General features: G+C 42.2%; 3 protein-coding genes across 4 annotated transcripts; 1 reads left to right on the top strand and 2 right to left on the bottom strand.

Moving 5' to 3' along the window:
* The first annotated feature begins 26,651 nt into the window (after positions 1–26,651).
* Positions 26,652–91,875, top strand: TRIM24 (tripartite motif containing 24). Its single transcript, XM_075716018.1, has 19 exons — positions 26,652–27,024; positions 52,883–53,001; positions 61,442–61,589; positions 63,928–64,060; positions 65,381–65,497; positions 66,681–66,795; positions 67,486–67,632; positions 70,388–70,505; positions 73,921–74,186; positions 74,827–74,991; positions 76,554–76,733; positions 80,347–80,482; positions 81,635–81,707; positions 83,096–83,264; positions 83,835–84,148; positions 86,882–87,014; positions 88,454–88,528; positions 89,795–89,944; positions 91,088–91,875. Exons 1-19 carry the CDS (start codon positions 26,652–26,654, stop codon positions 91,295–91,297), a joined length of 3,141 nt encoding a protein of 1,046 aa, XP_075572133.1. The 3' UTR covers positions 91,298–91,875.
* Positions 91,876–96,190: 4,315 nt separating this feature from the next.
* On the bottom strand, positions 96,191–109,321 carry SVOPL (SVOP like). Its single transcript, XM_009489753.2, has 11 exons — positions 109,250–109,321; positions 109,021–109,145; positions 107,465–107,528; positions 105,856–105,981; positions 104,316–104,444; positions 102,591–102,664; positions 100,861–101,063; positions 99,581–99,692; positions 98,368–98,449; positions 96,722–96,811; positions 96,191–96,337 (listed from the first exon to the last, which is right to left on the bottom strand). The coding sequence occupies exons 1-11, from the start codon at positions 109,319–109,321 to the stop codon at positions 96,191–96,193; spliced, it is 1,224 nt and encodes a 407-aa protein (XP_009488028.2).
* A 9,221-nt stretch (positions 109,322–118,542) lies between these two features.
* Positions 118,543–143,193, bottom strand: ATP6V0A4 (ATPase H+ transporting V0 subunit a4). 2 transcript variants are annotated; one of them, XM_009485656.2, is made up of 20 exons: positions 143,062–143,193; positions 142,484–142,562; positions 141,552–141,646; positions 140,383–140,508; positions 139,893–139,987; positions 138,702–138,828; positions 138,027–138,109; positions 133,645–133,738; positions 132,042–132,254; positions 131,472–131,622; positions 130,751–130,890; positions 130,284–130,441; positions 129,711–129,804; positions 127,799–127,917; positions 126,617–126,833; positions 124,902–125,009; positions 122,912–123,046; positions 121,828–121,945; positions 119,737–119,908; positions 118,543–118,636 (listed from the first exon to the last, which is right to left on the bottom strand). In XM_009485656.2, the coding sequence occupies exons 1-20, from the start codon at positions 143,176–143,178 to the stop codon at positions 118,543–118,545; spliced, it is 2,535 nt and encodes an 844-aa protein (XP_009483931.1). In that variant the 5' UTR covers positions 143,179–143,193. The 2 variants fall into 2 exon arrangements, with proteins under 2 accessions (XP_009483931.1, XP_075583928.1); XM_075727813.1 differs by lacking the exon at positions 122,912–123,046 and having other exon boundaries at positions 143,062–143,178.
* Between the last annotated feature and the right edge of the window lie 986 nt (positions 143,194–144,179).

Genomic DNA, 144,179 nt, shown 5'->3' with positions numbered 1-144,179 from the left:
CATTAGCCATTATGGAAGATTGCACAGGTTGTTCTCTGGACTTTTTTTCTAAAAAATTTGTTTTCCTTTGATTTTGTGCTGTGGGGTTTTCTGGTTTGTTTTTATTTTTACCTCAGGAAGGTTAGGTACAGCTTTGATTAAAAATATTGAGGAATAACAGACTACATAACCCCTTGAGATCCCATCCAAATCTACATTTCCATGATTCATGTGCAATCTACAGTATTTTTTCTGAGTTGTTGAAGAGCTTTGCAAGCACAAGTTAATTATTAAACTAGTTTTTTTCCCAGGGCAGTAATGACCTAATCATTTATGATAGTGCTCAAATGAGGAATTAAAAAAACATATCCAAAATAAACACAGATCAAATCATCTTTGCCAATGGAAAAGGACAAAATCTTGTTTTCATGCCAGTGGGTCTGCAAAACAACAGCACAGATACAGACCTCAGTAAAACTAACAAGTCAGGATTTCTCAATCTGTAAGAAATTCTGAATTTTAGTAATTGTTTTTATTCAAAATTTTAGGATTTTTTCTAATTTGGAAAATAAGAAAAAATGGGAATAGGAAATGGGAATGAGAAAAAAAATCTAAGTGTTTTGGAAATGTTGGAAAGTTTTGAGGGCTTCAGTTACAACTGAACATTTCAGCATTCAAAAACCAAAATGTTGCAGTCATGGCATACCACATGTATGTCTTAGGTAGGGGAGCACAGTGAACACTATAGGAGCCACAGTCCTCCAGGGACCCTAGTATACACAAGAAAATGCCAACCAGAATTACAGTGCAAATCCAGTAGCATCCTGCAATATGATATTTTTCATGTTAGCTCAAAGTAAACACTTTAAAAATCATACTCCCAAAGGAAAACTAAGTTTTTCAGAAGATGTTCTCTTTGTTAGAAATGCAAACCCATGTAAAACTTCTGACAAACTCTAGTCACTACTTAATATAACAAAAAAATCTCAAAAATGTTTTCTAGAGAAATCCGTGCTCATCATAGTGCACCATGGTTTTGACCCAAATATGACTGTAAACACTGGAAGTGTTTGCAGTCACCATTGTTATTTTCGCCTAGTAAAAGATGGCCATAAGGCTTAAAGACAAGATCAGGGTCTGGACCAAATATGACTTTCCAGAAATTCAGAAATATTTAGGTTTGGTGTTTATTGATTAGGCCATACTTCAGTGAATGTCTGCTGGTCCTTTTTTTAATTTTAAAAATATACATGACTTTTAGACACCAGAATAATGATTTCATATTGCACAAGAACCTTCTCTGTGAATTTTGCTGTGCAAATGGATGAATACTGACATAATGAATCTGGCTAGCTTCAGGTCTACCATGAGACACCTTACCCTTGGTGAACAACAGTAAAAAGCTGCAGAAGTTCAAAGATCCTGGGACAAACCTGTCAGATGTCAAGGACAGCCTTAATCCCAAACTGCAGAAGGACAATTAGACCCAAGTGAACAAATCTCAGCTCATCGGAGCTTGCTCAAGGCAGCCCTGGTGAGGTGGTTTTGTTGCTGGGACCTGTAAACCTGAAGGTGGACTGTTTGGTTTGTAGGCCAGGATGCTGTGTACAGCCCCATGGCACACGCCAACAGCCTAAAGTGTCTTAAGCAGCTTAAATAGCTTTAAGCAGCTTTAAATACTTAGACACTTTAAGCTTATAAAGCAGTTTAAGCTGCTTAAAGTGTTCTAGGACTTTAACAAGGGCCCCATGATGCTGCTCCTCGCCAGGCAAGTGAAAAGAAGCTGGCTGTGTGCTGTGGCTTCCTTGCCATTGGCTGGAAGGAAGGAGCTACAGGGTTCCCACAGATCCAGCCAGGAGTCTCTGCAAATGCAAACAACTGATATTGACATATTTTGGCAATGATGTTGTATAAAATAATGAAAAGTATACCCTCTCCCCTTGATTAGTTCATGTTTCTTCCTCTTTTGCAGCTACTTCCTGTCCCCAGCTACCTCCTTCTCTTTTTCTATTTTCACTCATTTTGCTCAGGCTTTTTCAGTATCTATTTTGTCTCTAATTAATTCTTCCTAAAGAGATGCTCCTACCGCAGTGATATACTGTTACAAAGAAAACATGTCTCATTTCAGCCTATTCAGTCCACAGAACTGTGCTGGGGGCAACCATTCACTTGTATCACTACAGTTTAACCTAAATCTTGAACTTTTTTTTTCCTCAAGAGAAGGGCATGAAGTCACAGAATCAATGTGGAAAAACCCAACTGCGTAATCCCAGAAAGTACCAGTGGCAGCCATTAGAGTATCACCTACAAAAGCAGGTAACCAGATGGCTAGCATTGTTCAGAAGAAGGAATACAGTGCACCAAGTCTGCATTGCATTTCCTGGCATTTTGGAGGTTTGAGAAAGGATGTAGGAGGAGGAAGTTTGGGGACAGTTGTCCAGGAAAATGGGTAAATGTGTCTTCCTACAGTGGTAATCTCTTAGGGCTGAAAGGACTTTGTTTTCATTTTTCACTCCACCTCTCTGAATTTGGGGTGTGCTGCACAAACCACAAGTCTTTCTGTTCTTACCAAAGGATGTAACACCCCTTCCACTTACATACAAGTCAGCAGCATGCAACTGCGTAGCTGCTCAATTTAGTGACAATTGCCACCATTTAGTGACAAGTCACTTTGACCAGCCTTGTTAATAACTAGCACTGTGGTGACATTGTACTAGAGTGCCTGTGCTGGATGTGATGTCCTTGCTGCTGAGGATCCAGTCAGGCCTGCATCATCTTGCTTTTCTCATGTTGGAATTCCCTTTCCAGCTCCTTTAGTAGGAACATTCTGCTCTTCTCTTTCATAACTTTCACTTACTTCCTGGGTTCATACCCTAACTTCTCAGGTGTTGTCTCTCCAGGGTCCTCAGTTTAACTGGCCCCATATTTTTCGCAGGCTTATGAAGTCCCATCACATGTGACTTTGTATATATCACACACTCTAATCACAATTTGGCTGTGAAGTGTAACTGTAAAACTTATCATACTCAAACAATGTGTTCTAAAGACTTGAGAGTGTAAGCAGGAAGAGGGATCATGGTCAGCCTTACTCACTGCTCTATTTTTTGCCGATTATCTGTGTTATGCATTCCTAAACGACGTTGCATATCACTATAGTGTGTATTGTATGCACAACATGTCCAATGTTGCATATTTATGCAAGCATCACTTAACACTTTTGTTGAGGCTTGTTTTATACTGAATGCTATTTTTTTTCCAGCAGCCCGAAAGTATGGTTGTCTCCATTTTTATTGAAGAACATGATTTCTAGCATGACCTATTCTTTTCAAGTAATCAATGTTTTTTAATTCTTTTCCCCGTTTATCCAGCTATCAATTATTACTTCAAAATGTGTTCTAAAACTCTACACATGATGACAGTAGGATTCACTAGCTTGTAAGTAATTGAATTATTTCTTTTTCTTAAATACAGATTTGATATGCTCCCATCAGGCGACACCACTGGCAGTCAATAGATTCATTCTTGGAGTACTGGAACCATTGGAGCATGGTTTCCTTGGGTTCATGCCCTGTGTCTACAACATCCTCCTGGTAGCTCCAGCTCCTTCTCAAGCTCCAGCCAGTTTGGCAGGGGAAAGGGCAGGTTCTTGGGGCTGCCCATGGGCTTCCTGGCCAGTGGGACGGTGTTAGCTGCTCAGTGTCCAGGCAGGTCTCAGACTGGAGAAGGAGGTGGACTGTACCTGCCATTCCCTCAGCTCTGACAGTGATTTGGGTCTCACTCTCCTCTAGGCAGCTGCTCATTTGCATGAATGATTAATGATGGGAATTAATCAGGTTAATTAAGTTTAATGACGAGCATGGAAAAGTCATCTTTTTTGAATTCTGAAAAGCTATATATAGTCACCTATTCTTAACTCATGCATTTTCTTTTAAATATTTTTCTTTACATCTGAGAAGAAAAGGGTCCCGTTCATGTTACAAGAGAGTTTGGGTAGTTTTAGATCAGAAGGAATTTTTTAACATTAGTAAACCAGAAAACATATAACACCAGGCATCAGGTCATGTATACAGGCTGCAATTTGGCAGACATTTGCACGTATGCCTAATTTTCAGTTGGAACTTGATTTCCTTTGGTTTCCAGGAAACTTTAGTGTATGTTAAAATTAACTCTACTGATTTGAGGTGATAGTGGCACTGCGTGTTTGTATGCCTTGATAAACAACTGCGCATGTGCCAAAAAAATATTTGTTGACTGCGTTGAGCCTAGTGAGGCCACACATCTGTACTGATCCACCAATGGAAAAAGAAATTTTTCAGAGCTGCTGTTGGACTAAATCATCAAGTGCTGGCAAGCTGCCAGGGTCCTGTTGCTGGGCAGATCACCAGGTGTTGGCACATCATTGAGGGCTACTGCTCCAACTACCAGCTGCTCACACAGCAAAAATGTACGGGATAGCAGACTCACCCTTCCTTCCTTCCCCAAACTCAAGACAACTGTCTCCTTGATGAGTCTGTAGGATTACAGCTGACCTTGCTACAGGACAGCGTGGGGCTTCATAAGCCAAACTGCCACTTTTTCTCATCCCTCCATCTTCTTCAGCATCTTCTCCCAAATGTTGACATTCCCACCACTGTTTAATTTTTTTTAATAATCTTGTTTATCTGAAATAAACCTTTTATTTCAACTTAAAAAAAAATACCTTTTCTTTACATTTGTTCCTAGTTATTTTTATTTTTTTCTTTTTTTTTTTCAGCTTTGGTGGCTAGCTTCTTTGGCTAATGGATGATACAGCAAATTGCCTGAATTTATTACACATCCGTGAATACCATTTCCCTAGATTGCGACACCAGCCCAATTTTTTTGCTCTCCTGGAAGGTATCCTAAGAGGTGGGTAGAGTTTAAGATTTTAGGAGGAAAGCCAGCGTTTGCACTCTACCAATATTAATTTCACACATTCCCTCTTGCATTCTTGATTCTGTAATTGGGCTGCGCTTCCATCTCCACCCATATCCTGCCTTGACACACATCCGTGTGTAGATGGTGGGGGGAATGATGGGTAAGCCAGCCAGCCTGCAGGCTGAGTCACCCCAAGAAGGTAGACTGTCATCTGGCAATTAGGATGGAGAAGAAGGAAGTGTGCCAGCAGAACAGGTGATCTGAGCAATGCATTGCACCCCACATGCGAAAATGGATATTGCACAATGCTGTGCTATGACAAAGGAATGTGGAGAAGAGCACAAGCATGCATTTTCAAAATGGCCTTCTAAGTAGGAATTAAAGAAATACCAAAACTCAGCCTATTTCTTTTCATGGACCACTTTAATACCAAAGGTGAATATAACAATCAAGAAATGGATAGAGCAGTGGTACAGTATAACCCTCTCAGCACTTTGGGTCACTTGTATTTGGGTGTCTTTTCCTGTGCATGGGGGCTCAAAAGCAGGATCACAAACACAATTTATGAGTATGCACCAATTATGCTATTTGTTGGATTGTACACACAATAAATGGCTGGGACTAACATGCTATTAACCTAAGCACTAATATCCTTACCACCTCTGATGCAGGTACCCACTGCGTTTCTGCTGGTCAGGCAGATGGTAATCACATGGGGAAGTGCCAGTTTCCATTGCTCCTTGCAACAGGCTGATCTTCAGTTTTGCTGAGTTGCTATCTTCTATTTTGATTTTTTTTTTCTCAGGGTTTTAGAGCTTTTTCAGTTAATATTTTTTCCTTCAGTCCTTGACTGACTGCTACCGACTCAACAATTTCACTTCTGTCCTCATTTCTGCTTTTTTTAATGTATCTTGCTTGGCTTAAGTTTATGTGCTGTTACTCATAGCAGCAATCTGGTCATGAGCTGGGGGTCATACAGCTGACCTAGGCCTTGGGTTAAAACAGTTAGAGTATGTGAAAGATCTACCAAAATGGTGTGAGAGTGAGTGATTTGTGCTTGTTGTCTGACATATTTCTAAGCACCTTGCTGGCTTAAAAACATGGACCTTGCCAGCTGGCAAAAAGACTCTGAGAAATAGATACTGACACAAACACTACCTGCGGTCAGATGTCCTATATAACTGGTGGTATCAGTGATGGTCTTTGTAATGCCAAACAGAAAAGTCTGAGAAGGATGGACTTCAGAGGGAAAATTCCTAAGAAATCACTGATATGAAGCTGAAAACAAAACAGTGCTGCATGATATTCTGACTCTGACCATACACAGATTTATAAGGAAAAAAAAAATTCACTGTGAGGATAATTAATCACTAGCACAGATTGCCCAGAGAGGTTTGGCAGTCTCCATCCTTGGAGGTTTTCCAGACATGGCTGGACAAAACCCTGAGCAGCCCGGTCTGAGCTCAGCATTGATGCGGCTTTGAGTGGGGTGGATGGAATAGGGACCTCCTGAGTCCCCTTCCAGCTTGGATCATTTGGTGATTCTATGATTTAAGTTGCTGTTGGAGCCAAGGGTAGGTGAGGTGGAGAAATAGTGCTACAAAGGGAGAATGCTCAGTGTGTCATTTCCCAGTATGTGCTGGTCTTGGCTAGGATAGAATTAGTTTTCTTCACAGTAGCTTGTATGAGACTATGTTTTGGATTTGTGCTGAAAACAGTGTTGCTAACACAGGGATGTCTTAGTTACGGCTGAGCAGTGCTTACACAGAGTCAACGCCTTTTCTGCTTCTCACACCACCCCACCAGTGAGTAGGCAGGAGCTGCACAAGAAGTTAGGAGGGGACACAGCTGGGACAGCTGACCCCAACTAACCAAAAGTATATTCCATACCATACAATGTCATGCTCAGCATATGAAGCTGGGGGAAGAAGGAAAGGGGGGGATGTTTGGAATGATGGCATTTGTGTTCCCAAGTAACACGTGATGGAGCCCTGCTTTCCTGGAGGTGGCTGAACACCTGCCTGCTGATGGGAAGCAGTGAATGAATTCCCTGGTTTGCTTTGCTTGCGTGTGTCACTTTTGTTTTACCTATTAAACTGTCTTTATCCCAACCCAAAAGTTTTTTCTCTTTTACTTGTCCGGTTCTCTCCCCCATCCCACCAGGGAGGAGTGAGTGAGTGGCTGTGTGGTGCTTAGTTGCTGGCTGGGGTTAAACCATGACACAGTGTGACTAAGACTCTGTAAAACTTAGCTGCTGCCATCTGCGTTAAGGTGATCCTGTCTCTCTCCAGGTCCTGTCCTGGTGTTCCTGGTCTCTCTCTTGAGCTAGTGCTCGCGCTTGTCCAACATCTCTGTGAGCTCTTTCAGCTCACCGACCTGGCAGAAGCTGATTATTTTTTTTAAACTGGTTGGCTTTCTGCTGATTTAGTTAGCTCAACTATTTCACTAAGAGACAGATGAGCACCACAGCACGAGGAGGAGGCGGGAACATGTGGTTAAGATTGGAAGCAGTTAAGGTTGGGCAGGGCCCTCTCAGTGGGAGTGAGCCAGTAAATCTGCCTTGCTGCCTCATGAAACAATGTGATATATCTGCAGCAGCTTCAATATGGGAATAACAACAAATTGGGTAAGCCCCAAAAGGATGCATCATAAAGAAAATAAGAACTCAGAAATAAAAATTCTTCAATGCTAAGACTGATGAAAAGTGTGGAATTACGAAAAGGAACATGAAAGCAGACAAATCAGTAAAAAAAATAATGTTCAAGGAAAGATGAACAGAGATATGTTAAAAACCTAACACTTGCAGCTGAAGCTCCTGCCATGGTAGGAAACCACAGATCTTGTTTACCAAGTTACAAAAATCCTGTGTGGCTAGTTTAAACAGGAAATGGGCTGATCAGAAGCAAAGATAGGGAAATGCATACAACAGAGATAAAAAAGATGGGCAAAGCATTTTAAAGAAGTCAGTGGCAAAAACTCAGCCCTACCTTGACATGAGATTGTGTGACATGAGATGATGTGACTTCAAACAACAGGAGATTGCCACTGGCTCAGCAGTGATATCAGAAAAGCAAGTTGTAGTCCAGTAGGTAGCAGCAACAATGCAATGAAAGACGATTTGATCATAGCAGAAATGCTAAGAGCCCGTGATGTCACTGCAGAAGTAAAATTTAAAAAGTTGTTGAATAAAATCTAGGAAAAAATCAACTTTTGATGAGGGGGAACATGGAGTTGTTAAAATATTTAAAAATGAGACTGGGAAAGTGACTCTGCCTTATGCTATAGCGGAGGTCATTTGCAGTGGAATGCTGCACAAGATGACACAGATGATGGATGCAGAATTGGAGGAGAACAGGCTCTGGACTCAGGCCCAGAAAACTGGATATTCACACAAAAGAGCATCCTGAAAGAAAACATGGAATGACAGGCTTTGCTCATCACCAGTTTCATTGACTTTTTTAAGGTTACTTGTCAGGGGCCTCGGGAACGCCCTGTGGAACTACAGCACTCAGCTTGTCCTCCATCATCACGGCCTTGCAGGGAGGGATGGATGGCTGCATCTGGGAGCACATCTAAGTAATAGACTGGTTCACTTTGAACACTGGTGTAAAACAAGGGTACGCTTGCTTTCTGTTGCTGTTTTGCATTATCATACATAGCTACTGTGTAGGCAGAGCAAGTAGCAGCATTCCATGGGGTGGATTACACATATCTTGGAACTGTAAATTGTGCTAGTAGCATTGTGTTACCAAGCCATTGACCTGAAAAAGCTGTGAAGATACATAACCTAGCAAAAAAAGCAAGCCAAACAGGATTCAAAATCAGCTATCAAAGCAAACATCTCTGAAAGCTTAATACCAAGCATCAAAGTCATGTTAGAAAACACAAATTTGGGGAAAGTAGAACAGCTTGCCTGTCCTGTCCATATTCCACTGCTGAGTAATTAGGAAGGAACTGACAGCAAGGATAGGAGAGTCTTCCACCATTCACAGTCATTTCAACATAAGGAAATCCAAGATATTCAGTCCCAGAACAAAACCAAGATTTTAAAAATTATTATTTACATGTAATTACAATGCTAAAATAGACCCTGGAAAGTAGAGACATCAAAAGTGCTGGCAAACTAGATGCCTTGAAAGAAAAAGTGCCTATGAATAAGTCTGAACATTGGGCTCTATCCTCAGCATGGAGTTGAACAGCCCACCAGCTCATCTTTCACCAGTCAGCAGGGAGCACAGGATGTTTGGTGTGCGTTCTCTGAATGGCAGCCCTCAGAAATCCCCCCCAAAATGGAGACTCTCAAGTGGAGACCAGTGTGTCTGAAGAAGAGGATGCTCATTAGAGATCTTAAGAAGACCCACCTCACAGGAATGACAGTGATCAATCTCAACTGTGTCCACCGCAAACAGCAACAAATGACAGTGAGGAATGGAACTCACTAGCTTCCACTGCATGTCCCAGTCTTGCTATAGGAAGAAAACAGTAAGAATAACCTAAGGGCTACTAGAAAATCAAATACATTCCCTACAATTGTTTTGTTTTCTCTGTGAAGCAAAACTTGCTTTAGCTAGCTTGTTTTATTAGCTGCCACCGGAGGTAATAGTTGTGAACCTTACTGAAGGGGAGGAAAATAAAGCTCTTGCTCCAGAGATGCAGAGAGCAGCTGATGTCCAGACTAAAGCACTCTGCCAAATCCTTCAAGGAGCCGGGGGCCTGTTGCCAAGGCACTGCCGTGTCATTGCTGCAGTCACGATAGACTGGGGAGAAAGTCCATGCCAGGAGGAGTTGGCAGGGATGGGACTCAGGTAGTCATGCCACAGTGGAAATTACATGGTCCCTGATTAAAGGGTTTTTGCTTTTCATGTATCTTCAAAGGTATCTGGAGCCTACTGGTATCATAAGCAATGATGGTGTATTTTTTATTACCTAGACTGAATGAGAGATCTTTAATCAAACTGTGTTGCATTAGAGTCAGTTCTGCTGTTTAACCGTAAATATTTGGGTATGCAATCTGCTGTTGATCTGCAAGGTTACTAATATCTATAAAATAAGTAGTCCTTTTCTATTTGAGTGATCTACCAGGTTGTTTCACCTTCAGCTTGTTAAGTTTGAGCTTAGATCTGAGCGTGCTTTTTGAGGTGATGGCATTGATGTAAGAGGGCACGGAGACTCCTATTGCCCTGAATATAGAGACATTCAGCATATATTGTCTATGCTACAATTCCCGGCCATTTTCTAGCCAAGTTTTAACACAAAACCACTACTTCTATGCTTTTTTTTTTTAAAAAAAAAAAAAAAAAAAAAGCCAAACTCTGCAGTTTGTTCTTGGCTTTCTTCTACTTTTCTCATAAAATCAGACCCACACATAGCCCAGATTCCTCAATGGTATCTGGTGAATTTTTTCCACCTTCTTATGCTATATATATTCCTAGGTCCTGAGCAGCAGCATGTGTCTGTGTTTTGAGTACAGACTGCTGTTATTTTAGTCATCTGCCTCCATAAAGGAGCATCAGTGTTTCTTACATGTATTCATAATAAGAATGTATTCACTATTTTCACAGAGGTTTAACCTCATTTCCAAAATGAGGTTGTTCTTGTTCTCCAAGTCAAACAACTAAATATATATATTTTTTTTTAATTTGGGAGTCTGTCCACCAAAGCCTATATGTATTTACATGTATATAGCAGTTGAAGTAAAGAGCCTTATTCAGGAGAGGTTCTTAAATGTGTGCCTTCTTTTTAAGGACCTACTGAAGGTAAGTTTAGTGTGCGTTTACACACTTCTCTGAATGGGGGTGCATTGAAGAACAGGCTTGTTTTCTGGAATCAAAACCTTCACTGAAATGTCACTGCCTGGATCACTTGCTGCTTGCAAGGCTGACAGCAGCGAGGGGGGTATAAACCATTGCTCACACTTGCCTCACCAGTAACAGAAGTGCGCATTGTACACCTTACACCTAATCATACAACAGTTCCTTGGGTGAGATCATGCTGTAAAGTATCCTGCCTTTACGCAGGGGAAACATCAAGATGAAGGCTGTGGGTCCCAGAACACAGCTGTGACGAAGCAATATCTACGTTATGACACTCAATTTTGTTATATAATTAGAGCATTCAATTATAGACTGGAAGACATACTTACACAGTATTAGAATATTCTCTGCTGTAAATGAGGTTGGGTTAATTCCCTAACAGGCCGGGCAGCAATGAGAGGTAGAGATAAGCTCCCAGCACTGACTGGGGACAAAATTAAACAAGTGGCGTGCTTGCCTGCCCTGCCCTGCACTGCCCTGCCAGCTCCCACACCCCAGTCCTACGGCCACAACAGCCGGCTCTGCACCAAGAGCCCCTGCGGCAGAGAACAACGGGGTGGCTTGCGCTTTTTAGTCGTTATCTGCTAATAAAGGATTTCTCCTTCCGATTCCTGCTGCAGCTCTGCTCTTATGCAGGCTATCGGTTGGGTGGAGCAGCCGGAAGCCTTAGGCACAGCTAAGACTCTTCAACAATTCCAGTAATTTTCTTGGATTAAAACTGGATTAATTTCATCTCTGTGAAAATGATGACTTTTAATGCGAGACCTTGTCTCTCTAGGCTGATCTGGCAGGTTCAGCCATAGCTCAGATAAGCCAGAACATTAAGGCTTGTTTCAAAGGCAGAATGCGAGCCAAGACACAAACACTGGGCCCTATTTTCCTTTGAAAAATATGATTAGCTTTTCATTTTCCTCTTAGGCAGCGTTAGGCTACTCTCCTGAGTGAGCAAAGGGTGCTTTGTATTTTGTAGACATTTGGGGAAATTACCTTGGCATTATTGTTCCATAAGTCACTTTCAAAATGTTCTAGATACCACACAGAGATGGAAAGACAGTCTGTGACCAGAGCGTACAGCCTAGAAACAACTGAGATTAAATGCGAGGGAAGCAGGCACAATGTACAAAACAGATAAATCAGGATGACTGCATAGTTGCATTCTTGTTTTTTCACTGAGCACAAAATAAGCCTGTGTAGGAAAGACATATGAAAAAAGACATGCTGGAAGAAATATTTATGTTGTACTAGCATATTCTCTGCTGTAAACGAATTTGGGGTAATTACTTATCAGGCCACACAGGGATAAGAAGGGGACATAGGCTCCTAATATCACATTAGGAAAAAATAATTAAACAGAATAAACATAATTTATTTGATTCTCTTATTTCCTATTTCAATTGCTTGACTTTTAGCAATCTCGGTAATGTTCTTTAACAAATTTTTTTTCTTTATTTTCTTAAACAGAAAAAAGAGAAAAATGAAAACAAGCTGGAAAGAGATTAATTCCATCACAATACCTCATTTTCCTCAGCAGAACGAGAACTGCAGAATTGGCACAGATTTCTGCTACTTGAGCTAATGGAGTGCCACTACCAGTCACGGGTTGTCATCCTCTGAGTAAAGCACTCCCAGAAGAGGATCGCTGATGGGCACTGGTGAGAAACATGAATCGAGGATTTGCTTGTCAGCTGGGATGACAAGTAATCAGGTAGATGTATACTCCAGAGGTAAGCTAACCTCCTGTGTCACCTCTGGCCTCTTACCATCCTTGTCTTTTGCCTTCCCCGCTTCATCCCAGACCCGGTCTCCTCATACAGCAAGCTACAGTGGATCCCAGCTCCTGATCTCCCAGTCTGATTAGCTCTTTGCCCATGTCCAGTATGACATTTTTTTCTGCCAGTCTACTTGGGTGGACCACCCTAACTCCCCAATCCCTTCTCCTGGCCCCATTCCTCATCTAGCACAGCTCTGGGATCCAGTATATCTGTCTGAGATTTTTCTCCATGGTGCATTTGAACAACTCTGTCCTCCGTAGCCTTGCTTTGAACAATGGGGCTGCTGGGACCAGAGGAAGGCAGACGTCCTGCTTTCCATTTGGGTGCCTAGACCTCTTACAGCTCATGGTAGCACATGCCTATCCATAGCAAATGGGACCTTTAGGAAAGTTTGCTGTTAAAATCAAAGTCATCTTTATTAGACGTGCACCATGACTTTTCATTCACTTATTTTATGAGGATAAAAACAGCACATCCCTGACACAAATCTTTTATCAGATTTTAAGTCCTTGCACCAAACTTGCCAGATGTAGGCTTTGTCACAGAAGACACCAGAATTTTTAAGCGCAGCACATTTTCCCCTACAGCCTGTCAGACGCATCAGGCATGTCTGAATTGTTTTACACTAGTTCCCCTTGAGAATGTGCGTCAGGTAAAAAGTCTTGAATTATAAAATTTCATATTGTTTAGATAGGACAGCAGGGTTGATAAATTTAATCTCATAAAAAGCATTTTAATATCTTTAATGACCACCATGCAGACTTTCATTCCTTAGAGAAGATAAGAAATGTCCTTGCAAACAAGAAAAATTAGATCCTGCTGTGCCAAGGCCTACGCTCTAAATAGTTCAAGGTGACCAGTGTACAGCTCAGCCTATTACATGAAATAATTTGCAAAGGGCAGTAAAAATTAAAGACAAAATGACAGTCTTTTCAAGAAAAAAAGACCCAGTGATAAGCCGCAAGGACTATGCTGAAATCATGTCCAGTAAAGAAGAAAAGTGTGAGACTAGATTTAGTGGGACAAAATTGATATACTGTAGAGTAAGAGTAGCTGATGAGCAAAATCATGAGTGGATGGGCTGTTCTGCCTCTCTGGTGCCCCTAACCTGGTGAGTCAGCTGCAAGGATGCTTAATTTGAGCCAAACTGCAGGAAGATAGGTAGACAGCGGGAGCACAGCCCAGCATAGTTGCAGTCATTTGCCCCGTCCCCTGCAGCCAGTCCACCACAGCTCCTTTGCACTGCGCATTTATTATCAACATGAAAGATGTACAGACAAAACTGGGCCAGAAGGAGGAATCCAGGTGGCCTCACACCTCCACTTGCATCCTGAACAACACCTGGAATGAGACTGTCATAGCCTCCTGGTTTGCACTTTTCCTTCCCTCCCTTGTTCTTTCCTTTTTCACGTGTGTTTCCCTTTGTTTTCTATTTAAGAAGAGTCTGCTTGAGATGTTAAAGCTATGTCCTTTGGAGAGCTGCCGCGATGCTGTTAACAGACAGCTTCCAAAAAGCTGTGTTAGACGCAGCAGGGCACTGCTGCAACTTCCATGTTTCCCTGTGACCAACAGACAATATGCTGTGCTGGAGTTTTTCTAGCAATGAACTTGCTATTCAGAGCCAACACCAGAGTGAGAGGCTGAGTTCCATTCCCCTGCAGCTCATGTGCTGCCTTTGTCCCTTATTCGTATTGCCTGCCTCTCCAGGGAAGGACTGGGCTCTGGCAACAGCTCCTGTAGCAGTTCCAGCCCATCTGAGTGAACTGAATGACTCTCTTTTCTAAAATAAAAACAATAATAAATTGTCCTTCTTACCAGCTCTTTAAGCCTGTTAAAAAAATGGTGTTTTCCTCATACAGATTCCTAACAATGAATGGAAATTGGAGATTTTTAAAATGAAAGCCCTACTTTTCTGCATTCCAAATATTTTTATTCTTTTTCCCCCCTTATTTTTTCTATCTTTAATAAAGGGTTTAAAAGATTTGGTGTGGTTCATGTTGCCGTGGGAATAAACAAGCCAAGATTTATACATTTGAAACCTCAAACCCTATCCCAAAACATGTTTAGCAATATAGTTTTGTTACAGTGACACAGTACCTTTAATACATTTGACCCTCTGGGTCTATTTATTTTACTGAAATTTGACTCAGCAAAGTTAAATCCCCTTATATCATTCTGCAAGACAACTCATTTTATGTCTGGATACAAACCAATTCACCTCCTAAGCTGCATAATCAACTCCCACCCTAACGTGCAAGTTAGCACTAGCGCAGCTGAATGGAAAAAGGAATTGTGATGGCTTTATAGAAATGCACTTAATTTCTATAGGATGCTCAGTGAGCATCAGAACAATAGACAGTGTATTAACTACTATGTCTACCGACATTCTTTTTCCTTGGCTTAAGTAATATTATATAATATATTTGAAAAACTGTTCTGTACTGACAAGCTCTGGAACAAAATCTAAAAGACAGGGTATCTTCCATGTTTGAAAGGTTTCTCTATAGGATTGCAAAGAAAAATTATGGAAGCATCCTATTCTTCAGTTACTCCATATTCTCTAATCAACATGGTTTACTCTTTCCTCCTGCTATATACTCTTGTGTGCAGACTGTGATGTGTCTTTGTTTTATTTTTTATATTTATGTATATTTATTGACAAGCAAAAAAGAGAAATCAGCTGTTTAAAGATGTGCCAGAGAGAACTGCTATAGGAAAATTATATTTATTTCCATGTTCAGGCTATGGAACTCTAGCTGGGTGATACCTCTTTTCACCTAAACATTGTAAGACCATTGGAAAAGAATTAAAGGTTGGTCAAATAAGGCTTTTCTTTTCATTTTTTTTCCCTTCTTCCCCATTTTGTGTTAAACGTTAGAATCTGGGCAAGACAGCCCATTACCTTAAGCCATAAACCAGTTCTTTCCCTGTTTCAATGAAATCTGCTTGATATGTGTCCAGCCCTATTTATCTTCAGGCTCCTGGTCTGGCCAAACAGACTGAGATGTTTCTACTTGGGCTATTATTTTCTTTTCCTCTTCTCCCTATTGATCTAAACCACGGTCCCCATGCAACCTGAGAGGAAGGGCTTGTAACCCAACATACAGCAATGTCCTTGGCTGAGCAGGTTACAGAGGGCCCAAAAGCTCTCAGTATTCTCAGGTTCCAAAGCACCGGCTCTTATGGTACCCAAAGCATGGTCGCCCATCTGCCTCATTTCCCTCACACTGCCTGATTACAGCATTTCCAGGCTCCACCAAGCTGGTGATGGCCACAGGACTGCAGCCTGAAGAGGGAAAGACTGAAATACTGCTTTTATCAAGACTGACATATGAGAGGTAATTGTTGGTTACTTGTAAGTCTAAATCACTCAATTTTTAGTGGCTTGCAATATCACTAACAGAGTTTCTTTTTTCCTCTACCTTGTTGAAGTGGAAGAGGCCCTTCCCTTTTATTTGAAACATTGGTTTTCTTCAGCTCTCTATATTTCCCCTGAAAGTCCTTAGGCATTTTTCTTAATATAACCCTGCGCCTTGGCTACAGTGCATTATAGGTAATCGTATAGAAAGAGTGCAGTATATCTGGTATGACTACTGCATGACTCTGATCTCACACGATCTCATGGTAATGCTATTGGGACGTGATTGTTATATTGCAGTCAGCACGGAGCTGGCACAGCGCTGGTGGGAAGGCGTGAAGGCTGCAACAGAAATGCAGCAAAATTGGGAAGAAGGCAGTCAAGTGTGGCAAAATGTGAGCAAAGGAATGGAAAGACTGAAATGGAAGGGAATATTAACTGTAAATATGTTCAGGAAAAAATACTGGAGGGTGAAGACTCCTACTGTCTGCAGATACTGGAAATGCAGATATTCACAATGAGAAAAGAACAATTTTTTTTTTCTTTTGTCTTTTTTTGATTGAGAAGAATGTGTCTAGGAAAAATGAGGTAGGAAAATGAAAGAAAAACATTAACAAATGCATCCAAAACTGTGAAATGTGTTGGACTGTGGCATCACATTCCAGTGGCAAGAGTGGGAATCATTAACTTGAGCTATTTAACATTTGTATCTGGGCAAGTCTGTTGAAAATTACGGAATGGAAAAATTCTGCGAATAAACATAAATAGTTCAAAGCAACTTCTATATTGTCTTCTACAATTCAGTGGACAAGTGACTATGCTGTTGTGTAGTTTTATCATAGCTATCTCCTTTTAGCAGAAAATGGTGTTTCTTTTAAGCTAATGTACATTTTTTTAACCACTCCTATTTTGGTTGTTTAATTTTCTCCAGGGAAAAAGTTGTAATGTTCATTGCTTAATACTGATACTGTTCAGGGCCATTTTTACATTAAACCCTCTCAGTTTGTCACTCACCTGTGATTAAACAAGTAGAAGCTGAAAAATAAAATTACGTATTTCGTAAATGTGAACTAGAATTTCAGTTACCATGAAACTGTGAGTAGGGACACTAGGACAGATTGCCAGGAAGTCCAACTTGGTCTAATTCTAGCTACTTCAGTGGAGTTATGCTGAACCATATTTGCTGATAATCTGAATCTCGGGCATCCTTGTTACATCCTTTTTAATAGAGTATAATCTCAGTAAGAGTAATAACTTGGAATAACTTTGTTTCGCTCCATATCTGAAATGAAAATTATGTCATTAGCTGTGAGTTGAGTCCCAGGATGGAGCAAAATGCACCCAGTCATTACTTGAGACCAAGAAAAAATGTGCAGTACTCTTATTGTAATCTTTTAGGAGATGGCAATAATGGCAAATTAGAAATTAGTTCTGAGTTTCAACTTAATTTTAACATTTAGAATATCTGCCTGCTGCATATTTTATAAGACTTCCAATTACAACAGTATGTGAGACATCTCAGTCTTTGAGGTCCCTCACAACATGCCCGTGGGACAGGAAAATGCTATTTTTGTGCAAATGCAAACAGAACTATAGGTTCACTAATTTGCCCAGGGAAGTATGTGATATATATATATAAAAAGTCAATTCAGTTGTCTTTAATCCCAGAGTATGTCTCTAATGGATGAACCATCACCCTTGATCCTAGCTGAAAAGTCAAATGATACCTTAAAAAAATGCATTAAAATTCATGATACTGCAGATTACTAAAATATTGCTTTGGGGTATGGCTTGTTTGAAAAGAAGTAAAAGAAATAAATTAGGCATTTAGTTAGTTACATATTGCCCACAGTTCTACAGAGTTGTGAAGAAAACAAATCTGGAGTGCTGCATTGCACAACTTCATAATGCTGCAGTTAGATTTCCCCTTGTATTTACAGACTGGTTTATTTTAAAATCTATTCAAGCATTGGAAAAACATAAATATGCAGCTCCACAGATCTGGAGGTCAGATTTTTGTGACTGTAATACATAGCTTCTGCTTACGAAGCCCTCCACTTTAGGGTCAGACTCTGCTTGCTTTACTCACATTTCATTTAGGATGGAAATACACATGTGAGTGAAGGAGCAGGTTTTGTCACAGTATTATATGGCTGCACAGTGCTGATGCTGCTCCAAATATAAACAAAGCTATGTACTAAGGTACTAATCTAAGAGGGGCAGAATATGACAGTGTTTGGTAGAAACATATCTAAAAGGTGTAACAACACTTGCATGGTTTCATAGGAAATATAACTGAATCCTGATATATGGCTGTTTTTCTCTCCTTACCAGTACTTCTGAAGGCTCATACTAATGCAGTTGAAGCATCATTTTGACTTCTCTATTACAAATTTTAAATAAAGCAAGTCAACCGATACAAAAGCTGATATCAGTCTTAACCTCTTCAATTTTGCCTGTACGCCAGCACGCAGTATTCTGGATCATGTGAACCTCAAGTCCTACTGTTCGCTACACCAGTGTAAAGTAACAGAAAGTAAAAATTTTAGCATGTAAACTTTCCTCTCAAATCTGCCAGGGGGATATAGAGAATGGCTTGCCCCCAAGTCACGTTAACACCCTAAATCAATAGTCATCCATTGATCCATGTGAACCACAGGCCTCTGATCTTACGGCTAATCCTTCTTTAGCCTGTTGGTACGGAAGGTGTTGGCTGGGATACTGCAGGGTCCCTCCAGCAATGGCCACCCTGTTGGGGTATTTAATGAGACAGAGACTGGATGGAACCAACAACCACGGGTGTGCATCTCAGCTCCTAATAATTAGAGGAATGTTTCTGTCACCTTATGTATTCTTTTTTTTGTTTGTAAAACAGTTTCTGATCATAAATGTAATTAAGAATCACCCCTTTATTTTAAAGCAAGAGGAGAGTACACCTGGGAAGCTGAAACATAGGCATCAGGGTATCATCAGCACCCTATAACTCTTGTGATGGGACAGTAGAATTGCCACTGGCATAGTCATTGACTTTTAAAGATTTTGTTTCCAGCAGTCAACAGAAGGATAATAAACCCTTGCCCCAACATAAAACTGGAACACAAAAAATGTCTTATTAGACATTTAGCAATGCTATGTTCTTGCAGGCCATGACTGAACATTTGAGCAGCTAAGGTGGCACCACTTTATCACTGGCACTGTTGCCAAAAGAGTTGTATGTCAAATTGTGACACCAGGAAAAAGTTTCTCTACAGCTGGAACTCGCATGTGGAAAAGCAAAGGCAAAATGAACTTTGCCTATCTTCCACCCTTCTCCCCCAGATGCTAAGCAAACACAAAGACTTTGAGAAGGAAATGCTCTTAGATGTTCAGTATTTGCCTAGATCCATAAATGTCTTGTGTTAATTGAGAGTAAAATGTGTGGGTTTTAGATATTGTCTATCTAAAGTTCCTATATATATATAATCTATTCACTTTAATTTCATTATCACATAATCCCCTAAGAATTAATACCGTAAATAATGACAACAGAATGAAAAAATTGGAGAGAGGCTTGGGATATCTCATCCCTTAAGTCTTGGGGCTTAATCAAGTCAGAGTGCCATGTCTCCCATCACAAAGAAGGCTTTCAGAGCCAAGAGGCCAGGTGAGAACCTTGAACTTTGTGTGCAACAGTCTTGACATCTGTCCAGACACAGATGGCCGGAGGGCTTGGAAGGTGTTATTCCAGGTTAATGCAGTCCTGGGTCTATCCACTGTGGCTTTTAGCCAGGATTGTGACTTGTTTATTCTCTATTTCATTGTCCCACCTTCTATTCAGGGCTGTTCAGAGAAGTTGCATAATAGAACAGAGGTGTTGAGCTGGTGGTGAAGCCTGTTGTCCACTGTGGGTTCAGTTTAGTTGTGTGGACAAGACTTGGGACACAATGAGAGGGAAACTCTAAATAGCTCAGAGGCTTTTTAAAAGGTGAACATTTTATTTACTAGCTAATTGCTACTGTAAATAAAATTTTCAGTAACCAAGATAAGGTTAGTTATACCTTTCTGCTAGGAAATTTGTAGCAGGCTCCTTTGCCTTAAACTGATGGATTCTGAATTTTCTAATAAGCTTTGCTTCATTGAAAACCAACTCTGTAAAACTAGCAACATGTAAAAGCAAACCAACCCTTCTTATTTGCCCTGTATGTGTATTCAGAATGCTATCTCCAAACCACCTCAGAGAAAGTTTTCATTGCTATTTTTTTTTTCTTGTTAGTTCGGCATAGCCAACAGTAAAGGCCTTGTTTACATTAAGCAAATGTGCAATGATCCAGCAAAATCAATTTAGTCACACTGATGCAAATCCCTCATACAGATGTAATGCCTGTGTGCAAAGTAGGGCATTTCTGAATATACACGATATTTAAAATGAAGTCAAATAGAGAGATTCCATTCTTCCCAGCTGGTTCCTTAATGTGATTCATATAGATGCCCCTGAAAGCCTAAGTTGAAAGAAAAGGACTTTCTGGTCAAAAATAAGGGTTCATTAGGAGTACCATTGATCTTGAAGGACTATCATCATGACCTTTAGATTGCAAGTTGCAGTAGCTTAACAGATAGAGTAATACTTTAAAAAACACCCTTTACATTTAAACTGAGCATATTTGACCTTAAAATCATCGGGAAAATAAATATGTGATTGTATAACTCCATTTTAAGGTTACTTTTCAGAACAGAAGTGAAAGTGAATGTATATTTGGTCCTGGGCTGTTCTTAGTAATTTAATGTGATCTGTTGTCAACAAGAGGGAAAACAACCTCTGACACTCAATAAGAAGAGAACAAAATGTACCTTACTGTGGGTATTCAGCCAAAGATCTATGGGCAAAAAATGGTACAGCCTGTGAAGGCGTTACTGAAAACCAGGTGGGGTCAGCAAGTGAGGTGACAGTAGGAATACCAGTAATGAGAAAATGACCATTTTCTTTTGCAGTCTGCAGAGGTTTGGGAATTTTTTATTATTATTACTTTTTTTTTTTTTTTTTTTTAGTTTTTGTTTTTTTAATAAAAATGCCTCAGAAAATTGTGAAGTTGGAGTAAAAGTTCTGGTAATTTGGTAAATGTCTTTTACATGGTTTTTTGGGGAAAAAAATATTCCAAATATTTTATGTTGCAGTGTAACATTTATTTAACATAGTAATAAATGAAAGACCAAAATCCAAACAAAGTATTTTTATTGAAAACATAGGTTTTAATCAAATCTGGACTATGTCTCAGAAGCTTTTCTTTACAAAGTATTTTAAAATTGTGGGAACTTTTTCCTAATCTGAATGGAAGCACATTCTGAAACCTGGGAATCTTTTGTTAAATGAAATTTGCATTCTCCTTACAGCTAAAGACTCACACTAGTGAAGTGAAAAAAGATGTCATATGGGGCTTCCTTTCCATGTGCATTCACCTACTACCATTGCTACTGATGATGCTGAAAGTGACTGTTAAAGCAACATTTTTTTCATCCCCCACTCTCCCTAAAAAAGAAAAAGAAGTTTAGGAAGTCCCTTTTCAGGAATGAAGTCAGGGCAGAATCTCATCCTGGTGGGTTACAGTCTCCCAATGGAGCCAGGTGACTTGAGAAACACTGTTCTGTAGGTCCAAATTCTCTTTGGACCTTCCCAGAAACACACATTAACAGGAGTTTGCAATGCTTCATTTTTTTCTAACAGCAGCGCTAACGCTAACAAGAAGGCGAGTAGGAAACCCTCATCAGAGAAAGAGACAGGGGCAAGGGAAGTGCTTAGGCAGGTAGGGAGCTAAGCACTCAATTATTACTGAATTTCAAATCCACAGGCGCTACAGCTATACCCCCTACCTTATAATTCCTGAGATTACTGAGATTTGTCAACAGAAGCTGTGACCCCCACTGGATAATTCCCGAGTTCCTTGAAATGAGTCTAATACCCGGTAGGGTTACTTGTGCTGCTGCAGAAAGCTATTTCTGGCCCTTTACGTGTCAGAGAAGAAACTGGATGTGACGGATTTGGAGCTGCCCTGTGATAATTTAGGAATATGGTCTGTTGGCCTGATTATTCGGATGAATGTCTGAGTTTAACTCATCAGGGGCTGGCTTGCAACTGCACTCTAAATTATCACTGGGCCAGTCTGTGCTTGTGACCCTGGGACGCCCCACTTCCTTTGAGGCTGCAAAGCCAGGGAGCACGGGGACTTGGAAGGGGGAAGAGATTCAGTTTTGAACCACAGCATCTCTGCACAGGCAGTCCTAGCACCCTGCTCATCCCTAGGAGAGCTGTAGGTCTCCAAAGGTCCATTGGGGATTAGAGATGGGACCTGTAACTGTTTCATAAAACAACTGGATAAGACACTGTTAGTGGACGTCACCTCGGATGTGTTCATGTTTAGCCTTGCTAATTCCATGTGTTCATGGAATTTTCTGTGGAAGTGAAGGTTAAGCCTAAAAAAATACATTTTTGAAGAAAAAGGGTTTGTGAATACCACAGTAATTTTCAGCAGTTTTTATCTAATACTGGGCATTCAGAATTAGTACATTGCCTTTTCCCTTAGGTGAGCCCCTTTTCCATGAAAGGGGACTTAACGGATTGACCCAGGGGTTAATTTACAAAAGCACACTGACTTCTCTGAACGTGAAACTAATGGGAAGCTGTGCAGTGGTGGTGTTATTCCAAAGTTTACAGTGAAGGCACATTGGGTGGAGCACTGGAAACATTACAGTGTGGCTGGCCCACTCCAGGGTGTTGGAGCCAGCCTTATCTGTGGTGAGCTTCCAGTGGAGACCAAGCTGGTCAAGTGAATCCCTTCTTGACTGTGAAAGGAGAGTGCCAGTGGTTATTTGATAGGTGCTGAAGAAATATTTGACTTGGGTCAATAGCATATATAATCAGACACAAAGAAGGTTTCTAAGAAGCCATGCCTCAGTTTGGAAGAAAAGATTTTGTGTGTGTGTGTGTGTGTGTATATGCTGGGTGAGTGAACTATAGAAAACAGAAAGTTGAAAATCCTAAGAAAATTACCCAAAGCAGGTTTCTCTCACTCTCTCCTGGCTGAGAGGACAAGTAGGTAGTTTACTACAGCTTTATGGGTTCTTGATTGTGGAGTTCCAAAAGGCAGTCTACAAGCCTAAGCCGTATTCTAGATTAATTCCTAATTCAGCCATCGTAGCTAGGGAGGCACTATTTTCATTCACTGCTTATTCCAGCTGTTCTGGTATGTAAAGTTCCCCATCTTCACTGTTGCTGGAAAGGTTAATATGTTACATCGTCCTAACTGTGAATTTATAATGCACTCATCTTGCCCCCAGTGAAAATCTTTTACATTTTATGGATCGCACTCAACAGCAAACCCAACCACATATTAAGACATCCATTTTCTCAAGAGAAGCCAGACTAGAAAATGATGCAGATTCTGGGGCAGATCCTCCCAGTGACTGCTTCATGTTTCTGGTAGTGGAGGCTGGCCAAAAAGCTGCTATATCCACCTCTTAGATGACCACAGTGGCAAAAGCATTTTTTAATGATACAGCCGGAGTGCTGAGTCTCCTTCGCCACTTCCTTCACTGTTGCCACATAAAGGATAAAACTGAGCTGTCCAGATCACACTGCAAGCCCCATGGCTTTATTTTGGTCTATGAAAAAACTTTGGGAAAAGTCTGTGTAGTGTCACATGGCTGTTTTAGAAGGAGGAAATGTACAGACTGACATTTAGGGGTAATCTGGGAAGGGTTGACTTTTGTAAGGCTAAGTGACTGACTACTAGAAAAGCTAGAAAAACAAGGAGGAAACAAACTGAACCAGAGACAAAAGGAAGAAATCAGAGCCAGCAAGTAAATTCTAAGTGCAAGGAGCTCCTAGTTATGAGCCCTCCATTGAGAAGTTCTGCTGGGCAGTCAGCAGCCATTTTCTTCTGCAGCTGAAGTTTCTGAATGATAACTTTTTGTGGAGTATGTTGCAGGGATCTAGATTACCAATGGCAAAGATGCAAAATGCTGGAGGAATAATACTGCTTCTGGAATTTGCTTTAATTGGGATGTCCAGAAGAAGCAGAGGAGTTAGTAAAACTCACATATTGTGAACAGAAGTAACAAGTAGCATAGGAAGCTCTTAAGCTCTTCTGTGAGCATGGAAGAGGGAAGGAGAGATGAAGTAATCTCAGTTTCTGGTTGTTTCCTGCAGCTAGTCAACATGATTTCCATGCTTTCTAAGATGACTCTTTACCAGCTTGTCACCACCTTCATTCTTTCTCCATTGGTTCGTCTCATCCCAGTGAAACACTGGAGAACCCAACAAGTCTTCTTCTGACAGAAACTAGACAAACCCGGCAGCTGTTTTCAGACTGAAGACGGTACAGCACGTATTGCCCCATGGCGGGTTTGTCTACATCGCCTTTTTACAAGCAGCCCCAAGTCACGTCTGCCTGGGGTCCCTGTTGGCCAGACGCAGTGTAGCTGTGGTCCAAAAGCAGTGCACCCAGGTGAGTACAATGGGGGTGCAGCATCTTTCATTAAATGTTTCCACATTTTTCTGAGCAATGCAGTTACACTTAAAAGCTTGTTCCTTCACTCTCTTTTCTTCATGTACTGAACGGCTGGTTAGCTCAGGGTGGTTACTTCCGTTCCTCCCTAACGCTTTTTGCTCCTGTCCTGAGTACTCCTAATGTGATGCCACTACTAACAGGAAGGAAAGCAGGGCTCTACAATCAAATTCAAATTATGCAAGTTCAAACATTTATTTTAAATTGGATGCTGTTCAGATGGCATGCAACTACAGATTTTACAGCACAGTTTGAGTGAGCCTTGCAAACATCCCAAGCAAACAGACTTTGCAGGAAACATAATCATATCATTTTACTAATCTCTGGGATACTGGCTCATGGGGGATCATCATTTCCAACAAAGTGTCTGCTCAGATCCTTTGCAGGGTGGTCTTCATACTGTTAGATAGTATTTCTATTTTCCTGTGTTGACATCTATTGGAGAAACAGCTTATACTTGTTACAGAAACTGTGTAGTTTGATGATCATATGACTTGCTATCATCCCTCACAAATATATTATTCACTGACTTTCTGATGATGTTTGCTATTAAAACAAATCAAACATACTTCAGTTATCGCCTGTTCCCCAACAGATCCTTTTCAATGGCATTTTTGATACTTTTTCACCTTACGGAACCTGTACCACCCTCCTTAGCTTTAATTCCTGAACCCATTTCATCATTAACACTTACATGCTCTCAGCATGTTAGTTCCCGTCACAAGGAATTGTTAGAACATCGTGGTAGGGTGTTGGATAGCCAAGCCGGTGTGTGTGGGATCAGAGAAAGAGGATGACGGGACTCTGACCCTACCACTTGGTGAGTCCCAGCAAAGGCAGAGAGGCAGCTGGACTGGGAAACAGAAGATGGGCTTCAGGAAATTGCTTCCAGTGACATTTTTTCCCTATGCTTTGGCAGGTCAAGAGTTGAGAAGGCACAGCTTGTCCCCTCTGTTGATATTCTTAAGCAGAGAATGACATTTATCTCTTAACAGTTCCTCATTGTAAAGCCAAATCCGCTCCCCCTGCCCCGAAACAACCTGTAGTATTGTTCTCCTGTTATCATGGTAAATTATGGACGTGAGACATGCTGAATCATGACAACGCTCCTGTATGCAGTTGTTCTATGCACTGAAGAAATTCGTCTTTTTTCATGTACGGCTTTTTTATGCTCCTATTTATTATGGGTCTGATGTTAGGGTCTTGATGGGATTGCAAGGAAGCCGGAAGCGCGCTGGCTGCTCTGGGATTTTAAGCGCAGACATCTGGAATGTTCTGAGAAGCTTGGATCGGTTTACGATTGACCTGTGACCAATGCGTAAGCAGTGCTTCACATCTGCACATGTACTTAAGTTAAAACATTCAATAAAATGTTGCATCTAAACCAGAATTGTACTTTTCCATCGTACTTTTTTACCGATCACCAGTTAGCTTCAGTCAGGTAACGTGCCCCGGCACGGCAGCGTAGATGTGATCGGCCAAACCGAAAGCGGGCCAAAATTTATGGACACCCACACATAAAGTGGGGGAGAAGGGCAACCTCTTTAACGTCGTGTCAAAGGGACGAAGACCTCTCACCCAGCTGCTGCCCGGCTGCCCACACGCTGCCGGCCGCGGGCCAGGCCTTCTGCCCAGACAAGAGGGCGGCCATTTGGGCAGGGGCTGAGAAGACCACGGGCTCCAGCGGGGCCGGTGGGAAGCCTTTAACGCAGTGTGTGCGGGCCGGTGGGGCGCAGGGCCCCGGGGAGGCGGTGGGTGCATGCCGCTAGGTGACCCCCACCACCGGCGGCGGCACCGACATGGCCGCCCCGGAGCGGGCCAGAGGCCGCCGAGGGCAGCGGTTACTAGGGGGCGGGGATTATAAGGGGAGGAGCGTATAAGGGGCGGGGCTTACAGGGGGCGGGGCTTCTAGGGGCGGGGCGCCCCGGGGCGGGGCTTCTGCCGGCGGTCGGGCTGGTTCCTGTGGGGGCGGGGGTGGTGGAGCGCTCGCCGCACGTAGGCGGTGGGAGGGGGCGTGGCCAAGCAGGGGGCGTGGCGCGGCGGGGCGGGGCAGCGGGGCGGGGCGGTGCGGCGGGGGGAGGGGCGGGGCGCAGCGTGGCGAGGGGCGGGGCGCGGGCGGCCGTTGGCCGTGTGGCGCGGCGGGGCAGGCTCCTCCCGGGGCAGGCACACAAACACCGCGGGCCGCGCGGGGCGGGGGTCGGCGCGGCGGCGGCGGCGGGAAGCGGCGGGGCTGCCTCGCCTCCCTCCCTCCCTCCCTTCTTCCCTTCGGCGCACCGGCGGCGGCCGGCGCAGGACAATGGAAGAGGCGGCGGCGGCGGCGGCGGCGGCGGGGGGGCCGTGCCCGGCGGATCGAACGGGAGCGGCGGCGCTGAGCGGGGAGAACGAGGCCGAGAGCCGGCAGGGCCCGGCGGAGCGCGGCGGGGAGGCGGCCCCGCTCAACCTGTTGGACACTTGCGGCGTGTGCGGGCAGCCCATCCAGAGCCGGCGGCCCAAGCTGCTGCCCTGCCTCCACTCGGTCTGCCTCCGCTGCCTGCCGCAGCCCGACCGCTACCTCATGCTGCCCCCCGCCATCCCCTCCTCGGCCGCCGGCACCCCCAAGGAGCCGCAGCCGCCGGCGCCCCCCTCCTCGCCCGTCTCTTCGCCGGCCTCACCCCTGCCCTGCACGCCCGGTAAGTGGCCCTGCCGGTGCCCGCCCCTTCCCTCCGCCCGGCCCGCGGCCCCCGTGGTTGGGGGCGCTGCCCCCTCCACCCCCCGCTCCCCCCGCCCCTTCCCCGCGGAGGCCTGTGGATCGCGACAGACGTGGGGGGCGGGGAGCTGTCGCGACGGCAACTTGGGAAGCAGCGGGTGCCGCGGGCAGGTGCGGGGCTGCCGGGGCCACGGACCTGTCGGGGCGGGTTGTGCTCGCCAGCGCCGAGGCTGGCGGGGCGACTGTGGTGGTGGTTTTAAATTTACTTTTCTTTTTTTGTTTGTTTGGGTTTTTTTTTTTTTTTTTTTTTTGTTTTAAATTTCCCACCTCGGAAGGGAAGGCAGTAATTTACTTTCCCAGGTCCTCTGCGTGTGGATAGAGAGGAGCGGCGGGAGCCGTCCCCCTCCTCGCCGGGCCGTGGGTGCGGGGCCGGGCCCGGGCACCTTCCCTCGCCGGGGTGGGGGGGGGGGGATTGCTGGGGGTGCTTTGCGCCCAGCAGGGCTTGCTTTTGCCTCTTGCCGGCGGACAAAAAAACCTTAATACGGGGTGATATGAAGGCAGGAAAATGTAGGGAGCACGCAGACTTTTTTTTTTTTTTTTTTTTTGACTAAAGTTTCCAGGCTGGCAGTTCGAGCTGAGCTGGAGGGAAGCCCTGCAGGTGTCATCCCCTTTGCAGGGCGTTCAGCCGGGGAGGGTCCGAGCGCCTGGGCGGTGACAAGTGCGGACAAGCAATAACACTTGTCCACGTGATAGGCAGCCTGGATGGGTCTGGTAATGCATTAATGTAACGCTTAACTTGTTTAATTGTTGCGCTGAAGGGAGAACGCCGCGAGGAAGTTTTGGTAAGCTCGAGTACTGAGATAGTAGCTTATGTCAACGCTGTAGAAGATGTGCAATGAACTCCTACAATCTGAAAGTACTTTCCTAATGTTTTTCTTTTTTTCCTAGCCCTCTTAGGTCTAGTGGGTTGCTTAATTTTGTTAAAGGCAACTTCACCTTAAAAAAAGGTGCAAACAGGCGTTCTCTAGTAGAAACAGGTGAAGATCCTGCAGAATCTTGAATAGAAGAGAGGAAGTGTGATGGAAATTGAGCTTCTCGTATTGGTATTGGTGGAGGTTGTGCTTATTCGGATGTGTAGTGGGGGCTCAAGTGAAAAATTCTTCATGAAGAAAGTAGTAACTCCAGACTGGCCGTTCTTCAGCCAGTATTGGCCATTGTCCTTTAGATGCATTTAGGAAACCTTTACTGGCTTGTCAGCAGTTCTGGCCAGAAAGATTACAACTCGAATATGCAAAATGTTTGGAGCAGTTCATAAAGGAACACCCTCCTGAGAGAAAGGAATATTTGGGACAAGTGGAGAGACGGCCTTTGCTTCAGAATATCTGAGGAAGTCCTGAGTATGTTATTAACAGGATGTGCTGAGCCTCTTCATCTACATGGATGTCTGTGTTAGTGTATTCATTCAGTCTTTAATTTTAGCATGTAATTTATGTAGTAGTCAGACTGCCTAGTCAGAAGTTCCAGAATGGGAAAATCTGTGAGACCCAAAGCCAGTATATTTAAGATTGGTTGATCTGGGAGGTGTTATTGCTCATATGTCTACGAGTAGAACTGTGAAGTTCTGCATGGGAGGAACAGAAAAAGCACAAACCTTGGTGTATGATGAGATATTTCAAGATGAGATACTTGGGAATGAGAAAGGGGACAGAGATGCAGCTAGCTCAGGGGTTGCAACATAGGCTGAGAGACAATGTAATCATCATCCTGTGAATTTTGAGGTTGTGAATAGCATAGCTTAGTTCCCAGATGTTCTGTTTAAATGTAGCAGAAAGAGGTCTGCAGTTGAGTAGAGAAATTATATGCATCATAAGAATGAAAAGGTTAGTGCTATTCAAACATCTGCTTGAGAGGACAAATGATAGATGAAATAATGAATCGTAGCAACAGTAAACTTGTAGGTCTGTTCCCTCCTTTTGATTATGTGAGTTGGTTCTGTATGAATGAATTAGACAGTATATATTCTTCCTTGTTCTACAAATTTACAGGCGTACTATTTTTTGGTGACATTATTTTTACCCTGTTGCCTTTTTGTTCAAGTTATTTCCATGTTTCCACACTACCATTCATTGTCCAGTAGAAAGAAGAAACTTATAGAAATATCTCGCTCTCCTTGACACATGCTTTACATCTTTTCTTGTCATAGTTTTGGCCCAGTTAAAATGACAGTGGCTGTATACTAGCTAGCTAAGGCCTAACTTGATGATGTGCATTGGCTGCTTTCTGTTTTCCAACTGATATACAAAAAGTTGTAAACTTAAGTTAGGATTGCCAAAAAAAAAAAAAAAGTGTTGGTGTCTAAAGCTGATTATGTTGAGGAAAGATGTTATGGTTGGTGGACTTCTTAAATTCTCAGAAGATGGAAGGAAGGGCAGAACAGTGCAAATCTGTCACCTCTTCTGGTAATATGTTGTGCAAAATGTTCATGAGGAGTGACCTGAAGAAATAAACTGAAGAGTATAAGCTTAGAAAGTTGCATAGGAAATACCTCTCATGATGTAAATTAGGAGATTACTGTGACTAAACTGAAGAAATAAACAGCAAGGAAGCTATTTGTGCTGGAAGGAATGTGCTAGGTAAGAAACACAATAGAATTACAAACTATGAAAAGCTCCTGAAAGATAAGCAGACAGACTGCTTATGCACATGTACTGAGCAGTAACATATTGCAGAAAAAGAAGCCTGAAGAAAGATTGGTAGAGGGGAGTCTGTTCTGAACAAAGGAGAAGATGTAATTTGAAAAGTGCTTCACTGAGCCAGCCTTGAGATGGAGTGTTGTGCTAATATCCACATTAGTTGAGAAACGGGTAGCTAAAGAGGAACTGACTTTCAAGTATAATCTGGATATGTCTTTAGCTGTTTCCAAGCAGAAACAGTCCTTCACTTTACTAGAATAATGTATGCCTTCAACTTCCAAAGGATGGACAAGTTTACCTGGGAGAATGTTGGCTCTTTTTCTTTAAAGATACTAACACTAATAAAGGAGTGCTGTGAAAAAAAATTTCAAAATTAAGGCTCTGGGGTGAATTAAGAATTCTAGCGTTGCTCACCTGAATACAAGGTTCAGCATGGATAATGGCAAAGACAAGTATCAAGACATACAAAGGAGTTTCCTGTGGTGAATGTTAATCACTATTCCTCCTGCAAAGGTAGGCTGGTAGCAAGGCCATTTGGCATGGATATACTCTGTAATGCCACATGCACTCAGTTTTGAAATAAAATAATTTCCATAGAAAAGAAAAGAGTTTCTGATCTTTGTACTGTTTGTGAAGTTTAAGGTGTTGCAGAATCAGCTGTGTGTCAGACTTCAGTGGTCTTAGCATTGGAGAACTCACTGCTTGTTTTCTGAATGTCCAATGGTAACTTATTTGATGTAGGTGACATTTTTATTGTTGTATTGCCAAAAAACAGAATGTTACAAACTGTGGGGAATGCTGCAGGGAGTGGGTCTGTGAATGTGATACTAACTTGCAAGCGAGTGTTTACAGACATTGCTACTAAATATCTCTGCTAACTTCATGTGCGTTTTCTTTTGTTTCTCAAGTAGCCATTCTTTACTATTTGATTGTGCGAGTTATAACTGGTGCATGCAAGAAGGCTGTTATTAGAAATCTGCCATTTGCCCAAATTTTGTGCTGGGTGGTGCTTCAATGACTAGTTGAGTAGTAGTCTACACTTAATTAAAGGACAACGTTCGTAATGTGGGGAGTATCTGGACATCATAGTACTCTCGTGGAATTTTTAAATGTGAAAGAGGTACATGAAAACTGCAAAGTTATAGATTGAGATTCTGTTCCTTTTCAAAACCATTTATTTAAGTTGCAGACATCCTTGTTTGTTCTTTCTGATCAATCTGTATGTGAAATAGATTGGGAACTAGTGTGGGGAAAAACTTGAATGGAAATGTGTAGCAAAGTTTTATGCAGGTATGATTATATCTGACTAGTGTCAATAACAAAAATAGTAGAGGGAAATTTTTTTTCTTTGTTTTATCTGTAGACAAACCTACTAGCAAACAAATCTGTATGAAGCTGTTAAAAGCATGTAATGTGTGGACACTCCCAGGACATGAATTCTTGGGGAGTGTCCAGAATAACAACTCAAGTATGTTCAATACTTGCTGTTAATTAAGGAATAAATACTTCAGAGTTACTAAACAAGGATTTCAGTGATGTTTGTGTTTCATATTTCAGCTTATTGATGCCCAGAAATATTTGTTTACCAATACAATTTGGAGGTCTGTAAGGCATGGAATGAAGACCTAACCCTTGATGTCCCCTCATGTATGCAAATGGCATCTGCTGTTTTATTATATCCTATAGTCAGTCGTTATCCAGATAGCTTTAAATTCTTTCAGACTCTCATCTGGTCTTGATATCTAGACTTTCTGATGTCATCACTTCATTTGACCTTGAAAATACAGCTTTTGAAATGAATTTAAATTTTCTGATTTCTCTGTATGTAACATGTTCTTTCCCTCTTTCAGTTTGATAATGATTAGGATCCTTATTAGTTAGTTTGAAGTATGTAATAGCTTGATTCGAGCTTTCTTGTAGTGAAGATCAATTCTTCTTCTAGGTCTTGGTAATCTAAGAAGACTTAAGATTTTTTTTAATCTGCCTGCTACGTATGATTATTTCCATTTCATCATTCATATTGCCACTGCTTACAGTGAATTCTCTCCATCTTTGCCATTACAAAGAGTCCATATTTTATTTGTGTGGGTATACACTCAGACTTGCACATATATGATTGCATCTATGCATCCTTTCACTAGTCTTATTTCTACTATGGTGCCATCAAGAACTGGATTGTTTAACCTGTAACAAACTTAAGGAGATTTGGGAATGTTGATATTTCAAAAGAATATATGTTATAGGAATATGTATAGGAAACGTATGCCTAGTTTTCATATTGGTTTTGATTTGTGCTTAATTTGACTTGAAAACTCCCAGAGACCTGAGCTTGCATAAGTGAAAAGCATTTAGCATTGTTACAGATGAAATATAATATTATTGTTCTGATAGCCTGTAGTGGACAAACCTCTTGGCTAAGAAGTCATGAAACTAGTAAAAACTTAAAATATTAATCAGTAAACTATCTAGAGAAGGTTCTTATTTTTCTAATTATAATGCCCTTCTTTTAGAAAAAGGTATGCTCTGCTCTCAAGGTGTACAATTAGTATCAGATCCCATCATATACAAGTGTAATTTGAAGTAGAGGATATATTTGCCAAAAATTCCTGCATTCTCTTCTACCAGGAACTTCACAAAAATCAGTAGACATGCGGTCTTTATTAAGGTGGGCAACTACATGATGCTGAAAGAAGCTTTACTCATGCTTGCTCCAATATATGATTAATATAAGCATATATTATACGCTTATTATCTTATCTATGTCTATAGAATAGTATTTTAAGGGTAGGTTATATGCATTTACATTCTTGGTTCTTTCAGCAATAGAAAGCAGGAGATTGAAAAGCTGAAGCCATCAGAAACATCAGATGAGTGTTAAAACAACTGCAATGATGTTCATTTAAATTAGAAGCCTTTTAGAAGTTAGGCTGTAGAAGTTACCAAAATAGCTGAACTGTTCTGTGAAACGTTTCTTTAAGTGAAGATTTAAATCCTCAGAGGCCAACCTAGCTCTCTTCCAATACAAAATCAGCTTATAATGTCTCTGATAAGCAGTTAGTACTTTTAGTAATGGAAAGGAATCTTAGATCATAAGGTAACAGGAGAGGAAATATATACTAATGCATTAAAAATTCTCAGATGTGTATCTAGTTAAAAGTGTATTGGGTTGTTTTAATGTATATGATAGAGATACCTCTTAAGAAAATGACTTGTCTGAAAAGCAAGGGAAAAATAGTGGTGGGTATGTTCATTAAGAGGCAAGTTGAGGAAGGAGTGTGCTCTTTGTGGGCTACCTTGTTCATCAGTGTGGCGGGTTGACCCTGGCTGGATGCCAAGTGCCCACCAGAGCTGCTCTATCACTCCCCTTCTCAACTGGACAGGGGAGAGAAAATACAATGAAAAAAAAAAAAAGAAAAAAAAGCTTGAGATAAGAACAGGGAGATCACTACGCAATTACAGTCATGGGCAAAACAGACTTGACTTGGGGAAAATCAGTTTAATTTATTGCCAGTCAAAACTGAGTAGGGTAATGGGAAATAAACCCAAATCTTAAAACACCTTCTCCCCACCCCTTCCTTCTTCAAAAGCTCAACTTCTCTACTGACTTTTCTCTACCTCCTCCCCCCGGAGTGGCGCAGGGGGACAGGGAATGGGGGTTGCGGTCAGTTCATCACATGTTGTCTCTGCTGCTCCTTCCTCCTCAGGGGAGGACTCCTCACGCTCTTTCCCTGCTCTAGTGTGGGGTCCCACCCACAGGAGACAGTCCTCCACAAACTTCTCCGACGTGGGTCCTTCCCACGGGCTGCAGTTCCTCATGAACTGCTCCAGCGTGGTTCCCTTCCACGGGGTGCAGTCCTTCAGGAGCAGACTGCTCCAGCGTGGGTCCCCCGTGGGGTCACAAGTCCTGCCAGCAAACCTGCTCCAGCGTGGGCTCTTCTCTCCATGGGTCCACAGGTCCTGCCAGGAGCCTGCTCTAGCGCAGGCTTCCCACGGGGTCACAGCCTCCTTCGGGCACATCCACCTGCTCTGGCGTGGGGTCCTCCCCAGGCTGCAGGTGGGTATCTGCTCCAGCGTGGGCCTCCATGGGTGCAGGGGCACAGCTTGCCTCACCATGGTCTTCACCAGGGGCTACAGGGGAATCTCTGCTCTGGTGCCTGGAGCACCTCCTCCCCCGCCTTCTTCACTGACCTTGGTGTCTGCAGAGTCACTCCTCTCGCATATTCTCACTCCTCATTCCATCTGCAGTTTGTGTCCTGGTGGGTAGCTTTTTTTTTTTTTCCCCCCCCTTCTTAAACATGTTATCACAGAGGCGCTACTGCTGTCACTGATTGGCTTGGCCTTGGCCAGTGGCAGGTCTGTCTTGGAGCCGGCTGGCATTGGCCCTATCAGACACAGGGGAAGCTTCTAGCAGCTTCTTACAGAAGCCACCCCTGTAGCTCCCCCTCGTTCCCAAAACCTTGCCATGCAAACCCAATACAGTCAGAGAAATGTGCTGAAGAGCAGTAGGCCATGCAGCAGGCTTTTTGGTGAGCCTGCTGACTTACATGAGTACTACAAAGTGGCCATGTTCACTCAAATTTACCTAGTTTGTTAAATTTAAGAAAGGTGTTTTATTGAAACTCTTGATTCTGAAGGTGCTGTTGTTAAAGAAGCTGGTCTTTTGTACAGGAAAAGCTTTATGCCACAGTTGTGTTTGTGTTAAGATGCTGTAGGTGGAATTTCCATATTATTTAGTGGAATTTCCCGGTAACACTAAACTTGTGAAGCTGGTATCTTGCCCATTATAGCTAATCTAAAAACAGGACAGGGGAAAACCAAGAAGAATTTAAAGTGAATTTTAATGTGACTGTATTTCAGTATGAATAACTGACTGACTGTGAAAAATCTTGTTTCTGAAATTGGAAATTTAGACTTTTAAAAGATTTTTACAGTAAAATGAAATAGTTTAATACAGTAGTTTCACTGATTTCTTGACAATAATAGGCTGGTCAGGCAGGGTTCTTCAGGTGAATATGGCCCTGTAGGTTGCACTGTGGACCTATGCAGATGATCCAGCTGAATTGTGAATAGTAGCAAAATCTCCTACTGGACTTACTATCTCTTATTTAACTTCTATCTGCTGTAACAGTTTAATGATGCATTATTTTTTCTTTGGCTACAGAAAATATGTTTTAATAGAAAAACTCCAGTGATGCTGTTAAAATTTACCTCAGCAATTAGGTACCTATGGAGTAATTTACTGTTTAAACTGTGTACTTGCAGCTCAAATGTGCTTTGAAGATGTCAGTGTCATAGTTGAACTGACTAAATATTTACTTTTTTTTCCTAGTGGCCAGAGAGAATGTATAAAAACATAAATGTTTACCATGAAAGAAAGCATGAAACAGTTGTGTGAAGTAACTAAGAAAATTACACCATTCTTAACGAGAAACAGTCTTGTAAAGTCAGGTATGAATCTGAAGGTTGAAATCATGTTCCTAATTACTTGATACTGTCTCTCTAGTGCTTCAAGTAAATGCTTATTTGAAGCTTTTATATGGGAGAAAATTGTGTATTGCCTTGCATGCATTACTAACTGATGACAGAGGACTGATGTGAAACAAGCTTTCTAGTTAGTTTTGAAGTTTATCAGTGGGCGATGGAGAAGAGGAAGACACTAAGCAAGGCTCAGCTGTTTGAACTGTACTCATGGGTTTTGAGGGCCCTTGTTTCTAAAGTGGATTTAGGTCACAGGCACATCCTCATTTCAAAAAAGAAATCTGCAACTCCAGTGCTGAACCCTCCATAAGTGGGAGTACATGGACAAGAGAACTGAGCCATTTGCTTTCTGACTGTAGAAAGATTCCTGCTTCTGATTAAAAAAAAAGTTGCCTGTGGCAACTTATTAAAGTGGTTAGTTCCCTTTTCTACTCTAGTCCCTCAAGTGAATATAGTGCAATTTGAATAAAACAAGGCTGTAGCTGAAATACCCTTTGAACTAAAATGATTACCTAATTTGAAAAGTGACTCTGTATTTTCCCAGTGAGCTGACACATCTGTCTGTACTGTACATAGTAAAAAAGAAACAGGACTTTTCTACATAAATGTTGACTAGGAAAAACCCCATGTATTTTCTAGGATGTCTACTTGGGTTCAGAAAGCATGTAATAAACTTAAAAGTTCACTTAATCCACTTCATTCGTCTCTAGGCATCTGCTATAGAGTCACAGCATGGTTAAGGGTATGTGGAGTTGAAGTTTGTTGAACTAATGCTATAAGCCAGCCGAACAGAAATTATGCTTAAGCTGCTGCTGAACTTGCGATGTCAGGATACTTGTAACACTGATGATGCTGGTTAGGGGAGGGAACACTGGCAGCTGTGCAGGGAATGAGTAGGTGGGAAGCGTGGTAGAGAGCTGCAGCACTCTGCTGGGGCTGGAGGATAAGACATTTTAAAGTGGGAGCAAGGTTCTAATTTTAAATGCAAGGTACAGTGCCTTGGTAAAACAGCCCAGCACCAACAGGCCTGTTACTAGAAAACAGTAGTATGCAAGATTGGCCTGAACAGCAGAAGTGTGAATTGAAACATACTTTTTCCAACCTGGACTCTGCTTTAAAATGAGTAAACTACTTGCTAAAGTAACGTAGGAGTGTAAATTACCTGCCTTCCTAGTCAGTTGGTTTAAAAAGAAATGGAAGTAGCTTTGAATCATCTTTGCCTTTTGGAAAAGTTCTGTGACTTGTAACTATTGTTTCAATAGTTTTCAAGTAAAAGTTGAAATTCATAGCATTCCCTAGTGCCAAAGTGATAAATTACGGTAGTGGGCAACTGATCGGTCAGAAGCTGAGATAAAGACAGTCTATTTAGCAGACAAGCTTTGTTGAATGAATATAGAGCTGTGTAATGATATGTAGCATCTGATAGCAGGACCTCAGGAATGGCTAAATGTACTGGGAACATTGAAATCTTGGAGGTAGCATACTTGAGGGTTAGATTTAGCTCTTTTGAGTGTTTACAGCTTTCCAGTTCCAGTAGTACCTTTGCTGAAATAGTTGGTTTCCAGCCCTCAATAGTTCTGTTCCTTACTTGGTTTTGTCTTGTTTGGGGGTCTTTCATTATGCATTAGCAACTGTTGTTTTCAGTTGTTTTAGCCTGTGAATTGTTGAGATTACCAAGTACAGACTACTTGGCCTTCAATCGTTCTGTTTTCTCTTCCCATTGCTGGTAGGGAGCAGGAACTAGGAAGGTATAACCTGCTAGCTAACAAATCTCTCTTTGAAACCCCCAAAATAATTTAGAATACTTCATTTCTTTAGTTTAATCAAATACTAAAGGAACTTGATCTCCATTGATAAGTGCTACGTAACTTCCTCAGTCCCTTCTCTAGGCAAGAAACTCAAATATGGATTCAGAGCTCATACTTTAAATCTTACCTCAGTAAGTATTATGTCAAAATACAGATACACAGAATTCTTTCCTGGGATATACCTAGGTGTAGGTTGCCTCCCATAGTCTGCCTGAATGTGAGTCCAGAGATGCTAGCAGCCCTTTCTTCAAGTATTTATTACACTCCAAGCTGTAAAATAGAATAGTTGTTCCCTGCTTCATAGCAAAGGCAGAGTCCAATATTGTGAAGGAGTGTTCAGAAGAGCCTGGGATGGAATGTATGGGAGAGCCTGTGGTCTTCCCACATCTAGCAGTGAAGATTAAACAAAAAAAAACCTAGCGGTAGGGTCTTATTTTACATTTGTCTTAACTCTTATCTGGATCATAAGAACAACCTGCAAGAATTGCTCTTACCACTTGATAAATAAGTATTTGTTGTATAAACTGTTGGGACTGGCACCGTCAGTAAAATTCTGTGTATCTTGATGGACTGAGCAGGTTTAACTGCAGACTGGGAGATGGTCCTCTGTTGCCTTTTTCTTATTAGAGATGGCCTTATAACTGGAACCAGATACAACTTAGAAGCAAACCCATGGTTTATGGTAGCTCGTATGTCTTCTAGATTATTACTGCTTCTTGAACTCAATGGGGCCAAAGATCTCTTCTCAAAATAATCATTCTAGAAGCTGTTACAGCAAAATGAAGATGACTTTATATAAGGGCATCCCAAATGGATTGAACTGACAGTTGCCTTCCCTCTGTTCCATCCTTTGTGCAAGAGCTGAATGTAGTCTGAATTCGTTAAGAAGCTAAATGCTAATCTTGCATCCTTTTAAAGTCCATTTAGCAACAGTATTATTGTATTGTGTTCTCATCTGATTGTATTTGTATTTGTTGTGTGGGTTTTTTTCTTTTTCCCAGCTCCCAGGTCCATAGCGATGAGATCAGATTTAATAAGGTTTTCTTTGGCTGCCTTTTGACTGATTTAAATTATTGACGATATAGTATAGGTGCTATGAGCTGCAGGATGTCTGGATTCAAAGTTTTGCCAAAATAGCCTTAAAGTTGTGGTTGGTTGTTTTTTTTCTTTTTCATTTGTCATTTTGCCAGCCAGGGAGATTAAAGAACCACAATGCCATGGTTAAACCCTTGTGAACATTCCTTAAAAAATGAAATAGGAGTAGAATTACAATCCTAGATCATTCCCAGACTGGCATTGGAGGCAAAGTGTAATGTTTCCAGAACTTTATTGTCTAAACTAATGTAGATCAATCCTTTCAGGCAGTATGGTACAAGAAGGTGGAAATACATCAAGTGGATCTAAAGGACAGGTAAATGGCACTTATGAAGAACAGTTTTGGTAGAAGAGTCATTTCCCTAAGCTTCATTCTTACTACAGTACATGCTGGGAATATGCCTTTGAAGGAGCTCTTCTCTGGTTTTCGGAAAATGGAGGAAACTGTAGGAAGACTAGATTTCTTCAGTGGATGTTCACATCAGCCAACAGGGTCTAGCTCATGGTTCAGTTATCTGCTGCAGATTACAGCAAGAGATAATATCAGGAGATACGTAATGGGAACACAAATAGTATTACTGCTGCCTCTGTAACCTGCTGTTTTCTGAGAGATGTAGGGCAGTTATTTGAAATCACTGTTCTTACTTGATCAATCAGTGCATCTCTTCAACCCAGAAGGAATACATTTTATTAGTTACATTCTGTAATTTTCATATTAATGCATTGTCAGAGTAAAAGGAACAATGCTGCTTCTTAATGCTGGTTCTTGGAGGCTGTATAGTCTGTGTGGATCTCACAATGCATATATTGATCCGGCTTTGTAGTCTTAAAGTTATGTGGGAACTGGGAAAAGCTGGTCACCTTGCTTTTTGAACAGTAGTACTGTGGGATACTGGGCGCATGTAACAGAGGAATATAAAGTGAGTTGGCTTTTTATTCCTGTACATCTACACTCAAAAGTGCTATGCTTGTAACTTGCAGATAACTTGGAGGGTATTCTCCTCTCTAATTACTGGGTTTAGAATGATGGAGGGATTCTTGCAATTGAACTGGGTGCCCAATAGTGGATAAGAGTGTTAGTGTAGTTACTGGAAAGAAGTGGATGTTTGTAAGGTATGATTCATCTGTAGACATCTGCTTTAAGGATGAGACAACTCATGACCTAACTATATTAACTAGGTCTGCATTGACTATGAAGGGAATTTCATGTAAATCAACACTTAGATGAATCCCACCCAAGGTATTAAAATTTGGCAACACTGCAAAGAGACTTTATCCATCTTTCAAGCGCAAAGTTTAACTTCATGGAGTCACTTCAGCATAGTAAATCAGTATTATTTCTGTGCTGCCATTAAGAGTTACTTTTTTATGTAAAGTAAAAATTCTGCATGTGACAAGCTTTAGTATTGAACACCTTTTGAATATAACAAGTAGTCAGAATAGTCTGGATTTGGGAATCTTTGGGTTGTTTTGCTCAAATTAAGTGGCTTCAATCTTTTTTTATTCCAATAATAATGTCTTGTAGAGCACTCAGACCTATCTGATGGAAACTGCAGGAAGTAAGAAGTAGCTTTATTTTTTTGTCTTATTGACTAGATTTACTAGAGTGGGAATTTTCATCAAATATTGTTTGTGTCTTTCATTGTCTCTGTCCCTGCCAACAGCAAGTTTTTAAAAAACAACAACAAAAAAATCTAGAAATCCATAAATATTACCAGGTTAATAATGAAAGTGTTTGTTATATAACAGATTTAATTTCAGCACAGATTAAAGTGTACCTTTATAAGTATTCAGAATTTATCAATAAATATGTATTAAATTCCTGTTTCTCACTGTTGGGGATCTAGCTACTACAAAGAGCAATGTCCAGAGAAGAGCAACGAAGCTGGTGAAGGGTCTAGAGAGCAAGTCTTATGAGGAGCGGCTGAGGGAACTGGGGTTGTTTAGTCTGGAGAAGAGGAGGCTCAGGGGAGACCTTATTGCTCTCTACAGCTACCTGAAAGGAGGTTGTAGTGAGGTGGGTGTCGGTCTCCTCTCCCAACAAGCAATAGGACAAGAGGAAATGGCCTCAGGTTGTGCTAGGAGAGGTTTAGATTGGATACTAGGAAAAATTTCTTCACCAAAAAGGTTGTCAAGCATTGGAACAGGCTGCCCAGGGAAGTGGTTGAGTCACCATCCCTGGAAGTATTTAAAAGACATGTAGACGTGGTGCCTAGGGACATGGTTTAGTAGTGGACTTGGCAGTGTTAGGTTTACCGTTGAATGCGATGATCTTAAAGGCCCTTTCCAACCTAAGTGATTCTATAATTCTAATTAGCAAAAAAATCTATTTTCTTAGTATCAGCCTGCCCTTTCTTTTTCTTCTCTCCACCCCTTCACAAACCAAAATAACATAAACAAAGGCAGAACCTATTATTCTAAATTAACATATTGCTTCTATTTCTACTTTTGAACATCCATTCTCTGCATATACAATTTACGGATAAAGTTGGAGTCTTCCATTATATTTGTTACATCACTGTAATTTATATTCTGAGATTATTTGAAGGAAACATAAGAGATTGATGACTTCTGAACTATAAGTCTGTCCTTGAGGAGAACTTCAAAGTACATATCTTATATAGGAGAATACAGATGGATGCAGCAAACACTGCATTTAACAAGTTGATGGCTTTGAATATTGATACTTAGGCAATTTTAACCAAGTTATGCTTTGGAGCTACAGACTGCAGTTTGTCTGGGTGCTACATAAGAGATCTTCTGTGTGCCTCTCAGTTGTATTTTTCTACCAGGAATTTGAAATCACCATAGTAAAGATATGTGGAGTAGATTCACTGTCCAAACTGGGATATCTTCTGCCACTTCTGAGTTCCTGGCATGCCTGTGATACCCAAAAAAGGGCTGGCAGATGTACTGCACAATCCACAGGAGACCTATTTCCATCTGGAATAGTAGCTGGAAGCCAGGCAGGATATCCTCCTCAAATTAGGTATGTCTGTTTAGGCACCTGAATGGCTCCTATGAGGCTAGTGGCTTGAAAAATGAGGGCCAAGAGACTAGTTTCCCAAGTCCTGATAGGTAGTTTCCAGTTATTGAGCGGTGATCATTTTGAGAATGAGAGGAGACTTGTGAAAGAACAGATTGCAAGGGTGCATCTGAGCACTTGAAGAAGAGAGGGAGTAACATGAGCTAGCCAAAGGCCTTGAATTGCATTAGCATTCCTGTTTTGGATGACATTTCTCCTGAAATACTCTGACTAAAACCTGTTACCTACTGTTGTTCCCACTACTGCTTCCAACTTGGTTCTCTTAATGTGGTTCAGATTCTTAGAAGTTATTTTTCAAGGCTTTTTTCACCTTCACATCTGCTCAGTGTTGACAGGAACATTATGGTATCTGGGGCTAAACAGAAGAAGTGGGTGAAACAGTGAAGAGTGTCACATGTTGGAGTATAGTTTTCATCTTTTCAACAAAGGGTTGAAAAGAACCAGCTCCTTCAGTGTCTTCCAGAAAGGCTTGGTTCTTTGGCTTGTGACTGGCTCCAACAGCCCAAATGATAATCTGCTTACCTGGTTTTTTTTTATAACTATCATTTCTGGCAATAGATGCCTTGTACTGCAACTACTGAACTGTCAGCTGGTAGTATATGAGAACTCTAAAAGGTGAAGACCAGACTATGGAATTTCTTGCTACAAAGAAATGACTGCTAGCTTTGTTGTTCTCGCAACTCTAAGGCAGGGTCCATCTCCCTACTGCAATTTCTGGCAACAGAAATTTTTTACCCCAGTGATCTTATTTAAATAGTAATAACAACATGCTAACATGTTGCTGTTCAGGGAGAAGGTATTAATTTCCTTGCTCTAGAAGCCCATGGATACAGTGGACTTGAGCACTATTGACAGGAAGCTAGAGTGTCTGCAAAATGGTATTTCGGTAGAATGTATGAATCTAGACAGCATTAAACCCACTATGAAAATGTTAGCAACTTGAAAAATTAAATACTAGGCTGCTCAGAGAAAATGATGTAAGAATGTCACTGAATATTAAAAATCCTTGCATCTTGTATGCTTGAATTCATTACATATAAGTTGGAAATACTTGACAGTTTCAGGACTTGAAAGAATGCATTTTCATTTTGATGAAAGAAATGCTCATCACAGTCAGCAGTGACAATTGGCATAATTGTTGGCAGCTTCTGCATCATCATTCAAGCACAATCATTGCAAGGCAGTGAGGTTTTTTATTTATCATCTTGTACTTAAATATTGTCTATCCCACAGTAGCAGTATTTCCCTTTGTTACCATTATGACACTTCTTATAATTGTGTTGTTGAAGGAAATGCATTGGACGGCCTTGGATGTGAACATAAAGTCTCTCTTCAGAATTTCTTAAGGTATTCAGAAGTGGCTGGGGAGAGAGTCAGCCCTTGCAAAATTTACAATTTATGAAGTCTAATAGGTGATATTTGAAGTGTTTGAAGATTGGGCATGTATAGCAAAAACAATGAGCCATTTCACAGAGCAGCTGAAATATTTTAATTCAGCTCTGCAGTGCTTTCCAAGAAAGTCAATGCACTGCAGCATAAAAACTGGCCTGTAACACTCTTCCAGAGGGGGGATTATAGCTAGTAGTCTTTGTCTGTTTTTCATCTATTTACATTTTAAAGGGTGGTAAATAAAGCATTCAGATTTTAATAAACTTATCTGTTAGATTTGTGGTTGCTTTGAATGTTTATATTTTGGCAGTAGGTACCAGTTTCCCCTTGGGATGTGCTTGCTTGTTGGTTTAACCTATCTCCCCTCCACTAGCAGCAGCAGGCTGTCAGAACTAGATAGGAGCAGCTTTTTCTGGAACAAACTGGTTTGAAGAAGTTGCCAAATTTGCAGCACCAGTATTGGTTTAATGAGAAACAAGAGGAAAGCAGTAATTATTTTTAAAATTGATTCAGATGTTATTGCATATGATATCGTCTCTCGAATTAAGTTTTCTAAGTGTTTGTTTTTAACAGAAAAAACATGACCTGCGTAAATATAACCAGTTTACCCTCAACCCTGTGCATTTTAATGAAAAACCTTGCAAATATTAATGGTGTCTATATACACAGCGAGAGGAGAAAAGATTCTGTAGGTCACAATTGAAATGCCCTAAATTTCTGTGTAGTTATGCTAAAAATCTTGTAGCTGGCACAGTCTTCAGTCTCCAATGTACCTTCTATTAATGTTAACTAGCCTGCCCATTTTCTAAAAATTTTAACTGTATGTGCGACTCGCTGTTAGTATTTTCTCTTCTGAAATCTGTATAGTTAAAATTTCAAACAAGACTCCTGCAAAATTGAGGAAAATTGCCTTACACAAGCCTAATTAATTTATTCTGTAATGACTATGCCATTTTAGGGAAAATTAGTTACTGGTTGCTTCCAAGCACTCTATTTAAGAAAGATAGCTCCCTTTCACAACACTAGTATTTTTTTGACTGATCTGTATTGAAGAAAGGGAACCCTTAAGCCCTCCTTTTTTAGTAAAACACTTTGCATCTACAAACAAAAATCCCCTTTTGGATCTACAAATGATTATCCAGTGGCTTTATTAAATTGGCTTTGTATTGTGACTGTTCGCTACAGTGAAGACGCAAATGAGCTGAAACTGGGGCAGACCAGAGCAGTCTCCTCCTATTGTGTCAGGATGCTTCAGTAGTCTGGAATGTACTCCCAGGAAATTGAGAACTGAGTTGGAAATAATGCAGTATATGCCGTAAATCCATTCTGCTGAATGGCTTGAGATGGCATTGCTGTGGATGCTGTGTGTAACTTGTGAAGAAGAGTAAGAATGTGCCGTGGTTTCCCCTACTTGTCTAAAATGCAGGCTAGCATTCCTCGAAGAGGCATACACATTGTGAGCCTGTAGCCAGTGAAAACTGTTACAGTGGAAACTAACTCTTGTCTCCTAGCACAACCCCATTTAATCCACGTATTCCCTAATACGGCTCTTTGTATGGCAGCATAAATCTTTGTGTTGGCATGGGATAGGAATGAAAGGGCAAGGGAGCCAGCTTTGTTACTTTTTTTAGTAGTGTGGTATCCGGGCCTGGTTCAAGCAAAGTCTGAATGTAAGGTTTCACAGCTGCTTGATTTTTATATGAATGGATGCTGCTGGCTAAAAAGGGTGGAGGTCTTCCCATATACTCCTCCTACGCAAAAGCCGCATGCTCTTGATCCAGTTCACTATACAGCTGCATGAACAACTATCCTAGCACAAAGGAGTAGATGAAAATGTGGCATCTTAGCACTTACCATCCTCATGATAATCATGATGGTGATTATGGAGCTCCTCCCAAGTTAAGTAATATGTTTTCATCTGCCCACTGGAGCACTTTGGAAATGCTTGTTCCATTTAAAAAAAAAAAAAATCTTACAGGATTATTTTGACAAAAATAAACCCTGGCACTTGAACTTCATTCTTCTGAGCAAGAACAAACAGGTAAGCATGCTCTTAAAATCTTACTTCCTGCATTGATTTCACGTTAGACACTAACAGTTACAAATTGACACATTGGAAATACTTACCTACTCTCAAAGCTTAGCGGACTGCCTACCTAGATTTAGGTTCTCCCTCAGCTTGCATCAGTGCATAGAGACAGGAGGAGAAACAGTTTCAAGCCTCTCTTCCTTCTTGATAGACAATGGCTTTCTTTGGTTTATACCTTTTCAATGAAGATGCTTATGTGATAATAGGTTATGAAAAGAGAGCAAATGATGCAATTCTTGTTAGGATTCTTAAATTTGAAAATTTAAGCCCATGTAAAATGGGACTGTTCTTGGTGAAAGGCATTCCAATATGTGTTATCTTATCCCTTGCAGTGTTGCCCTTTTGAAGATTCAGTAAGTGCTAAGACTACAGAGGAACCTTACCTATTTCTAACAACACGTGGGGGTTTTTTGTGCTCTCTACTTCTCAGATGTTTTTTCTTTTTTTGGTTCATATCCACTAAGCCTTGCAGTGCTTCAGACACAAACACATTGAAATTTTCAATTATTTTACAGATGAATCCTGTGGGGTTTTCTTGGTTCTCTTCCCCCCTGCATTTGCCCCATTGTAATGGGCACTACAGGGTTAGAAGCAGTAGATTGCATTTGATATGAATAATGCAGATAATGGTTAGAACCAGAAAACTGTTTTCTTGTTACCACTAGAGAAAATGAGATTCTGTAGGAGTGAATATTCCAAATTGGAAGGAAGGATGGCAAATCAGCTGGTAACTGACTGAAGCTTGACAGAAGGTTGAGAAGGAAACACAGGGTTTGAAACAAACTGGCAATCGGGGAAGGGTAAGTCCAGTCAAAAATGGAACAACTGGCTGAAGGCCCCTGCTTAACTACTCGTGTAGCTGCTCTGGTGTGCTGGAGTTGCCGCTGGATCCTCTTTGGTGTTTGTTTCCTTTAAACTTCAGGATGAAGGTGATGCTACTTCAGGCAATTTTAGGAAAGTAGAAGGTCACCCTTGCCCAGTTCCCCATCCCCCCACACTCTAAGGAGGAATAGGAAAGGTAGTTTGATCTCAACTTGTTTATTCTTCTAAGTAATACTAGATCTGTTTTTCTCAAATATTTCCTCTGTCTCTAGAGTGTAGTGCAACATCAGGCATTCTGAAAGGAAATGACATTAAAAATAGCAAGTGTCATCTCTTTATTTCTGGCAGTTTGCTATCATAGGAAGTCTTCTTTTAGAGAATCTTCAGGAAGGAAAATTAGTTTGTTCACTAAAAAATAACTTGGTCTTGGAAGCCTCCTAACTATATTGTTCAATTCACACACAAATATCTCAAAGCTCTTTAGAGCTGATTGGGTCAAGAATTACTTGAGCATCAGAATATTAATGTGGAATTAGAGGTCCCCCTTACCCCCAATTTAATCAGGATAAACAGTAGAGCCTCACCATAAACAGTAGAGCCTCACCATCCAGGAATGTACTTAACCTGAACAGCATTAGCCAAAATGCTAAGCTGAATCTGATGCTGTTTCTGATGCTTCTGCATTATAATTGCTCTGACAATGTTTATTTAAAGATACTGGTTTTTTGTCTTTTCTGGAAATATAGGTTTGGGCTGACTTGGTAATGTATTTGAAGAATATATACTTGGTATAGCAAATACCAATTGCAGAAATAATTTTTGGGTTAGTGAAATTTCATTACATTATCCCACAGTGTGTGGGTTAATAATGTTCTGTACTGCAGCTTTCCAGATTTTTCTTCTCTTTTGCCTTCATTCCTTTTATCAAAACTGTGGGTATTTGGGGGGAAGGGGAGGAATGAACAGCAAAATAGTTTAGGGATTTTTTTTTTCCTTTAAAGCACTAATGTAGTTCTTTTTTTGATGATATAGTATGCTTCTCCTATAGTTTTACTAGAGGATGAATTATTTTCCTTACCAATTTATATAAGGAAATCAACTAAATGGCTTTTAATATCTTGCTACTCAGAATTTTAATTGTCTTGAACAGACCATAGCATAATAGCTAGGGTTCCAAGCCTTGAAAGCACTGAAGTAAATTGCGGCACAATTCAGGAAGCAGGTGTCTTGAAACAAGAGGAAGGAAGTGTTGGCAATAAGATTAAGCATGGTTAGAAAGCTATTGCACAATTGCTTCCAAACCTTAATGCTAAAAAAAAAACCATGCTTGATTCATTGTAGCACTAGGAGAGTGTCTTGCAGAGAGACTTGATGGAGGAAATGTTAATTCAGAGGTTAATTTAGGAATTGCATTCTATGCGTGCTTAAGGAACAGTTTAAAATGTAATTAAATGTTTATGAGGGGAAAAAGTTGTAACAATGAACATTTAAAAATGAATACATACATGGAATGTAGTAAGAAAATGCTGGGGCTACATTAACTTGCCTTTGTATTGCATTATTTCTTCCGGTATGTTTTTGTAACTCTGATGAAATACAAGCAGAAATGTCTTTGGAAAATATCCTTGTCCTTTTGATTGTTCAAAAAAGTTAGAGTTAATTGCTTGCTACAGCACCTGTTGGCTTGTTAGCAAAAACCTTGTGTGTGTGCTCCTATGTTTGCTTCAGACATCTGTCTTTATACTATTTGTCAGTTATGGCTTTAAACCAACCTGACTCTATGCACCAAAAGAAGTCAAAGTCTTCTATCAGGTCTACTAGTAGGCTGGGGAGAGCAGTAATCCTTGAATGTGCAGTGTTGTGTTTTGTTACTACTGCGGGACCTAGGAGGGGATACTTGTCCATGGTCTGAATTAAGCCTTTGTACTGGAAAACTGGATGAAGTAAAAAGGGTTTCAAACAGTGTCTGTGATTCCTTTATCAAATCATCACTGTACCTACAAAATATATTATTTATAATATGATTTGAGATAGTAGGAATAATCTATTAAAACTGTCAAGTCATTAATATGTTGATATTTATTGTACACTGTTTCCATTTTTATTGTTGATACCAAAAGACTTTAGCATGCATCTGTCTGAGTTTTCCTTCTGTCTTTTAAATAAAATTTCTCTTAAGCTACTGTAGTATATGGTGTCATCTAGTAGACTAGTTTGAGGACAATAGCACTGTCTCAGTACTCTTCCAAGTCCTTTTTACTTAGGAAAAGGAAGAAGCATACGACCTTTGTGGTTGCATTAGACCTGCAATGTGGTACAGATTTTGTAATTGGCATGAGGTTATGTATTCTCCACATCTCTCTAAGGTTGTATCATAGAATCTTGGAATATCTCAAGTTGGAAGGGACCTATAGGGATCATTGAGTCCAACTCCCTGGTGCTCGCAGGACTACCTAACACCAACACATATGACTTAAGAGCGTTGTCCAGAAACTCCGTGAACTGACAAGCATGACAGAGCACTGTCTTTTCCATATAAAACCTGCACAGTTACATACAAACCAGCATCTCTTTCAGATCCACTTCACTCTTCCATCAACTGAGAAAGAATTCTAATTTAAAGCATTTAGCTTTAAAAACACAAGCAAAACCTCAAAACCAAACAAAGAACCCCTGAGAACCCCTAAGACCTATGTGTGGTGGGTTAACCTTGGCTGGCTGCCAGACACCCACCAAGCTCCTCTCTGTCCTCCCCCTCAACAGGACAGATAAAGACAGGGAGATTGTTTATCAATTACCAACATGGGCAAAACAGATTCAAGGTGAGGAAGATTAATTTATTACCAATTAAATAGATTTGGGTGGTGAGAAACATGGAAAAAACCCCAAACCCCAAAACCAAACAAACCTAAACCCTTCCCCCCACACCCCTCTTCGACTTCACTCCCTTCATTCCTGACTTTACCTCCTCTTCTCCTTGAGCAGTGGAGTGGGAATGGGGGTTGTGGTCAGTTCGTAACAGTTTCTCTCTGCTGCTCCATCCTCCACCCACTTGTTCCCTGCTCCAGTGTGGGGTACCTCCCATGGGATGCAGTCCTTCAAGACTTACTCCAATGTGGGTCCCCTCCATGGGGTAGAGTCCTTCAGGAACAGGCTGTTCCAGTGTGGGTCTCCCACAGGTCACAGTTCCTGCTAGCAGACCTGCTCCTGCATGGGTACCTCTCCATGGGATGCAGCTCCTGCCAGGAACCTGCCCTGGTGTGGGCTTTCCACAGACTGCAGCTTCCTTCAGGACACATCCACCTGCTGCAGCATGGGGTCCTCCACAGGCTGCAGTGTGGATGTCTGCTCTAATGTGGTCCTCCATGGGCTGCAGGGGGACAATCCATGGCCTTCTCCATGGGCTGCAGGGGAATCTCTGCTCTGGCACCTGGAGCGCCGCCTCCTCCTCCTCCTTCACTGACTTGGGTGTCTGCAGGGCTGTTTCTCTCACATTTTTCTCCCAGCTGCTGTTGCACAGTATTTGTTACCCTTTCTTAAACACATACACAAAGGCACCACCAGCTTGGCTGATGGTTCAGCCTTGGCCAGCGGTGGGTCCATCTTGGAGCTGGCTGGGATTGGCTCTGTCTGACATGGGGCAGCCCCTGGTGTCTTCTCACAGAGGATACCTCTGCAGCTCCCCCTTGCCCCCCCGGCTACCAAAACCCGGACATGTAAACCCAATGCACCATGTTACTGGATTAAATCTGATTCTGAAAGAGGACTCTGCACATGAAAATATTTAAGAGTTATGTGTCATCTTCAGAAACAGATACTGAACAAATCCAGTAACTTTCCTGCTCCTGTTCCCAATATTTCTTGTTTATAACTCTTTGCAGCCTGGCCTTTATGGGTGTGTGCTCTTAGGGTTGTGTTGATGCATTTTGGGCTGTAAGCAACATAAATAACGTGAACTGACTTAAATTCCATCAGATCCATGATGGCTGACAACTGTACAATTTTTATTGGATGAATGGCTGAAAACTGCTTGGCCTATGTGTAGTTTTATCATTTTATGCAAAAAGCTACACCCTGTAACTAGTATTGCAAAGTAAGAATTTACTTGAAAATTACTATTTCCAAATAAAACTTTAGTACTTAATCATGATAGGTAACCCTGATAATGCCAGTAGAAATGCTAATGTTGAAACAGAGATAAAATTATAGCATGTGTCTTTACTTGAATGTAATCGGTGTTCTTTTTTTAACTTTGAATACATTGGTTTTGTATTTATCCATGTTTTCCATTTAATTCCAAAGTAGTCGTTGTCTTTCCTTTTCTGCCTGTTTTCCCATAGGAAGCTCTGAATTCTGGGTTCATCGTAAACCATGTTTTTCCTTCCTAGTAACTTAGTGTCTGTCTTAGTTAGCTGGGTTCTGGTGAACTGCCAGCTTCTCACTGTGTTCTGCAGGACCATGTGGTGATTACACGGTGCACTCCACTGTATTATTTGTTTACTGATAAGGAGCACGGGTAGACATTCCAGCGCTGATGTGCAGCATATCTGTGTGAGCGTGTCTCTTTGGGGTGGCTAGATTGAAGTTCTGAAATGAACCTGCAGGAATTTGTTAGGTACTGTTATTTGCCATGACCCTTTTGTTTCAAATGCAACATGCATGAAAGCAAGCACTCTGCTTGCACCTTCCATTTCCCACTGGGAGAGTGGAGAGGAAAAGACCACACATGGTTTATATTGTTCAGTACATTACCTAAAGGGCCTTGGATAAATTAAGAATAGTAGATAAGGACCCGAAAAGAATGCTGCGTAGCTAATTTGTGGCTTATGTTATGTGCCAAAAAGGCCTATGTTGCCAGCTGTGTGCATAACAGTGTAACCTGGCTATAACAGTTACGTTGAGATCATGATACAGGTATTTTCACTTAAATCTACAGTTCCGAAGTTGATTAAACCTGGGTTAAAACTGATTTGTGTAGCAGTCATCAATCCAGGATTATAACAAAAGCAAACTTACCCAGACGCAGTTGCAGAAGAAAACCTTGACTTAAGGCTGGACAGCTTAAGGAATTCTAGAAAAAGTTTCAAGAGGATTTTGAGAGGTTTGGGCAGTTTTCCTTTTCTCCTTCTCCCATCTCAGCCTAGAATTTCTAAGCGATCTCTTGAACAGGTAGTTGGCAGTATTCTTTTGGTGAAAATGCAAATGAAATGTTTGGGTTTTGTTAGTACGTTTCCTAACTTGTCCCCTGCCCCTTCCTTACCTGCCATGTTTTCGATTCAAGCTAATTTATAAACTCAGTTTAATACAACTGATCTGTTTCAGTGGTTCCATGTTTAATATTCAGTGGCAGTGTTGGCGCCGTCCCATCCTTGTGCTGCTTCTCATGCTTCAGTATAAGCAGTAGTGCATTGGGTCAGTGAAGCAGATCCAGGACTGAAGGTGAAGCTTGGGAGAACAGGAGAAGTACATCCCTGGCTGAATCAGTTTGGCCAGTCTCATTCTCTGTGTATACCCTGCTCCCAAACACATGCAAAGAGTGACTCAGTCGCTTGTGCTGGCCCAGAGCACTGTGCTGCTTTGGGGTCAAGAATGAACAGCGAGGGAACAGAGGGTGGTTTGTAATTGGCACTATTGAAAAATATAGTCTTTTTTTAGCAAGTATGTAGCTTGAGTATTAGGTGATCTGTTCACTCTTGACTGTGGTAAATTGATTGCTTAATAAAAGGAGAAATTCAGTACTTGGAGTTCTACTAACTACCTGACATACCAGAATTAGGTTTCTTAATTATCCTTCATGATGATGGTATTAAAAAAAGGTTACAAAGGTTTTAGCCAAAATATAGAATTTGTATATCAAAGGAAGCTGCACAAATATGTGTTGAAATGCAGTTTGGCAAAATGGCAATTACAATAAAACCAGGCTTAACATCATAGCCTTTCAGATGAAAGTGAAATGCCTTGCACACAAGTGGAAAACTGCTGGCTACATTTCCAGAATGAAGAGCTAATTTAGTAAAACTGGTGGACTTTTATTAGAGAACTGCTTTATAGTGGGTTGCCCAGTTAAATCTGTAGCATGTATTGGAAGAACATTATGAAATTATGAAATTACTGTAAGTAAATTAAAATTTGTATGAAGCACTTACAGTAAGGAATTAAGTTCTTCTGCAGAAAGTGAAATATTTAGTAGTTTCTGTACTTCTACATTTTATTGTAAAAGTGAAACAGGAACAGAATTAAGCCTGTGCTGGTTTAGTTAAATATGCAGGTGCTGAATTATATACTGGTGTTAAATTCATTGGGTTAAATGGTGCCTCTGATCTTCTTTAAGGCCCTAAAATCATGCCTCCTCTCAAATGGCAGCTGTAAGTCTAGAATCTGTCTCTCAATGTGGACTTACATGACTATTCTACTGTAGGCTTTGCATGATGATTTCCGTGTCCTAAGTGATTATTTCAACCTAACTTAGTTTCAATTGTTTTATTTTTTTGGTGGTAAGCACTCTGATAATTTTCTTAAAGCAAGATGTTAATGCCCAGCATTTTAGAGATCTTTTCTTGGATGACAAACAAGCCTCAGTGCTAATGAGACATTCTGTTTTCTGCACCTAGGAAAGGTGTCTACTTTAAAATGTTTATATAGATCTTTTCCATTTCAGTCTAGTCTACTCACTGGTGAACCCCAAGTGTTGAACTTGACTTTGTCCTTTTCATTCTCTTGAGAAACCTATTAATTGTTTAACCCTTTGAGTTATTGGTTCTCAGCTCTTTCTTCAACCAGGAGTCTAAGTATGTTACTGTCTTAAAATTGTCCCCAGTGTGTCTTGCAGAGGAGAGGAGGGAGAGGACCTTGCTTGTTTATTCCTATGTTTTTCTTGCTTGCTTTCCCTTGCTTAGTGTGAAGGTAGTCACAGTATTAATATGGGTCCGTTCTTCCTCTGTACAACTTGCCTCATTAATTTTGAATGTATTATATTTCAGATTCTCATATGACATAGTTGGAAGTCAGTCATGTCACACTGCTGGCTTGCATGTGTGTGTATGTAATAGCGCTCAGTGTCACTAATTAATACTCCATGCTAATAAATGTTTACTTGAATCCATTCTATAACAACAAATTGTCAATGGGAATACATTCCCTTTAGAGAAAACCAATTAATTTTCTATAAGATTAAGGCAAATTCTTTATAGGATTGAAACAAAAAGGTGCTTGACCTTGGTTGAAAGAATACGTCATCAGGGAATAACAGGTAAAGGTTACTTCAGTGATAAATGAGAATGAGCTTCTTTTTACTCACACCTCATTGACAGGAAAGTATTAAAACATCCTTTCAAAGTATTTATCCTTACAAACTGTCTTTGAAGTTGTTTGATATACCTTAAGTTGTGCAAGCATAATCAGATTTTTTTTTTTCCCCCTAGTCGGTGTTATCCGCTGTCCAATTTGTGGTCAGGAATGTGCAGAGAGACACATCATAGATAACTTTTTTGTGAAGGATACCACAGAGGTTCCCAGTAGCACAGTAGAGAAATCAAATCAGGTAAGTGCATTAACATGTAATCAAGTTAACACCTTTTGGATGTGTATGCATATCCTTGGCTTCTTGCTGTGTGGCCTTTTTGCTGTTCATATGCAGAAAAAGACTTCAAGTACTTAGTCATCACATGAGGTAGCTAGTTAAACTCGATGAAAATGCATGTGAAGAAGGTGGTTGTCTTATTCTAAACCATTTTTAATTGTTGATATAAAATTTCATTGTGATAGCAAAAGATAAAAGTAAGGAATAGGCATTAGAATGGGAATTTCTGTACTTTGGACAGGGCACTTAAAGCACTCTTTGAAGCAGAGACCTGAATAACACTACATCAAGAGATCTCGATGTAAAATGGAATCCTCTAGTTAGATCGACTTTTCTTATTAGAAAAGTTAGATCTAGTTAGATCGATTTTTCTTATCTCAGCACTGACAAAACATGGCCCTAAACAGCTGCAGTGCAGTTACCAAGCAAGAGGCTCGCACTTCTAATTGGGGAAGATGGCATGTTGTAGGGGTTTCTTGTTTGTTTTTCTTGAGTAGGCTGCCTCTTCTTCCTTTTGCAATCAAATAATAGGCATCTCATAAAACCAAAACCTGCTTATCTGGAAGAATATTAATGCGGGTTTTTTTTCCTTATGATGGTTTTTCAGGAAGAAAGTACTAGTGTGGAAGCAGTGATAATAATAACATCCATGTAGGACCACAGTTTAGCAATCTCTGGTATCAAAATATTGCACATCTTCATTTTTAGCTAGTAAGAGAGTATCTCAAGTATCTCTTTATTCATAAACTTTTCATTAAACTCCAGGAACTTACTGTAAGAAATTCAGCCTCTTTATATGTTGCTGCATTCTTCATAATAGTAAAAAAAGGTTACTATGTCAGTGTGACTTGCATTTTAACTCATCCCCTAATATTTGGATGGTGGTCTCCTTTTATTTTGAAAATGCCTCTTTTTCGCTTTCCTGTTTTAGGGACCTATGTCAGTGGCGCTTGATACATTTGTTTTGGGGGCAGCTTCTTAGAGGTCCTTCATTGTGTAGTCTGCTTGTTTCAAATCTTAGCTGAAATTTGTGCTTACATATATGAATGGGCATGTCTCTCAGGAACAAATGAAAAGTACCCAGTCACGTTTGTGATACCAGCTCACTGACTATTAGAGGCATAAATGTTGTCATAATCTCTGAGGAAGAGGAATTAATTTATGTCTCAAAAACCATTAAACTGTGTTCAGCTTCTAAGGAATTTTGCAACTAGATTTCTGAGAAATGATAGACCTTACCAGAAACTGACATTTAATTGGTTGTCTCTAGAAGTATAAGCAGTGTTCTCTTAATGTAGGACAGTTTGAAATTTGCTTTTTTTTTTGTGTGCGGGGGGTGGTGGTGGTGGGGGTAGGGGGTTGGTTTGTTTGTGTTTTTTCCTCCTGGGTGTTGCAGGGAAGCATTGGAGTTTTGGAGATGGTTGTGAGATTTACACAAAGTCTCTCAATATTCTACCAGTAAGATTGAGAAAATGAATAGTCCCTGTTGCTTTGAAAATTTGATCATAATTTTTTTTAGTGACTTTAAAATTAAGAAGAGAAGCAAGATAACAAATAACTTTGTTATGCAGAAGCAGTCCTGAAATTGTTTTGGACCTGTGCCATAACCTCTGCTTAGTTATATAAGTCCTCTAAGATACTGCTTTGGGGAGTGATGATAGAAGTAGAATCGTTTTTCCTGGGTTTAGTGATAAAGGTTTGTCATTCGTCATGTGTCACCCCCACCCCCCCAGTATTTTTTTCTGCTTTCTGTGAAAGTTAAGTGAGGAATTCAGGCCTCTGAGACTTGAATAAAGAATTGAAAATTCAAGAAGGGTTCCAAATATTCTTGAGGTTGGCCATAATCATGTAAAATTTGATGGGTCATAGGGTATCAAAAGTTGGAGTATCCACCAAACTCGGTGATGTCAGGATAAGTCAGGCACTTCCTTGGAATTGAGGGAGATGTCTTTTTTGTTTACCTTCTGATCTTGATCTGCCGGAGGGAGATACAGAGAAATTCCACATATTTCAGCAGCTGGTTTGGAATCACCCATTGCTGAGTGATTTCGGGGAGGTTCTTCAAAGCATTTGTGTTTCCTTACGTTCCCTTCTCAGACATCTATCTTACTCTTCCATTCCATATTTGTTTCTCTCTCTCCCTAGCAAACCCCAGCAGGCTTGCAGTTCAGAAAGCGTGTCTGTTCTTCAGCTAAGTTCCCTGGCTGAACTCTCTGCTGTACTTTCTGCAGCAGTTGAAGGCAAACCAGCAGACTTTGCTGAACCAGCAGAGTAGTACATTCATGTGCTTTTCTGCTGACTTTTTTTTTTAAATGGAGCTAGATGTTTTGTTAGATGCCTGCTAAGTGAGCATGTACCTTACCTCTTGGAAATGAATGATGTGCAGTTCTGTTTTGTTTGAACAGATTTATTTTGGTATGATAATGAAGCTTTTTTGGACATTCCTTTGTACTTTGACATTGGAACCATAAAAAAAGCTACACCATTCTATAAAGCTGTCTGTTGTGGAACAGCAAAGTTAACTCAATAATAGTTAAACAGATCAGTGTCCTGTTGGGGAATATTATGAGGTTTAAGGATGATACGTCCTTCTAATTGGCCTGTCTTGTTTTGCCTTTGAAGGAGCAAAGAGAAAAGATAGGAAAATTGCCACTAGCAAGATAGGCAACAGATTAGAGGAATTAAAATGGAAAAGATGCTGAGACTTGCAGAAAATATTGGATCAGAGATCATCCAAATTCTGTCAAAAACTTTGGCTATTTTATAGAAATTTTCTACTGAGTGGTTAGTTTGGCTTTGATAGTTTGACAGCTTTAGCAGGATGTTTTAAGAAATTAGAATTAGAGGCAAGCCGTGGGTTCTGTGCAAGTGATGTTTTGGCTTAGAACCACTGGTCCATATCTAGCCTGTATATGTGTGTTGTCAGGAAGGACTGGTTTATTTCAATTCAAGAGAGACGGCAAAAAAACCCTTTCCAATTCAATGTTTGGTTGTCTCAGATTTAAAATGGTAGAAATGCTAGAATATTTTTTAGCATATTGAATTAAAACTGTAGGAATGGATAGCATATCATGGAGCCTGGCATTGTGGGGTGGGAAAAGTAACTGGAACTCATTAAAGTGCCAACCATCTATCTAAAATCATGTTTACCTTATCTGCGCCTGATTTTGGCAGTTCAGTATCCTACTTACATAGCTGTGCTTTCTAGCAGTTACTACTGAAAACTTCAGGAGCAAAAGAAGTAAAAATAAAGAAAGTGTAAAACTCCTGAGTATACATTCCACAAGGGCTTTCCTGGCTAGCATTAAAGAGAGCATTAAGGATTTTGTGCTGGCTATTAGCATAGGAAGCTTTCCAGAAGAAAAGACTGACGGGAAATGCAGTTGTGATCTTCCTGAAAGTAATCATTGTAGGCTGTGGGCAACTAGGACATAAATATTTTGAAAGAGCAGATCCTTTATAATTTTTTTTTTTTCACATTGTGATTTATTGAAAGACTTGGCAAAATTATTGGATGCTGAAGAGAAGTTTGAAAATAAAAATGAATTGTACTTGATTCATAAGAGTGAGCAGAAAGGAGCTTCAAACCCAAGAGATGTTACTGAAGCAAATGCTAAATTTGAATAAGAGTAAAGGGTATACAAGTGAGGGCAATTTAGGAACTTAACAGAATAAAATTGTTTAACACATCTGCAAAACCATGAATGTAAAAATGAGAAGTGTGAGATTGATCCAGAAGAGAAGTTCATAGTGATAACATTAATGTTGCTGCAGCATATTGAACCTGTAGTGCATTTTAGTCTAGGTCCTAATTCTCATAGCTTCTGTGTCCAAAAGAGAACATGTGTAAAAATTTTTCTAATAGTAAGAACACTTTCTGTATCTTTAGCAGTTACTGACCTGAGAGTTTTAAATGTTGTGGTAGGAATGAAGAACAGTTGGACTTTATGTGAGAAATTGGGAATGTAGTAACAAAACAAGGTACGAGTTTAGATCTGATACTAGATCTGGATGCTAAGACAGCAAGTCTGACTGGTATAATAGAGTGATCAATGAAGATGATTTAGAACAGAAGATTTCTCTAGTTTTGTATGGTGCCAGAGTAGCCACTATGTATTCTTCCAAAGATGACTTAGTATGCTAAATAGCTTATCAAAGCTGTAGCCGTGGCCAAAACATCTTTGAAAGGCAGTGAGTAATAGACTCAAGAAGAGTCATAGTATGGTTTTGTTGTGCTTCGAAGAGAGGCAGCTGTTAGTGGAATGTTGGGGAAAGGAGGATATGTTGATTAAGGTTTATGCATTTTGAGGTATCAGCATGTGGTTCATATTTAGAGTTACATATAGGCAAGAACGTCCCAAAAGCCAGGTGCTTTCGTTGGTGATTTTGTATGTGCCAAGAGATTGATGGGGTTTAGATCTAATAGGGGAAACCATTGCATCTAATTTACACTGGTGAAGTTTGGATTATTAGTACACTGAATATTCCTCTGGACTACTTTACTCTCTTCCTTTGAAACTTAGAAACCTTTGCTTGCTTATTTAATCTCTTTAATACTCAAAGTATTTTTCATTGGAAGATTGGTTAGTTGCTACAAGTAGCTGAGAATACAGCTCTATTACCTCAAATCTTGCATGTAAATCTGTTTTTAAGTGAATAAACACACTTTTACAACAGAAAAAAATAGTACTTACCTGCAACATGCTGAGTAATTTCAGCTTTTATTAAATTTGAATGAAGGCTTAATGAACACTTCCCGGGGTTATAAATACTAAAACTAGTAACTGAATTAAATATAATTACAAGGAAAAGTCAATTAAAAACTTACAGGTTAACTAGGGAGCATTTTCTTTGAAATCACCAAAGCACTGCTTGTATGCGTCACAAAAATAAGAGTGAAGTAAGTTTTAGGTTTTGTACGAGTATAGCAAACATTTGCAGTAATTGTACTTCCATGTACTTTGGCTTTATGACTTATTCTATTAACTAGGATTTCTAGTGAAATCCAAGCTATATCTGAAAATGCATATTTCAAATAAGAAGTAGGTAGAAGCAAATCTAGTTTCTTCCTAGAAGGCATAACAACTATTTGGACAGCATGAGTTATGATGTCTGTGAAAAATTTTAGAAATCTGTCTCTCTTCCACTTGGTAGCTTTGAAGAGTATAAAGTAGGTATATGAATTTTTGGACTACAAAGGAGGGGTTTAAGTTCATTTGGCAGCACCTGGTTATTGGTTATTGAATCATAATCTTCATCTCATTCCAACTATAGCAGGTCAAACCAGTTGAGAAAACCTAAAGCATACTGAAAAAAGAAAATAGATCTTGGAATCTAGGAGGAATGAATAACTTCTGAAATCCTTTGAACTTACTTAAATGCTCTGGCACATAGCAAGTTTATCTGCCTGAGTTTGCTAAAGGTGACCTGGAAAGGCTGTTGTGGGTTTGGTTTTTTTTGTTTGTTTGTTTGGGTTTTTTTTTTTTTTTTAAATTGAGTTCCTGCCTTTTTCTATTTTTCTTGTCTTTGTTTTGCTGCTTTAACTTAAAGAATGCCTGAAACACTTTTGTTGTTGTTTTTTCCTTTGCTTATTTTGTTTTCACTGTTGGATTTTTTACACTAGAAAAATAAATATCCAATCTCTTATTTGCAAAAATGCCTCTGGGTATCTGGGAGCATAGCATGATGATACCTCTCTGGCAACAAGATTGATTTGAAAACTTCTTTCTCATCCTGCAGTAGCTCACTGCCCAGTCAGCAGTGGTGTAACTGATCCTTGGGCTACAATGATGTAATCAATCTGGTTTTACACCACAGCTTTACAGAGGGTTGCATTGGCACACCTGAGGAGGCAGAGAAGAAGGGAGGGAATTTCTCTCATGGGAGTTCCTGCCAGAGAAAATGGAACGTTGAAGTAATGCCTCGGTGATACTTGCTTGTTCTAAATTTTTTTTCAGGAAGCTGTGCTGAGTCCTTAAGAGTACTTCCTTTTTTTGGAAAATGTCATTGAAATTAAGGGTTAAGAGCAAGTAAAAATTTTCAATTTCCTGATTACAATTCACTCCCTTGAATTGCTTTATTTCCATTTTCTTGACTTTTTTTATGATGTCCTGACTTTGATATTTCTCCCTGGTCAACTAGTCTGGATAGGACTAGAATTTTTATTGTTAAGAGAAGAAGGGGAAGAAAAAGAAAAACCAAGCAGAAGATAAAAAAAAAATTAAGATGATTTTTAAAAATAAAACTTTCAGGCCTCCTTTTTGTAAAGAAACAGAAAAAGGGGCACAAGCCCAATTTTTTCTTCTTTGCAGGTCACCTTTAATGAAAAGGAACTGCTTCAATCTCCAAGTGACAACAAGAGGGGTCAACAACCCTTGCGTTGTAACTTCATTTCTCAGAAGATATTTGCTTTGAGAGGCAACGTGTTCCAGAAGAATAAGCACAGCATTGGGAATCTGGAACTCCTATGTTCTAATTCCAGTTCTGTCAGTAACTTGCTTTGTATCCTAAGGCAAGTTTTGTGCTAATTTCCCCCTATTTCTTGAAAGGGAAACTGGGACATAGTTCTACATATATATTATCTATCTGCCAAAGACATAAATATTTGCTTCCTGTTTCACTTAATCTCTATTTATCTTGTGAGGGGGCAGAAGTTGGATTTTTTTTTTAATCAAACTGAAAACTAAACTAAATCTAAAATTTTCTTGTTGCTCCTGCTAGCAGAATTCTATCAGTGGGATCTGTAGGATATAGCATTCTTTCAATGTCTTGAGGCTTTTGTTTGTAGCAGCGCTAAACATTGATAGAAATGGATGATAGTTACCTAAACAAGTATCTGCATAAGTATGTCCATTATTTTTACCATGAAAAACCCCTTGAAGGTATGACTACAGAGGTATTGTAAAGGAGGAGTTAAAAATGAAATAATGTTATGAACGTGTGAAGTGGTGGTGTCCATCATTCAGAGTTTCCAACCTGTTGTTCAAATTGTGAGTCTGTAGGAGTTTTTTCTTGTGTGTATATTGACTCTGTGCAGAGAGGTTTTGGTCTGCTATTAGGTTTGTTTTCCTTAATTAATTTTTTTTTTTCTAGATCTCTTGGGTGTAGTCCAAAGAGCCCCAAGAATTAACAGGCCACAGTTTGAAAACTATTATGTATGGTTGCAAATCTGTTCTAGGGTAGCTTTACTGACAAGCTTAACTGGAATGCTATCTTTAAGTGGTGATGCAGAGATTATTGAGAAGAACCCTGTTATTCCGTACTGTGTGTACTTCCTGAAACTCTAAGCAGGTGAACAGAAACTAAAATTAAAGCTTCTGTGTGAACTGAGGAAGGCTTCTAAAATCAGAGAAGTGCTGATCATGTTCTGTCTTTAGTAAATATTTCACAAGAGCATATTGTATATAGCAAATATATGGCTTCTAGGCATGCAGTGTCAGGCAGAAAGTAACGGTTTGACTTTTATCATGTCAGGTAAAGGTTTTAGAATAACACTGATAAAACGATCACTTTCTTTGAAAGTCACATTCAGTTACTTCTATGCAGTTATTTATAGTGTTCCTGTATGTCATAGTTTAACCCCAGTTCGCAACCAAGCACCACACGGCCGCTCACTCACCACCCACCCCCGCAGTGGGAGGGGGCAGAGAACCGGAAGGGCAAAAGTAAGAAAACTCATGGGTTGAGATAAGAACAGTTTAATGATTGAAATATAGTAATAATAATAATAACAACAACAAAAAAAATTCTAATGAAAAGGAGAACAACAAAAAGAGAGTGAGTGTCTTGGGTTTGCATTGGCAAGGTTTCGGTAGTAGGGGGGGGCTACAGGAGTGGCGGCTTTGGTGGGCACTTGGCATTCAGCCAGGGTCAAACCACCACAGAGAGAAACAAAACCCAGGAAAGACAAGTGATGCAACCGCTCTCTACCCACCAACCGATGGCCGGCGAGTCCCCGAGCAGCGATCGCTGCCCCCCAGCCAGCTCCCCCCAGCTTATATACTGCCCATGACTTCATATGGTATGGAATATCCCTTTGGCCAGTTTGGGTCAGCTGTCCTGGGTATGCTCCCTCCCAACTTCTTGTGCACCTCCTCGCTGGCAGACCACGGGAAGCTGAAAAGTCCTTGACTGAGTATAAACACTGCTTAGCCACAACTAAAATATCAGTGTGTTATCACATTATTCTCATGCTAAATCCGAAACACAGCACTATACCAACTACTAGGAGGAAAATTAACTCTATCCCAGCTGAAATCAGGACACTTGTGCCTCAGGCACTTTTCAATACTCATTTCACAGTTTTTGGAAAACTGTAAAAGTGCACTGATTCTATATGAACAATAGCTTGTATGTATATTCCATATTTATTTTAACAGCTACCTTTTCTTCCTCATGTCAGGTCTGCACAAGCTGTGAAGACAATGCAGAAGCTAATGGTTTTTGTGTGGAATGTGTAGAATGGTTGTGCAAGACCTGCATCAGAGCTCACCAGAGGGTTAAATTCACAAAGGATCATACAGTAAGACAGAAAGAGGAAGTATCTCCAGGTAACACGCTTGATTTATAATTTCACAAAGAATGCGTGTCTGCATTGGAAAACTGTATTAGGCCACCACATTTCTTTTCAAAGTGATAAATCTCAAAAATTGTATTCCTTAATCCTAGTAAATGTAAAAGGACAGATTCATTATGATGTAACTCTTTGGTGCATATGAATTAGTGGATCTATGTTATTCTTCTGGTTGGTAATGGATATGTTTTAATAGTTTCCTGTCTCCCAGTCACTTGTTTCAGTTTCATTGCTGAAGGCTGCAACCATTTGAACAAATTCTGGTGTTTCTTTGGCTGCTCTCCATCTAAGTGGATCTCTTAAATGATCCAGCTAACAAAAGACAAAACTTTATTTTAAGCGTTAGATGCATTAGAATGTAGCTACTGAAAAGGGAGACTTTGTCATGGATGGAGGTATGATAGCCGTTTTTCTGTCATGTTTTTCTGTCAGATATGCTGCATATTAGTAAGAAACCCTACAGATTGGTATTTCATATGATTTTTATGCAAAGTGTTTTAAACCAATGAATACACATAGATTTTATCATTCACCTGGAATGATTGCAAATTATTGTCTAGACTTTAGAGATCAGCTGCAGACTTTATGCATTCGGCTCCTCTAGTTTTTCTACAGGTCTACCAAATGGTTTATATGAACTTTATTGTTGTATAACACAGCAAAAGGAGCACTAATAGATTATGTTTTTTCAGCACACTGATAATAAAGCATCCTCAGTTAGCAATAAAGCGTGCCAGAATTCATGTTTTAGCTAAGTATTTTAAGTTTGAAATGTTTTGCCTTAGACATTAAAGGGAAGTATGTTATCTATTGGGGTGTTTTCCTCAGTAGGATCTATGATAATTCAGGTTGGAAGGGACCTCAGGAGATCACCTAGTCCAGCCTTCTGCTTAAAGCAGTCAGCTATGAGATCAGATCAGGTTGTTCAGGGCTTTATCCATTTGGTCCTTGAGAACCAACAACGATGGACATAGTGTACAGTACAGCCTCTCTGAGAAATCTTGACTATTTGCATGGTAAAAAAGGTTGTACTTTTATTCATTGAGAACCAATTTTGTTTCAGTTTATGCCCGTTGTGTCTTTTTGTTTTAGTGACATTGTAGGACAATTATAAACATAATAGGATGCTGACAAACATTCTACTGGTTCTAAGGAGTCCCTTGGACTTGTGTGATTTATCTTGTAAATATATAAATTATTTTTACAAATGATTATTATTATAAATACATGTATTTATTTTCATTCCACCTTATCTAGTCCTGTGAATTGTATATATAATGTGGGCTTTCACTTCTGTAATCTTTATTGCTCAAAGGGTAGCTTCCAGTATGATGCTTTGGAGATATACACTATATTCTGTATCCCACTTTCAGATGTGGTTAATCAACAGTGAGTACTGAGTGTACTTTCAGGAGAGGACAAAAGTAGTACGTAAAGGTGTCTGACTGTTACACTGAACATGACTAGGTGGTAGGAATGCTTTCTGTGCATTCAGGCCTCCTCTGAGTCTGCTGGTGAGTTTCAAAGAATTTTGACTGAAGGACACAGATCTGAATATAACTGCTTCCACATTTCATGAAAATAAGTAAATGAATGGGTATGGAAAAGACACATTATTGATCTACAGTGAAGGATGGGCTGCAGTGCAAAGCCAGTTTTCACCACAGGCCATATAATCCTCATGAACTCAGTGTCCACCCTAACTCATAAGAAATTAGGCTTTGTTGGTTAAATTGTTTAAAGAACAGATTTCATTTCTATCATCTGGTGGTGTTTCCCATGCCCTTTGGTATTTGCTCACTAGAATCTGAAGTGAGACCTCTCACCCATTTAAAATGGGGTCCTGAAGGGACACGAGTAACTTCTGGTTATTATATTCTGAATTTTTTACACTTTTGAATGCCTGTGTCTTGATATCCTCAAACCTCTTTTCACCCATTTGACTGAGAAAGGAGATAAAGCAATGAATTAAGTCAGTGGTCTCCTTATTTCCATTCAAGAAAGGAACTTGTGGTTGTGCAACATCTTTCACAACTGCAACAGTACTGGCTACTCCTTTTGTAAATGGTTTTGTGGGGCCTTAATAAGTTATGGTAAAATAGGTTCTAGACATTTTTCAATGAGAGAGGGTGTTAGCTCCACGCTTGATCAAGAGTGAGACATTGCAGTTTGAGCTTACAGCTCTTAAATTCTTGATTAGGTGGCCTGATACACACTTCTAGCATTTAGGTGAGGAATATGGTAAGGAAAAACAGGAGAATGCAAATCTTTAATAATTTCAAGAGACTGGACTGACATCTTCCTTTATTCAACAGAGGCAGTTGGTGTGACCAGTCAGCGACCTGTGTTTTGCCCTTACCACAAAAAGGAGCAGTTGAAGTTGTATTGTGAAACCTGTGACAAGTTGACCTGCCGAGACTGTCAGTTACTAGAACACAAAGAGCACAGGTATTGAAACAAGCGTATGGTTTATGCTACTCACGTATAGGAAGATAGCTTGAAGTTGATTGTAGCTCTAGCTGTATGGAATACAGTCATGTGAAGAAAGTGCCAAATCAAATTTTCTGCTCAGAAATTTCGCCCACAAATAAATAGAGATTATATCCAAAAGAGTGTGGCTGATCAGTGTGTGACAGTTTAGAATAAAACCTAATTCTTCCAGTTTTTAATCTGGTGACTTAAGCACAAGACCTTTCTTTACTGTCAAGTTATTTGGATAGAATTTGTTGCTATGCAGCTCTTCAGAGAGTCCTTAGAAAGCACAGGGGCTGTGTTATGCAACTGTACACTTATGTGTAATTTCTCCATTTGTCCTTCAGTGAGATGATTATATAATGGAACATTACCAAACAATTTCAGAATGGAGCAAATGGGCATTTTTTCTGTGAAGAGCCCTTTAAGAGGAAGAGCAAACCTGAAGTTTGGCTATACTGTACTTTGAGAATACTATTTATAACACTCAAATCTTTGGGTTGCTGTTATTTGGTCACCTCTTACTGGCCACAGAAACTGAAAAGCATGATTATATACAACTTCTGAGTACAAGACAATAATCTTGCTGGCTAACGCATACAGTAAGGGTCTGGGACAGATGTACTCTTAGGTTAAATATTAATATGCTTGCTGTATCTGATGCAACCACCCAAAGAATGTGCTTGCCTGACCAGGTGATCATCAGTAGGTGGAGAAGTGTTGGCCACTGTTGCTCCTTGGAACAAGCTAAACCTTGCTTTTGCAGAGTTGCAGTCTTCCTCTGCAGTTTTCCTTTTCTTAGGATTTATATCCCTTTCAGAATATGCCACCTCTTTTTTTTCCTCAAATTGTTGATGATTTCAGTTCCTTGATTTACAGTGTTGCTGACTTCTACTGACTCAGCAATCTCTCCTCTTTCTTCTGTTTCTACATCCTTACCTTGCATGAAGTAATAGCTTACATGCACTTTCGCTTACAAAGTGATGGCTACAGCACAACATTAATTTTTCTTTTGCTAAAATTGGGCTATGGTCATGCAGTATCCCTTCATATTTATGAAAATCATAATTCTTAAAACATAAAATAAAAATTACAGGAAATATACTATAAATTCAATATAAAATAAAAAATAAAACATATCAGGATTTGCTGACATATACTTCCATGAGGACAGTTAAATGCTGAACTTGAGCAGCATCTTTCTTCAATTAAAGAAGTCTTTTGTAAGGCACTCTGCCTTTTAGCAAGTATATCACACCTTTTGAACGTGTAAATACTCACTGTTATTTACTACAGGTACCAGTTTATAGAAGAAGCTTTTCAAAACCAGAAAGTGATCATTGAGACACTAATCACCAAATTGATGGAGAAGACTAAGTACATAAAATATACAGGGAAGCAGATCCAAAACAGGTATGTATCAGATTTGGAGGTTAAAACTGACACAGCGGACAACTTTATATACACAGTAATTTCTTGAAATCTTTAGATTAGTGCATTTTGTACCTCTCTCCTTTTATCCTTCCAGAAAGAGAAATTCTAGAATGATCAGTTCGTCGTAGTGACTGTTGCCTGTTTAATGTGCTTGGTTGTGTTATGTAATTCTTCTGCTCAGCCTGTCGACTTAATGGGCAGCAGTAGCTTGGGTGCAACAAAACAACTTATGCAATAAAGACTATAGAAGGCAGTCTTATATTCTTCCCCACCATCAGCACACTTATTTTCATAGTGTAGATCCCTCTCTAGAAAGTGAAAGGTTATGACTCATGTTTTCATAATGCTTGTGACACATATTTGAAGATTTATGTAATACTTTTGTGCTTGGGGCTTTATTCACTCGGTACTACAAACCTAGGAGAAAAATAAATCTGTAAAGTGCGTGCTACAGCAGGCCTTTGTAACTGCTCCTTCAGCAGAGTTCAAAGGCAGTACCCAGGAAGATTCGACACAGTACAGGATGCTGAGTGCAACTTGAACTCTTCTTCTCTCTTTGCCTGTCTTTGAGGATGGTGGAGGTGGAAAAAAACCAGCAGACACCCTTCTCTTCTTGTGCTGCATCTAAGGGGTTATTCTCCCTTGCATCTTAGCAGTAGTGGTTTTCACAGTATAAGATTATGCTTTGCTGTTACAAGTTTGAGCACTATTGTTGAAATAGCTAGATTAGAAAATCTATTTATTGTTTTTGTTTCTGGAATACCATTCTACCTTAGATAGAAATTAGTCTTAAACATTTTTGATTGCCATGGACCATTCCAGAGATGTGCCGGACAATTAAAAATCAAGAATTTCAATTACAATGAGCATTTAATTTTTATCACTGGCAGATGTCAGTAATTTTACAGACTTACAGCATTAGAATTGCCACCAGTTAATTAATTTTATCATAGGTCACTGGTACTTGCTCTTTCTCTTTCTTTCAGTAATTTTCCTGACTATAAGTATCTGATGGTATATGTATTAATTGGTGCATATGATCAAGAAATATTGTAGTCTCAGCAACAGAGTAGCGGCAGGGGGGTTATGCCATTTGGAGGGTGGGTTTGGAGGGTGGGTTTGTGAGCTAAAGAGCATTATTTTCTATACTGTCTACTTACAGAATTCTTGAAGTGAATCAGAATCAAAAGCAGGTGGAACAGGATATTAAAGTTGCCATATTTACACTGATGGTAGAAATAAATAAAAAGGGAAAAGCTCTGCTGCATCAGTTGGAGGTAATTTTATTTCTATCATAAGAAACAACAATGTCAGTCTTAATATTTTTTTGTGTAGCTTTACATCAAAATAAAATCAATTTCTAGCATTAGCCACCTGTGCATGTTCTATCACAATTCCAAAGTGGAGAGATGTCCCACACAAGCCATTTGGGCAAGTGGGTTTTTTGGGGGGGAGGGGAGGAGGGCTTGGTTTGGGGGGTGGTTGTTTTGTTTGTAATTATCATCTGTGTTGCCTGCTTTGTGAATCAGGGATGTCTCTGAGCCCAGTTTCTTTCTCCATGCTTTTGCAAGTCATAATTCTATGCGCCATGCATGAAAAGTCTTTCCATCAGAATTTTTCATAAATTCAGCAATCCAATAGCAAATCAAAGGAGAGAATTGTCTAGAATGGATACCTGGAAAAATATTACCTCCAATTGTGTTTTAAAAAATGTGTGTGTGTGTATTGAGAGGCACACATAAATACGAGAATGTGTCATAAGAGAAAATGGGAATCTGCACAGAAATCCTGATCTTTTGAATAAATGTATACTGACTTTTCTGTTTGATAGTTGCAGTCAGGGGGCAGGGGTGCTTTTTAGAAGAGCTAAGTGAAACCACTTGATCATTGTGAATGACAAATATGAAAGCTAATGCCTGTTAACTGTAAATTGAACTCTTTGACTGAAACTGCTTTTCTACTTGCAGACTCTGGCAAAAGAGCATCGGATGAAACTTCTGCAGCAACAACAGGAAGTGGCAGGTCTCTCTAAACAGCTGGAACATGTCATGAATTTTTCCAAATGGGCAGTGTCCAGTGGGAGCAGCACAGCACTACTGTACAGCAAACGCTTGGTAAGGTTAGGAAGATAGCTCTCTCCATTTACTTAGAGACTATAGTTAAAGCAAATATGCATGCCCATGCTTGTCAGTAATACTAGGGAATTAGACTTTTTAATTACTTTCTACTAATTGGAATATTTGTATATAAATTTTCATCGTTTTCTCTTAAACATAATACAGAACATATCTAATAATTTAGCTCTCTGGTCATGACCTTCTCCTGTTACACTGCAATAGAACTGTAGATCTGCAGAAGTAGGAACAACTCCTTTTCTCTGGAGAGAAACCCATAAAGACCTGAAACATGGTGAAAATTGTTGCATGTCCTACATCATTATTGAGGTTCTTCTTGGTACTTGTTACAGCTTCTGAGTTCAGAGAAAGAATGTATTTATATATCGTAGAGTCTAATATCCAGCATTTTAATGTAAAAATTAATGTATTGCTTTGTTCTGTCAGACTCATCTTCCATTACAAGTCTTCCAAAATTGGTAAAAATGAAGCTGAGGCTTTTGCTTGTCCATGCAAACAGTTATGAAGCTAAATATTTCAGTGCTGTGATGGCACTTAAGATCTGAGTGCATGTGGTCTTACTAAGCTGACTGCTCGTGATGAACAGAAATCCTAAAAAACTTGAAATAAAAAGCAAACCAAAAGCTGACCATGATTTGTCCAGAGGTTACTAGATTGTACTAGCCTGATGATGGCAATCTGTGACAATGTTGAGGAAAGATCCTTCCCCCCCCCCCAATTCCTATAACTGAATTACAAAGTTTTTTCTTTATTTTCTCATTGCTTAGTTGAAAACCTACTGGGGGGGTTTTGTGGCGTTTTTTTTGTTTGGTTTTGGGCTTCTTGGTTTTTGGTGGTGTGTTTTGTTTGGGTTTTTTTTTTTTAATACCCATTAGAATGCTGCAGGCTATAGCAGATAGTGGAATATTACTGGGTTTTATCAACTTCCTTCAAGTAGTTAAATTCATTTGGCCTGCCTTATACTGCCTCAGCAAGTAATATTTTTTAATTGAATAGAAAAAAAGGGCATCAACTGAGTCATGTTGTTTATAATTGCTTAGTGTTGCCACAAAGACTTCTGCTATATGAGTAAGAAAACAAGTTATGTTGCAGGCGTCTTAATCTTATAAACATTATGCAGTTGAAGAAGACAACCATCTAGCCCATAAAGCCTCAGAAATAAGAAATATTTTTCAAAAGAACAGATGAGCTTTAGGCTCCTGGGTTTTTTGCTGAAAGTTGGTGTTATTTGGGAGTCAAGTAGCTAACTTGTCTGTGGACATCTGGAAAATCTGTTCCTGAACAGTGATGCATAGAGGAGCATGGGAGACTTCTGCTCTGGCATATCCAACCACTTGAAACTAGGAGGGAGGGATCCCCAGCAGACTTAAATGCAGAATTACAGCTAGGAGTCAAAGTGTGTACTTCAGGGAAATAGCGCACTAAACAGTTTGCAGGAAGGCATTGGTTTCCCAGCCTAGTCCTCTAGCACGAACAAAACACTGGTAGCTACTAACTACCACTATTTCTGACAGGAGGGTAACTAGTCTAGTCATAAGTTTATTTACAATATGTATGTGTGCACAATAGGAGGAATATATGGAGCAACGTATGAGAAGAACTGTGTGCAACCGGTATTGGTGACAGGACAAAAGACTAGAATTTCTGTAGGGTAGTATACTTGATTTCTGGTAGTGTACACAGAAGTCCTAGGAAATCTATGTTCAAAATAATAGTGCATTTAAAATTTTCCATGGTCATTAAAAAAATTAAGTCTTGCTAAATTTTTTTTTTTGTATCTGGTCTGAAACTGACCTGCCTAAAATTGAAAGAAAAAACTTGTAAGCTGGAAAGTCTTATAAAATTCCTAGTAAAAGATAACTAATATCATTTTAAACAGGTAAGATGATTTTGCCAAGTATGTCTCTTGAACTTTTCCAGGAAATAATCTATTTGTCAAGAAAAATAAGTATTGAACTCTTTAAGTTTTTTCTGTATCTTCTGTGTGTTATTCTAAAATTAGTGCCTGTGATAGATGTTTCTAGTGAAACAACTGCAAGAAAGTATTTTCTTTCTGGGAACTAGGTAAATACTGAGCATTGGATAGGGTATTCTGCTTGTGTAATGTAATCATAGCCCAGTCCTTTGGAACAAAGGAGCTGGGAGGGTCTGAAAATATCTGTGAATCTGAGAGTTTTCAAAGACAAGGTTTATATAATCTGTTCTTCGGCTCTCTGAAGAAAACTTAAATTTATTACAAAGGAAAATTGCCTGTGATGATACTTGTTGCCAAAAGGATGGCATACTTTTCTTTGAAAGAAGAATGAATGGGCTAACATAGGTTTTTGGGGGAAGAAAATGAACAATGGTTATGTGAATCTGTACTTCACTTGCGAGTAGTTGAAGTCATTGAATGTGATGACCAAGTTTGTGGAAGGATGTGTATTTCTACAGGGGAGAAGAATTAATTTGTTTTAGGTTGCAGTTGATTGCTTTTTAAAACTACTTTAGGAATAAGGGAAAGATGTCAAGAATACCTCTTTCATTTGTAGTTTGGACAAATTTCTCTATCTTTCACCTCAATTCTCTAGGGGCTTGTTCAGAGTTTTTTTCTTTTTGGGGGGTTGTTTTTTGGGGGGGTTTGGTTGTTTTTTCTGGGTTGGCTTTTTTTTTTTAAGTTAAAGATTTTTTTATGCTGTTCAGATACATGGCTCTGGCCCCAGAGGAAAAGAATCTTGTTTTGTTCCTGTTCTAGATTACATATCGACTACGGTATCTTCTCCGAGCAAGGTGTGATGCTTCACCAGTGACTAACAATACCATCCAGTTTCACTGTGATCCTAGCTTCTGGGCTCAAAATATTTTCAATCTAGGTATGATAAAGTTTTATTAGCCCTTTGGCATCTTGATCCTATTTTAAAGCAGCTTTCTTTTTGTGAAGATAAATAGCCTCTGCACTATTAATTTCTTAGTTTACTTTGTTAGATTTTACTTTGTTAGATTTATTTCCTTACCTGTAGAAGACATTTAACGTGCATTGTATGATAAAAAGTATTATTTATGAATACTTATGATAAAGTATTAACAAACTTACCTTGCTTGAATGGTACACGTGATGGTGAAAATAGCAGCTTTAAATTTCCTGGGCAATACGCATGCCTTCTAGCTTCTGAAACAAGGAACATAGTCTATAACCCTATTTCATATCCTAAGAAAGAATTCCAGAAGTCAGTCTCATTCTGCATCTTCCAGTCCATTGTTCTACTTCAATCCCATCTTCCCAAGCTGAAACCCATAGCAGCAGCATAATACGTTCAAGAACCCCCATTTGCTTCCTTGTCATGCTGAACAATAAGCCTTGGAGAACTGAGATGAAGGGGAGAATGCCAAAGAAACACAAAAGAACAGGGAAGAGAACACTACTTTTTGACAGTTGTCTGGTTTTTAGGTTGTCTTTCCTGAAGTTGTGGGGTGGAATTTAGGAGAAAGCATGTTTTTAACAGAGTTGCAAATGTACTACATCTTCATTATCCTAATAGATTTTGATCTAGTCTCCAAACTGGTCTTTACATTTTTTCTTACAGCTGTAAGTTGCTAGGGTTTTATGATACTGGTGAATCGCAGAACTTGGAAACTTTGCAGGTAGCCTGCTTGTGTGATTGCCTGAAAGCCTGAGTTTAATGGAGATAAACATCCTAGGAACTCATCAGTTTAGGAGCAGGAATTAAAGCTTAGAGGACTTTTCTGGGTTTTGACTGCTGTCATGCTTCCTTTTTCTCTCCACTGTTAGCTTGATGGGCATTTTTGTTTTTCTATCATGTGCAGAATGCTTTGTGAGATACCAGTGGGACCTTTTCTGCCTTTCATCAGAAAGTGCAGTCAGCTCTACAAAGTTACAGAGGTGCAAATGTATGTTTCTCTATAAAGGCAGAGAAAGAAAGTGTTATGGCAGTGCTTTAAGGCAAACAAGCTCCTTTGCCCACACAGCAGGACATTGTGTGGTAGCAGGGAAATTCCTCAATTTCCTTCTTTGTAAATAATTTCCTTTGGGGAAGGAATTGAAAGTGAATCTCTTGTTTCCAGAAACGAACTGTCAAGCTGTGTGGTGATAACTGTGAACTGCTGCTAAACTGAGATGGTGCTTGTCAAGAGGGGGGTTTTTCTTGTGTTTGGTTTTGGGGCTCTTTTTTCTGTTTGTTTGTTTATTTAATGAGCTGCTGAAATACATTCCCTTAAATTCCGAGAAGTGCTACAACAGAAATGGCACCTGTATAGATCAGCATAGTAGTTCTTGTAACAGTTTATCTATTTAAGTGATAGATAAAACCAGATCACGTTTATCTATCTGGTTTCAGAAATCACAACCTTTAGGCTGTTACGTTTATGATCAGACATGTTCAATTTTTGTAGATAAACCAGATCTAAGAACCGCTAAAGGAAAAATAAAATAAAGTCTGAGTAAAGAAACAAGTTACTTTGGGAATGGCTTGAATGCTAGTCAGGCTGCATGTTGCTGATGGTATGATAGCATCAGTACACTAAGAAGATAGTTCTTTTAGGGATTTCAGAATGTATTTAAGAAAAAAACCCCCAACTTTTGAAGTGTTTTAAGTCCACAAATTGTATGATAACCCATGGTTTTCTAGAATAATGGAAGGGAATCATTCTCTCTAGTACCTTTGGGTAAGTAGCTTTATACCACAGATGTTAAGTCTGGAAAGACTTTTGAAGGTGTAATTAGACTTGGAGAGAACAGAATAAAAGTGTGGTATGGGTTTGACAGTTGATTGTAGTACAGTCAATACCATTCTTTGTCAAGGTAATTCCTTTTCTGGAGAAAGAAAATAAAACAGATCTATTTTGACTGTAGTGAAATATTTCATACAGCCGTATATGGGAAACAGTATTATTCACTTGCATTTTTCTCTGCTCACTTTATGGGAAACACCAAGCAGACTTGTTACAGCCTTAATAAAGGATGTTAGGCAATAGGTTGGTAGGGGTTTTTCCTATTTTGTTTAGCATATTTAATATTTTTGTTAATGGCTGATGTGGTAGAATCATAATTAAAATGTATGCAACACCAAAATTACCAAGTGCCAATATGAAAATAGTATTGTTGATGTTGGCTTTTTGCCCTGCTCTGCAGTACAGTATGTTGGCTGGCTGAGACTCCCTCTGTGTCTATGCCTAGATAGGGGACTAGAATGATGCTATTTGCACAGATTCTCAGCTCTTGGGATGAAAAAGAGGAATATAAAATGCAAGAAGTTTCCTCCCCCTTCAGATAATCTACCCCAAAATGAGCCAGGCTAGACTGCACAGGATCCACAGACACTGATAGATATGAGGAGAGAAGTGGAAGAGGGTGATTTGAAGTTCTGCTGTAACAGGAATTGTCAAACTGTCATGTGGTGTACCCACCTCATGAGGTGAACTCTTCTGGGAAGCAGCCCTAAATCTCTGGGAGAGAAGGGAGTATGAGGTGTCTTTCTCCCACTTGTATTGAAAAGTTGCTGTGCAACCTTCCACAGATCACTGGAATTTTTTAACTGTGGGTCTTGGACCGTAACTTTCCCTACTTCACTCTGGTTTAAACAAAGAAAGTATCTTTGTCTTTTCCTGTACAAACAGTGTGCTATTCCCTTGAATCAAATCCAACTCTGTTCTAGTTGGAATTCATGTTTCTTGGATGAGGTAGCCAGAATTTTACATGAGAGTTTCATGTAATCACACTATATATCTCTTCAGATAAAATCTCTCATGCAGCATTAATCTCTGAAAGTTACCTGTCGAGTCAAATTTCCTTCTAAGTCAGTGGAGAGAAATAAAACATCTCCTGGAGGTGCCCATCACATCCTAGAATTGGTGGTGCATAGCAACTGAGAGTATCATTTGAGTATTCCATGATGTTGACTCAGGGGCCAGAAAGGGTCACAAAACCTTTAAGTTTTATGATACAGTTAAGTCTTTTTATAAGATGATTGGATCAGGATACCCTTTCCCATTGAAACTTTGCTCCCTTGCTCTTCTGGAGAGGCCAGGACACCTTCCTAGGAGAATCTACCGTATAGAGGAAGCTGCAGCACAAGACAGTTTACTGTAAAATGCAACCCTTTTTTTTTTTTTCTTTTCAGGGAAACAAACAAAATAACTGGAGTCCGTTATGTCATGTCATTACAATAATGAACGATGACCGCGTGGTATAAAAGAAACTAATTGTGAAAAATAGCATTTCTGCTAACTGCAATATTTTGGTATTAATTTTATGTATTTTGGTTAAACCAGGTTCTTTGGTAATTGAAGATAAAGAAACCCCACCACATATGCCCAAGAGCCCTGTGATGGAAACAAACTTACAGCCACCAGGTAGCTTACCTTCAAACCAGCTGTCTAAGTTCCCAACGCAGATAAGCTTAGCTCAGCTCCGACTCCAGCATATGCAGCAACAGGTCATGGCTCAGAGACAGCAAGCTCAACGCAGAGCAGGTCCAGTAGGTTTACCAAATCCAAGAATGCCAGGAGCCATGCAGCAACCTCCTGCTTCTCATCAGGTAAGTTACGACTGTTTCCAGAGAAGACTTTTTTCCCATGGCACTGAAGGAGAAAGCAAAGAAAGATAAGAAAAAAGGAAGAAATTATGTCTAGATACATAACTTCAGATAGCTTCATCTTTAGCACATGGCTGTGGTAATGGGTTAGGGAACATTTTCTTTACTGAGAATTGAAGGGGCATTTTAAACTTGTCTGGCAGAAAGTATGGTAGCACTCAGCCTATTTTTATTCATTAAAAAAAATCATATGGTATCCAACCATGTATAGTGCTGAGCTACATGTTTTGTATTTTTGTCAAATGATTAAAAAGTGAATCTGTCATTAATTTTTTTCCAAGGCTTTTTTGCATAAAACTCTGTGATTCTCCTATATAACTTTCAAAGTTAGAAATACTCTCACTGGCTCTTGTGACTTGCGTGCATTTATTATATCGTAATAATTCAAAACCATCTTCTAGGTTTTAACATTGAAAATCAATGTGTTGTGTGATCTTTCAGATAAATGGTGTGGTACTATTTGTTTGCATCTAATTTGTTAAGAGTTTCAGAAGTTTAAAAGGGCCACTTGGTAAAAATTTTTGGAATATTGAATAGATATCAGCTAACTTGCAGAACTGTTTGTTTGTTTGTTTTCATGCAGGCACCTCCACGCTTGATTCATTTTCAGAATCATAGCCCCAAGTCCAATGGTTCAGCTCTTCCTGCACAACAGATGAGATTTCCCCAAAATCAGAACCTACCAAGGCAAGCAATAAAGCCCAACCCGTTGCAAATGGCATTCTTGGCACAGCAAGCTATAAAACAGGTAGAGTTTCTTTCCCTTTTCACTTGCCATGTAGAAATAAAACATCAAATGGGCTTTATATCATCTTACTTTTATATTATGTTTCTAGAGTGCTTTTCAATTAGAACAGAGACTGCATTTTTCGCTATGACAAGATACCCACAGTTTTCTTAATGAGATAACTGTCAAGTTTCTTTCATTTTGACAGTTCTAAGCAGCTGAAGCATTACAGAAATGAGCCACTGTGGGTGCTATGTAGGTGTTTCATTCTCTTGTTTACTGTTGCTGTGATTTCTGGCCACTTATGCAGAACTTAATAAGGCTGTGGTCTGCACACTACAATCAGTGAATAGACAAAACAGAAAATCCCACTATTTAGCATGACGTTAGTGACTTCACTAGGAACCAGGTACAAGCTTGACTAGAAAGCTATAGCTGCCACCATTCTCCAGAGTATGCCAAATCTGAACTTTTACAGATGAGGAGGGAAAAGAAGCAGGACCTCTGCTGAGTAAGACTGATCAATACCCAGCTAATCAGCAGTTGAACTGGGGCAGAAGCAAACACTTCAGATGTTTTCTGGATGTTCAGGAGGGCAAATCTTTATTAAAAAGCATATTAACACATGGGTTGTTAGGTACGTGGAAGGAAAGAGAAAATCATGTCACTAGAGGTAAGCAGGGAAGAATCAAATGAATCTGATCTGTGACCTGAGAAGTGGAGTAATATTCATGTTTGCAATGCTTATGGCGTCAGAGAACTAATTCCAACTAAATGGCAGAAAGCTGTACAATATCTAAGAGAACCTGTAGTAATAAAAACTAAGTCACTTCTGTTCTGCGCCTCTGCAAAGAAGATTGGCCTGTCTGCAAGTCTGCCTTTCAAGTATTTTCATTATCTAGTAATGTCTTTCTGAAACTAGGAACCAGTAAATAGAATGACTGAGTAAAAAGGAATTGAGCAGGGTCATATTTTGCCTATGGTTGCCATGAAATTCCATTAAAGTCATTGAAAACTGCATATGTCTAAATGAGAAAGAAATTTATGTCTGACTTGACTGTGCACTGCATATCATGGTGTTAAACATATATGTGGGTGGAGATCCAGTCAGCATTTCAAATTCTTAATCACTTTAAGCTGTTAAGGGAAGCACAACATCAAATACTTGATGGCGTCCAAGTGACACTATAGCTATTTACTTAATAAAGCACTGGAGCAGTTGTGCATTCAGCCTATTATCTGTAATGCTTTTATTTCACTAAAACTGTTACATTCCTCCCACAACACTGTCAATGCAGCATGAAATATTAATAGATACTTAACAACGAGATACAGCTTTGAATTTAAGAATTCACATTCATTTCTTCTATTCATAATTTTCAACTACTTGTCATCTTCCCTTGTCTTGTAAGATTGGTTCTTGAAGTTAGATAACTTCAGAGTAAATCAGGATTTTATGTTTGAATTCAGCTTACTGAACTAAGCTGCTTGTTTAAATGATGAGTTAAAACCACAATATGCAGTAGATGTGATCTGTTGAAAAAAATAATGCTGAGTTGTGGATTATTGTCTTTTCTTTTTAGTGGCAGATCGGTAGTGGACAAACTTCAACTGCCCTATCAACTGCAAGCAGCACAACGTCTACTCCATCCAGCCCCACAGTCACCAGTGCTGTAGGATGTGATGGGAAGACATATGGTCCCCCTGTGATAGATTTGAGTTCTCCAGTGGGTAGCTCCTACAGTCTACCATCTCTTCCTGATGTAAGTGTAACATAAGAGCAACGTGTTATGGATTCTATTTTGAAGTAAGTCTTAATGTTTGTTGGAAGTAGAAACCCCTTAGACTGAAATTCTTCCTCTGTTTGTCAAAATGAGAACCTTCCAGAAAACAGTAATGCAGGTTTGCCTACATGTTGCTGGCAATATTCAAAACTGTTCTGGGAGACAGCAGTTAGGACAACTAAGAGAAATAACTGTGGTGGTTTGACCCTGGCTGGATGCCAAGTGCCCACCAAAGCTGCTCTATCACTCCCCTTCTCAACTGGACAGGGGAGAGAAAATGTAACAAAAAAGTTCGTGGGTTGAGATAAGGGCAGGGAGATCACTCCGCAATTACCGTCACAGGCAGAACAGACTTGACTTGGGGAAAATCAGTTCAATTTATTGCCAATCAAAACTGAGTAGGAGAGAGGAGTGAGAACATGTGTAGGGTAATGAGGAATAAAGCCGAATCTTAAACACCTTCTCCCCACCCCTCGGTTCTTCCGTGGCTCAACTTCACTCCCGATTTTCTCTACCTGCTCCCCCTGAGCAGTGCAGGGGGACGGGGAATGGGGGTTGCGGTCAGTTCATCACACGTTGTCTCTGCTGCTCCTTCCTCCTCAGGGGAGGACTCCTCACACTCTCCCTCTGCTCTAGTGTGGGGTCCCACCCACAGGAGACAGTCCTCCATGAACTGCTCCAACGTGGGTCCTTCCCACGGGCTGCAGTTCTTCACGAACTGCTCCAGCGTGGGTCCCTTCCATGGGGTGCAGTCCTTCAGGAGCAGACTGCTCCAGCGTGGGTCCCCCGTGGGGTCACAAGTCCTGCCAGCAAACCTGCTCCAGCCTGGGCTCCTCTCTTTCCATGGGTCCACAGTTCCTGCCAGGAGCCTGCTCCAGCGCAGGCTTCCCACGGGGTCACAGCCTCCTTCAGGCGCGTCCACCTGCTGTGGTGTGGAGGACCCCACACTCCACCGTGGGCCTCCATGGGCTGCAGGGGCACAGCCTGCCTCACCATGGTCTTCACCAGGGGCTGCAGGGGAATCTCTGCTCCGGTGCCTGGAGCACCTCCTGCCTGTCCTTGTTGACTCACCTTGGTGTCTGCAGAGTCGTTCCTCTCACATATTCTCACTCCTCATTCCAGCTGCAGATTGTGTCCCATTGGTTTGTTTGGGGTTTTTTTTCCCTTCTTAAATATGTTGTCACAGAGGTGCTACCACCATTGCTGATTGGCTCGGCCTTGGCCAGCGGGGGGTCCGTCTTGGAGCCGGCTGGTATTGGCTCTATCGGACTTGGGGGAAGCTTCTAGCAGCTTCTCACAGAAGCCACCCCTGTAGCCCCCCTCGCTCCCAAAACCTTGCCACGCAAACCCAAGACAATAACATTGCAGGTTGTGATTGTAATTGGACTTGTTTATTTGAATGCTGCATATTTTTTCCTCACCCCCCATAATGATACTAATAAAAATGAGTTAGCTTAGCTTTTGTCTACCAGTGTCCATAGATAGCACTGGCTTGTTGATGGTATTTTTGGTAAACGTTTAACATTTTTTTTAATATATTTTGAACTCATTGAAAAGGCTATCTCAGGTATTACTTGTTGGTATACTGGATATATTCCTTATATCTTTTCCTTTTGGTACTTCTTTTCTTCATATATCCTTTAACATGCCTGTGAGCAGGTGATAGAAGGAGCATAAGATCATCTTTTCTTAAGCTTCCAAACTTCTCTTTCATAGTTTCGTGGTTTAACCCCAGCTGGCAACTAAGCACCACGCAGCTGCTCACTCACTCCGCCCCCGGTGGGCTGGGGGAGAGGATCAGAAGGATAAAAGTGAGAAAACTCATGCGTTGAGATAAAGACAGTTTAATAGGCAAAGCAAAAGCCATGCACAAAAGCAAAGCAAAACAAGGATTCATTCAGTACTTCCCATCGGCAGGCAGGTGTTCAGCTATCTCCAGGAAAGCCGGGCTCCATCACGTGTAACAGTTACTTGGGAAGATAAAACGCCATCACTCCGAACATCCCCCCACTTCCTTCTTCTTCCCCCAGCTTTATATGCTGAGCATGATATCATATGGTATGGGATATCCCATTGGTCAGTTGGGCTCAGCTGTCCCAGCTGTGTCCCCTCCTAACTTCTTGGGCACCCCCAGCCTACTTGCTGGCAGGGCAGCGTGAGAAGCAGAAACGGCCTTGACTGTGTAAGCACTGCTCAGCAATAACAAAAAACATCTCTCTATTATCAGCACTGTTTTCAGCACAAATCCAAAACATAGCCCCATACTAGCTACTATGAAGAAATTTAACTATCCCAGCCAAGACCAGTACACAGTTTCTTCTGATTGGTACGTGTTTGTCAGAGGTCCATGTTAGAGCTGTTGAGTTTTAGTCAGTTGACTTTATTCTTTCAAATAACTGCTGAGCCTATTTTTGTGGTCTAAGGTTTGTAGATATCTGAAACGTCTTGGTTTTCTAGTCATAATTTGCTGTTACTCCCTGTTTCTCCCACCTGTCTTTGGTTCTCACCAATAAACTCTGAGATAATTGTTCTGGTTTTTAAATATAGTACAGAGTACAGAATCACAGTATCTGTCAGGCTTAAAAGGTGAACTGCACAACATGATCATAAAACTACTGAGTCTATGAAACATTTGAGCATACTGATTTTTGTGCACAGCACTATTATGAACTCTTCTACTTGTATATGGTTAAATTTCTGCTATTAAGATACATGCCCCAAATCACTGTAAATATGCTGACCTAGCAAAGGCTTCTGCATCCACTTTGGATAAGTCTAGCCTATAAGTAGAAATTTCAGTGGTCAATGCAGTTGATACCAGTGGATTTATGAGGTGTCTGGGTAACTGAGAAAACTGATACCAAGGTGACCTATTTTCTTATCAAAGATGATCTTTTGTATTGCAAAAAACCTAGCATTTCAAAAGGTAATTTCTCTTTATCAAACCAGAATGTGTGATTTTTACAGAAATTAGAATGGTAAATTGGGAGCCCCTAAAACAGAGTTCAGTTGTCTGGCCTGGGCTGTGGGTGGAAAGAACAGGTGTTGGTTTGCTGTTTGCATTTTGAGTTGATATGCATGGCCCCTGCCCCGAAAGGTATGTGAGAAAGATGGAATTGAGTGTGCTTTGAGGTTCTTCCAGTCCTGTTAAACACTAGTGGATTAATGGGTAGTTTGTGTATTGCTTATTATCTTTTTTAGAGTATGTAACGTGAGCATATCAAAGAAGGTGTGGAGATAAAAATTCATCTCTTTCTTCAATGCATGAAAGCTACTTGTCTGATGTAAGCCTTCGCTGTAGCTGATGGAGAAAAATTGGCACTTACAGAATCATCTGATCTTAAAATGAAGCACTGTCTGGATTTGGCCATTTCTTTTATTTTTAGAGAAAGCAAGATGACCTCTTTTAAAGTAACCACCTCACTTTTTGGATGGCTAAAGTTAGGTGAAATGCATTTGGTCTTCGCCTTCAAAATAACAGTATGGCAGAGGCATGGGATGTTTTTTTGTTGTTGTTTGGAGGTGGGGATTGTTGTGGGTTTTTTTTCTCCTCCCAGCACTAACTGCTTCCCCTCTCTTCCCCACCTTTTAGATTGATTGTTCAGGAAACATCACACTGGATAATGTTGTAAGGAAGGATGGCACTGCAGAGCAGAATCAGCCAAAACCCCCTTCGAACAGAACTGTGCAATCACCAAATTCATCGGTACCATCACCAGGCCTCTCAGGTAATTGGAATGTGGTACAATTCTCTGTTAAAGTGGTGTAATGGAAAAATCTAATGTGACACTGTTAACACTGATATCAGAATTAGTTACTTCTATTTTGTATCAAAGATGAGAAATATGAAAATGAACCTAAAGTTGCAGAAAACCTAGAAGGAGGTAAAGTTTAGACAGTATTTTAGCATTGTCAGCAAAGGTAAGTGGCCAGATCTTAAAAACATGGAGGGAAAAACATAATATATTTTAACAAATTGCATAGAAATACATAGAAAAATGTACTCTTAGGCGTACACCAAATTAAAACCTAGAAGCTGTGGTAGGAGACAAGTATTTGAAAAAGGAAGATAGGATGTAACAGGAGACAGTGGCTAAAAATGGTGACTTGGGAAGCTCCATTTGGATTATTAGAAAATCTTTTTTGCTAGAAGGGTAATGCGGCACTGACACAGGTTGACCAGAGAGGTTATTGTTATGGGTAGCTAAATGTGGTGGACTTGAAGGGCCCAGGGGATTCCTGTCACCATGCCTGGTAGCAATCAGCAGCTACTCCTTACTCCCAGTTCCCAATCTAGCCCGTAGTGAGCCTATGTGAGCGTGAATTCCCAATAAGCACTCGTGCAACATTTGTACACTCATAGAGCATTCACGTGCTTGGGCAGATTAGCTGAGACAGGTGGGTAATGCATTCACAGAACCCACTCTGGTTTCTCAGGACCAATGTTCTGCAAAAATGTCTTTCACGAGTCTTCTGGCTGTCTGGTCCCCAGACCTTTGGTCTCTCTCATATCTGACACCCAGACTTCTTCCTCCTTGCCAGCTCATCTGGCATGAAGTTTCCTAGCAGATCTCCTGAGACATCTGCTAGAATTTAGTAAGGTAAGACAAAACAAACTGCAGTGATCAGGTGCAGGGGTCAGCCAGGCAAAGGTACTGACCCATCAGCCCGCTTACATGCAACAGGCCCCTTTTTAGTCCTCTCCTTCCCTCTATTATCCGATGCTTCTCATCCTCTCATGAATTTGTATTAAATGATATATGGGTTAAATAAATGACACTGGAGAAGAAATTTTCCCCAGAACCTGTGTACTTCCCTGAGTCACATCTCAGACTTGGCACAGACCTGTGTTTTGTTCTAATCTGATTCTTCTATCCTAGGAGGAGTCAGCATGACAAACATACACCCTCCAATTCGTTCACCCAGTGCCTCCAGTGTTGGGAGCAGAGAGAGGTAAGGAAAGAGTGGGAGAGAAGAAAATGTAACCACCTCCATAGAACATGTCTCAGTCTCTTCCGTTGTTAATGCATACATAAGTCAATTTGCCTTACCTTCTCTGTTAACAGGACAGGCCTGATGGTTATTACAGCACTCTTTGCATTCTAAAAGTAGTAATTTAATTTGTAATGTATTAATAGCACATCTAAAAATGTATTAACTCTGTAAATGATAGCTAGGTTGGAATTATTAAAAGAATGCCAATTCTAAATTAGGTTTTAAATTCAGAAAAATCAGCTAAAGGAAAAAGTTGCATATTGAAAGTCCTTGTGGAACTACAAATGACTTCAGATTTAAGGAACTGATGTTACAAAGAGGGTTATTAAGAACTTTCTGCCATAATACGGTTAGGTAAGTGAGCACTAGATATCTACTGAGAGTCTACACAAATGTTTTTATCCCTTAGTGATGGAATATTAATGAACAAATAGATTTATGCAATATTGTTTGAAGAGTGCAGATCCGTTAATGTGCTCCATTAAATTAGAGTATACATCTGACATGAGTTTAATTTTTCATGCAGAGAAAAATTAGATGACATTCATCCTACTTGAATTGGAAATGGAGATGCTTTTTAATATAGCATACCTTTTGCTCTATTCCATTTACGCGGTAAATTCTGTGAAGAACTCTTATGAACTGTTTAAATGTTTGTCTGAAGAGTCTTTTACTTACATTTAAAAAAATGTGATTCTATCTGCTGCTGCTTGAATTCATTTTGTTAGATTTAAAATTCTTCATTATTATTAAAAAATAATCATAAGCTGGTATTTGTGAGTGTGGTTGTCCATTCTCATCCTATTATGACTAAACACATGAAAAAAGACAGATCTAGTTCTAAACGTAGGGCCCCAGTTTTGGTAGAACTGCAAGGCTGTAAGAAACTCTTCCAAGATAATGTAAATATGTGTTTTATCTGGCTTGTTTGTTTGTGTGGTTTACAATGATCAGTTCAGCTCTGGAGAAACACTGGCCTTCCCCAAAATACAGCTGCATCTCCTCCGAAGTGGGATGTTGTTCAGTGGAAGTGCTTTTTTGTGTATGACCTAAAAGAAACGGAGATTGTTTGCAAATCTTGCACTAATGGGAAGTAAAACCATAAGTAATTCTCTAGTTCTGGAACTGCATTATTAAAATTTTCCCTTTTTGTAATGCCTTTTCAATATACATGAAAGGAAAAAAACTTGGATGTTTTATTCTGTAAAAGTAACACTGCAGTGCTCTGGATTTAAAGAAGCAAAATGCATTAACATCCCGAGGTCTTGGAAAGCATCAGTGTACAAAAGGCATCCAGTTCTGACTCTTAATTTCCATTTTTTCCTGCCCCTTTCTGTCATTTACAGTTCTGGCTCCTCCAGCAGGCCACCAGGAGCTGATTCTACACATAAAGTGCCAGTTGTTATGTTGGAGCCAATCAGAATTAAACAGGAGTCAAGTGCACCAAATGAGAACTTTGATTTCCCAGTTGTTATAGTGAAGCAAGAAACGGATGAGGAATCCCGGCCTCGGAATGTAATACTAAGTTATAAAGATCTCCTTTCTCTTTGGTGGAGGGTATTTTACATTTATGGGGGAATAAACTAATTTACTAATGTTCTGTTGGGGACCTTTTCAGGGGAAAACTAAAAAGCTAAATAAAAGGAAGAGGTAAAATTAAAAACCAAACTAGCTCTACTGCAAATTCAATTTATTAAGTGGTGCAATCAGGGTGCTTTTATCCTTTGAAAACCTGGGAAGGCAGGAAATAGCTTGCAAAGATCAGATTTTAATGGGGTGCTAGGAAGTGTTTCTAAGCATAGTGCAGTGCTATACATAAATAAGGTTGCTAGACTTTTGGGGCATCAAAGATTAGGGTTTTTTTCTTTTTTAGTGGAGCAGCGAGCAGTAAATAGCTGATTTCATAGCTGATTTCTTGTGTGTAGTTGCCTGATGCTATAGTATGGTAGTAGTTTTTGCGTTTCATGTTGCAAGTTGTATGGCTGCCTGCATATATATTCGCTATTCTGGTCAGTTTACTTGTTGCTAGGGTCATGCAAATTCACATCAATATTATAATCTGGCTTCCTTTGTTTCTTCTTACAGGCCACCTTTTCAAGAAGCATACTTACTTCATTGCTGTTAGATAGCAATCATAATTCCACTTCTGATGAAGCTGTCTTAAGAACAGATGCACCGGACAGCACAGATGATCAACCAGGGATACTGCAGGAGGACACATCCAGCGGGAAGACAGGATGGACAGGCCCCCCCCACATTGGGGAGGGCAGAAAAGAGGATGATCCCAATGAAGATTGGTGTGCAGTATGTCAAAATGGAGGGGAGCTCCTTTGCTGTGAGAAGTGTCCCAAAGTATTCCATCTTTCTTGTCATGTCCCTACATTGATGAGCTTTCCAAGGTAATTATGACCCCTTCAATTCCATCTAAACTTGCATTAAGAGACATAAATTTTGTGTTGTGAAACCTGGTACAAGAAGTTTTAGCCTCAAAGGAAGCAGTGTTGTCTTTGAAGTCTTGAATCCAGAAGTTTTATTAATTGGTGAAAATTGGAATTTGCCTTGAAACTCCAGTTTAACTTTACAGATTTGCAGCCACAATAATAAAACTCTTCACTTATTTGGCAATTAAGCAAGTTCACTTACATCTAGGGCTTCTATTATTAAAATTGGGCCACAGAATTACCAATCTGTCAAAAAATGTTTTAAGGATGACATAAAAGATTTACATTTCTTTAATAATAATAAAACTTAAAGAAAAATCTAAGCTAGTATAGTATTAAATATATTATTTACTATAGTGCTAAACATGGCTACACTCCAAGCATGGGATGTAGCAACTGACATCTTCTAGTAACATCTCGTTCAATGTTGAAACAAGCAGTAGGTTTTCTTGACTGGCTGTTACAAAACAACTGTTCAGGTTCTTGCGTTTCATAATACAGTCTTAAATAGGTTGTTGTTATAAGCATTACTGGCATTTGCTTCTGGAATTAGTGTCTTTGATTAAAAGAAATGGCATTTTGCAATGTTCTAACTTGGAAATGCCATGCAATAAGCTTATTAGTATTAAAGGATAAAAATGTCTGTCATAACATGTTCATTGTTCAATGCTTTTATAAATATTAGGTTTTCTTACTAAATATCAGCATAGTTTGCTGGTGTAAAAGATTTGGATAGCAACGTAGTTTAGTGCATTGATCATATCTGTGCTACTCTGAACAAGAATACTTCTGCAAGCATATCTACTCTTTTAAATGTCACTAGAAATGGCACATAAAAATGTTTCTTTTACCTTTTGAAACTTCAGATTACAGGGGTTTTTTTTAAATAAAATGATGCTATGTTACAGCTTAGTGCCATTTTGCTACCCAGTAAAAGTAAGCATTTAAACTAGTAAACATTTGTGCCTTTCTGACAAGAAAAAAAACAATCTTTAAGCAGATAGATAACTATATATGTACAATGCTTTACTTCCTATTAAAATGAAAGCTTCAAGGATAAGTCTTTACAATTTCTTGGTTTTTACTGGATCATTCTGTGGAAACTGAGGTGATGATGTCTGGGGGCAAGGGAGCCAAAACCAACTTTTCTGACAAGTGTTCAGATCTGTAAAGGTGCATATTAATACAAGCGTACTGTGTTCCTGAACTTCAGAACCACTGTTAGCTTAATATTCCTCCTGGCTTCAGATGTATCAGGTTTTTGTTCTCATCTTTGTGGCGTGGGTTTTTTTGCAGCTCTAACAGTCTGCTTAACAAACTTTGGTCCCTTAGCATTAGTTCCTTCAAACACACAAATTAATTCCTTTATTATTGTGACAGCAGTGTCCGTCTACTTCTTTCATGATTGCTTTTTTCTTGCTTCAGGTGGATAAAACGATTTCCCCTATAGATTCACAAGGTCACTGCATCTTTTTTTCTTCACTCCAACCCACCACACTCTTCCTGATTCTTGGATATTTAAAAGCATCATACCTCCATCTTTCACGTGTTTCCTGTTTTTTTGTATCATAAGATCTTTAGATCATGGCCTGTATCTATTTTTGTTTATCTACCACATCATTTCTCTGATGCTAGTCCAGACACAGAGGTGACACTCTCATATAAGTAACTCCGTCAAGTTAAGACAGTAGAAGGTAAAGTCTTTGAAGGAAAATGCCCATTATTCACTACTGTATGCTACAACTAGCAGATGGTGGAAATCTTTGGATTACTCTAAATAAAAAACAGTAAGATTTTTTTTTTTAAACTTTGAAAGTCTTCTGCCTTACTGTCAAAATGAATTAAAGGCTGCTGCAGAAACTATTTCCTGTTTACAAAGATCTTATTATTATAACATACCTCTGAGTAAATACACGCAGCTAGATCTCATAACTGGTTATTGCTGAATTCTGTCTGCTATGTAAGAAGTACAGTTCAGCCCTCTTGTGGTTATCTGCAAGCATGCAAGTTTCTTCATTTGTGGAGAACTATATCAAAAACATAGACTCTTCATAGGTTTTTCAAAACTTTGAGGTTCACAAATTGTATTAGACAATCAGTGAATGTAGATTGCAGAACTAATTTTGTTGCAATCTTATGCTGTGATTTAAATCTACAGGGCTTTCCTAGACTAACTGATAAAATCAGGAACATCTGAAAGTTTTAGGGAGTGAAGAATTTCCAGTTTCCTAAAAATCCTTGTCTAGGGTAATCTGTATAGAGTAGTATTATGTTGTAGATCAAGCTTGTAGAGAGAATATATAGTTCTTGCTGTCTAACACTAATGCTTTTCCTTCTGTTCAGCCTATATGATTCCTTCAGTCTCTCTGTAGTTAGGAAACAGAACTCTTAATGGTGCTTTGGTTGAATCCTATGAGCTCAAGTGAAAAACTTCAGTACTAACAAAGGTAGACACCATTTTTCTATTATGACAAACCAGTGCAATCAAAAAGGAAACAAAGTACTAATAAAGCATTTTTACCAGCAGTCTCTGCCTTTTGTAGTGTTTAAAAAACCCACTGACAACAAAGCAACACACGATGCAGAAAAAAACACCCCACAAATGAGGAACTTATCCAGAAATACACGGAAAGCCTTTTGTCAAGAGTGTGCTACATCACTGAGGTTGATGTGTCTGTTTGTCTTCTTTAGTGGAGAGTGGATTTGTACCTTCTGTCGGGATTTGTCCAAGCCAGAAGTTGAATATGACTGTGATAAACCCGCTCACAGCTCTGAAAAAAGAAAATTGGAAGACACTGTGGGTCTGGCGCCAATAGACCGTAGGGTAAGCATAAAATGAGTACTGTATTTCTGCTTCTTGTATTCTGAAATGTATGCATCTTTTAAAACGTGATGGTAAAAAAGGAGAACTAACTTTTAAATAAGCACTGAGATCATAGCAGCCTTCATGTAAACATGCTGAACAAGACATTCTGAACGTCTGAGAAGCGGTTGTGATCGGTGCTCTGAACTGGGACTGTGTTCTAGGAATTACCAAGTGCTGTTTCTAACAGAGCTCTTGTACACAGTGACCTTGCACTGAGAATTTTTTTTCTTTGTTTGTGCTTTCCAAATTTGGCATAGAATGACATTATCAACTAATGGTTTTAGTCTTTAAAGCACTTTGTCAACACCCTTTTAAAAAATTAAGGTGGTTCTTTCACAATGAAGATATACAGAGATGCAATACTGATCCTGCAGAGATTTAACACCAGTCTCTGGGAATAATTGCTATCCTTTTGCAGGTTTGAATCTTCTGGTGGAAAAGCTACAGAGCAAGCAGTGGGTCTCCAACTTTTGCTTTTTCCTTAAACCTCAGAGTTAAAAGAAAAAAAAAAAAGTGCCTTTGAGCAGACAGTTGAACTGCTTAACAGAATCTTTTGGATTCTTGGGGTTTTGGGGGCTTTTTTTTGCTTTTTTTGATTTTTCTTATTTCTTTGTAGCTGTTTTATCATTATTTGAAACTTTTTTTAAGCAATTTTGAGCTGTATTGGAAACTTTCAGCAGTGTTTTACTTGGTTTCAGTTGGCAACTTGTATAAATAACTGAAATTAGTGTTTTATTTGGGGTCTTAGTCTACCTGTAGAACCATTATTTACATGTGCTGCTATGTAAAAGGAAAAAAGCTACCTCTGTTTATATTTTGCTTTAAATGTAAATTATAAAAATGTAATTTATAAGTCCTGTAAATATTCTGATAAAGGATCAGCAAGCCTAAAATCACACAAAACTATTTTTAGAATATCTTTCAAGGCTCAAGATCCAGTTTAATATATCTGGATACACAAAGAAAAGATATTTCTTCCCACTGCTAACAAAGTGCACTGTAGGCTTTGCAGTTACAGAGCAGTTATACCCAGATCAGAAAAAATATTACTGCTCTCTCTGAATATTTGTAAAGCATTAAGAGCCATGCATGCTTTTTAATTCCCTGGAATGTCTGCTGAGCTCAGCAAATGCTGAATAACTCTGTTAGTAACTGTAGAAGGTTTCGTAGCATGCATTTGAGAGTTGATAATGATATATCTATTGAAGAGAAGGAATACCGTAGGCCACTAGTTATGACAGTTAATTTTGCTTCCAGATACAGTTTCTGTGCTCACTTTTCTGCTTAGGGTCTGAGGGAGTACTGAGCATCTGTTTGGTATTTTCTGTAGTTTGTTATTTTAGAACAAATCATGTAGGATTCTCTAATTACTTGGGCATTTGTTTTTCTTGACACAGAAGTGTGAAAGACTGCTGCTGTACCTCTACTGTCATGAAATGAGTCTTGCTTTTCAAGATCCAGTTCCTCCCACAGTATGTGCCTCATTTCTTCCCATTTTATGTTACTAGCATAATTGGCATGTTCCTAATGGCATTTTTATGTCCCATCATGGCCCATTATCAGAAGTCAAGTTTCCCAGACATTGAGTGTATTAAATGTGTTTAATTTTATTAAAAGTTAAAAGTTGAAGCGTTGGGTTGGAAGGGGATTTGCTAGTAAAATTTCCCAAGAACTGATTTTACTTAATACTTAAAAAATAGGCACACAAAATAAGTTCTAACACTGTCTGCTGATTTCACAATGCTGAGTGATGTCACTAAAAGGGTGAATTGGGATATGTTTGGTTTTTTCAAAAATTACCTGATTTTGAGAATTAGGGTACTCCATAATACTCTAATTGAAATTGAATTTCTTATTATTAGCTTGAGATTTATTAGTTTTAAATGGTAAATAATACCTGGGTGCATTAGAAATCCAAGGATACACAGAAGAGTTACCAGCATGATCAGATGAAAAGTACCTCTTTTACGTTCTTCAAGACAAGTCAATGGGAAAAAAATTAATCAATAAGTAATATGCTCCTATGCAGCCTTTTTATTCCATTTGAATAAGAATTTGTCTTTTGAAGAACATTCCACAGAGTTTAATAATAAGAAAGGGCACAAGAGATTCATTGATTAATCTCATGATGGTCATGTATTACTAAATTCGGGTATTAGAGCATTTCTATTAAAACGTGAATCTAGTTAGGGAAAGAAGTGTAAAAATGTTATCATTTGATTTCATATCTTATTTTCTAATTTCTAATTCTTTCTAAAGAAAGAATAAATCTTAATCCTACAACCACAGTTTGAGATGCCAAAATCATTGATATCTCTGAAATTTTTTTTGGACTTATTTCATAACCAAAATGCTATCTCCATTTGAGTGGGTTGCCAAAGTTATCATATGGTAGTCTTGAGAGTGAAACTTAATAGATAACTCACTTGACTACATCCAAAACTAATGTGCAAATTGTTTGCTCCATCATAAGTAGTCAATGTAGGTGGGTTTTTTATTTGTTTTTTTTCTTTTATTTTAAAATAGGCATTGGGAGAAGTATATTTTAGCCAGCAGAACAAGCATACGTCACTGTTATTCCAGCAACTGTTTGCATATATGTTAAAAGTACCATTCTTAAGTCTTAGAATTGTACTTCGAAGATGAGACTAAATCTTGCGCTCTCAGAGCTAAAGTTTTATAAAACAATAAGTAATGAACATGACTGTATTCGGTAAAAAATTGTATTCTCCATTTAGGTTCCCGATTACTACAAAATAATCAAAAAGCCTATGGACTTGTCAACCATCAAGAAAAGACTTGAAGTGACCAATTCATTCTACACAAAGCCAGAAGATTTTGTGGCTGATTTCAGACTGATTTTCCAAAACTGTGCTGAATTTAATGAGGTGAGAAAGGCAGATACTTTGTCTGGTTTTGCAGGCTTAGTTGCTTTCAGCGAAACTGTAGTGGGGTTAGAACTTACAACACAAGAATTTATTGTATTAAACTTATTTTGATTGATGAGACTGCAGTGAAAACATGGATCACATTTGAAACTACTGTGGTGTTAGATGACTGTACAGTGTAGATCCTTCTATAGAAGGAAGGAGGATTGTAACAACATGCTAGCTGAATGGCAGGACAGCAGGTAAAGAATAGGACAATTGTTTATCACAGAGGTTAATGGTGGGCATGTGATTTAAAAATTGGTTTAATCCTCCTTGCCTCAAGTCTTAAATTCAGTGGGGTTTTCATTCTGGGAGGTCTGTACTCACCCTTACGATTTCTATTTGCATGTTGAGTGATTGTTGTTATCCCTCACTGCACATAAGGGAACACATGGTGAAAAAGGGACGCAGGTACTGCGTGGACAACAAAATGAGAGAGAACTACACTGGGCATAAAGGCTTCTCTAAGTGGCCTCAATGGGGTTCTTATGCAGTCACCCTTGATAGCTGGGAATACTTCCTGCCACGGTGACCTCCGCTTCAGGAAACTGATCAGCCATGTGGCTATGAATGGCTTTAGGACTGCCTAGTCTTCCATGTTACAGTCGTCATCTATCCTAGTAATATTTTCACTGTAATTAAAAAAGGTCTGTAAGCTAAAGAAATTTTAGCTTTTCAAGCAGTCGTTCCAAAACACTTTAACACTCTGAAGGCATACCTAGTATTCACAGCATAACCCAACTCTTTTTTTTTTTTTTTTCTTTTTTTTCTTTTCTTCTCCAATCAGGATTTAAGAGTTTTTAGAATCTCTTTATATAGCTTTCAGAACCCAGGCAGTATGGCTTTTGCAATTGGCTTCTGTGGTAATCCACCAGAGAAAAAAAAGTCATTGGGGGTGTTGGCCAAAAGATCTGCTCTCGCCCTCTGTTTTGCAGGCTTGTGCTCTTTGGGACCATGTGTTCCACAGGTGCCTTTCTTAATGCTGACTGATTTTTTTTTTTTTTTTTTTTTTAATGGTTTGTAAGAGCAGCTAAAAGACCTAATGTGATCTAAGCATAAAGCTATTTCGTGATGCATTGTTGTTGTTAATTCACCCAACAGCCTGATTCAGAAGTGGCTGATGCCGGCATGAAACTTGAAGCGTACTTTGAAGAACTTCTAAGTAACCTTTATCCTGAGAGAAAGTTCCCTGTACAACCCAACTGCCAGAGTGAAAAAGATAATCCAGAACTTACTGATGATTCGGATGATGACTTTGTACAGCCCCGGAAAAAACGCCTCAAAGGAGAAGACCGTCAGTTGCTTAAATGAGCCACATGTGTTACTATGGAACATTTTTTAAAAACTAAGAATATTTATCACTGTTAATTGCGAAAAGGGGAAAAATCATGACTGCTTTGACTTGTAGGTTTGTAGATATTTACTAGACTTTCCACCCCTTGTCTGAAACACAAATCTAATGGAGATCAAGGCATGTGGAGAGCTTCTCTGAAGTTCCAAACTTTCGTCGTGCTTTTGGAGCAGCACAGATATTGCCATTCGTATGGGGTGACAGCTGTTTAACTTTACTTTGAGGAAGAAAAGAAGTTTGTATAGAATTGAACTTTAAAACATTACATGGGTTCAACATGTGGCGCTCTGAGTTTGAAGAAAATGTGATCTCACCAGACTTTTAATTTTACCAAAGGCATGTGGCTGGCCATAATTCGATTTCTTTGTACTGTATTTAACACAAGCCATGAAAACAGATGGTGTAATATTATTGTCCTGCAATACTGACTGGTACAATGAAAGTGTAGTTGCCCCCAAAGAAGTTATTGGTAATTTTAAAATGTAAGGGAGAGTGTATTAAAAATAACTTTAAAAAAAAAAAAAGGAATTTGATGGTTTTTAATGGAGGAAGTAAAGGACAGAATACTTTGGTTTGCACCATTTTTCTCACCACCAGCAAGAAACAATGGTATTCCTGTACTATTTTGTTTAACAGGTGTCTGAAGTTTGATGTCGCTCTGTTTAATGGAGTTGCTGGCACAGACTCGAGGGGAAAAATGTTTGCTTGCAACTATCAGTCAGTCTTTGTGTATGTTTAGAGAGGGGAAAAAAGCATCCTGTCTGTCCACAAGCTCCTGTTTGTTTTCCAAATTTCTAAATATATTGTTGTCAGAATGCAACCAGCATCATTATTCACTTGGAAATACACAAGTTTGAAGAGGTGGAGAAAAAAGAAAGATATTGCTCTTCAACCCTTCATCTGTCCCTGTTAAAACCACTAGAAGGTGAGGACAAATTAACCGTTTTTTGTTCTGTCTCCTTTCCAGAAGTTCTGACAACAATATAGATGGTTATTTCTGCCATCAGAGGTTGCACAGTTAGGGAAGTATTTGTCTATGGTTACTCCAGCTATTGGTTTATACTCTTCATTTATGTCATCTTAAATGAAAACTGAGTTTTCAGGAGAGCAGGCAGTCTTTTGGATTAATTGAGCTCTGATTGTGCCAGAATTTTGCAGATGGAATTGTGAAGACATCCAAGAGTACACAAGCTTGCTTTTGACTTGCTGTGTAGCACTACTGTGGTGCTATGGATAGATCATTGAAGAGACTAGCTACAAGTGCTGCTTGTGCCTCCCTGCTGTGTACATAGGCACTCAGAAAAAGGCCCCTTTTTTCCTGTCACCAGATGAGATACTACCCAGCTGCCTTTGTCATAGGGTGGCACTGTACACTTAAAAGTAGTGGACACTTCAAAAGAACACTCAGTTGTGTTTGCAGCAGGCCTTTGACATAGCTTTTGAAATGTCATGACCATGTGGTTGATTTTTTTTAAGCTGCCCAGAGTAACCGTTTATTTCTCCCCCCCACCTCTTTTTTGTATTGGTTTTTTTTGGGGGGTGTTTGGGGTTTTGGGGTGGTTTTTTGTGGAAAGTTTTTATTACCTGAAGAGAGTTGCTTGCAGCAGGAGTTTTACCATCCCAGAGTACCAGGAAAAAAAGGAAGAGAGGTGAAGGAGCAGAACAGGACAGTGAGGGAGACCATTCTAACAAGACAGGTGTGATCAGTGCACACTACAGTAGCACAGACTGAAGAAATAAGAGGCACTGCCATTGCAACATCTAAAGTCTTAAAGATCTAACAATGCCTAGAAGTCCTAGATAGCCTGTCACCAAGTTTAACAGTGCTTCCAGAGGAAGGTGCTGTGTGTTTCTCGACCGTAAGTTACAAGCACAGATTTATTAGGAGGCTTAGTGCATTTAGAGGTGAAGTTAGACACATATACAGTTTCACACTCAAATTGTTCTCCCAGTGGAAAATACTGGGGAGATGAGCGTAGATGTATTCTTGCAGTCCAGTTACTTATCTATCTGCTGTAAACTTTGAAAATGTCTCTCTGTTTAAATAATCCACTGGAGAAATCTGACTCAATTTCCATTTTGTGGTCTTGAATGTCACCCTAAGAATCTTCAGAAATTGTCACTGCATTGAGGTTTGAGATGTTAAATTTAACTAATTTAATGCAGATGCTATACACACAAATAGTTGAGGAATGCTATTTTGTTTGTGAAGGAAAGTGCTATGTTCTTTCAAGCTGCTATGGCAAAGACTGTATCTACTTTGTGTATTTCCCCCCCTTTGCCTCAATCCACAATCCACTGAATGGTGGCTGTTTTCCTTCTCTTTTTTTTTTGTTTTTTGTTTGTTTGTTTGTTTTTAAATTTTGGGGGGGGGGGTATATGTGGAATGTCACTACTAATAATAGCACTGGTAGTAAGGAGTCTTCATCTCACTTCACGGGACAGGTAGAAAGCATCTATTTATTGAATCATAAGAAAAGGAACATCCTTGAGAAATTTGCCATTTGTCTATACAAATCATAGCTCTTACGCTGTTCAGTTGCAATTTTTAATAATGGAAATGGTATGGAGAAGCAATCAACATCGAATGCAGCTCACAGGAAATGACAGATTCCAAAGCTTTATTTTTCTTTCCTACCCAATCCAACATCAAACACTCGCTTTCATTTTACTTGCTAAAAAGGGGACAGAAAAAAAAAAGCCATAAAATTAATAAAATGCACATGAAAACCAACAGAAATGGGTACAGGGGAAAATAATACGCATTTGGATATGTCCAAAATGTCTCGCCTCTGATAGGCAAATCCCCATGATTGCTTTGAGAGTGGACTGATGCTGTCCTAGTAAACTAGAACAAGAGTAGATACACTTTCTAAATGTCATTGTCTAGATTTCACAGAAAGCTACTTACATATTTTTTATTTAGTTCATTCATTTAGACCTAGCTTTAAGGAGCACACATCTATTGTCTGGAGCCTTAGGACTAAATACTGCCACGTTAAAAGAGTTTTACATCATGTATTTAAATTCTTGTGTGCATTGGATGACTGTACCGTGTGAGGCCCTCGGACAATACATTCAACAGTCATGATTCAGCAATCCCTAAATGACTATGTACACAAATGTAATCTCTGAAATGACCACGAGATAAAGAGTTAGCAAGTTGAAGTTCTAATGGTGGCTTCTCTGAGTACACAACTAGTTCTGCAGATTTTTATTTTTCCATCCTTCTGACTTGTGCATGTAAAAGCCAGCAGCTGGAGCTTACAACTCTTATGTGTAGGAAGGAGGATAGTAATGCTATTAAGTCCCCAGGAAAAGGGGGGATCCCGTTAAGGAATTATTACACTCCCATTTATCTCGACCACTGTTAGCCAAAGTTGATCCAACTGTAGCTGAATCAAAGCTTTCCTTTTAGGTCTAAAGCAGTTCTAATGAAGTGTTTTGCTTAGTAATTATTGTAAATCCAACCATTTGAAGGCCTAAGTGTCTGTCTGGCCTCTGTGCATGGGGTTGAATTTCACCCACAAGGGAAGAGTAAGTTGCTTTGTCCACTTGCTTACTTAAACTTTGATTATTTTTTTTCCCCAGTCTTTTACAGGACATCATCTAGATATTTTAAATAGCATAAAACCATAAAAGACAAGCATTTCTAAAAGAAAGAGAAGCATTTAAAAAAACAGGCAATGATTAATATGTTGCTTTTCTGAAAACCCTAAGGTAAACAGTCCCATGCACCTTGGGGAAACCTTAGAAGATGTGACCCAATGAAGTTAAATGTGTGTGTCTATGTAATGCGTGTGTGTCTGTATATATGTGTTTGGGTTTTTTTAAAGTACGGTTCTGAAGGCCACATAAAACAGTTTGGTCAAATGTCTGTCTTGCTCTAGGCTGCTAAAGGATGTGGATTATTTAGCCCACGGTCTTCTGGTTCATACAGGTAAGACTGCAGAATAACAAGCAGTGTGATGTGGGCATGCTGCATGCATGACATGAAAATTTCTCTGCTGGTATAGCTGAATCGACTCAAATCACAGAACTGCTCACCACCTCCTGTAATTAAACTAGTGTGACTTGTGCATCGGAGGTTGTCTGATTTTAAACTTCCCCCCTAATCTTTGTGCTTAGTGTTTTGGCTGATTGCTTTTTAGGAAACACTAGCCACAAGGGCTTAGCTAATGGGCTGATGCTGTTGGGGCTTTTGACTTGAATTTGATGAAGAAATGGCTTTAGTAGTTTAAGGTATTACTTGTATCTGCTGTCCTCTCTTCCTACAGCACAGGCAGAACAGAATGTGTGCTGTAAAGCAGCAGCTTCAAGTCAGGACTGGAGATAGTAGCAAAGAGGGGCTTGCGCTAGCTGAAGCTAACATGCTTGTGTGAGGTAGCTGTGGCTAGGGCAGGCCTACTGGTTTGTTCTTTTATGAGAAATGAGCTTTAGGCAACTGGGGTGATGGTGCTTTAAGCTGCTGCAACAGCATGTTCCTGTGCTTGCCTATCAGCCCTGATTTTGGCTTATGATCCCTCAAGGAGAGTTTGGTTTGGATTCTGGCTGAATCATAATAGATGTGGCACTTGGGACATGGTTTAGTGGACGTGGTGGTGTTGGGTTGATGGCTGGACTGATGATCTTAGAGATCCTTTCCAACCTTCATGATTCCTAGTTTTTACTTTCACTAAAAAATAATCCAGCCACCAAGCCGGGAAACATGAAATTACTACTGTACCCTTAATTGGTTTAGTGGTGGACTTGGTAGTGTTAGGTTAATGGTTGGACTGGATGATCTTAAAGGTCTTTTCCAACCTAAATGATTCTATGATTTTGTAATCTCCTAGTTTCTAAATAGCATTTAGCTACACAGGAGCTCCTGGAGTGGTAACACAAACCTGCAGTGCCCTGCCCTTGGTCTCGATGGGCAGTGTGAATGCAGAGATTGCACACACGACGCACACAGATGAGAAAAGACACAGGGCCCCAATGAAGGAAGCACTCATAAGAACCTGCAGGTAAATGAACAGTTCAAACATCAGCTCAGTGGTATGGCGAGGCTGGCAGTTAATTAGTAATTAAAGAGTGGACAAAGAGCCACAAACACCTGAGAGACTTGGCAATAGAAAAACAATGTCTTGTGAATCTAAGAGCTTTCAGAAAGTAACAAATACTAGCAAGCTAAACTCTGGGAAGACATTTTTGCAGATTTGCATCTGACAAAGACCATGGAAGTACTCTGTAAACATTAGATAAAGAACTAATGAGTGGGGGCGGGAATCGCATACCTATCTTTTTTCTTTTTTTTTTTTTTTTGTGAACTTCAGGGGCATCTCTGTATATTTGATAGCAATGATTGGCAAAATGTTTACCAACATTATCAGGCGTGCTCTTACTTGTGATATAAATGGGGCCACCATGGCTCCAACACGGCATAGTGACCCACTTGTTCCCATCCCCAGGGCTCGCATTGTGGTGGGATAAACCTAAAACAGGCCAGAGACAAATCGGATTAGTGCAACAATGATCTGTGATATGTGTCCTTATTATTTTTCCTTTTCTTTTTTTTCCTTAATTTCAGAGACACCCATTACATTGTCAAGGGCAGCTAGTGGGATAAGATACGAAAAGAAATAAAGGCTACTTTGGGTCTCTCTTGTGCCATTACAAATCTGCCAATTTTTGCCCCAAGTAAAGTTTTGGGGCAAGTCAATCAAAGCTGGATATGATTCCCCTGCTGTTTGCTTACCACCACCTTTCTCCCAGCTGTGCTGGGCAGCTCACATCAAAGTTGCAGAGGATAGGCAGGGTGCTAAAGGAAGAATTCAATTTATATTGCCAGGGCCTGTATCTGGAAAGCAGGAAGAAAGGATATTGTCTGCAGCCTTCAAGACTGCCTATTTATTTGTATCAACAGCACTTTTGTTTAGAAGGAGGAAAAAGAAAAACAGATCCCAATAAGAAACCTTCTGGCTTAGAAGAATGTGCTTTGTGTATTTTCTTTTTCACATCTCCCAAACACCTGTGCCAAAAAACCCACTTAAGCATGTGTTTTGCTTAAAGTTAAGTCCTGTTAATATCAACAGATTTTAGCAAGTATACTCATGGAAGCCTTTGTTTAAATACTTTACTGGGCCAAGCCAATGGAGGTAAGGTAATTCAAGAAGAGTCCAGGCATGTGGCCGGAAAGGGGATTTCCAAGTTTGGTTTTGATCACTGATTAAATTGTGAGTAGTATTATTATTGGTTTATGATATGGCCATTGCAGCGATGGTCTTTACATCAACAGCATCCAGTTTGGGACTATTAAAAAGTAGGTATTTACTCAAGCCTGGTGCATGCTTAAATAATATAGTGTACTATTAAAAGAAGTACCAGGCCAACTCAGGGATCTACTTCTGTTTGCATTTTATCACTTTAGTCAATCTGCAAGGCAATACATTTAACTCCACACAATTGTTTAAAAATGAACAACAAAAAACCCCAACAATGCCTGTGTCATCCACAGAACTCATGGCTCCAAAGTTGTCTGAAGGACAGGCTCTCTGAAGGATTAAAACTATTTGCAGACAGTGGAAATTGCTGTGTTCTAAGTGAAAAAAAATATGTGTGTGTATATGTATATATAACCTCATGTGCTATCTCATAGTACTACATCCCTTAAGCGCTGGAAAATGTTCCTTTCAGTGGTAGCCTATTTTCTAACTTTGCAGGGGTTGGGGAGGGGAAAGATTGTGGGGTTTGGAAGATGATTCAATGATTCTGTGGTGGTACACAACATCCTCAGAAATAACGTTTGGTAGTAGCTGCCCAACAGGTGGCTCAGTAGTGCATTCCTCTTCCACCTGCTCTTGTCATCTCCAAGTAGTTTTCTGATTCCTTCTCTGATCTTGCATATGAAAAAAGTGGGGCCAGGAAGCTGGAGATACTTAGTTCAAGGAAGGTGACACTAACTAGTCAATAAATATGGCAGCATTCATGGGTGTAGGCAAATGGCCTTTCATGCCCCAGAGCAGCTTAACGTACTTTCAGGAGGACCCACCTCTGCTGTGTAAATGTAGATGGTGTTGAAGTTTGCTGAAACCAAGGCACGCAGCATGAAGAGAAACCCAGTCATGCCTGTGCTAATGAGAAAGCCATGTGGAGCAAAGAGTTAGCATCACTGAACACTGATCAGCAGAGATGCAACCTAATATATACACTCTGCTAAGGCTTTTACCAGCTTAATATAAGGGAAAACAGAGCAAAAAGTTGATTGCTGACAAGTATAATCTTTCTTTAGTCCATTGGCAAGGCATGTTTGACAACGGGCTATGGCACCTTAGGTTTCCTTTAGGCCAGTGTTAGAGGCTGGAGGGAATGACCTGAACAGGACCACAGTGGCTCAGCTGGTGCTTTCGGCGTTGGGGTCAAGTCTGACTTCCAGCCTAGCCCTTGCTTTCGGTTCATGTATAAAACTGTTGTAAGCAAATACGATGGCCAAGCTCAGTTTCAGGAAAAACTGAAAATAACAGCTGTACAGAGGCCAATGCCTTACTGAATGGCTGTAAGCTTCCTGACAGGGCCTTATTTGGCTTAATGACTGTTTGCAGCCTCCCACTCCAGCTCCCAAGTATTTCAGCCAGTCTTCAGGACCAGTGGCTGACGGGACAGGCAGCAGGGGTGTACACCGCTGGCAAGCAGCTGTCAGGCTACCAGCCAGTTCAGAGGAAACTTCAGCTTGAAGCTGTCCTGATTCGCAGTAACTGTTAAGCTCTGCCAGCTTGAGAGGGGTCTTTCTTACACATCCTCACAAATCAATGTGATAATTACAGCACTCATGGCAGCCTTTCCCTTGATGCCTTGAGCGCCTCTTGAAGTGCCCGACTCTACAAGTTAGAGGAGACATATGTAGCGTTGCCAAAAATGAAAGAAAGAGGAGAAAAAAGAGACTGAAAGAAAAATATGACCTCTTTCTGGCAGGTGTTCTTCACATTTTCAGTTTTCCAGACTGCACTAGAAATCAGCTAGTTGTATGCTTAGGGGAAGCCATGTGGCTCAGTAATACAAGTGAGTTGCTCTGCACGCCCCTGCACTACAGCATCTGCTGCCGCAGGTTTTTCGGGAAGTGCAGGGAACCAGTCAGAGGGGTTTTTTTCAGGAGTACAAGAATTACTGGCCTGACTGGTGACCTAAGAATACCACAGGTACTGCCCTCTGCCCACAGCATTGCACACCCCCCCGCCCAACACTGCCCGCATGCTGAGCGAGACTACCTTGAGGTGCAGATATTAAGGAGAAGAAAGAATAGCGCCGTACATCCCATGGTGATACACAAGCTCAGGCGCCTTCCGAGGAAATTGATGCTGAGAATGTTCAAAGGATTTACTGGAGATAAAAAGGAAAACCATAAAATGTTACATGACCTAACTGCAATGATTGTCTGTCTTGATAGACCTTACGCAGCGTGCCTCAAAAATACCTATCTGCATTCCCCAGTGCCTACCAAATGCTCTACAAAATGCACAAATCCTATAATTTCCTTCCTGTACCCAAACCCTGTAGTTTGCCCCCCTGCCCCTTTTTTTGTTTGTCCTTCCTCTCGGAGGATGGAGCCTGTCCTCTGAAATTGCCCTGCTGCATGGCAGGATAGCAGCGCTGGTCCAGAGCCATGAGTAGCACAGGCAAGCAAGGCACCCCGCTGGGTGGACACCACTGGCCTGGGTGGTTTTGCTCCCTCTGGCCATGGCCCAGCCAAACACAGGGGCCCAGAGTATGCCCCATTGAGGCCCCTCATGAGCGGGGCTGATCCCAGCCTGGCTGCACCCGCAGGATCCAACACCCAGTCATTTTTGTGGCTCAGTTGCTGAGACATGAACCAGGGAAAATGTTCACCTTCCATGAGTGTTGCAATGCTAGACCCAAACACACGGTGCCAAGTTCTTTCATGGGTGTCATGTGGCTGCCTTTGGGCCATTCCCCAGTCCTCCCTGGCAGATTGCACCAGGAGGCATTTTGGTTTTCTGCAGATTCCCTGGGCACTGTCCTTTACTGTAGCGCTCAGCGCAGGACCTGCTCCTCAGGCCACCATCTCTTTGCAAGTAGGGCACTTGTGTGGTGCACTCAGTTACATCAATGTGGCTGTTTGCAATCCTTGCTTATTTATGACTTTCCAAAAACTACATGTCTGGGAATTTGGGAAGCCAGGCTTGGTTCTGGTAAGTTAGGATTAATTTCCCCTGGAATCTAACTGAGGCTGTCAGTACATACTAATTGCAAAGGAGGTCTTTGGCTCTGCTGTTGGAAGAACCTGTGCTGAAGTTGAATTATTCACCTGGGGAGCAATGCCCTCCCTTGCCACCAGCTCGTGACCCGTGTCCCAGACCTTCCTTTGAAGAGCCTGTTCCTGGCACTTGCCAGCAATTCTGAGGACATCTCAACCTCTGGCACATCACTAAATGCATGCAAAAGCTTTTAGCTTTGCAGCAAGTATTGGCTGGCTGTAAAAAGGGAATGGCAGGGCAGGGCGGGGAGAAGGGTGGGGAGAAGAGGTTACGTGCGATCTCTCCGACTGTGCTGATGAGCATGGTCTGGTAGGCAGCGGGCCCGAACATGTGGCAGTGGCAGGGGCTGCGGCTCTCCTCAGAGTCATCACTGGGGTCCTGCACCAGTGGTGCTGCAGAGCCACAGACGAGGTCCCGCTCCAGTAACTCAGCGCTGGCCAAGATGACACCGTAATAAGCGAAAGCTATGCCAAGCCTGTTGGGGCAAACACTGCAGTGAGTGGCAGCAACAACAAGGAAGGTGAGGAAACTGAAACGCATCAGGTTTTGGGTGCCCTGGGACTCCCTGCTGTGTGCACCAGCTCTGCGTGATGGACCCTCCCTTAGCCTGACCCTAGCAGTGACTTGGGCACCCACTGGTCACCCCCCCATGGCACACCACTACTACCTATGTCCATGCACCGCTCTTCCTTGGGGGGCCCCACGCCAGCTCACAGCTCGTCTTTTTGCTTGCCCCTTGTGCTGTTTCTTACATGCTGAGGAGAGCGTGCCCATTTGGTCCCTTCCCTCATGCAGGGCTGTAAGTGGAGACATTTCCAACCCACCCCTTCCCAGACCAGGAATTCTCAACATTAGGCCCCAACACTTGCAGCTCACATGAAGCAAGTGTCCAGGTTTTTTTGTGTGGGTGGTGGTGTTTTTTTGTTTTGTTTGGTGGTTGTGTTTTTTTTTTAAACTCCTTATCCTTTCTCTCCAAGGATTTTCAAAAGGAGATTTCATTAACTGGGTGGAGAGGCTCACATCACACCCTGGCTGGTTGTCAAGAACACAACATTGGTGATGGCAGCCTGGCTGTGTCACTATCAAGTAATTCAGCATACGCCTAATCATAAGCAGGCTGAAAAGTAATTTTCACTTTTTTATCCCCCCTGGCAGTTTCAGAAATGAGCGGCAGAATCTGGGCTAGGAAACGAGCTGCCTGGAGAGGTGGGGGATGCTCGGGGCATGGTGAGGGGTGGGGTGGGAATGCAAACCCGGGAACACACCAGCAGCTCCTGGGGGGAACTAGAAGAGAAAGGAGGATTAAAAAAACAAAAAAAAGGTATTTCATAACACTCATACAAGTTGAGGGGAAAAAAAAGAAAACCAACCCATAAAATATTCAAGGCCTGACTTAGCAACATTTTGGGTCAATGAGTTCCCACGGACCCATTATTTATGCATTTCCATTCCAGACAGCAAAGTCAATGAAATGTATATTACCCTTGCATACAGCTAACTGGGAACATTGCATATGAAACCCATCTCTCTTCAATCTTAATTTTCCCCAGCCAGCGGCACTGGTAACAGTTAATGAGTTTCTGTTGGAGCCCTATTTCACTGATACATTGGCTGGCCTGCAAAGGTGGCGCATTTCTCCTCCTCCCGGGAAGAACAAGTTTACACCAAGAAGGGAAGCGGAGCAGCGGGCAAATTGCTGGTGCACACTGCAGGCAGGTGTGGGCTCTCTCCTGTGGCTCTCGGCTGGATCCCACCCCCCATACCCTGAGCAGCCCTGTCCTGAGGAAGGACTCATGGCACGCTGCACCACCCTGGATGTCCAGCCCTTTTCTGCCTATGTTAATACTGGCTGACAGAGGGTGTCTGAGGCATGGTCTGAGATCAGGTCATGTCTATGGTGACCCATGCTGGCAGCATCAATGGGAGACTTCTGCTCCCTGCACACCTTCAACTGACAGAATGAGCTGATAAGCAAGGCGGGGGGGGAAAGACTTTTTTTTACCATATGATCCATATCTGCAAAGTGGTTCTGAGGTATTTGGGGTGGATGAGGTCTTTAAATCTTCCTCTCCTTTCCTGCAAATCATTTGATAGAAATAGAAGTTTTTAAAAAGGCATCTTTTATACAGGGGCCAGTGTTCTGTGGCAGTGGCTGGCAATCCAGGCCCCCCCCCCAGCCCTCGCCCCAGGCTGCCGATAGCGCAACACTCTCAGATGGTGCAACATAGCACCCCATCACCCCTTCAGAGAGGAAAGCCCCTCTTCCCAAAGGATGCCCACAGGAGGATGCACTGCAAAGGATGGAGGGGAGGAGAATAGAACACCCTGAGCACTGCCGGTGTGTGTGTGTCCCCCCCCCCCCGCCTCCCCACCCAGCTCCTGGCAGTCTGGCTCCAGCATGACCGTCACAGTGCTGGAGGGGTCCAGCACCCCTGGGGTTGCTGGCAGCTCCCGTTGCCCCATGTGCTGGGGAGAGGGGCCCAGGGTCTGCTGCTCTGCATGCGGAGCAAGTTTGTGGCCACATGCATCTTGCAGGGAGGACTGAAATGCCAGTGAGCAGAGAGACAAGCAGGCACTGGGGGGCCCTGCCTGCCCTGCTGCTCCCCAAAAGCTGGCAGCTGCCCCAGCATCCCACCATTGAGGGGAGATGAGTTCGCAGGGACGGTCTGGGTTGCCTTTATTTTTATCTTCCTCTTCATTGGTTAAGCCTAAGAGGGTGCACAACTAACAAAAACCCTTCCCACAGCCAATGTGGGTCCATTACATAAATTCAATTAAACTACAGGGAAGCTTTAATCCTAATTAATTCCAATACAATAGCACCATCTTGCATGAATTGCTAAGGACAATACTTGGTGCCTGTAGGACTGAATAAGCAGCAAAGATGTCCAGGAAAGGGACTTAAAAGAGCTGGATAATAATTTTGAGACCCTGGACAATAGTTTTGTCCAATCTTCCTCTCTTGAGGATTAAAGGAGCCACCTGAACAAGTCAGCAGGGCCTGGCCTGGGGATAAGGGGGAGCAGCCTGTAGGGGCCCTGGCACCCAGCTCCTCTCCTGCCCTGCCTGCAACACCCATACGTGCTTTCGGACATTTCAGTCCAGTACTGATAAACTCCTGAGCTGCTCACAGGTGCAAATGCCGGTAGCTCTGAAATGGGGTCTCATGCTTTGACCCTCTTCTGCTGGTCCACGGCTCCACTCTCAGGGACCTGGGGTGCTGGGACATAGCAGACAAGCCCAGCCAGGGTCTGGGAGAAGCCTCTGGGAGCAGTGGGGATTGACCTCGTGGCAGGGACCCTGGCAGCCTGACCATCCACAGCACTGAGAGGGAGCCTGAGGGGCAGGTCCCAGGTCTCAGGGCAGGGGGGGATGCCTCTGCGGGATGGACGGGCAATAAGGAAGAATGCGCTTTGCCAGGAACCCTTTTTGTGGTAAAGGAAGCAAATCTTTTCTCAGCACGGTATTTTTCTGAGCGAACACAAAGAATAAGGAAAAAAAGCAGAAAACTCAATTCCATTTTTGAGGGCCAAGATTACTGTCTTGCCAAAAAGAAGACAGACATCTTCATCATCACATTCAATAGTTGCTTGGAAAGAAACCAGGTGAGGAGGGGGAGAGAGGCAGAGTGAGACATGCTTGGTGCTCCCACTCCCTCCCTGAACCCCGGATGCCGGCAGCCCTACCCGGGACGGAGGGGCCAGGCAGCACCGCAGGCTCAGCTTACCTTGGCGGACTCCCTCAGCACCCCCTCGGGCATCGCTGCCCTGTTCATCTTGGCTATCCTCCGCAGCGTGGCCAGGGCAGCCGCCACGTTTCCTGTGGACACGTTGTACCGCGCCGACTCCGGAATGAACTGAAAGCAGAGCAGAAAGCCTTTCTGCACCTCTGTCCACGCAACCCTACTCACAGCTTCCCGTCATGCCCAGGAGCCCAGCCAGCTTAGCAAGGGGCACCGCCTGAGCTGAAGCAGCTTTTTGCCTGTCCTCCTCCCCAGCTAAGCCTCAGGGCACCCCTGTGTGTCCCAGCTTCCCATACCCCACTTTGGGGGCCTCACCCTGCCCAACAAACCCATTTCTTGGTCCAGCTCTCAGCGGTCTGCTATTGAGCCATCTGTGGCAAGCACTCATGAGAGGTGGAAGCCAAAGACACAGGTTTAACAAAAACAACCCCTAATTAATTGAAATTCTAAAATGGGATGAGGCATATGTCATTTACTTAAGCAAAAGTCTTGGAAGACTCAAGAAGACCATTAAAAAAAAAAAGGAATACATAGATGAAATTTAGGAACAAACTCATTCATCACTAGTGTTTGCAGTGTTCACCCACACCTGGTGCTCTTTCTAAAATAAAATACCTTTTTATTAAATGATGGCTCTATTAAATTATAAACAATTACATCTGTATCACTGAAATATGAATTAAAGACTCCTTTTTAAAAGGTATGTATGCTGACTATGTCTTTTTTTCTTCCGGACTAAAAACTTTTGCTACCTTTTTTTCTGGCAAAAATAATCAGGGAAACCAAACGTCAGTTATACGAGTGGACATTCACAGCGACCTTGCATTTGACTGCCCAGGTAGAACCCCAGATGGACTTGTGCATTTGTTCAGCTGCAGGAAGGGCTTTCACACCTGCACAGCTTTCACCAGCCACAGCTTAGCACTGCAGAGCCCACAAGCACTGTAAGTAGGCATTTTCCACATCACTCTCCACAAATAAGACAGGCTGATATTTCTGAAGCATGAGTAAACCCGGGGAAGCTGTGGTTGACCCTGACACCCATTTGCTCAGTGAACACTTTACTGAGGCTTCTTTCCTCAGCCCTAGCAAATGTAAAGACTGAAGAGGGTGCGCTGTGGCCAGCACTAGACTGAAGATATTACTCATAATTTTTTTTGCATATCCTGCCTAGCCTGTCTTCCTCTCAATGCCTGGCCCATCACCATGGTCCCTGGGTACCACTGGCAGTCTGGACACTGGAGCCTGTGGTGCTGGAGGGCTACAGTAGGCCAGCAAAGCCAGACACTTTGCAAAGCAAAGCCAAGCCAAGCCATGTTCCACAGGGTCACATCTCCCCAGCAGCCGGCCTGCAGCCCCCCAGGCCATCAGGACCTTCCCAAGCCCCCCGGGTGAGAGGGCTGCGGTGGTGAAAGGAGGACACAAGGACAGCCCCAGGCTTGCAGGGGGTGGAGGGCAATGCCTCTTGGTGCCTGGGGAGATGCCAGGTCAGTGGCGGTGCAGCGGGGAGCAGAGCTCTTCCTACCTTGAACACCAGGATCAGAAGGATGCCAGGAATGGAGGCGATTCTGATCAGCCACCGCCAGCCAATGGTTGGGTTCACCACTGATGCCAGGCCAATGATTAACAAGGATCCTGCCAACCAAAACACCTTTCCAAGGGAAAGGAAGGGGTTAAAACATGAACACATGGCAATGATTTGTTTATATTCTTCCCTTCAGGTCTGGTTCCATGGACAGGTGTGGGAATCTATGCTGGGCAGTGGTGCAGTTCAAACCGAACCCATGGCTGTCTGAGAAGTTGATCTTGGGTTGAAGGAAAGAGGGGAAGAAAGACAAGGATTTGAGGAGGGACGGCTGAAGATAGTCTTAATTAGCTCCAGATGAAAACAGATAACTTGCTGTGGCTACCATTGTACTTAAAGCCACTTCTTTTGTCCTTCCAGTTGCTCCTCTGCTAACGCTCATGCCCATGAATTTTCCTCTTGTCTAAATCTCTGCAGGGAAGCAGCAGATTTACAAGCACTGAAGGCAAAAACAGGCCAGATTTCCACTGCTGGAAGTTGGTGAGTCTCCAGTAGACTCAATGCCAAGTTATACCAATGGAGAATCTGGCCCCCTGATCTGCAAGTACATTCCTCCTCAAAGTTCACTTGTTGCTATTAGGAAATGCATCCGTTTCCAGGGGACCACCCAAGGGAGCTCAGCCAACAAAAAGCACAAACAAATACATAAAAGCCACAGCAAGTTCATGAGTAATCTGTGGGCAGAAATAACAAATTTCTGGGGACAAATACAAGAGTATTCTTTTTTATAAACCTTTGTGTTTCTGGTGACACTTTGGTAACGAAGCCCTGGGATCAAACAGGCAGTAATGAAAAGCAAATTATCCCTGCCACCAAGACCATATACAAACACTATTGGCTCAACAGTTGGATGAATTCGTGTGCTCAGTGAGGCCTCCGCAGATCATTTGCACATGCAGCAAGTGCCCACTGCAGAAATCTGGAGTAAGCAACAACCCCAGACACACTTGCTGTGGTCTTTGCCCAGCAAGTGGTCACAACCCTCCCAGCACGTCTCAGGCGGAATTTGGGACTATCTATGCTAGCCCTATCCTGTGCATAGCCCTGTGCTGTCCCTGAGCAGGGACAGGAAGAGGTGCAGATTAGGATCTTATCTGGGAATCACCTCATTAATCACTTGTTATTAAACAAGTCCAAAGAAAGGCGAGGATGAGCCCAGGCCCAGAGGGGGCTGGTGGTGCCACTAGCCCCAGGGCTTGCCAGAAAGCACATCAGCACTGGCCCCATTAGAGCAGGCAGCACCGTTATCAGTAGGGCAACTGAGAAGCTGGATGTCAGCCGTCACTCAAAATCCCCATGCAATGTTTGGAGCATCCAATTATTTGAGAAGAAATTGCCTCTTTTCTGCAGGTGGCTGCCTGTGTACATCTTTAATAACGCAGATGCCACGCTCCAGGGCGCAGGAGGTAGCAAGCACTCGCTCGGACCAAGATAAGTGCGAATAGTCTGGGAGAAAGTCTGACATGGTGGAGACCCGGCTTCCAAACAGCAGCAGGACAAATCTCCAGGGACTTGGGGCTGGAAGAAACAGCAGCATGCTCACTCTTACCTGAGATAAGGGCAACATGTATCCTCGGTATTTGGTGGGCAAAAATTCCGTTTTTATGATAAGCCTAGCGAAAAGGGAAAAAGATGCAGAAATACAGCAGCAATGAGAATTTCTATACCAACCAAGGAGCAGTTCAGCTCAGCTCAGTTAGTGCTGGACGTTGCTGCCCGTGGGCAGAGCGACCATCCCTCTTCTACCACTGAGCACCCAGAGAGGGGGGGCCATGCTCAATACGCCTCCCACTTGGGCAGGCACTAAATTACATGCAAGGGAGATGCGTGGCATGAATCCTCTCCAGGCCAGGGCTGTAGGATACGGGCAGGTGTTCCTGTGCACCAGGAAACCTACGGGAATGTCCTGTGGGGCAGCTGAGGTGTCAGCACAGGTGCAGAGTACATTCATAGGAGGGGACAATTTTTAGTGAATCATTATTTTCATTAAATAAAAACCCCAGTCCATTCCACTTTTTATCAAATAGTTGGATGACCCTTGGGGGAGGTCCTGGCACTGGCATCTCAAGCTCACAGGTGTGAATTGTGCTTCCCTGGCTGAAAAGAGAGTGAGAGAGGGAGAGACCCATGTTGGCTCCTTCTATCTCAGCTACTGAAGTGTTTTATAAAATGTGCAATTTCCCTCCTTCCTCATTAGGCTCATTAGCAGCCTCCATGGCCAAGGAATGGGGGCCCTCCTGCAAAGGAGGCATCCCTGGGAGCTCGGTGGATGCACAACCTGGGTGCATGGCGCCTTCTCCTCCCAACACCGCCTATCTCCCTCCCATCCTTTGCTTCAGCAAAGGGGTCTTGGGTCAGTGCGACCAGCTTTGGGCTTTTCTGCATGGGCAGCACGGAGGTTTGAGGAACCACGGAAAATGCTGAAACGCTGCATTTGTTTCCCTGAGAGAGTCGAAAGAAATAATTTATATTGCCAGGCTCCTAGTGAAGTGGTTGTTAATATCGTGAATTTCTCCTCTCTCCCTTCACGTCCCCCCTTCTGCCCCGACAAGGAAAAAAGTTTCATTTAAGTGGGAACATTTTACATCAGTTCAAGAGGAATTTGCTACTTAAGCAGAATTGTTCTGACTTTTTTACGAGGAAGCAGCCTTTGCTCATCTGTTACCTGTCTAATCGCTTTTATAATATATATGTGCTTAATAATACCTCTGTCACTGGCTTAACACAAACCAGCTGCCCCCTCTATTCCTGGGCTCAGAAGTCCTTGGGAATTGCAATTTAGGTTGATCAACTGGGATTCAGTGAAATTACAGAACAGCATTTTGTTTTAAGGAGATGTGGGAATTTCCTCCCCTTTCCAGTTCCAGCCCCTATGGAGGCCCCTTCCCCGCCATCTCCTCCAGGTCACAGAGCAGCCACAGCTTATCAGGCTCAGTGCAAGGGAAACTGGGCGCGCTGCCAGGGTCAGCCAAAATGAGCTGAAGGGCCTTTCTTGCTGTAAACCGAGGAACTCAGCCCCTCCAGGACCCGGGGTGCCTCTGCTAACCTCTCCGTGAAGGCTGGCTTGCCACTACCCATGCCACAACGCACAAGGCACAGCCTTACCCTTGTGCGTGGCCCGACACGCCACCTCCTACCATGGCCCGCAGGAACACGAACCAGACGTAGGATGGGGCAAATGAGGTCAGCAAGGAGAAATAGGCTGCCCAGAGGAATGAGAGCAGCAGGATCTGCAAAAGGAGAAAAATTAGGGTCATTAAATCACAGGCTCAGCCAGGTGCACGGCTCCTGCAGGGCTTGGGAAAAGGACATGCAGCCCCTGGTGCTCACTCACCTTCCAGCGGCCATACCTGTCGGCCAGGAGCCCGAGCACTATGCTGAAGACCATGTAGCCAAAAAACACCATCTAAGGGGAATTGAAACACAGCTGTGGAGGGCCCACTCCCAGCAGCACCAGGCAGCTCTGCTCTTTGAAATGTGTGTGTGTTGAATGCTTTCCAAGCAGCAGGATGAACTGCAGCACCCAGAGCCATGAGCGAGGTGACTTTCAGGGGTTGACTTATTCCATGTAGGCACTCACTGCTTCAACCCTCAAAGCTGAGGGTTGGATGGCAATGACTTCAAAATAAGAATATGGAAATGGGGGCTTGTTTCGGCATTACAGCTCTAGGCGCAGACATGTGCTTTACATCAACTCACTTTCTGGTTTTCTACAGTTGTGGTATTGTTCTTGTCCCTGAGAGGAGGCCCTAGGAATTTATTTGGTCCACTGGGAAATGTGCTTTACAAAGCCCGTGGTGGTGCCCTGGACAATGCCCATGTAGTAGATGACCTGCATGGGGGGAACACAAGTCACTCACCGTTGTCACTAAAGCCACCTGCCAGTCTTGAAGCTGCCACTCACATCGGATGAGAGGGGACACAACAGCTATTAGCATGATCTCCATAGCTTCGGCCACCTTCAGGAATGAGTGTGTACATTAACAAGAAAGGAAGCCAGAAGGAGCCCACAGCAGAAAGTCCCTCAGTCCCACCAAGCCTGCAGCCATGGCAGTCCCCCCATGTCAAAACAGCCCTGCGAAGCCATGGTGCCTCGGTAGCAGCCTGAGCCCTGTGCCTGATCCGGAAGATGTGAGCAATTGGAAACAGGGAGAGGAGGGGAGAAAGGTGCACCTAGGAAACAGGTATCTAGGTACACTGTACCTAGGAAGGTTGGAAAGGCTCATCCTTTGCAGGGGACACTCTTACCCAGCTGTGCTAGTGGAAGGTCTTCAACTATCTCTGGAAACCAAGCTGCTTGGTTAGGTACCCATCTGTGAATTCAGGCATCTAACACAAAGATGACCTCTTAAAACTGTTCTTGATTAAAAACTTCATTGCTCCATTGGCTGATTGCCCCAGCAGCTGGCTTCAGTTAAGAAATGAGCCTATCATTTACACATAGCTAGAGGTTTTTCCATCTCAGCTGCAGTGATCCTCATAGATATGTCCCCATCGCACCTTTAGGCCAGCCTGGCCTCAGGCTTGTGCCCCAGTTCCCAGACCAGATACACCATTAACCCAAGACCCTGGCAGTTAGGAAATTTTTCATGTAGCCAAGGGTGAGAGGAGCGCAGCCCTCCCATCGCAAATTGCACAGGGTTTGGGTGTCCTGGGGATGGCATGAAAAATGCCATTGGGAGGCTGAACCTGACCCTCAGGTACTATTGAAGACATGCCCTGTCAGTGCTTCCTGCTGGGATGGTGCTCCAGGGCAGGGGCCAGGCCAGGATACTCTGGGCCAACCTGCCTGGCTTTGCTCCGAAATAGGTCTGATGTCAGTTGTGGTCAATATCGATTTTGGCCAAAGATGACAACAGCAGAAATCCTGCTTGAGAAGGTATGTGTGAAAAAAATGGGCTGCAATATGCACCCATGGTGCTTATGACTGTTATTAGACAGTAATAAGGAAAATGAACATTTTTTGGCCCAGTGCAGATGGCTGCAGACACCTACCCCAGTGCTGCCCATGATCAGGAAAAGCACAATGTGGAACCTCCCAAACCCAATGGTTTCCACAGCTTCTTCCACTGTAAATGTCTTCTGCCCTGAAGACCAAAGGGAAAGAAAGAGACAAAAACCACATCAGCAGTCAAATTGTACCTCCTGCTCATGAAACATGAACGTTTTTCATGCTACTGTGGGACTGTGCCTGGAAAAAGGCTGGAAACATCTAGCAGTTGTGTATCCACTGACCAGCCCTGGGCACGCTGGTGGCCGGGCATGTCAGGGTTTGCTGAAACAGCGGCCAGCTGGGGAGAGGGCAAGCTGGGCATGGGGGAAGGACAGCCTTGCTCCCCTGGGGCTTTTAGAGCCTTGTCCCAAGTTACCCCAGGTGCTTCAGAAACCTGTGGCTGGGACTGCATCCAGGCAATGGTCTGCTCTCTTCTTCTGCCCAAACTGCCACAGGCTCAGCCCCTTTGCACCCCTGGGGTACGGGCCCGCTCCTGGCATGGGCGGTGTGAGCTGGGGGCTGCCCCAGCCCCAAGCCCTGCGAGACGAGCACAGCCAGGAGCTCTGAGCTTAGTTTCATCTCCTAAGCCTTTATTCCTGACTTTCCTGCCCCCAGTTCAAGAGCAAACAAATCATCTCAAGATCAGGGCTGGGATGACTTTATAAACAGACCTGGCAGAAAGCTTTCAGTATATGTGTGCTTTTAAGCTCTTATTTAGGTAAAGTCATAGCTGCATAAATTTTTCTGTCAGGCCATTTATCTCCCAACTAAGTCATCTCAGACCCATCAACATTACCTCTGAAATGGAACAGAACTTACTGCAGGATTTTAGGAGAATTTTTTTTTTTTTTTCAAATGCAGAACTTTTCATTTTATGCTTTTCTACAGTTTTTTTCTCTTTAAAATGCTTTTGAAATAGAACATATTTTTCTTTAAAAACAAAATAATCCAAAATGAAAGAATCCTGGAATTACCAATATAAGAAAACATATACACAAAGCAGAGGTCTGAGAAAAACCAAGCCAGCCAGCTCTTCCCACCATCATAGGCAGCAGCCAGCAGTCTGGTAGCTGTGCTGGGAGAGGAGCAGTATGAAGCTGATGCTTGTAGCTCCATGTACAGAGGTTTTAGGTAGCTGGACCGTCAGGACTGGGGACCCTCCCTCAACCCTGGCTAAATGAGGACCCAAATTTCTAGTCCTGCCAATACAAACCCACCTTTTGGGGGTTCTTGTCTCTCTGTGTGGATTTCCTCCAAGCCAATAGCATTTTCTGCCTCTTTCGGTGCAGTAGCCATCTCAGCTCCTGCTGGGGTCCACTGTCACTGTCAGGCAAGGCTGGGATTTAACTGTGAAACCTCTGGAGAGTCACAAAACCATCTGAGCAATAAACCAGCAAAGCAGCATCCCACGCTGGAGTGGAAACATTCAGATATGTTCAAACATGGGTTTGTTTCAGGCAGCTATTAGGACACGTTCCTTCCCAGAGTGTTTTTTGTGAAAAATACATAGAAACATCACAAGGCAAGTCAGTTGAACTGACAGAGATCAGTTGTTGCATTGCACTGGATGTTTTTGTGGAAAGTCCAGGGACCACCTCAGGGAAGACTGGAGACCTGCTAACACAAGAGAGCATGCGAAGACTTGCCCAGCCCGGAGGTGAGTGAAATGCAGAGGCAGCCAAAAGATGCTGCATCTCCAAGAGCCAAGGCATACATGACCGGCAACAGGTTGCCCCTGTTGGAGGCAGAATATCCTGGTTTCAGCTGGGATAGAGTTAATTTTCTTCCTAGTAGCAGGCATAGTGCTGTGTTTTGGATTTAGGATGAGAATAATGTTGACAACACACTGATGGTTTAGTTGTTGCTCAGTACTGCTTATGCTAGTCAAGGACTTTTCAGCTTCCCATGCTCTGCCAGGTGCACAAGAAACTGGGAGGGGGCACAGCCAGAATAGTTGATCCAAATTGACCAAAGGGCTATTCCATACCATGTGATGTCATGCTCAGTATATAAGCTGGGCGGGAGTTGGCCGGGGGGCAGCGATCACTGCTCGGGAACTGTCTGGGTATTGGTCGGTGGGTGATGAACAATTGCATTGTGTATCACTTGCTTTGTATATTATTATTACTGTTATTATTATATTGTTATTATTACTACTACTATTTTACTTTATTTCAATTATTAAACTGTTCTTTTCTTATCTCAACCCAGGAGTGTTTCTCACTCTCACTCCTCCGATTCTCTCCCCCATCCCATTGGGGTAGGGGGCCTGAGCAAGCGACTGCATGGTGCTTAGTTGCTGGCTGGGGTTAAACCATGACACAGAAATTGCCACCCCTTGGGAGCCAGGGTCTAGTGAGAAGTAGACGTGCTGCACTCTGTAATTGCTCAGCCTTATGAGAGCATGCACTGACACAGAGCCAGCGGGTGGGAACAGCTGTGCCAAGGAGCAGGGTGACCAAGCCTACGCCCCTAACGCCGGCTGCCCTGGGAAGGCACAGCCAGCAAGCGGCAAGCACCAAACTCCTCCTCACCTCAGGGGACCATGGAGGAAACCCCAGTCCCCTGTGTTGCTGTGTGGGACACCTGGTGAGGCTCAGGTGCTCAAGCAGAAGGGTGCATTGCAGCCTCCAACACCCCACACCATCTAAGACACCCCCAGAGGCATCAGGATGGTGGATAACATTTATGGGAGACCCACACTACTTTAAAATAGCAGCAGGTGAACAGGTGGAATACCTGCTGTAGCATCTCAAATAACACCAGAAATGTGTGCAGGCACCTGCATCCCCCTCTCTCCAGGGTATTGGGGCAGCTGGAGCAAAATTCACTCATCCATGAGCAGACAAGAAGCCACTGTTCAGGTAAGTCCCTGGCACCATATGCTCTGCTCTAGCATTTATGTCCAAAAGATAGAGATTTAAATCCAACTCTTCAGTAAACTCCCTAACAGTTCCTACCAAACCCACGGTTTGTTCATCCCAAATATTTGCAGCACTGTTTGCCCTGATGGGGTAGCTAGTGTCTATCACACCTCTTCAGGTTTCCCACTATTTGTAAATCCTGCTGAAAATACTAAATACCAATTATGTGGGCCAAAAGAACAGCAGTGACAAAGCTGCTGCTGGCAAGGAAATCAGCCATCTTCCATCCAAAGGGAGCAAGAAAGAATGCAATGAAACTGCTGCTGGGATCCAGCAGCAGGACATTGTGACCCCACGCTGGAGGGCTTGCAAGACAGTGAAGGGCACATGCCATGCAATGCTGCTCAGGAGACCAGCTGGGAATTTTGTCAGCAAAGACAGAGAGCTTCTGCACGTGACATACAAATAATCAGATACCCCCACTATTAAGCCAAGACTCGATTAGATTTGTTTTCTTTTTTTTTTTTTTTTGTTTTGAGTGAAGCTTCCTTACCTCTGCAATGTCTCAGACACGGAGGAGCAGACCTCTCCTCTTTTCTGGCTGTTTCTTTCCCTTCTGCTCTTTTCTTTTTACAGTGTTGGCGGTGCTGTGGGTTTGGGATCCAGCTCCCAGGAATCAGGTTTCCTACTCGCCGGGCACAGGCAAGTCCATCTCCACCCACCTCCCCGGCCCAGAAGTAGGTGCTGTAGGCGGGGTGCCCCAGCGCTGACCTGTGCTGGTCCCGTGGCACCTACAGGTCCTCCACAGGGGCTGCCCACCACAGGGATGACCCCAGGGAGATGGAGGGAGGGCACTGGTGAGATGTCCCTATTACTACACTGGCAAGATTTTAGTTGACAGGTTTTGGGGGCAGGTCCTGCAGCACCAGCATCCATAGAATGGGCTTTTGCTAACCCCTGCAAAGCCATGAGCAGCACCCAGGCGCTGCAGCCAACAGCCCCCCTCAAGCCAGGCAAAGCCAACTCAGGTACCATCACCATGAAAAAAACAGGGCCTGTTCATCTGCTTCATCCTTTTAAACTTTCTGACTGAGCACCAACTGCAGTGCACATTCATGGCTTAATCTGCTGCAGTGATCCTGACCTTACCATGCAACAAATCTCTGTGTTTACAGGTTGGGTTGCTCAGTGAATCTGAGCTACTATATGTATGTGCTCTTGACTAGGAGTGTATATGTCAACCTTTTCTACTCAAGTGTATTGGCGTTGGCTTTAGTTTCTCCCAGTGAAGATGCTGGGATGTTTTTTGTCTCACTCTTCTGTGAGGGTTCCCCAAATCCTTCTCTTTTGAAATAAGTACACTGAGCTGGCAGCAATGCTGCAATAGTTTTATCAAAGCACGTAACTCCCACGCTGAATCTCATGCTTCCAAGCATCAGGAAGACATTTGCTGCCAGCCAACATATGCTGTTTCATAGCCTTATTTTCCCCTTAATAATATCTAATATTCAGCTACAGCCGTTATTGGAATCTGCTGAACTAGATGCATGTTCCAGGCTGCCAGATCCATACCACTATGTTTTCATTGCAAAAACTCAGCATGCGTCCAATCACAGGCAGGTACAGATGTTTTGGCATTCCAGCTTCCCAGCACAGAAGGGAAAAAATGACCAAAATACCAGTGAAATTCTCAGCCACAGAGATGTGCTTTCAGGCCCAGGTGTTTGGCATTGAACAAAGGGTTGCTATGCCTGTTGCTCTTTTTAACCACCTTATGATATTTTAGTTGTTTGCCATGGAAAGGCAAAGACTGGTCATAGTGAAGCACAAACAGAAATGTCTGCATGTGTGAAAGCTCCAGGAGAAACAAAGAGCCAGGGCAAGAAGAAAGGTCTCCATGCCAGCCAAGAACATGACAGAGAGCCATCACACAGGTAAACGCTGAGGAAATTGCTGTTCACTGCAGGAGCCTGAGGCTGAGCTCCAAGAAACTGTTGACTCCTTAGGTTTATGAAAGCTCAGTCCAAAAACCAGATCATCATCATCAGTCCAGAGGACCCAAGAGACTGGGTGAGAACTCAATACCTGGCTTTCCTCATCTTCTGCATCACCGAAGTCATGCTGGCAGGAGGGCCTGGCCACACACAGCAATGGCTCGCATGAGAAGGAGTAAAAAATCCAGGGGAGAATGAGTGTGAGTGACTGAAACACATTTGATTGAGTTTGTTATCACTTTCACTTCCTACATGGTCATTCACTGAGTTTTTCTAAATTCATTTTATCCAAATTATATAACTCATGTCACCAGCTTTCAGAAACAGGCACCTTCCTAGCAATGGGATGAGCTTTGGATCCAGAGGCACCCTAGGCACCAATCCTGAGTCCGCCTTGGAGGGGCATGCTGAGGTCCTGACTTGAGAAAAGAGTTCAGGTAATTGGAAGTCAGACCTCCTCCAGCAATGAGTAAAGTCCAGATAAGGACACCAGGGTGTTGTACCAAGGTCTACTAGTCTGTAATGGTGATCTCTGCTGGATCTGACCACATCTGGTGGTCACATTCACAGCATCAGCTAGAAAGCATGGTCCCATTCAGCTTAGCAGCTGTTCTGGGGAATGGGCTCTGCTCTGCTCTGCTCCAAAATCCCCCTCATCTTCTGCAGGAAAACCTTTTAAAAACAAGGCACTCTCTGGAACATTTCTGGGTTTTTAAATATGTCTTAAAAACAATGCAGCTGAAAGCCAGGGCTCTCCTCAAAGTGTAGAAGAACAGCCCTGTCTCTCAGCAATTTTTCATCTGAATGCTCCCTGATTATAAGTGGGCTTGGTCCTCGTGTGGAGTGGGGAAGTGCCATCCCCATATCACGAATGCACAAGTGAGCCACAGGCTCTGCTGCGTTATTCAGTTGCAAACAGAAAGGGAGATCTGAATACAGAATTAAGCCAAATGTTTGAATCGCTGTTCAGTACAGTAAACAACAGACCATCTTGTCACCTGCAGTATTCACAGGATAACTTGTTTTTCTTGATTAAAATCTAAACCTCAGGCAAAAAGCAAAACACCAAGAAGCTCTAGAAAAAGCAGATATTCTGTTTCAGGTAATCACCTTCTCAGTTACCTTGCAATCACATGGAAAGGTGCAATAAAGATAAAATACATGTTTGTGCAGAAAATCCTCCCACTGTTTCATAAAGCAAATTGTTTTCTCTGCATTTGGTAATGCATCAAACTAGTTTGGCCTTTCTTGCTTCAAGACACCTTTTCTCCTGAATAGGAATAAACAAAATAGGCTGGAAGGAAGAAACAAAGGTGATGTGCATATGCTGAGCAACTGTGACACCAGCTGCATTCATGTCCATGTGGTTTTTGTCTGTACCGTAGGTTACCCATGCCTGAAGAACTGATGGCACGGGGCCACGCGTGGGTCATGGACACACTCCTGTGCCTACCTCTTCTCAGCTCCGGCTGCTGCTTCAAGCCCAAGCTGTTGTTAAGAGGGAAAAAGGCTCCTGACTTGGTTGGTAACCAGTGCCCAACGCCAGTATGGCTTCTTGGCACCACAAGGGAAAAAGTGGAAAAACTGCTTTGCCTGGGGCTGTATTTTCTCCCCGGTCACTGTAGCAGGAAAGTGGCTCTCCAGCCTGACTGCTGCAGACTCACGGCCCGTGATGACTATTCCACTGTGTGTCCTGCTGGGAACACTCCCAGCGGGTTTCTTTGGTGGAGCTGGATATCAGGGGGGCGAGGTTTGAAAATGAGGCTTGTTTGGCCACACCCCATTGAAGGAAAAACTGTCACCTCCAAATCTGTGTGGGGATTTTACATCCTCCATGCTTAAAAAAAATAGCTTGTCACAATTAATGCTATTCAATTTGAAAGATTAGTAATTCATGAATATTTAGGAAAGATCACAGTACATCAATACTGCAAATTCATCTCAGCTGTTTTGATTCCTCTCTTCTTTCTGTTCATTAGGTATTAGCATTTCTACACAGTCTCCTTTAAAAACTTGTCTTGAAAAATACAGCACAGGAGGAGTCATCTTAAGTCTCCAGTGAGAAACAAGTCAATAGAGAGAAATAAATTGTCTGCCAATGTGGAAACTGGCGCACTCATTTGTTTACACAGCTCAAAACTAAAACTTTTGTTAAGTGATGACATGTGCAAACATCTATAATCCAGTGCTGTCAAGCCCTGGAGCAAATCAGATAAAAAGAGGGTTGTTATAGTAAAGCATGTAGAAAATTGCAAGCCTGCAATATGATCTGTCTTTGAGCTGGTTTGCATTGTGTGCTAAATGAAGGGCTGCAATCTTATAAGGGGCTTTAATCGTTGTCATATGATCAACCGCAGCTTGAAACAACAGCCGAAACATATTTTCCTCGGAAAGAAATATGCCACAAAGACAAGGCAGTAAATGGAGCAAAACGCATGTGAGTTGATTACTAATAACCAATTTAATTCAAAAGCTGCATCTCCTCTTTTCAACCAAGCAGTAGGCAGCTGACCTGATCAAATGCTGAGGACCAGGTACTTGGCAAAGACATCAGTGGAGGTACTCAGCCAAGGGTCCAGCCAGCCCAGCCAACGTAGTTCAGCTCTCAGCTGATACAGCGGTATATGTGAATGCAGCTAGGACGTTCTCATCTACAGCTGCTCTTCTTTCAAGGGCCACATCCCGTTCTGTTTCATCCCATATACCCCAGTGTGTGGGTGAACGACCACAAGAAAATAGAGCCTGGTCTGAGGAGCGAAGCAGCAATGCACTGGCTTCACTCTTCTGCGGCGCCATCGATGATGTGCTTGAAGGAGAATGGAGAAAATTTGTACCCGGCTCCCACGTAGAACTTGTTCTGGAACTCCACCCTGGGGAGGAGCAGAGGGGGTTGTCAGTGCCAGCCGTGGGCAGGACTTACGGCCAGCCGAGAGGTGGAAACATGGCACCCACAGGAAAAGGGAGGCCACGAGAAATGGTATCCTCTGAGCCAGGAATGTAAGGTCCTTCTGGAGCCAGCAGTGAGACACAGGCAGCCCAGGGAGCAACCTGGTACTCATCAGCTTTGACTTTTCATCAGTCAACCTGAGATGCTCCTCGTGAGGCCAGTCGGCAGGACCTTGCCTGCCCACTGAGCTGCTTCGAGCAGCTCTGAGAGCTGGGATAACTGCCCGCTGGTTGCACGTTCTGGTGGGAGACAGACATCTCCCCCTCCCCACACAATGACAAGCAACTGCACCACGGTTTGCCTTGGCAGCGTTTGTGGTTTGTGGTAGGATGTTACATGGTGAAAAGTCCACAGCTTGGGTGCTCAGGCAGGATGCCAAGTTATGGTGGTGGTGAGGGGTGACTTGTTACCTTGGTCTTTCTTTACATACTAGCCTCATGGTGCATCCGCACTGCTGTCCTTGCCTGGACGGTCATCCAGTTAAGGCAGACACAAGCTAGCTTGAAACTGGTTTGGCACAAAACCACAAAAGCCTAGAGCTCAACCTGGGCTAATGGCGCAAGTGTTGGCCCAGGCTTTCACCAGGTTTTGCAGCCCCCGCTGAACTCTTGCTGCAGTAGATAGTCCCCAGCTGGCTTGTTTGATGGTAACCCTGGGTGGGATACACAACCAGGGGTGTGGCTGTGCCTTCAGGCCTTATCATGCAGGTGAAGGTGGCCTCGGTGGCTCTGCGCATTTACCAGGGCAGAACTGCAGGTTGCCATTTGCCACATGTGCCCACAGCTGCCACAGGCTCAGGAGGGCAAGCAGGTTGCTCCAGGGAGCAGCTCAGAGATGGAGCAGGGAGCACTGACCTCCTTTTGGAAGTGTCTCCCTCACTTCGTTTGCCAAGGGGGACCAATGTCCTAATGCACAGGTACTAGCACGGCATGTCTAACACCAGCTGGTGTGGCCATCTGTTTCCATGCCTGATCCCTCCCCAAGATTGCTTTGGGAAAAGCTCCCAAAGACCACACCACCTACCAGTGCAGACGCAAGGCGTGCAGAAAGGCTGAGAGCCCCTCCATGACAAGGAGGATGGCTACCGTCAGCACTGCAAATGCCGCAAAGATGATGAAGATGATGATGAGGCCTGCCCAGCCACTGTTGTTGAACCCATTGTGCATCACCATGGTCCAAAGGACCTCTGACAGTTCTGCAAAAGGAAATAAAGGTAAAACAGTGCTGAGCAACAGCCATGGACAGACACAGCGTGCAGTCTGGCAGCTCACCCATTTTTCCCAGTTCGATGAGCTGGCCTAGGATAAAATGTACATGACAGTAATCATGTATGGCCACCCTGCCTCTCCACAATGACTAGGGAAGGAAGGCGGATGCAGATTGTTTTCCATTTCTCCTCTTTACTGTGTTAGAAGCTGATGGTGCTGTTTTAGCTTGGCTTTCTGTCGCGAGTCCATGTGAGCACACTACCAGGATTGCTGTTACCCTGGCATGATACAGTCATCAGTTTAATTTGCACCTCTTTAACATGGCAGATAGGCAGCATGCCAAGCCTTCTAGGACTACCTGCTGCTAAATCCCAGTGAACATGATTGATTGACATAGTCAATACATGTGTAGATGAGGTTACAAGTTGTACTGATTGACCCACAAGAGATGTGTAATTCCCACTTGTTCTTTTAACCACCTCTTTTATGGTGTCATGGAGAAGCTGTAGTGGAAAAAAAAAAAGGACAACTTGTTGGTCCCGTTCAAGGCAGGCTGTATTAATGTTTGGGCTACTTGCATGTTTTTAAAGATTTTTTTTCCTACACAGGTTTATATCAACATTCACAGTGCTTGTATACCTGACATGTCCTGTCAATGCAAGACCATACTCCTAACCTAACTACCCCGGGCACATTGGATAGATTCAGGACTGAGAACTTTTCCTCTTGCAATAAAGGCAAAGCAAGGACATAGCCCGGCTCTTCTCCATCCAGATGCTCTGGCCACTGGTTCAGCCTTATTTTCCATTTTGCCAGTCATTGGTCCTTGAGCCATATTCAGACTATAGATTCAATGACCTGTTACTTTAGGTGACAACAGGTGCAAGGGATCCCTTGCAACAGCTGCCCTGAGGAAAAAAAGACTCCTGTCAATGCCAGTTTGTAAGGCTGCAAAGGAATATGGTGGTTTTCCAGGCAGAATTCTGATCTAACACATACATCTGCCCTTAGCTAAGCTTTTTAATTGGTTTATTTTATATTATTTAGATATCTGCCCTCCATATAAAGCTAATGTGTATTAGCTTCTACTCGACTCCTACTAAGCTCATTTCTGTGCCAAGAAGTACAGCTCAGCCCTGTCAATCCATGGCAGAGCCCCCCTTTTGTTTTCCTTTTCTGTGTGCCCAATTCTTTAGGGCAGGTGTAACTGCTAGCCAGAGGCAGTACAACAATATTAATAAAAAACGTTTCAGAAAAATTAGAGTTGTTGAAAATCTGAAGTTCCAGCCTGAGGCAATTTCTAGTATTTGTGCATTTGTTTTTATCTTAAATCAAAACAAAAGACATTGAAATGCTGTACATTTCTCATGGAATGTGAGGTTCCACTAAATGTTGCTGGAAAAATTCCCAGTGAAAATGACAAGTTCTAGGAGTTCTTGAACCAAAACTTTTCTTCCTAGTTTGCTAAACCACATCAAAATAACTGTTTCAAGTAATTTTGACATTCATCTGCATACCCTAAGGCTATAGCAAGTGTGTCCTGGGAAATGAAGATATGGTTCCCATACTCTGTGGACTGGACTACCCATTTGGACTGCACTTCCCACAGTGCCACACACCATGAGGACTATTCCAGAGGGGCAGCTGCAGAGCAGCGTGGGAAATAGATCCCAGCCAGCAAATGCAGTCAGGAGCTGCCTGATATATAGCTGCCAGAGATCACCACTAAAAATTGAGATGGCCACCATGAAACTCCTGGATTGATCTGACCTGAAGCACAACATTCTGAGACACAAACATCCACAAGGAGAATTTTGATTTCATGGAGAAATTCACAGCAATAATCAAACACTGACAGAAGCATGGAGTTGGTGGTGAGGTAACTAATGGGTAGTCAACCACTCACGCGCATGGGCTAAGCTCAGCGCCCAGAGCCGCAAGTAGGATGCTGTATTGGAGATGCAGCCAAGGCAGTATTCAATGGTATGGATAGCTTGATGGACAAATGTGTCTCCAAAATTGAACTGAAACAACATAAAATCAAACGCATTTTATTAGTTCTTAATTCAGGGCTTCCTGGTTAACAGAGGAACACTCTACCAAAGGCTCTTCATACTCCTCCCTTTTCCTTCATATGTCCTAGCAACACACAGATAGTTCCCAGATAAAAAGACTGCTTCAAAAATTGTCAGTTCTCTATTATCTTCCCATACTTTCTCCCCAGAGAAATAAAATTCCACAGAAAAGCAAATATTCAGGAACCAGCACATATTCCAGTCTTGCAATTTCAAATCTGGAATAAGATGCCAATCCAATTGCTACCAATCTTCATGATTTCTTCTAGAGACAGAAATTCTATATAAAATAGGGATTTTCAGACTATCTGCCTATTGGCATATGCATTTTGGGAGATATCACTGCATAAACATGTCTTCTAAGACTCTGAAGATTCCCTGTGACTGGGAACAGTCATCCATATCCACACTCAATATTGTTGGTACTTCCAACTGCTACAAAAAAATTTGTCACTTTTTTAACTGTGTTGCTGCATACTGCAGAAGACCTTGACAATATCTGCCAAAGGAAGACTCTTCTCCCTAGCCAACAATAGTGCAGGCTGCCAACTTTGCAATGCTCCTTTGCAATTTAAAGGAAGAAAAACTCACTGACTCTTGGGGAAGGCTTGACCTTTTCTGGGTGCAATGTGGAAGTGAAACAACCCCGCCTGGGGAAACAAAAGCTTGAGGTTTGTAAAAGATTATGGTTTGTAAGAATGCTTGCCCTCACCAGGCAAAACTAAAGGAAAAATTTAGAGGAATTCATTCTATGAAAATTCAAAGCTTACTCTGTTTGGAAACACAAACTGTCGCAACAGTATGTCTTGGTATCTTGTTAAAAAGAAGGGCTGGCACCTCCCACTTCCTTCTGCTTGACTTTGTGTCTTCTAGTATTGTGTGTGTCTGAATAATTTTCTGCTCACAATTTCTTACCTCTTCATCATCACCCTCATGTCCTCCATGGCCACCACTGTGGTCTCCCTGGGAAGCTTTCTTGGAGTGATTGGTCTCTGGGACATCTACCTCACTTTCACCTCCAGGGTTTCCTGAGATGGCTTGAGACTGAATCTTTCAGAAATAAAATGTAATATGTATTTTGTGTCATGCTACAGGTTGATACCAAAATGAAGCAGGCCATGGCACAGAACTCTGTCAATAACCTCATGATAGGTAACATATGAAGGACTATATCATGAATGTGAGGACAATTTCAACAATAGTCAGTCATCGTGGACCACAGAAACCGAGTGCTCCTGCTGAATGGCTAATAATACTTAAATATTTACCATCCTAGAGCATTTTCCAGTGATTCCAACTAATTTGGAGCTACTTTCTAGTCTCAAAATGCACGATTTATACCCACCATGAGAAGATCCATCACTTTTGGCAAATGAGAAAACTAAGGCACATTAAAGCTGATGATTTCAGTTAGATGGGTGCAAATCAAAAGAAGCAGCATCAAGTGAAAGTGAAATGGAGCCTGAAAGGATCAGGTGACTTGAAGGTCACACAGTTCCTGGGATACAGGCAGAAATAAAATTCAGATCTCTTGATTCATTTTAAATTGGCAAAAATCTCATGACAACCCATCTTCTCTCGGTAATCATTCTTTACAGAACTTTTCTAGAGGCCTGAACAACCTGACCTGAGGCTCAATCCAGAAATGACAGCACAGCATAAGAATAGCCCTACATTATATGACTATAACAGTGCTATTATACAGCACAACCAAATATGGACCTCACGGCTTCTGTCAGGTTCTGCCCTGTCACTCTTTATAGCTTCCAGCTATAAGGTTTCACAGGCAAGGTCTCATGATAACATATTGTTTCCTATTGCAGCAGTAATCATTGTGACACCCGCTTTATATTTGCTTTACCTGAATGTCAGCATAGAGAACAGACTTTGTTGCAAACATATAAATCTGGGTAAATGTAAGATGTGATCAGACAGCTAACGTATGAAAATTAGGAACAGAAATACAGAGGCATAATGGGAGGTGGTGAAAAGCTGTCAGATGTTGCTAGCATAAAAGCAGGAGATGGAGTCAGCCATGTCAAGCTTTCATCCAAATCCCAGAAGAATGACAAAATAAGAAATTACAGCACAGAGGCAGGGCTGCAAAGGTCTCCCAGGAACCTGGCTTTCAGTTATAGGTCAGAAGTGACTGGGTTGGAAAAGGTCATGCAGCACAACCAGCATCTCTTTCTTCAAATGGAAACATCTGTGCCCTATAAAAGGTACTCCAAGCCCTAACTCCGACTATAAAGAGAAGTAAATCCTGACAGACAAGTAAAGTCCTGTTAGCGTAATAAAGGAGAGAATTAATGAACAAGTGGGAAACTGCAGCTGCCACAGTTAAGTGCTGAAGACCTGGGCAAACCACAGAGCCCATGGGAAGGAGGGCTCTGTTAATGTGAAGGCAATCTGTTAGGGAAGAAAGCACCGCTGGAAAGCAGGCAACAGCTTTTAAATCAAGCCTCTCCTCCAAGCAGTGTTGATGTCTCCAAGGCCATGAGTATCGCAGATGTGCCGTTCCTACAGAGCAGCCAACCAGTGGTGGTTGTGGACTGGCAACTGAGGTCTTTGCCCTGTCTTGGCTTTACCATCACTTCAGTCTTTCTAAACTTTCTCTGGTTTGGGATATGACACTTGAACGAGCTTGGTGTCAGCTTAACTCCTCTCCCAACAAATAGGGTATGGCCTTGTGAGCAAAGCTCCTGCTTTCCTTTTAGGTGGATCAGCCAAATGTCCATACACATGCTCTTGGTGCATGTGCCATAAAGCGCAGTTTGAAATCACCAGAGAAACTCTGAGGTCAGAGAAAAGCAGAATTAGATCACTGCAAACAGTTTTTGGGGTCTGTCCCCTCAGCTTTGCTTTTGCTGTACTGAATCCCCCTTGCCTGATCCACATCCCTTACCATGCGTTGCGCTTTCTGGTGGTTGGCTCGGAGGATGAAAGGTTTAATTAGGAGCATCCAGGGAACAGCAATCAGAGCAAATATGACCAAGAAACTCTGCACTTCTTTCTAAAACACAAAACAACAAAAAGAGCAAAGAGTTACTTTAGCTAACTACATTTATGGTTAGAAACCTGATTCTATAAAATGGTATTTTTTTTATACAACAGATATACTCCCTGTATCGGTTGAGTCTCCTCTGCTTGTAAGGGCATGAAAATAAATGTAGACTGCTTAAGGCTCCAGAAAGCACTGCCACCTAGAGATTGTTGGAGACTCAGAGATGAAAGGCTTTCATGTTGGAAAGGGTTAATTTTTCAAAACCCAGCGTTACTGACTTGAACCTGGCTCTCCAGTGTCCCAAGTGAATGTCCTAACTGCTGGGTGAGACAGTCAGTCTGCCTTGCTTTGATCAACATAGAAATACTGCAGTAAGAGCCAAGTCATTCAGGTCTTCCCCTGGAAAGCAGGGAACCCAGAATTTGCTCTACATTTGCAGTTCCAGAAGGGAATTGAATCCCCATAGCTTAGGTTTGATAACACATTGCCCCCACAATATAAGATGTTCTTGTTGTAGTATGCCAGCCCAGTTGCTGTCCTAACATAACTGTTTGTATTTTAAGAAAAACAAAGCAAAACAAAAAACCCAAAGAAAGAAACCCCCAGACTACAACTTTTGCATTTTTTTAAAGCTGGCTCAGATCTCTGACCACCTTATGGTTGGTCTCATACAATCTTTGCATTCAGACTACCCAGGTGGATGGCACAGACCGTTATTGGTGGGGTAGGGGGATAGGAATATGAGAAAAAAATTACCAACTTGGAAATGCTTTGGGTTGTTACAAGGCAAAATGTTATCTAAAGACTTTTTGAAGGCTGGGAAAACTGCGTTTTCTCAAACTCCCCTGCAGCCTTAATGCAATTACTTGGAACTTGGTGCTCTACTAACTGACTCACCAGCAGCGCTAAAACTGAGCTCGTGTTAAATTGCCAGAGTGTGCAACTGTATGGATGTAGATGCATACATGTGGCTGGAGGCAGCATTTGCTTGCAGATTCTTCATTGATGCTGCTGATGTAAAATCAAGCAAGAAAAAAGAATAATCCATGTTCTGAGCAAATAAATAGAGATTACTTTAAAAGAAGCTTTCTCTTAAGAGAGCTTTTTTGGTTTTGGGTCTTTTTTAGTGAACTCCTCAAAGGAGATATTTCTGACAAACAGCTGTCAGAAAATCCTCTAGCTACTTCTATTTTTTAGCTGAAAATATAAAGTTTTCAAGTTTTGCGAAGAAGAAATAAGAAATTATCAAGGAAAGGAGAGGCTTGCTTTGTCTCTAGCATCATGCCCAGACTTCAGGGTAGCACATCTGCAACACCCAGCTTTGCATTTCTAATCAGCCTTCTTTCCTTTTTTACCCAAAAGTATCTTAAGTTGCATCATCACTCTTGTAAGGATGACACTATGAATGAGGTTTCCTCTGCATCACTAATTGACAGCTCCTCTGTCCTATCTGCCTACAAGGCCAACACGAATACCAGAAGAACAAAATTCTCTTATGCAACTGGCACTTGTGATTGAACTTCTGAGCCTGTTACCCATCTTTATGCCCACTCTCCACAACACCCACTGCCAATCCAAAACCAGCTACAGTGGATTTGAGGCTCCTTGACCCATACCTGATGCAGATATAATGGAGCATTTGAAGCGTCACTGTAATTGAACAGAAACATATTGATGAAGTGGATGAGGATGCTTGGTGCACTCTGGGATGAGTGGACATCAAAATGACACCATTTGAAAATAATCATGAAGACCAGGTAGCCAAAAAGAGAGACAATAAAAATTATCTCTGGAATGAACTGAAGGATAATGTTTATATATTTCTTGAAGTAGCTGGAAAGAATCAGGAAAGATAACTACAATTAATACACTAGGCATTAATACAAGGTTGCACCCAAGTATGACAGTACTGTACACTACTTAGTTTTTGGAAAATAAGGAAAGAAACATACAACTATCACCAGCCAAGAAAGAAGTCTGTAATTGCAGTCTTTATGAATGAAAACCATTATTTAAATACAAAAGCTTTGTCATACTGTTTCTCTTCAGGTTTTTGTACGTGACCCACCAGTATCTCAGCACCTCAAAACATTACTACATTGAAATAAAAGCTGATTTTCAAAAAATGGCTAATTTACAACATTAAGCATCATACGCTGAGGAAGGTCAGAACCGGGTGTGGAATCGATTCTGTAGGGGCAGCCCTCTCTGTCATCTGCAAACACTTTCCATCCTTGAAGGTCACTACACACCTTCCAGCTTTGGAAAGTCTCTCAAGCCAGTAGTGTCAGCCCCTCCACTCTATCACCATTTCTTATTTTTTTGTTGCAAAATACAGAGACAGAGATATAGACATGCAGAGCCACAGCTCCTGACCAAAGGCCCACTAAGTCAGGTGAAATGCATGCACACGGTGCAAGATTTCAGCGTTCTTTGGATTAGGCCAAAAGAGTTTGCCTTTCAAGACAAAAATTATCAAAAGTGGGAGTTGCTATATAATTTTAATTTCGTGTACTTCAGTATTTCTGCAGAATCAAGAATATAAGAAAGCAAGCAAAAAAGAGAGTTTATCCAAGAGAATATCTGCTATGCGATGGCTGTCATTCTGGCCTTTGGACTCAGCACTCTGTACCAACAGTGGCGAGTCAGTCAGTGTACGGGGCATTTCTACTCACACGGGGGAAAGGACAAAATTCAAGTCATCAGTCCAAGATATGAGGCTTTCTCTGAATGAAGGACACTAATTTGGTGATGAGGACTTGTATGCTGCAGCAACAGGCTTGGTGAAACAAACTTACATGTGGTTGAAGAGACTGAGTATCACCCCAAAAATCATATGCACAATCCCTATGACAACTGACATCTTCATTTTGTAGGAGTTCAGGAAAGTCAGCTTGTTCGATGCAACATTCCAGATCTTTGGGGAAAGGAGCAGAGAGAGACAGAGGAACAAAATTTTCAGGTGTTTGATCAATAATAGATTTGTGGAAGTTGTTGCTCTGACACCACCAGTTTACTCCTACCAGTTCTAGTAGGAAGTTAACAAGTGACAGAAATCTAGATGTTCCTTATAATACTTTTCACTCTGCCAAGCTTCTCATCTAAACAGTATAAAGTATTATCCTCGTTTAACAGAGGAAATAACAGGGATTTAAAATGATGTAATGACTTTTGTTCAGTCCTCCAGAATCCAAGACAAAGGCTGGCAGCAGAACCTCGATCTTTTCAGTGTCATTCCTTGCCCTTAGGCTGAGTCATCTCCTTTAGCAGAGGTGGAAAGGCATGAGAAAATCCCTCCTGCTGCTACGGAAATTTGTTCCACCTTTACCAGTGAAGTACCAAGGGCACAGCATGTTAAAATTCTTTGTTTGAACAAAAAGCCCCTCATTCCAACTCTTTGGCCGTGGAGATCAGATTATCATCTGCCTCTCTGCAGTAACTTTTCAGCTGTGTTAGGGCAGTAACCTAACTTCTCAGTCCTGCCTTTTTTGTGCTATAGAGCTTCAGGGCAGCTTCTCCTTTCTTCTAAAACTTCCTAGACCCCAAAGTCTCCTGACCTCAGAGATGGTAAGTAGATACCTCTTTTCAGACACTGAGTATAATTAATACCTGAGCAGAAAGGAGAAAAACAGGATTATTTGGAAGGCAAAGGATTAGCTTATGTGCCTTTGTCCGACATGCTTTGCCTCTTCTATGGCTCCAGAAGAGAATGCCTAGCCTCCTCATCTCAGGGTGACTCTTTCATTTCCAAGATACACCTCAGCCATCCTGCCAGGACTTGCAGAGTGCAAAGAGCCATCCATCCTTCTGGGCAGATGACACAGGTAATTTCCACAGAGAGGGCCATGCCAGGGCTGGTGCTTTCCAGTCCACCCCTTCCCTGCCAGCACTTGCTCAGCCGTTCCTCCCTCCCAGCCAGGGGTCCCAGCCTCTTGAGCAGGCAGCAGCCAGAGTGGAAGGGTGTCTGGCCTAGGTTAACCTAAGTTAGGGATGAGTCAGGACAACATACAGAAAATTCAGCTTCCTCTGTCGTGACTTCCTGAACTGGACTGCCTACGTCCTGGGCAGAGCTTTAGAGCTGGGTTTGTGAGAAACTTACTACAAGGTCAATGTCTCTGCAAACCAGGGGAAGACAGTGTTTCTTTGTGTGACCAACTGAAGTGAGAATGCATCCAGCAGAACAGAGGTTAATTGGCTAATAAGAAGACTGAAACAGGAAAGCTTGATGTTAACAACTACATTCCAATATATGATAGAGAACAGCAAGAAAAAGGAAATAAGATACAGAGAAGAAAATGTGGATAACTTAACTAATACTGGCATTTACTTAACACTTCATACAATAAATAGACTGTATGGAAATCAGGACTTTGCCTTCAAACTTGTGAGGTAGCTCTGGAATGGGTTAAGTACTCAAGTAAGGAAACCGAGTCCAGCAGACTGGTGACAGAGCAGAGACTGCAGCACAAGACCACGCTGGCAAAATCAAAGTTCCTTCCTGCTTACCATTTTGCTGCTGCCTGTGCAAAACTGTCAGCAATATATATCCTTGATTGCTAAAGAAAAGCATCACAACGGCTGTGTAAAGAACAGGCAAAGAGCAAGTGAAGAGCACAGCTTCAGGAGAGAGAGCAGGGAGCTACTGATGTACCTGATATGTAGAAATAGGATTGAAATATAAATTATCTTAGAGCAATTTAATTTAATTACCGGATCTATTCCAAATGGATATGGATTTCCAGAGTAGACTCCTGGGACTGCCGGATCCAGCTGCAGCACCGTATTGTCCAGAAGCACATCCTTACTACAAGAGAAAAGGGAAATGACCTTTGCAGCCTAATCTCACCATATAAGCCTATGGTATATTTACGTGAGATGTGCTTAAAACTACCACATGATATCAGTCACTGACTCCAGCCTTTCTGTGAACTGTTATCCTAGGCTTGTGTGTATGTGTGTGTGTGTATCTGTGTGTGTAAATGGGTCCTACACAATGACAGTCTCCATCACACTGATAATTCTTTATGCATCAGTCCCAGACACCTGCAGATTTTTATGCACATCAGTGCCTGAACAAACAGGCGTGTTCCTGGGGACTCTACATTTCCATTTCAATAGCGAGTTTGTCTGTGTATGTCAGACAAAAACTCTGATTCATTCATGACTGCATCCACAGCAGGGAGTTCTTCCCTTCCCCACACAGGCAGTCACTGTGTCTTTCTTTCAAAGCCTACGTGCTCCATTCAGTGTGTTTGCACTTGTTTCCCACATTTAGCCACTTACTTCCAAGTGCTATTTTTAAACATGGGGATGATATGCCAGGAAGAGCCAAAGATGTTGAATGATTTGGAGAAGCAGTCGTTGTAGATGAAGCCAGTGTACATGGAGAATATGCCCATGAGCAGGATCAGGTAGCGCCCACTGAAAAATGTGTTCCAGATCTGCAGGGGGAGAAGGCAGTGCCAGTGACCAAAGCACCTGCAGTACCATCAAATGGTGGGCCTCGGCGTACAGGAGACATGATTGTACTAATCTATGTATATACAATTATTCATAGGAAACTCCAGGTCCCCTGGGTCCATCCAGGTCTCTGTGTAGAACTAGGCAGAATAACTTGCCAAATCTCTGCCTCACAAGCATCTACAAAGGATCTCCACTCAGCATTTGGGAGGCTGGATGTCCCCTTTATCAAATAGGTATGATGAGCCTTTTCCTGTGCTGATAGGGTGCACCAGCTCCCTGGTACTCACCTCATTAGTGCTTTTCTGGGCAAGAAGGCTCTTCTCGTTAATGACCATCCAGAGTGCAAAGGCCAGCATGACAGCACCATGGCCACAATCCCCAAACATCACCGCAAACAAGAAAGGGAAGGTAATGATAGTGTATGGAGCTGCAGGAAGGAAAGGACAAGAAGCTCAGCTCCTTCTAAACAGAAGGACCTCAGCAGAGAAGCAGTCCACCTCACTGGACCATTCCTCAGCTGCTGCCTTTAAAGGCCTCCATGACACCTCCTCTACTCTCCAGGTAATCAGATCTAGTGCAGAACTAGCTTTACCACCAGAAAGACTCTGGATTTCTGTTCATTCTCAGTGCTCTCCTTGAGATGAGTGTTTCACACTTGTCTCAGGTCCTTTCGGCTTTTTTTTTTTTTTGCCTCAGCTTCATAAGCTCAACTTATATTTGCCTTGTGGGCTTAGGTCTTTTTTTCAGTGCTGCTACCTCACTACTTGTTCCCTGTCCTGTATTTGTGTAGTTCATTATTCCTGCCACAATCAATCGCTGAAGACTGATGGCCAAATTCTCTGCCTGAGAAAATCCATGCCCATGCACCAAAGAGTACCAATTTTTACCAGCATAAAATATGATTCACATTTCTCAAACAGCAATGAGTGCACGTTTTAGGATAGTGATGAAGCTCAAAGGCTTCAAGCCTTCTAGCAAGCCAGGTGCAGGTCGCTGAGTGTTTCTCACCTGGGTTCATCTCCCTGTAGTTGCCCACACCGTACGCATCCACAATGTTCTGAAATCCAGCTGTGAACTTGTTGGTCCTGTTGAAGGTGGGTGGCGCCATCCTGGTGTGTACAGCGGTCAGGATAGGGGCAATAGTAGAGCCACTGCGCTCCTGCAAACCCAGTGACAAGGAGAGACGGAGTCAGGGTGGGTAGCAGAGAGGAACTGGTCCCACAGCACCAAGGTCTGTGTCCAAACATGCACAGGCAGCAACATGAAAGCTGGGCTCAGGAGTGTTATATCTCAACCCTTTTTCTAATATCCAGATTTTTCCATTTTCTGTGCTATTGATTTGTTCAGGGAAAGCTGCCAGCACTGCTGACTCTTGTGGGTCGATCACAAACCTGCTAAGATTTAATGCTGACCTTAAACTCACCGAGGCCAAGTGATCATGCGACAACCTCAGCTTTAATTAAAACAGAAAAGGAAGCCCAGCATTGCAGTAACAGACAGAAGTCTGAACATATGCCCACCATATAAACAATGCAGTTTGGGTGACAGCTTCAGGGACCCGAAATGTTAGTCTCTTACCATTCCCTGATGGAGAGCTCTTTTTATTCTGCCAGCATCAGCCACTGGGAACCAGATCTCTGCGATGACGCACTGCTGGGTGACGTCAATGTTACAGCAATTCAGGATGTGGTAGATGGCCTTGATTTTCTTCACCTTGATCCCCCAGGACCACAAGTTGGCTGCTGCCTCATGCAGCAGTCGCTGGCGGTGGGACTCGGTTTGGGTTATCACCTGTAACCACAGCACAAGCAGCACTTGAGGCAGGAAGGCATAGGTGGCATGGTCTACTCAGCAGTTATTTGGGGAAGAAAGATGGAAGAGGGTTGTGGAAAGGGAGCAATTCATGTGAATGTATGGGGTATCCTGGAGGGCAGTGTGTGCAGGCCTGGACACAGGAGCACTTGATACCAGATGCACAATGCTGTTCAATAACGACTCTCCCTGCATGGCCCTGAGCCTCTAAGTGTAGAGGAGACCATCGGGAGCTAGTGAGCTGTGGGATGGCTCCTTACCCAGTTGCTTACAGACTGGTCACTGTGAGCTCCCACCCTGCCATCTCCTGTAGGCGGCTCTGTGCGATGATCTTGGGGCACATCACATCCACGAGCGTGCCTGTCCTGCTAGAGCTACAGCTTATGGCCCTGGTGGGACCTCCATGCATCATGTGCCCACCACAGTGCTGCTGCATAAATAAGCGATGGAGATAATGTGTTAGGAAGATAACCTGTGTGGTCTACAAGCACTGAAAAAGCCTAGCTGCCCATGATGCTCAAGAGTAAAAGTCAGTTTGGAAGCAGGCTTGGCAGTCACAGGCGTCCACAGAGGGGTTGACAGCAGGATGTCAACTGCCAGATGAGCCACCTCAGGCAAACAGGGTGTCCATTGCCTCCTGCCTCAGGAAACACTGACTGTCATGTGTGACAATACAAAGGTCACAGACAGGACTCCCTCCGAAAGGCGTGAAGTCCTGATACAGTATATGGATATACAAGCTACTGAGCACCCATAACAACTGAACTTGTAATTTTCAGCCCTGTGTTAAATGAGGTTGCACTTCTATAACAGCAGTCTTGGCTTTCCATTGCTAGCGTGAAAAGTGCCCCAAGACTTCCTCAGTATAGAAAACCTAATCTAAATAAAAAATAAATCTTTAGAGTCCTCTCTGAGCCTAGTATAGTTGTACCACACTTGTGACTGAGCAACTTTGAGAGCTGCTGAGGGAAACCATGCTGTAAGAGCTAGATGAAACCATTTTGGACAATGTGCAATTTGGTTACAATACCTGTAAGCCTGCTGATGATCTCAGATCCCACCCTGTAGCCTCATATCATAAGCTCTAAACCTCTGACATCTGCACAGCCAACAGCAGCAAGTAGTTCTTCAGCCCCTCACGTGGGAGGCTGTCCCCCAGCAGCTCCTGGGGGGTGTGAATGGGCAGAGCAGAGCACAGGCACTGGCCTCCGCAGGTGGGGGGACCGCTCCTGGGCTGGTGGCTTCATCCCCAGCCAGCTCCCAAAAGAAGTCTGGGATCTGGCCATGGCCACAGGGTTTCAGATAGGACAAATGTCTGGGCAGGTGCTACCTGCAGGGTTCAGACCCCAGTAAAGCCGCTGGCACTTACTGTATTTAAATCCTCGATCCTTGTGTGGACTCCATCAAGCATTTCTCGGCGCTCGGTGGCAGACTCTGGACAGGGATAGACTGTGGCACGAAATCTAGCCTCAGTAAGAGAGAAGTGAGAAACACCATTTATTTGACTGACTTTTTCTTCCTCTGGACTCTTCTCACCTCAAAGGTGAGGAAACTGGACTTTATTCCTCACCCGGTAGTATACACTTCTAACATACTACAAAGTTGTGCCTGCTCTCCCAGAAAGGTCCAAAAAGGTACATTTATCCCTTCGTGAGAAAAAGGACCCCTTCTGCTGTTCTAGCTGAAAAAAACCCACTCCCTGTCTCAGGTGCTACAAGGTACATGATATTATACGGTGGTCAGCACTAATGCACCGGCACCTCCCTTACCCGCACAGTACGGATGCCCTGCTATAACGTCTGGGGAAGCTGCTTGAACTGCAAAAAGCCACAAAAAACCCACCCTGGCAAAGGCAGCCCCGTTAAGACAGTAGCCAACAGATGGCCCTCTTGCACCGAGGCTGGAAAAATCCCATGTCCCTGCCTCTGCACTACCCTCTGGCAGTCACTGGGGGAAGGCATCAGCCGAGCTACGGCTGCACAGCAAGCAAACACCCTTCGTGCGTGCAGGCTGTGTAAGTAAATAACCCTGTAGAACGCCCCCAAAACGACTGTCTTTCCAGGATAAAACAAAAGGAGAATGACCGTACAGCCGGCTCTTGGCTTCTGGTCCATCTGTTTGGCTTGGGAGCAGGGGAAGGATGGGTGAAGTTTTTTAAACACCTGAGAGAGGTATCTGTTATGTCAGCTTACATGTGGCGAGGCCAGTATAAATGCTTTTATAAGCTTACTCCCAAGGCTGTATTTGGGAGATTCAGCTGCTTTGTTTCATGTGGTATAATAAGGACTAACGTGGCCTTCTAATATGTGAGTGAAGGTCTTATCTCCATGCAGATGGTGTATACTGCTTCATCTATATAGCATGCAACACGACCTTCTCCACTGCGGTGTTGTAAAGCCGCTATATAAACCCCATACAGCCAATTAGAAATAAATAAGTTGCATGTCTCTCCGAAAAGTGTACAGCTGCCTGTCCTGCCTGCAAAACAGTACACTTCATGCACAAAGAGCAGGCATAAGGGGTTCCCGCTGGGACCTCGCAGATCACAAGGTGCACTGCTGCAAGGCTCTGCGCCTACAAGCTTTAACAGAGCTGAGGTGCTGAAGTAACTAAAACAGCAGAGATCCCTCCAGTTTTTCCTACTCAGTTTGTTCAGTGATATTGAGTGCTTGTGCCAGCCCTGCTACTTCAAGGGCATTATAAATGTCATCCTTCAATATTGCCCCAACAGGTCTGCAGGAAGAGATCACTCCTCTTTACAGAGCGGAGATCTTCTGCCCACCTAAGGCAACACACTTCTACCACCCTGCAGTGGAGTTACAGTGAGTTAGGGTTTGTGAAGGGATGCCTTTCCACATGTGAGATGAATTAAAAGAAGATGTAACAGGGTCATAAGGGGTCTATCCCTGTTTAAGAGACAAAAATGTGCATGCTCTACATACAGATAAGCATCATGTTCTGGCTTTGTCTGAGCACAGAATATATCACCACCTGCTCTCCAAAATCAGTTCCAGCACACACACAAGTGAGGACAGTTGCAAATTGAACAAAACACGCAGCAGTTTCCTAGAGATCAGCCCAGAGCTGTGTGTAATGACAGCACGCGCTCTTCAGCTAAACTTCCCTTTCCAGAATTGAATCTCTCCTCGCTCAACACCTGGTATTCGTTTCCAAAGGTGATTCACCCTACCTAATTATTTCCATCTTCTTATTCTTCACAGCTCTTAGTTCATCTTTAATAAGGATTTTTAATCAAACTTGAAAGCTTATTCCTCCATGCTGTACAGTTCCCCCGTTTCCAATAACGTTATTGCAGCAGTGTTGCTTTGATCTTTTAACAGCCATTTTGCATACTGAATATCAGCTTTGCCCTAATGGCACAGACATCTCTGAAAGCTCCAGGAGAATTCAGCAGGGAATCCTTACATTGATAAACCCAGTTTAGTATTCACATTAGCACTGAGGCAGCCGCAAGAAAAGGAGGAAAAGAAAAATTCTTACATTTTCCTCCTCCCTGCTCCCTCTACACCTTTCACTAATAAATTTGTGCATGGACTTAATGCTCATGAAATTGGCAGACTAATGTTACCAATTAGAGTCAAGCAGGGACTACAAGCGTAACCTGAGGCACACTGCTCTGCAAACAAATCTTAGCCTGCCTTGCAGGAGACTGGCTTATACCAGTCCCATGATTTTTGCAGGATATTTACTTGTCATGAATGATGACTTAGTGCTAAGCAGAAATGCCCTGCTGGGGCTGGAATGACGCTGCCATCTGCTTTAGGTATAGTTAACCCTGCCTTAAAGATGGACCAGACCAAAATGTCTTGACCTGTGTACCAGGGATGGTTGATGGGCCACAGAGCACAAAAGGACAGTCATGGAATTAATAAATTTTAAAAACTGCCACTCAGCAAAACATCCATATATATGTGCATATTAGCAAGCAAAAAATTTGAAAGGAAGAAAAGACATAAAGGACAATTTCAAGTGTAGCCTGATTAGCTGGCAACAAACAAAAACCAGTGTGCTACCACTGAAAGGACATTCTGTGAATTTGTCTTAGGTAGGAATGTTTTTCTTCAGTTACAAGAGGCTGAGAAAAAACAGTCTAAGTTCCTTTCTATGAACCCACCACCACATACGTGCCACCAGCTCATAACAACCTTGCACATCATGGCTCACCCTGCAGGGATCTGCTCACACTACCAGTGCTGCCTGGCGCCACGCTCCCAGCTGCACCCTGCTGCAGAAGGTCGTGCCTCCGGTTTGGAAGATTCTGGGTTCAATCAATAACAAAAATGCTGACAGGCATCACATTTGCCTGTTCTTTTACTCCCACCCTGGAAAAAAAGTATTGGACTTTCGATTGCAGGGAATTTAAAATGCTGCAGGGAAAAAAAAAATTCCTCCAAGATGAAGCACCCGCAGCACTCTGTGGGCAGCCCCAGCCAACTCTAAATGTATGGCCTGGCAACTTGCAAGACCATTGGCACAGGGGCAAATGCAATGGGAAGCGTTAACCACCAGTAACTGCCCATGAGTGCAGAAGGGGAGAAGAGTACAGAACAGCGTCTAAAAATCAGGCAAAGAAATTGGATGTAAGCAGGAAATTGTAATCTAGAAAGAGAACGAGACTCGCAGAAAGCTCGAAGACCACCGGCAGCAGCAGACTGATCCTGCACAGTGGCAATGGCAAAACTCCCTCCATGTCTGAGGTTCAGGATCAGAAATGAGTGACTGAGACCTGGGAGTCTTCCCCCAGCTTTCCATGCCCCCTTGGCTGCTTTATAGAGAGAGTTGCCCACCTCAGGAGGGCTGAATTGCTCTCAGGATGAGCATTGCCCTCCACTGCCTATAGAAGGCATCTTGGAGGGCCCCATTTCTAGTGCAGGAATTGCTAATAGTCCCCAGGGGTCTATTGCTTCATAGGACTGAAGTCAGTTCTCCCAGCTGGATGAACTGACCTTCCTGCTTTTATTCTGATTAAGGGCAGGATGTAAGGAAAGATCTGCACATGTCGGGTAAGAGCAATCGCTCACCCCCTCCCTGCGACCTTCTGCAGCCTGCAGGCGCTTGGCTGGCCCCACTTGGCCGAGGGGCTATACCTGAAATGGATTCGGTGACAGCAGACAGATCCCCTGGTCAAATCTGATTTACACTGCAACAAAGCCCATCGGTCATCAGGGTTATGAAAGAGTAACAAAATATTCGACCTGAATTATCTTTCCAAGATGCTTAACAGGGTGGAAACAAGCCAGGCTGTATGAAGCTTTCATTTCTCTTCTGGGCTCTGTCTCTGATTACACAGATATTGCCCAAAGGCCTTGGGAAAGGGTTGAATAAACTACCGCATCATCTTTTTATACTGAAATGCAGGAAGGCTTGAGAGCAATTTGGGGATTACTATGTTCTGAGTGCCCAAGTCTGGGCCCCTGGTTTTCAGGGGAAGTGCTGAGTATTTAAAAACTGCTCCCACTTAAGATGTCCCAAGTTAAAATCCTAGGAACTGAAGCTCCCAGGATCTTTAAGTCACTTGGGAAAATTTAGGACCTCAATTTCCAGGTGCCAACGTGACAGATATCTTTCATGACTACGAGCAGCAGAGCTGAGGAGCAGAAGGGAGCTCAGTGGCAGAACTGACAGCCAGGGCACAGAGATCTAATCTCCAGTTCCAAATTCAGCCATCCCAGGCTGACAGGCAAACACCTCTGTGGGAGTCACTGTGGCTTGCCCGCCAGACTGCCTTACCCATCACAAATCTTCTTGATTTTTTGTTTAAGCTGCTCTCCTTGATAGAAGATAATGAACACATTCTTCTTCACCTCTTCTCTCTGCAACGCAATGCAAGCAGAATTTAAAGCTCCCAGAGGAAAAAGTCCAGTGCACCCAGGCGGTGGGTTTTTTTCAGCAGCCTCTTCAACTGGGTTGTTCTTTTCCCCCAGCCGCAGTTTTCCAGCAGCAATGTTTTCCCTAGATGCTGCTTCAGGGACCAGGCATGAGTGGCAGCTCTGGGTTATGGGGGAAGGAGCAATGTGGAGCAGAGAGGTAGGAGACAGGAGGTCCGCAGGGGCACAGGGCTCACCCCAGATACAGCAAGGAGGGTCAACCCTCCATGGCCAGCCCCCAGGTGAGGACAGCCACAGCCCACCTCCCCAGTGGCCCCTGTAACGCAGCCACCCTGCTAGGACTCACATGCACATTAACCAGGGAGGACAAAGAAGCCACCTCAATAATGGCAAAAAGGGAAAGCAATGTCAAAAGAACTTCTCCCATCCTCAGACTTTCCCACCTATGGGCTGCCTTCAGACACCCAGCTCTGGTGAGGCAGCCGGTGCTGCAGCATGGCCAGGGCACCAGCTGAGTTTCCACAGGCCGCAGGCATGCACGAGGAGCAGCATGAAACAAAACCAGGTCGGTACCTACCGTCACAGGGTCCTCCAGGGGGGTGTCCATTTCGGTGTACCTCAGGTAGATGTTTCCCCTGCAGGCTCGCCACAGTAAACGCTCAAAAGGTATCATCCTTTCCCTCTTTATTACCCCTGCTGTGAATCTGAGCAGAGTTAAAAGATAAATAAATTACAAGCCCTTTCTAAGTCTTTTAGGACCTGTAACACACATGATTTTACAATCTCTTGTTTTCTAGTCCATGGTAGCCAGGGCTCTGCTGCTGCTGTAGGCACTTCTAGGAAAGACCTCCTTGCTCAAGCCTGGCTCTTGTCTCAATTTACTGGCTTTATCTTGTTGTTCTTTCTTTCAAACATTGTAAGTCCTCCTCAGATCAACAGAAAAAGGAGAAGAGACAATTCTGGCTAGAAATGGAGGAATTAAGAGAAGCCTAAAGTCACACGAACAGAGAATGCCTGAATGACAGAGGTAGGAGGTAGCAATTTTGAAGTGGTGCTTTATCTTTACTCCCTTCTGTTTTCCTTTTCCCAGAAAGCGCCAAACTGCACCTTTGAAGTGCAGCGTGATATGCTGGTACACACCTCTGCAGGCATACACTTTGCTCCTAAGACAGTTGCACAGGACTTCAGAAATACCAGCATGAGCCGCTAAAAACACCAGCCTGGAAGAACACCACCAGCGAGTTTCACCACACCTAGCTGATGTAAACACAAGGGAAAGCTGTTTAAGTCTATGATGTTCACTGAATTACAGTCAGAAACACGTGCTGTGGTATTTCTGCTCCCCTAACTCTCACCCTCAGTGCCATTTTCTATTGCAGACAAAGCCCAGTGCAAGCAATCCCATGGCTTTTTGCTGCGGTTAGACATCCATTCCTGACCCAGATGTCCGAGTCCAGAAGCCACAGGTGAGATGCCATAAGATAACATTTTTCAGTCAATACCTACTACGTGGTCACTGAAATTGGTGGCCTGGAAGTAAAAGTCCATTTGTCCCACTGACCCATAACCTGACCATAGTTTTGATGATCACTTCAGAGGACAGTCATTTTTTCATCTTCATTAAACAGCTACACTGAAGAGGTTGGTGAGCAACCTCTGCTTAGAAGCTGAAGGAAGTGTACCAGTGTCATGGCAATGCAGTGCAGGCATGTACAAGGAGCAGCAGGTGGGAAGCCTGGCCACACTGGGGGCCATCGCCAATACACACCCCAGCTTGGCAGCTGCAGCGGCAGGAGTGCTCCTCAGCTCCAGCAATCCAGATGTGTCTTCACTGAAGAAATCATCTGGCAGATTGGTTTCTGCCTGGAAAACATTAGTTTTAAAAACTATTCAACATTGCCAGTTTGAAAACTATTTTCACATTTTTCTCCTGACATCTTTTTCCCCAAAGGTAGCTTTCCACAGAGATTTAGACCAAAAGCGGGGGAAAAAAAAGGTAAACTATCTCTTAGCAACTGAAAAGCATAAATGCCGTTTTTAAAGAGATCTGGGAACAAAATCCTTGAGACCCACTGACTCTCGGAGTGATGCAGGCTCCAAAGTGACTGAGGTGCTTTTGCAAACATATCTTACTGGCTTGTGGTAAAGACCACTCGGTTTTGATCAAAAATCATTAACAGCAACACACACCAAATGAAAAGGCCAGTATTTTTAGGAACCTTCCACATCTCTGTTGGAAGAGCAATGAGGTCTCTCACCTCAAAGAAGTCCTGAGTTTTCTTCAGCAGATGTTTGAGCTCCGTCAGCTCGAGGAAGTTCTGCTTCAGTGTTTGCTGGTTCTGGTTGGCTTCCAGCAGCTCAGCTTCAAGTTTCTCCAGCACCGTCTGTTTAGGGTCCAAGCACATCCAGAAAAACTCTGAAGCAGACCAATGGTTCTTTACCAAGCTGGTATCGAATCTCAAACAATGGATGGTTGTTTTTTTCAAAGGGGAACACAGAAATGTTCAGTGAGCACTTCAGTAAACACTGAGTTTATAGGAAGATATTAGTCAATGCCGATGCCCCATTTTCCCATTGCCACATTCCCTACTGGGTGCTTTGTCCTCTTCTGGTGTTAGAGTTCTGTCTCACCTGACCGAAGCTCAGGCATGTAAGTGGGTGCCTGGTGTAGGTGTCTCAGCCTGTTTTGGCACCTCTGTGGTTCCCTGCAGAACATCTCAGCCCCCAGGTGGACTGGCTGTCAGTCTACTGACTACGAAAGCAGCCTACAACAACGCCATTAGCTTCGGTTCATTAGCTATAGGCCAAAAATTAAGCAAGGATGTGGGTCCAGGAACACACCAGGCCACCACCTTGCTCATGAAGCTGAAGCCCTTGGAAAGCATGATTTTTCTTCCTAGCCACCCACATGTGCAGCATTTAAAAACTACCCCGCTGGTAAACTTAGCCTCCAGCTGGACTAGAATAAAGTATCCTTTGCGCATCCAAAAGCAAGGCACAAATATTTTTGCCATGCCCTAGTATTACTATATCACAACCATACTCACACCAGGACAGACAGCCCTGGGGTTTTTATGCAGTGAAGCTGGCTCTAATATCAGCTCTTCTGGTTAATCACCAAAAACCTTCTTATTCTCTCCTACAGGATGAGGGGGGCATTCTGTGACAGTGGTACTTTTCCATTAATATGTGGGACCAGAGGCATGTTTTACAAGGAATGATGAAAAGACTGGGCTACTTTAGGAACATGCAGTTAACCTAACTGCTGAGGCAGCAACTCGGGGAGCACCTCCACAGGCAGGGAAGGCTGTGCCAGCCTCAGCTACCGGGTTCTTCTTTGCAGGGGAGGGCTGTATCGAGCACATTACACAGACAGCCTGGTGCACATCCCCTTCTCTCTCTCCTTGGACCGCTCCAAGTTCTGTACCTCCATATCAATCATTTCCCGAGGCAGGGGGGTCTCTGGGTACTTTCCTAGTTTGACTATCGCAGCATTGTCTTCCATCTCATTTTCCAGAAAACCTTCAAGGAAAGGACAGAGAGGTCTCAATACAGAGTCATCCCTGCTGCATCATCCTGGTCACCAGCTGCTGCTAAACCCACTGTCAGGACTGAGGCATCACATGGAGGTGTGACAAGGGGCAGTGATATCCAAGGGCCATCATCCCAATGTATATACACAACCATCAAGGGTTGGACACCCAGCAGGCTCCTTTCTCAGCGAGGACACTCTTTCTCCTGAAGTTGTGGTGGCCGCTCCCACCCCCTTGCCTTGGACAGCCCTCAGCCCTGGCACAAATAGCTGGCACGGCACCGCCTTGCTTGGGGCAGCAAATAAGGCACACAGCGAGCTAAGGCTTTGCTCCTCCACTCTTGCACCATCCTTTCCACAGTGGCTGTGGTGGGTGCCAGTGTCGTGGTGGTGGGGAGCGCAGAGCTCACGGGATGCACGCCCATAGGAGAGCAGGAGCCACAAGCTCTGTTGCTCAGGTTTTAAGGATTTGTCCCGAGGCTGAAGCACTTGGCCACGGGAGGTGTATACCAATGGCTGGCACACTGGTGTAAGAGTCTGGTTATCTGGATTAGCCTCCTGCCCAGCCCCAGATTTATCTTGTGATTTTATATAAGCTAATTAACCTCCTTTCAGCTCAGTTTTCAAAACAGGGGCAACAATTTATTGCCCATATGGGGTGAAGCGGTAATTAGCTGACGCATGCAAAACATTTCCAGGAGCTCAGATGAAAACATCACCATTTTGCCACTAATTCTGCTCCACAGTGTGAGAGCACTTAACAAAGAAATAAATCCCACACCAGCAGTTGGCGGAAAGCCGATTGCATTTGACAAGCATTTACTTACGCAGGATCCTCTCCAAGGATTCGCACCTTCTCACTTCATTCACAAACTTTCTCTGGAAGCTGTTCACGTTCACATTCAGCTAAAAACAGGAGGGAAAACAAGCCTGGGGCTGGAGGCTTCATGCTGCCATGCTCATTTTTAACATCAGCACAGAGTGAACGCCTTTGGTGCAGGTGGCCAATGCCACTGCATCTTATAGACTCCTAGAGGCAGGGCAATACTGTAGGTTTCCTTAGGGCCAAGGACATCATGGCCTTACCAGGCTCATTTCCACCCAGCTGTGCTGTGACAGCAGGAGTCATAGATGGACTCTTACGGAGAGACTCCGTGTTTTCTGGTGGTGGAGGGAATTGTCCTAAAGTTGCACAGAGTGTGCAAAGCAGTGGATGGGGACTCAGGAACAAGTTGAGTCTCAGCATGGTGGTTGGCTTTCAGATCAGCTTTGGGGAAGCCCCGCTCTCTCCAGGGGCTTTTTGACCACCCTGAAGGTGTACCTTCCCCAAATGCTTTGAGGGAAGGACAAACACACCCCGGGGCGCATCTCCTGGAGCTCAGTGTGCCGGCTGGGCACTACTCACATCTCTAAACTGGACCAGACCCAGCTCCCCAAGCTCGGCCACGCAGCAGTAGGCAGCCTCCACCTGCAGAAAGAGCTGCATCAGGCTCATCTCCTCGCTCCGGAAGACCGAGGCCATTTCTCCTGCCCTCCTCTGACCTGTGCGTCCGTGGGGGCCTTGGTGGCAGCGGCGCAGTCTTCCTCACCCAGGGAGGTGACAGAAGGTGCTGAGCACTGTGAAAACATTGGGATCACTGAGTCAAGGTGCTGAAAGCTAACCCAAAGCTGCCCATCATGTCCTTCAAAAGGTTTTCTTCACCTCCTAAAAGCCTCCTTGGACCCATATGAGGTTGTATCCCACCAGCGTGGTGATGCATGTTAAGGTAGTTGTGTGACATAAGGAAAAAGTACAGACAGTGAGCCCCTAGGACAGGTGATGAGCAAATACCCTGCCCTGTCCTCTGCTGGGCCAAAGATGCTTCAGATCACTGCACTCAGGCCCTTGATTTGGGTTTTGGATGCTGAGTCTGTGAAGGACTCAATTTATCTTTTTCTTCCACAAGACAGAGAAGAAAAATTATTAATTTCACCTTGCAATTAGACGGGTGAAAGAGGCCTGACTGGTTTTTATCACTTTCATTGGTAGCGTGAACACAACATTGCAAACACATCTCAAACATGTTATATGGGGATGCGGAAAAGAGGACTGTTTTATTTAAATTAAAACAAACTTTAAGATTTAAAAAAGCATTTTCTCCCCATAAAGGACTGTTTTCAAAATGAGATACATGAAATATCATACATTTCATAAAAGTTCCTTTTGTCTATATGCTTTTTATTATTTACTTTGGGTAACCTGAACATACAAATTGCCACAATTAACTGATTTGCATGCACAAACACAGTGATTATTATTACCCAGAGAAAAACATGTAAGTAGATACACTTCTTGCATGCATTTAATTTTGTAGCAAGCCTACTTTTTATAAATAGCAAACCAAAATCCCTTTATATCATCACTTCTACTTGTTGACAGGGATGGGAAGTCAATTGTCCTTAACCCTCTCTCTCTCTCTCTCCGTGAACCTTGTCTTGCAACACTTTTAAAAATGTGGATTCTAATAATTTTCTTTATAACAT

This window comes from Pelecanus crispus, chromosome 1 (genome assembly GCF_030463565.1).
Source record: "Pelecanus crispus isolate bPelCri1 chromosome 1, bPelCri1.pri, whole genome shotgun sequence".
NCBI classification, from domain to species: Eukaryota; Metazoa; Chordata; class Aves; order Pelecaniformes; family Pelecanidae; genus Pelecanus; species Pelecanus crispus.
The sequence above is the reverse complement of the archived record's forward strand: the minus strand, read 5'-3'. Positions and strand labels throughout refer to the sequence as shown.

What these genes read in the sequence shown, in the direction of transcription:
- TRIM24 (XM_075716018.1), top strand. Translation starts at nt 26,652, where the DNA reads ATGGAAGAGGCGGCGGCGGCGGCGGCGGCGGCGGGGGGGCCGTGCCCG. An exon ending in ACCCCTGCCCTGCACGCCCG is followed by an intron (nt 27,025 to 52,882) that starts GTAAGTGGCCCT and finishes TTTTCCCCCTAG; the next exon opens with TCGGTGTTATCCGCTGTCCA. An exon ending in CAGTAGAGAAATCAAATCAG is followed by an intron (nt 53,002 to 61,441) that starts GTAAGTGCATTA and finishes TCCTCATGTCAG; the next exon opens with GTCTGCACAAGCTGTGAAGA.
- SVOPL (XM_009489753.2), bottom strand. Translation starts at nt 109,321, where the DNA reads ATGGTGTTTTTTGGCTACATGGTCTTCAGCATAGTGCTCGGGCTCCTG. An exon ending in ACAGGTATGGCCGCTGGAAG is followed by an intron (nt 109,146 to 109,249) that starts GTGAGTGAGCAC and finishes CTCCTTTTGCAG; the next exon opens with ATCCTGCTGCTCTCATTCCT. An exon ending in GTGTCGGGCCACGCACAAGG is followed by an intron (nt 107,529 to 109,020) that starts GTAAGGCTGTGC and finishes CCTTTTCGCTAG; the next exon opens with GCTTATCATAAAAACGGAAT.
- ATP6V0A4 (XM_009485656.2), bottom strand. Translation starts at nt 143,178, where the DNA reads ATGGCCTCGGTCTTCCGGAGCGAGGAGATGAGCCTGATGCAGCTCTTT. An exon ending in GTCTGGTCCAGTTTAGAGAT is followed by an intron (nt 142,563 to 143,061) that starts GTGAGTAGTGCC and finishes TCCTGTTTTTAG; the next exon opens with CTGAATGTGAACGTGAACAG. An exon ending in CTCAGTCTCTTCAACCACAT is followed by an intron (nt 126,834 to 127,798) that starts GTAAGTTTGTTT and finishes GATTCTTTCCAG; the next exon opens with CTACTTCAAGAAATATATAA.